Source organism: Thamnophis elegans, chromosome 11 (genome assembly GCF_009769535.1).
Source record: "Thamnophis elegans isolate rThaEle1 chromosome 11, rThaEle1.pri, whole genome shotgun sequence".
Lineage (NCBI taxonomy): Eukaryota > Metazoa > Chordata > Lepidosauria > Squamata > Colubridae > Thamnophis > Thamnophis elegans.
Window position 1 is genome coordinate 3,592,465 of NC_045551.1, and position 144,179 is coordinate 3,736,643.

Consider the following 144,179-nt stretch of genomic DNA (forward strand, 5'->3'; position numbering starts at 1 on the left):
AGTTGAAGTCCGGACATCTTCAACTTGCCAAGGTTGGGAAACACTGTGTACGGGGTTCTGGAAGTCGGGGGGGGTAGGTTGTGGGTGCTCGGGGGCTCGGGGGGGGGGGGGAAACTATTCCAGGTTGATTTTAAAGTAGTATGATTGCTCATGTATATTGTCCTTCGCTTACAACATGATATTGTCTATGTAACAATATACATGTGATTATATGTTATGGAAAATGAAAATAACATATTCTTCTTACACATTAAAAAAAAAACAACCCTTGATGTTTAAAATAGCTTCTAGTTTCATTGCAATTTATCTTATCAGGACTCTTTCACACCTGACTTTCCTTCCCAGAGACCAATGCAATTGTGGAAAGGCACAAGAGCCGAGGTGGCGCAGTGGTTAGGGTGCAGTACTGCGGGCCACTTCAGCTGAGTTATCTGCAGTTCAGCGGTTCTAATCTCACCGGTCAAGGTTGACTCAGCCTTCCATCCTTCCGAGGTGGGTGAAATGAGGACCCAGACTGTGGGGGGGCGATAGGCTGACTCTGTAAACTGCTTAGAGATGGCTGAAAGCCCTATGAAGCGGTATATAAGTCTAACTGCTATTGCTATTGCTATTGCAATTTATCTTATCAGGACTCTTTCACACCTGACTTTCCTTCCCAGAGACCAATGCAATTGTGGAAAGGCATGAAAAACATCTGCACTGTATTATACATCAAACTATAAATCCATTTTTGCACTCTACACGCATGGTAGGAAATTAGAAACTGGCAACATTTTTTCCCCAACAGAATAGCTGCATTATTCAATCGTGATAGCAAACACAATTTTCCTGCATAAGAAAATCATGTAGATCGAAAAAGTAATGTTCCTCGCAGAGAAGTAAGGACCTGGGAGACATTAGGAAACTCTAAAAAATTAATTTCCATGAACATCTGGAGAAGTGACAGTAATTAAATTGATGCACACTCAATGATATGGGGGGATAACAGGTGTATCTACAATTTTGCTTCTTCAATCCGATTTTGTTTTAGAAATCAAATCATCAGTACCCAAAAGCTTGAGCTTGAAAGTCATAAAGAGCCACGCTTACAATGTATTTCTCGTGCTTCAGAAGAAAGTCCTCAGAAAAAGCATATTGGTTTATTTACAGGTAACAGATTCCAGAAGAAGAACAACATTTTTTCTTTCTTCATTGTCCCACTGAACGACCCTTAGATGCCTTCTTGTATTTGACTCTAGTATCTGAATGCTACAATATAACTGGTTTAAGCATGATTTATTAAATTTCAATTAACTAAGCCATAAATCATGGTGTAAGGCATTCTAGATTAATCTACATTTAAGATTAATCTGCAAATCCTGTAGCCTCAATGGAGTCAAGTATTGACTAGATGGAGAACTTCATGGCTAGCTTGGCAGCTGGATTGCTGCCAAGGTTAGTCTGTGCTGGATTGCTGCCAAGGTCTTGTCTGCTCTTGCTGCCAAGGTCCTGTCTGTGTGTTAATAAATCCTTGCAGGGGTCAGAACACATATATTTATTCAGAAATGCACTCATGCTCCACCAGAATTTACCCTGTATTCTACCAAGCAATGCTCCCTGCCAAATACCATGAGATTCCCTTCACAGCTCTTGGCATGGAAAGAATCCCACCCAGCTACAGAATTATAAGGGTCCAGAAATGTGTAATCCCTGGCCTGGAAATTGTACATGAGCAAACTCTACAGGGATCTGCAGATCTTCATGTTCCAACTATATCTCAAGTAAAGATGTTATAAGACAGAAGACTGATAGAAAAAAAATGTAACACAGGAAAATAAATAAAACATAGGTTGTCTCTTAGTCATTGCACAACAAGGTAAGCTTAAAATGTCTTTGAATCTTGTATGCATACAGAATAGTTTTGTTTTCCTTTATTTTTTTAAAAAAATATATATTGGTAGATATAGAAATAAAAGATAAGAAAACAAGAACTTTCACACCGCAAAAATATCCACATGCTGCTTCCTATTTTCCAACATAACATTTTAAAAGTTGTATAATTTGTTTCTACAAGCTTGCCCTTATCTGAATTCTGTTAACCTTTAAGAAAATAAGCCACTTTTACAAGCAATGTTTATCCCACTATTTTTTCTATACTCATCTCTATATTTAGGCACTTTCACCGCTTCAAATGTTGTACAATATTTAACTTAACTGCTGTTAGTGAGATTGACATAAATTGTGAATATACATGCTGTAGTTTCTATCAACTAGAAGGTGAACACTTGCTGGTAATTGGAAAACCTGATGTTTCTTAATAGCATACATAATGTTCCGTTCAAAAATAATGTAATATCAGTTCATGATGAAACCGGGGAAACCTCTACTTTGGATGATTGACACTTCCATCAATAATACTGACCTTCACTATGAATTTATTTCATTTACCTGGCTAAATTGCCACTTGTAGAAGCACCCCATTAGGAACGCCAAAAAGCTTTTGAGAATGAGATTTAAAATAAGCCTCACTCACAAAGATCATCTTCAGGGAATTGGAGGACAAATTTTGGCATGTTATTCAATAGATTATTAAGGAAATACAAATGGGTCAAGCGACGCCTTAATAGCAGGTTTAGAATTGTAGAGTTTACTGTGAAAAATGAAACTTATTGGAAGCTTGATTATTTTTCTTGAGGATCAGCAGTAATCTTTTACTTTCATGGCATCGTCTATTTTCATGATTTAGAGCTGTTTCTAGGGGATAAACCTATTCAATATCTCCATCTCCTGCACATATACACATTCAAGGGGCCTAGAATTCAGACTCAAACTACTTTCTCTTGCCTCATAAAGTAAACAATCAGATAAGGCACTACTGCTTAGACTTGGCATAAAAATACAATAATGAATAAGTTAAATATTTTTTACTGCCATTTCATGGTGCTTCTAATCTGCTGAGGGAGGCAGCCACTTCATCTTAGGAAATGATGATGGATCTTAAACTATTTTCCATTTTCTTAATCAAGAACATTGGCTCTTGTAAAGTCATGTGCCAAAAATGAAGGATGCAGATTAACAGATAAACTTAATGGTAAAACAATAGAAATGTGTAACAGTGGAATATCTTCATCAGATTCCATTCTGAGCCCAGAAAGACTGTCTGTGGATACTCAGCAGATATGAAGCAATTTTTGTCACCGTACAACTTAAATGTTTACATTCCAGCTGCTTTACTAAGATCTCTCTATGAGGCCACCCTGTGATTTCTTACATAAATTATATACATTGTTTAAAGATCTGTCAAATCTATCACGCACATAATTTAATAAAATTAGTCAGCTATTTGCAATCTGCCTTTCCGTGATGCCAAACGTCTGGACCAATATTTCCTTAGGTACTTTGATTTTTGTCTAAAATATTTAGCATTTTATTGTAAGGATACAAATCATTCTACCCGTGGGTTCAGCTGTTAAACGCTGCATCAGTTTTGGGCCAAGGGAAATTGACTCAGACTTTGGGCCCCTCTGTTTATATATTTGCACTGATTTTTCTGCTAAGCAACCATAAGAGATAAAATAAAACAATTAAACTTGACATTTAAAACATTGAAATTAAAACATTGGAATTCACTTAGATGTACAAGTTGAAAATCCTCTGTAGAAAATCTAAACACTTTTTCAAGGAAATAAAAGGGATCCAAACATGGGTGTGCCATTGTGTTCCAAGCTAAAACCCTTTTTAAGCATGTATATAGCATTCTGGTACATGTAAATAAAAGGGATAGGGCTTAGGTCACAATTGCTCACCACTGCTTTTGTCAATCTGGTTCCTTCCCCTTTACCCCCTCTGCACAATTATAGTTTAGAAGAGCGTGCATGCCAGAATTTGAAGAATATTCTTTCCTGCATCCTCAAGAAAAACACTTCAGAAAAAGGTCTTGAAAGGATTTTTCTGAAGATATTGTTCTGTATTGTCTATAATACTCAGTAGAGGCTCTCCATGGACACAAATTGGCCTATTGTTACCAACTGTTATCTTTTATTCTGGTACCGCCAGTTCTCTATATTACTATAAATTTGTGCCATAAATGAAGATTGTATAAAAATGTATGTAATATGTGTATGATCTTCCCAATTCTAGTGCCCAAACTGGATGAATCTGTGGCGCAGTGCTTAGGGTGCAGTACTGTGCTTCAGCTGACTGTTATCTGCAGTTCATCGGTTCTAATCTCACCGGCTCAAGGTTGACTCAGCCTTCCATTCTTCCGAGGTGGGTGAAATGAGGATCCAGACTATGGGGGCGATATGCTGACTCTGTAAACCGCTTAGAGAGGGCTGAAAGCCACAGCCAGGCATGCTCAGTTCCGATTTAAAGCGACAGCATTTTTCCCCCTTGCAAAGTAAGTTTTCCCATTCTTTTTCTTCTCCCTCCCCCTCCTTCCTCCCTCTCTCCCTCCCTCCCCCCCTCTCTCAAACAGACACACGCACACAGAGAACTTGGATCCCTCTCTCACTCACTCACTCTCAGACAAACACAAACACAGAAGTTGGATTGGATATATTTTCCAATGGCTTGAAAGCAGCTCCTCTGCCATACTTCCCTCCTTCCCCTGCTGCCTTCCGATCGGAGCCTTTGATTGCAGGTGAATCACGTTGCCTTTTCAGTGAAGCTGGGCTTATATACTTTTATCCAGCTGTGTGTGTGTGTGTGTGTCTGTGTGTGTGTGTGTGTCTGTGTGTGTGTGTCTGTGTGTGTGTGTTTGAAAAGGCAACATGGGTTCTGCATGCAATCAAATTTTTTGAATTCCTCCCCCCTCCCCACACACGCACCTTTTCCAGCTGTTTCAGAGAGGATTTCAACTCTGCCCTCATGAAAGGCCAGAGCTCTGAGTCAGACTGAGCTAGTTGCTCCCAGAGAACTCTAAAAAGCCTGTAAAAATGCCCTCTACAGGAGGCAAGAGAACATGTGCCTCCTTTGCATAAGGAATTGTTCGCTTTTTAACCCTTGGTTAACTCTTAAAAGGCAAAAAATTCCTTATACAAAAGAGGCCCCTAGTTCTCTGGCCTCCTTCTATAGTTAACACTAAGCACTGTTCTAAGTCACTGTGACTTAGAATCTGGTAGCAACTACCTTGGCTTTAATTATTTTTAAAAAATTCTTTAAAATTCTTTCCTTTTCCTCATGACTGGTGAGACCAAGCACGTCTGCAAGTGATCTGATCCCATGACATTTCGGGTTTAAAAGATGTGTGCCTATTAAAGAACTGGAAGGTAATTCAGCTCACTCAATAGTGGTACAATATGAGCAAACTGTTCGTCATCCATAACTGACTGATGAGATTAATAGATACCTTCCTGGACAAGTACTTCTGCAAGTGATCTGATCCCATGACACTTAGGGTTTAAAAGATGTGTGCCTATTAAGAAACATGAAGGTAGTTCAGTTCACTCAATAGTGGTACAATATGAGCAAACCGTCATATTGTATGGTCATCTATGGTCACATTATAAAGTCGAGGTGGCACAGTGGTTAAATGCAGCACTGCAGGCTACTTCAGCTGACTGCAGTTCTGCAATTCGGCTGTTCAAATCTCACCGGCTCAAGGTTGACTCAGCCTTCCATCCTTCCGAGGTGGGTGAAATGAGGACCCGGATTGTTGGGGGCAATATGCTGACTCTGTAAACCGCTTAGAGAGGGCTGAAAGCCCTATGAAGCGGTATAAAGTCTAACTGCTATTGCTATTATGGTCATCCATAACTGCATGCAGCCACATTCTGGACCAGCTCTAATTTCCAGATAGTCTTCAAGGAGTGTGCCATGATTTCCTTCCACCCTTGCTCCTAGCAATTTAAGTCCTGCTTCCTTTCATTCTTTAATAGCAGTAGACTTATATACTGCTTCATAGGGCTTTCAGCCCTCTCTAAGCGGTTTACAGAGAGTCAGCATATTGCCCCCAACAATCTGGGTCCTCATTTCACCCACCTCGGAAGGATGGAAGGCTGAGCCAACCCTGAGCCGGTGAGATTTGAACCGCTGAACTGCTGATCTAGCAGTAGCCTGCAGTGCTGCATTTAACCACTGCGCCACCTTGGCTCTTTAAGATCAAGAGTCAGCTTTCAATAATGTTAAGCAAATCAAGGGCCATTCAAGGACACACAAAAAGCTGGGATTGTTCATTAGTTTCAGCTGAACGTTCAAGAATATCATTCTTTTTTTTTTAGCAATAACAAATGTGGTCATATACCAGATTCTGAGGGTTGCACACATGTCTGTTCCATCATCTTAGCGTGAGAAAAGTCTAACTTCTCTGCCAAAATAGACAAAAGTTCTTATGCAGTTAAAAAGAATAGATACCAGATGCAAATTCCAAGAGATTTAGGAAATGTCTACTTATTACTGTGCTGCGTAATCAAAGAGGAGAAACATGTTTACGTAACCTGGGCCAGCAGTTCTATAGTCTCTTTTTCCAGAACGAATTGACAATAGCCAACAACTATGGTAGCATCTGACATTTATACAAAAGATGATTATTTCTTGTACGCTGTTACAAGGTGGGATGACGGGATACTTTTGTTTTTTTTAAAAAAAGCAAAACTGTTTCCAAGGTTTCCCCCATTAAAAAAGAAATATTTACAATAGTCTATTACTAATCAGGATGAATTGTATTATATTAACCTTTATTGCAAAAAAAAGAATTCAACAAGTTAGCAGCAGATAAAACCAAATAAAGTAACATAGTTTACGGCAAGTTCATTGAGGCAATCCAAGGGTGTTTGGTTTTACAAGCGGTGTAGCAAAAGCTGACCAAATATATAAAAACTGAATCATATTGGTTGGATAAGAGATGGTTTGGTCAGTTCTTTTAATTTACCATAGTCAATCTAGATGGAGAATACTTAGCCTTTCTGATCCACACTACTAATTTCAGTCATGCTTTACAAAACCTAGAAAAGAGATTTCCTGGGTAGAACAGACTGATTTCTAACCCATGGTTTCCAGTGAACCAACATTATGTTTCCTATAATACAACTGTACAACAAATAATGGAAATGTGAGACAGTAAATTTGATAGTCTATTGAATTGAATTGAATTGAATTTATTATTTGTATGCCGCCCTTCTCCGGGAGGACTCAGGGCGGCGAACAATTCAAAAGGGGAAAAAGGGGAACATAAAAAACGAAATACAAATAATAAAAGTAGACAACAGTCGCACAACCATACATGTCGAGAGGGGAGGGAACTCATCACCCCAGGCCTGCCGGCAAAGCCAGGTTTTGACGGCTTTTCGGAAGGCCTGGAGAGAGGTGAGGGTCCGAATCCCTGCGGGGAGTTCATTCCAGAGGGCCGGAGCTGCCACAGAGAAGGCCCTTCCCCCGGGTAATAGCCAGATGGCATTGGCTGGTAGACGGCACCCGGAGGAGGCCAACCCTGTGAGATCTAATGGGTCTGTGGGAGGTAATTGGCAGCAGGCGGTCTCTAAATTTGATAGTCTATAATATAACCACACAGTAACATTTATTTAAAACATGAAATAATAATGCCATGGGACCAAACAGATGATATTCCCTGTTTAAAAAGGGATATGAAATGTTTTAATGCATACAAGGGACAATTCATTGTTTGTCTTGTGAACCAATTAAACATTCCAAATAAAAAAAATGAATTATTTAATGTGTTGCTGGTTTTACTTAAATATATACTTATTAAAAATAAGATTATATCACATCTTTTGTTTTCACAGAAAGTTTTTTTAAAAAAACCATAGAATCCTGTCATGATTTTAAACATCTAATTCACACTATCATAAAACCGTTTAAACAGTATGAGAGATCTTTTGGTAAAGTCTCAATAATACAGTAGATGATAGAATAGCTATTAAACGAAGTAAGCAACTTACTTTTTTATATAAAAGAAAATGAAATAATGATTTTACAAATCCAGCAACTATTGAATAAACAGTCTTTAAAAATTGGAAGGTATTATAGATTTTTTTAAAAATATACCATAGAGAATGTAATATAAAAATCAGATTACTGGCACTAAATCATTCTATTTGTGTGAGTTTTTCCAGCATACTTTAAGAGCAGGCTTAGAGCATTCTCTTATTCTTGTTTTAGATCTGCAATTAGCAATTAAGACATAGCTGCGTAATAAGAGATTTAAATCTTATGCAGATCAAATTCAACTAAAATGGCTTATCCCACAAGGAAAATAAATCAACAAAAATCACTCCATCTCAATAGCTATAACAATGCTGGAATAGAGGTACATTTCCACTAAAGAAGAAGATTGGACCATGTGATGGATTGTGGGTGGGGGACAAGATCATGAACTTTTAACTGAGTGGGATTCTGATGTAACTTCCAGAATTGGATAATGTCAGCGTTCCAAGTATCATGCAGAAATCAGAGTCAAAGGCAAAACGATCCTTAAAGTTCCAATTTAATAAGACAGGCGTGTTGGCATCGTGCTATGGAATCCCAATTCTGGAAATGACATCAGAATCCCACCCAGTTAAAAGTTCATGATCTTGTCCCCACACCCACAATCCATCACATGGTCCAATCTTCTTCCCACGCTAGCACCTATGCCCAGCTGCTTCCGGTCAGGTGCAAAGTTTTGGGAGACAAAAGATGACCTTGAGCTTCTAGAAAGGAATTTTTTATTTTGAAAACAACACATTCTACCCCTTGCTATTCCCCCCCCCCCTTAATGAGAGTGTGGCAGGCCAAAGATTCTTAAAGGAACCACTGTAGGCCTGACATGGATTTTGTCAGCAGAATAGAAAGTAATGTTCAATGTAGATGGAAGTTAGTTAAATCTGCAGGAAGTTTTATAGGAAGCACTGTAGTAGTTCTTGCTTAACAACCTTGCTTAATAACCTCAAAATTATGACGGATTCCCCCCAAAACTACTTTTGGCCCAGTTCCAGAGATCTGATGGCTGCACATAACCCCATGGTCACATGGCTCTAGATGGGGCTGCCCTTGAAGAGTGTTTGAAGACTTCAGTTGGTCCAGAATGCAGCCGCACGAACGATAGTGGGGGTACCTAGGTACACCCACGTTACACCTATCCTCTGCGAGCTTCACTGGCTCCCCATTGGTCTCCGGACACGTTTCAAGGTGCTAGTTGTTACTTTTAAAGCCCTGCATGGTTTAGGACCTGGCTACGTGAGAGACCGCCTCCTGCCAATTACCTCCCAGAGACCAATAAGATCACACAGATTAGGCCTCCTCCGGATTCAATCTGCCAGCCAATGTCGGCTGGCGACTCCCTGGGGGAGGGCCTTCTATGTAGCTGCTCCGGCCCTATGGAACGATCTTCCCATGGAGATCCGGACCCTTACTACTCTTCCGGCCTTCTGCAAAGCGATTAAGACCTGGCTGTTCCGGCAGGCCTGGGGCTGTTGATTTATCCAGCCCCATTCTAAGCTATATGAATGTTGTGCAATTTTAATGTCTGTTCTTTTTAATTTTTATATGTCCCCCCTCCCCGTTTTTATCTGTATGCCGCCCTGAGTCTCTCGAGAGTGGGCGGCATACAAATCCTAATAAACCGTAAACTGTAAACCGACTGCATTTTGATGCTTGGCTCACCTTTACAGCCTAATGCAGCATTCCATAATCACATGACCACCTACAGGGTTTGCTGGTTTCCCATCTTTTCAGACACTTTCTGGAACATAATGCCCATAGGATAGATGGATTTGCTTAACCTCAGCATTCATCTATTGTCATGTTCTAAATGATGCCACTCAGGAACTCATTAAAAATGAAGTGAACCATATCACAACCATCCTGGCTATCGAGACATTATGGAAGTTACTGATGGCCCCCACAATTCTCCTTAGGATGTCAGTTTAAAACATTTAAATCTTATTCTAGCAAGGACGTACTGGAAATTAAGATATATAGCTTATAAATTCTCCATTGCAGAGAGCAAAACAGTCATAAAATTATTTGCAGCACGTAACAAATCCATACTTGCTATTTATATAAGCCAAACAAGGAGAAGAACACTTAAAATATAATACAAACAACTAATGAAAGATTAGTATTCCTGAACACCCCGTTGCATAAAAACATTCAAAGGATGGAATTAGAATTCACTTGCACATCTGATATGATTTTAATTTTCTCTCGATGTTATTTTTTTTTGCGGGGGGAACCCACACCAATGATTATTTTTGCATATTTATTTGCATTCATCAGTTTTTTAAAAAAATTCTAAGATACATTGGCTGTAGAATGGCATTGGTTGGAATACTAATCAGTTGGCAGTAAAGAAATATAAATGTTAAATGCTATGGCTGAATTCAGATCATGTATTAAGAATGCCTGATGTTTATAATATAAACATTCAGTAACAGCTAAATCAAGAGAGGGCAAAAACAAAAAAATGTGAATATATCCCAGTTTTGCAGAATTAAATACTATTATTTAAATGCTTATACATGTTTGCAAAACAAAGAAGAAAACTAGAATATATTTCTAGCAAAAACATCCTGAAAACTTTCTTAAACTAGGGACTGGGGTGGGGGCAACAGTTAAAGAGCAAATTGGCTGTATATGGCTCACTATAAACTCTCTGAAGTGAAATCATGATCGACCACGGAAGTTACTGGATTACATCCATTAGGGAATACGATTTCATTCAATCTATCTTGAAAGCAAAGCTCTAAACATGACCCTTCAGTTGATCTTCTGTTCCAGTTTCCAGGGGCATTAATATTTTTGTTCTGAGATCAACACAAGCTTTGAAACAAAGCATTTTAACAGCCAAGGATCACTAATTTTGAAACGGCATTCAAGTAGGAAAGATCTGATCATACATATTTGCAATACTTGCCATTGCAAACTGCTACAACTTGGCAAAGAGGATCGTGTTACTTCAAGAATGGATATTTGCCCAAATATGAGATCACTTGACAACATTCCAGTCAAAAGCAATGCAGTTACCGTAACTTCTCATGTTCCCAGCACTTGAATAATATACGTTAGACAGTGAAAATGTCATAGCAGGTATGCATGTACTATGCTTCAGTGTAATGTCTGGCCATAATAAAGGTTTAAAATCTCTTTTGTGTTGGAAGGGAGGTGGGGAAAAACTACTAAGGGAAGTAAAGGCTCTTGTGGGCAGTCAAATGGTGCTTTTGGGTCAGAGGTGGGTTCCTACCAGTTCGCACCTATTCGGTAGAACCGGTTCGTCAAATCTACCGAACCGGTTAGAAGAGGTTCCACCAGTGGACCCGGAAAGCAGGCCACACCTACAGAAGAGGTTCCAAAAAATTTTGAAACCACCACTGCTACACACACACACCACACACACACAGAGAGAGAGAGAGAGAGAGAGATTGACGAGAGAGAGAGAGAGAGAGAGAGAGAGAGAGAGAGAGAGAGAGAGAGAGAGAGAGGAGGAGAGAGAGAGAGAGAGAAAGAAGAAATAATAAAGAAAAATAAAGAAAAAATGAGAGAGATGAAAGAAAAAAAGAAAAAGGGACAGAGAGACAAAAGGAAGGAGAGAGAGAGAGAGAGAGAGAGAGAGAGAGAGAGAGAGAGAGAGAGAAAACACATGGCCGACAAGCCACTCCCACCAGGTCACATGGCTGGCTAGCCACTCCCACAAAGGAGGCCACACCCACAGAGTAGGTTCCAAAAGTTTTTGAAACCCACCACTGTTTTGGGTGCTGGAGCAAAGAAGAAATAGGAACAAATTAACTCTGAACAGATTTTTAGTTCCTAGCAAGGAGTACATACAAAACGAATAACTAGATATAAGATTTATCTTTTATTATTTTATTCTAGAATTTTAATTTTATTAAGTGTTTTATTTGTTCTGGTCTAGAACTGTAATACAATTCTGATATCTGATATTGGGTCAAATTTCTGGTTCAGTGGATATAGCTTCGTCTCTAAACTATATGAGATGCTTAAGAGACCAGGCTATAAATTGGAATGTCATCCATTTTAATCCCATCTTCAACATGAAGTCAACATTTGAGTGATCTTATGCCAGTTGCTCTCAGCCCTAAGAAGGCGGCAGTGGCCAGCCACTTCCTGAAACACCTTCCAAGAAAACTGCAGAGAATTATCCAGGCAATCACCAGGAATCAAAAGTTGATTTGAAGACACAACCCCACATTAAGAAATCAGTTTATTTATGTATTCAAGTTTATACCTACTCAACATCATTCTTTTAGCATTCAATCTGTCCTTTTTTCCTGAGTGCTGGACTTAATTGTTCATCCAGATTTAATTCTTCAGGTAGCAAGCATTGGCACAGCCCATCTTGTCAAGATTTACGTCATAAGCCCGAACCAGCAAGGGAAATATAAAGGGATTTTCTGTTTTGTTTGATAGCAATAGCAATAGCAGTTAGACTTATATACCGCTTCATAGGGCTTTCAGCCCTCTCTAAGCGGTTTACAGAGTCAGCACATTGCCCCCAACAACAATCCGGGTCCTCATTTCACCCACCTCGGAAGGATGGAAGGCTGAGTCAACCCTGAGCCGGTGAGATTTGAACTGCTGAACTTCAGATAGCAGTCAGCTGAAGTGGCCTGCAGTACTGCACCCTAACCACTGCGCCACCTCGGCTCTTTGAGAAGGCAACTCCATAACTAAAACAGATGGTGCAGTCTATTCATGAAGAGCAACACTGTTCTACCAGAGAGCTTATCTGTATATTCCTGCTTGTTACTTAGATGGGAAAATAACTATATATACTAAGGAACCAAGAGAAGGGATGAGAGCATAACCTGGGAAGGACTGCCTATGATTTGGCTCTGAAATCTCTCACATGTTCCATAAATTATTTACAGAATGATGATTTCATAGGGTGGCTCGTATACAATACCAAATTGGGGGTATTTAGCAAGCCATAACAGCCTCAATTATTCATTTATTGTAAGGCATAAATTCATGGATCAAGTTATGCTAAAAAAAAGTATTCCCCATTGTGATTTAGAAGATCCTCAGAATCTGGCTATCCCGTCAGGCCTGGGGCTAAGACTGTAACCCGCCCGAATGGTATGAATGTTGTGTTTTTAATTATATATTGTCTTATATGTTAAAAGTTTGTCTCCCCCTCCCCCTTGGGTTGTGAGCCGCCCTGAGTCCCCCCAGGGAAAAGGGCGGCATATAAATAAACTTCTACAATCTACAACTTCTACAATTTAGAATTATGCAAATTGCAACAATGACAGATGGTTGAATGGGACAGGAGTGTGATGGAAGGGGAAAGAAAGAAATCTATAGTGTTTAAAAAAAGTTTAAAAAAAACAAGTGGTTTGCAAAAAAACGTTTATGCAGAATGGTTTCCTATATGTTTACGGCTCAATTGGCAATACAAATAATTGTGAATATGTCCCTAACTGTGAAAGGAAGCTACTCTTTGTTTAATAGTTTAAGTCCCTTTATAGAATGTACAACTTTACTTAAAAAGAAACAAACATTTTTTTTAAAAAAAAAGTCCCTGTCCTTTAAATAAGTTAAACTAAATCAAGAGCCTACTATGTTCAACTATATAAAAATTCAACAAAACAAAGCAATGTTATTATCTACCTCATTTGTGCTTGATGCTGTTAAAAGAATGGATGGTGGAGATGGATTTAGATTTTTAACACTCATTTCACAGTGATACAAACATTTTTTACATAATTCCCTGGGAAGAAACAGTTGACTTAGAATACAGCATTCATACCACCACGGATTATTCACATAAAAATGAGAGTACTGTATTATTAAAATAATGGTTGCTCAACTCGGTTCCACCACAAATGCGCGTATGAGAAAAGTGCGTGTGACTAAAGTGCGGTGACAAAACCGCGCCGTCAAAACCACAGAGACGAATGAGCGCAGAAGCACTGTAACATAACCCTAAAATAACCCTAAATCTAACCCTAACCCTAACCCTTAAATCGCGCTTCTGTTGGCGTGCTGTTGTCGGTGCGCTGTTGTCGGCACGCTTTTGACATCGCGGTTTTAGCGCCGCGGTTTTGTCGGCACGCTTTTGACGTTCGCGGTTATGTCGTGCCACGGCTCAACTCAGCCTCTAACTACCTAAGATTACTGTACAACTTCCAACATGTTAAATAAATCAATATATGGGAAAAAACCTTGCTGGGGAGAAGTGTTTTAAAGGAATGAGGAGAAATGTGCAAGAATAACTCTGGGTCAGAAGATTTATATGATCTGAAGAAAAACCAGCTGAACCATTTTTTAAATTTTACTTTATTTTAACATTATTATCTACTATGATGTTTATGAATTCTATTGTGTTAAGTATTTTACTTTGTTCTTTTTCTCCTTCTTCCTTTATGTCATATTTTGGAATTTATACTGTATGTTATTTGGTTTCTAACTGTAAATAAACCTGCTATCATTTTCATCATCATCATTATCAGGGATGCAATTGTATTCCTTTATTTTGTAATGATTCGCTCCCAGAGGATTCTTTTCTGCATATAGTCTATTTGATCAATGCACAATCCTTGGCTCTAAGTAGCAAAACTCAGACTGATCCTTATGTATGGTTATTGCTTTTCGCTTTGTTGAAGTATCTCCTTGCTTCAACATTGCTGAGGGACACAGAACAGCGTGATGGGTTCTGCCTTCTATACTCAATACTGTCTGTTATCACGTCTTTGATTACCTGCAAAAAAAGACACAAAAATAGCATCAAAACTGTACTAGTAGTGAAAGTAGAATACCCAGCATTGTTATTCATTTATACAAGCATCAGTCACAAACAAAGGATATAATGTTGTTCTTTTTTCCTTTTTTTTCACAAGATAAAGCCTTTAAAAAGTATCTAAATTTGCTGTCATATATGCTCTGCCTGCTTGCAGAGAAATATGTTCCATTAATCTCAATGGAACCGTCCTCTAAAGAAATATAGTGTTTCCCTGAAAATAAGACCGGGTCTTCATTTTTGCTCCAAAAGATGCATTAAAGCTTAATTTCCACTTACGTCTTATTTTTCAGGAAATACGGTACTAAATTGTCTGTCTGGCTGATGATCTTAACTGGGTCTTATTTTTGGGGTAGGGCTTATATTATGAGCATCCTGAAAAATCATGCTAGGGGCGTATTTTCTAGTTGGGTCTTATTTTTGGTGAAACACACAGTGTCTATCAGATTTGCACTGTATAATTTTTACACTAAATGAACAAAAAGATCAATTACATTAAAGAAATGATTTCTGATGGAAATAACGATCCGGTCTCTTTGTGTATATTGTTTATACACACATACATTTCCCATACATGTATTATATAGCACATGAATAATTCAAAGTCTCTTTTTGAGTGTTTGAATGTGAAACACTAGAGAGTCCCAAAGAGTTTATGCACACATCCCAAGCCTGCCTGCATATCTAACTATCTATCTATCTATCTATCTATCTATCTATATCTATCTATCTATCTATCATCTAATCTATCTATCTATCTATCTATCTATCTATCATCATCTATATCTATCTATCTATCTATCTCTCTCTATCTATATATCTATCTCATCTATCTATCATCTATCATCATATCTATCTATCTATCTATCTATCATCTATATCTATCTATCTATCTATCATCTATCTATCTATCTATCTATACTATCTATCTATCATCTATCTATCATCTCTATCTATCTATCTATCATCTATCATCTATCATCTATCTATCATCTATCTATCTATCTATCTATCTATCTATCTATCTATCTATCTATATATCATCTATCTATCTATCTATCTATCTATCTATCTATCTATCTATATCTATCTATCTATCTATCTATCTATCATCTATCTATCTATCTATCTATCTATCTATCTATCTATCTATCTATCATCTATCTATCTATCATCATCATATCTATCTATCTATCTATCTATCTATCTATCTATCTATCTATCTATCATCTATATCTATCTATCTATCTATCTATCTATCTATCTATCTATCTATCTATCTATCTATCTATCTATAAATAAATTGCTGCAATCTTCTTCTTTCTGAAATAAAAAGAGAAAGGCACTTTCTAATGTATACTATGGTACCATTCTCCAGAAAGATGACAGATTTTAGCCATGATCCAAAGTTAATAGCACAATTTCATAAGTGCATAAACGCAGCAGCAGCAAAAAATCTTTAGCATATCTTTCATGCAAGCAAGGGCTGGACTTATTCCCCCAAGGTATGGATAAGAAATATGTGCACTGATCTTGTATATCCTTTGGGGGGTATGTTTCCCTTCTTTTAGACATTATGTGCATAGTTTAACTTCTGGAACTCTATTTTCAGTTAGAATTACTTATGGCTGAGCTAAGGAGATTATATGAAAGGTGAATGCATGCAATAGCGAAGACTTTGATGAAAATATTATCATGAGCAATTGTGATGTATGATTTAATAATGTATGCTTTTTATTTCAATTTTTACGCAGTGTGGTGTTTTTTTAAATGGAGAATGAAATTTAACCGCTAGATGGCATCTTTTAATCATAATATAGCCAACAGTTCCTACTTTTGTAAGAAAAGTAATGTTAGTAATTACTAAACTGTCTAGACAAAAAAAAAACCCACTTCAACTCTATTTTACATATAAAGACTCTGGTTTTGTCCAGGAGCAGAACTATAAACTAAGTTTCCCAGCTTCTCCATTTAATCATTCCTCAATTTCTCAGTTTTGTGTGAAAGAGACCTTCAAATCAACTTCTATCATTCAGAGTCACCTGAAACCATGAGATGGGCAGTATATACATTTAATTAATTAACAAATAGATAAATTTCCATTGCATTGAACATGCATCAACATCTATATAGAATTTCTATGGGAAGGGCGGATGGGTTACAAAATGTTAAAGGTAACAAAAATGTCATTTTCTATGCAAATGAAAGTCGTGCCTTCCTTTTTCTCTTTAATGAAACATTAGCAAATTTTCTATTTTTCCATAAACAAAGTTATGTCTGCATTCTGTAGAAGTAGTTCACCATGCAATTTTGCCCAATATGCATTGATTAGAAGCTCTACTCATTAAAGCATAACAAGTAAATTCATGGCCAGAACTGACCTAAATATGAAAGTGGCCTATTACTTCTAAGGGTTTGGTTCATATCTTAAATCCTAAAATGGATTTCTGAAATTAAGCAATGATGAGAAAGTAAGGTTAGAGTTAGAGCAAGGAAAAACAAGGTGGTTTTATAACTCTACAAACGAAACCTCATCTTAATGGATTAAGTTAGGGAAAGAACCTGGGACGAATAGTTAAGAGATACAGGCAACACAGATATTTGGATATTTATGTTTGCCTATGTAAACAAAATACATTGAGGTCACAATCAAATGATATAAATTATGCAAATTGTATTTGCATGATGGCATCATTAAGCAAATAGCAGAAAGTTGATGTGCTGCCTGAGAAGTCTATTGCATCAGATCTAGTAAAAAAGAGGCTTCATTACATTTGGAATAGTGAACAACTTTAGAAAGCAATCTAAAAAATATTTTGATAACATGCTTGACCATAGTTTTTAGAGCAAATAAGAAAGGAGAAGCACACTGGGTATGATTTTGAAATTTTCTCAAATCCTTAAAGAACAACTCCAGCATGGATTGCATTATATGGGAGGGGCTGAGTGGACCATAGGCATTGCATTCCAAATTGTTGCCAACTACTAAGTCTAACTGCTAACTGCTATTGCTACTCCTCCCCTAGGCAACTGGGCTTTCTTGTTTTTCTTCGAAGACATTTTGCTTCTCGCCCAAGAAGATCGATACAACATCATCTATCTCTTCATAACACCTTCCTTTCAGCAGTTCCAAGGAGGCTCCACACCCATCTGCCTTAGTCAGGTGGCCCTGAGGACTCAGATAAACCTCCAGGTGGTCTCAACGATTATCTAAAAGAATGCAAATGACCAACTTTGTGTGCAAGGAGTATAAATCCTTCCCCGCCATCTAGTCAGAGCTGAAGAAGCTTCTTGGATGAGAAGCAAAGTGCCTTTAAAGAAAAACAAGAAAGTCCAGTTGCTTCTTGAAAAAACAATTTTGGGACAATTATGACTGGATGACTGACAAAAGATACTCCGCCCATAGGAATGCTTAGGGAAATTGCTTTCAGCCTCAAGAGAACTTCAGGCCCAGACCACATAGACAATGTATAGGCTGGTTGGAGACTGTTGGAATTAAGGTCAAACACATTAGAATGAACCAGGTTGAGATGACAATTAGATGTTTCCTCAATGCTAATATTGGGTAATATTGGCCCTAAGAATAGGTCTGCATCATTCTGAAATAGGATCATTCACAGTTTGGGGTGATAGTCATATTCAGAAGGAATCAATAAAAAGAAAATCCAAGGTTTTTTGCCTACTGCTTTTTAGAAGAAAGCAAAGATTTCTTTCAATTAAGAATTAAGATCAATCAATTAAGAATTAAGATCATTCCCATTTACATATATCTTGCTGAACCCCTTTCTGTGAATAAAAAAACAAAAACAAATAAATGCCTCATTTATCTACAGATAGATTTGCAACGAATATAGAAGGATTTTAATATTTAAATAATTCTTTCTTAAACCCTAATCTAGATTACTGAAGCAAATAAAGATATTTTTATATATATACACATACACACACACACACACCACATACATACACACACATTTCTTTGCAAATTATGGTGGAAAATAAGTATTTGTTCAATATCAAAAGTTCATCTCAATACTTTGTTATAATCCTTTGTTGGCAATGACAAAGGTCAAACGTGTCTGTAGTCTTCACAAGGTTGGCACACACTGTTGCTGGTATGTTGGTCCATTCCTCCATGCAGATCTCCTCTAGAGCAGTGATGTGTTGGGGCTGTCGCTGGGCAACATGGACTTTCAACTCCCTCCAAAGGTTTTCCATGGAGTTGAGATCTGGAGACTAGCTAGGCCACTCCAGGACCTTGAAATGCTTCTTACGAAGCCACTCCTTCATTGCCGGGGCGGTGTGTTTGGGATCATTGTCATGCTGAAAGACCCAGCCAAGTTTCATCTTCAATGCCTTTGCTGATGGAAGGAGGTTTGCACTCAAAATCTCATGATACATGGCCCCATTCATTCTTTCCTGTACACTGATCAGTCGTTCTGGTCCCTTTGCAGAGAAACAGCCCAAAACATGATGTTGCCACTCCTGTGCTTCACATAGGTATGGTATTCTTTGGATGCAACTCAGCATTCTCTGTCCTCCAAACACAACGAGTTGTGTTTCTACCAAACAGTTCTACTTTGATTTCATCTGACCATATGACATTCTCCCAGTCCTCTTCTGGATCATCCAAATGCTCTCTAGCAAACTTCAGACGGGGCCGGACATGTACTGGCTTAAGCAGGGGGACATGTCTGGCACTGCAGGATCTGAGTCCCTTGTGGCGTAGTGTGTTACTGATGGTAGCCTTTGTTATGTTGGTTCCAGTTCTCTGCGGGTCATTCACTAGGTCCCCCCGTGTGGTTCTGGGATTTTTGCTCACCGTTCTTGTGATCATTTTGACCCCACGGGGTGAGATCTTGCGTGGAGCCCCAGATCGAGGGAGATTATCAGTGGTCTTGTATGTCTTCCATTTTTCTAATTATTGCTCCCACAGTTGATTTCTTCACACCAAGTTTCTTGCCTATTGCAGATTCAGTCTTCCCAGCCTGGTGCAGGTCTACAATTTTGTTTCTGGTGTCCTTCGACAGCTCTTTGGCCTTCACCATAGTAAAGTTTGGAATGTGACTGTTTGAGGTTGTGTCTTTTCTACTGCTAACTAGTTTAAACAGGTGCCATTAATACAGGTAATGAGTGGAGGACAGAGGAGCCTCTTAAAGAAGAAGTTACAGGTCTGTGAGAGCCAGAAATCTTGCTTGTTTGTAGGTGATCAAATACTTATTTTCCACCATAATTTGCAAATAAATTCTTTCCAAATCAGACAATGTCATTGTCTGGATTTGTTTTCTCATTTCTCATAGTTGAGGTCTACCTATGATGTCAATTACGGTCCTCTCTCATCTTTTTAAGTGGGAGAACTTGCACAATTGGTGGCTGACCAAATACTTTTTTGCCCCACTGTACAACAATTATTCTGCACTCTGTGCTCACTGAATAAAAGAACTGCTTAATTAGATGTAGAAATCATTTCTGCCTACTCATCTACTTTTCCCAACTGCTGAAGAAATAATAGGTATAACTCTCATGCAGGATAAGAATCAATGGAATTCTAAAGCAGAAAGCACTTCAAAACAGCAACAGGAATCTTGGTTTTTTTCCCCAGGCTTCGTTTGCAGAACTCAAGGCAAGAAGTAGGGACAATATGAACATATTTTTTCCTTATCTCCCATAATTGAGGAAATTATTACTTTTGCCCAATAAACCTATGGTTCTGGCATTGCCCAACAGCTTCATTGACCATTTATTGTATTGTCCATTTGTCCATATTTAATAATTTTCTTTTTCCATCCCTTGCTCTTCAAAGAATAATATAGAAACTGAGTGTTTTTTTTATGAGTGGGTTTTCCCCCCCTGATATCAAAATTGGGACCATTATATACAAGTAAGCTATAGCAGCAGGATCACCACAAAGGGCATTGGCTGTGTTATTTAACACACACATTTTTATTTTATGTTATCTGTTATCCCGTTTTCTTTCTGGCTTTGAAAGTGAAAGGGAATTATCTAGAAATTAATAACAATTATCAAGATAAAGGACACTTAAATGGTAGATAATACGAGTCCACTGAATTCAACAGAGCATTTAAAAATTCCCTTGTATATTATACATACCTGTAAGTTGTTAAGGGTATTGAACTCCATCAGATCGTGCAACCTGTTGAAAGCCTCATGGGAATACTGGAAATTGAAGGTGGAGAATGGTGAGTCAGGATCATCAAAAATATCAAAGTCAGCAAATCTTTCTCTTCTTGAGTTTCTCTTGGAACACCTATAATTAGAGAGTGACGTAGGAGATACCTTAAGACCAATAATCAGCAGGTGGGTATAGAATGCATGCAATTGAATTGTTTAATAACTGTAAATTTCCCCTTGTAAGCTCCTCCTCCCCCTTTCAGTCTTTAAATCCCTATGCACGCTGAAAATGCTACTAGGAATAAGCAACCAAAGTCAGTGAAACATTAGTGAATCTTACTGAACCTTTGATACTGTCTGAAATGGAATTTTGGCTTATTGGTTTCAGAATCTTTTTAAGATGCCATACACATTTGCTCCAAAGATCGCAAAGAGATTGAATGAATAACAACTGAAAACCAAGAATACAAAAAAACATCTTTAAAGGTAAAGAAGATCCATTAAATATAATATATTAATCCAGAATCAGTTGCCTGTAGAATTAAGAGCCGAAGTGGCACAGTGGTTAGAGTGCTGTACTGCAGCCGCTTCAGCTGACTGCTATCTGCAGTTCGGCGGTTCAAATCTCACCGGCTCGGGGTTGACTCAGCCTTCCCTCCTTCCGAGGTGGGTGAAATGAGGACCCAGACTGTGGGGCAATATGCTGACTCTGTACACCGCTTAGAGAGGGCTGAAAGCCCTATGAAGCGGTATATAAGTCTAACTGCTATATAAGTCTAAACTGCTTAACTTCTGTGTACAAAGTTTGACAAAGTTGGCATAGACTATACAAGCTTTATGAAAAACTGACCAATATTTTTACGGCTGGATACGATATAGGTAGTCCTTGTCTTACAACCATTTATTCAATGACTGTTTGATTTTCACACTGAGAAATGTTGCCGCATCCCCGTGATCACGTGATCAAAATTCGGGGTGCTTGACAGTTGTACGTATTTATGACAGTTGCAATGTCCTGGACTCATGTCATCATCTTTTCTAACCTTTCCAGCTGGCTTCCGACAAGTAAAGTCAATGGGGGAAACCAGACTCACTGCATTTCCTTAACCATTGTAGTAATTTAACAAACTCTGGCAGAAAAGGTCGTAAACTTAACAACTCACTTGCTTAGCAAAGGAAAATTTGAGTTCAATTATGGTTTTAAGTAGAGGACTACCTGTACAAAATTGGAGTGTGTGTGAAAACCAAAAATAATTGGTTTCGTAGTCACATTGATTGATTGATTGATTACAATTTATATGCCGCCCTTTTCCCTGAAGGGGACTCAGGGCGGCTCACAATTCAATCAGGGAAGGGGGTACAGACGGGGATAAAAAGACGAAACATAACAATACAAAATTTAAAAACACACAACAACCATACCATTCGAGAAGGGGGGCAAAAACTCTTTAGCCCCAGGCCTGTCGGAACAGCCAGATTTTAAAGGCTTTGCGGAAGGCCTGGAGGGGTGAGGGTTTGAATCTCCACGGGAAGCTCGTTCCAGAGGGTCGGAGCAGCCACAGAGAATGCTCTCCTCCGGGTAGTCGCCAGACGGCATTGGCCGGCGGATGGAATTCGGAGGAGGCCTAATCTGTGGGATCTGATCGGTCTATTGGAGGTAATTGGCAGCAGGTGGTCTCTCAAGTACCCGGGCCAATACCATGATGCCATAAGTTATTGGACTTTTTTTTTGCAGAGTTTTTCCTATTGTTTTAAGATTCTTGAGAAGGCGGGATTGTTCTTAAGCTGTTCTTCAAACAGACAAGAAATCCAAATCTAGAGTACAATTGCATTGTTGGCAAAAATGTGACTTTATTTACATTACATTGCCCATCTGATCTAAACAAACTGATAAGCTAAGATATACTTCCTTATATTTGAAATTAATTGTGTCCATTCCTACCTCCCTTTCCCTGTAGTGTCCAAAAGAAAAGACAGAAAAAAGGAGTAAATTCAGTGTTAAAAAATAAAATAAAAGAACATAAATCCATACAGAGCAAGGCTTATCTTTACAAAGAACTGGTTGTCAGATTTATTTTTTGTGGTAACGATGTTTTTCTGGCACTGACCTGGTGCTTTGTAATTTCTGAAGCTGATATTGGCCAAAACAAAATGAATAATCGTGGGACAATCTATTTCAGATGCAGGATTTTTGGGTTTGAAGACGTAGCACTCTTTTAACCCTTCACGATCAAACACATTTGGGTCTATTTTCGGGAAAGGAAGGTTGTTCATTTTGGCCCATTTTTCAGCAAGTAAAATTTCCTGGAAAGAAAGTCACATTGTTTCAAGACACAGACGTCATATAAAGGAACACAAGAAAGGAACAAACTGATACAATCATGCATAATTGAGAGAAAAGAGAATAGTCTTCTATTCTTCTGACTGAACGCTGGAAGATGGAAGGATGCACATCATAACCATCAGAGGTGGGTTCCTACCAGTTCGCACCTATTCGGTAGAACCGGTTCATCAAATCTACTGAACCGGTTAGAAGAGGTTCCACCAGTGGACCCGGAAAGCAGGCCACACCTACAGAAGAGCTTCCAAACTTTTTTGAAACCCACCACTGGTCCGTGGATATGATCATTCTACACTATCATGCTCCTATTTATAAAACTCAGTGCCTCTGTGAAAGGTAAGGATGACTACTGCGTTTGTGGTGCAATCAGAACATTGCGTGTGTTGAAGTTGTTTTAACGCAAACCAAAGATGCCTTTTAAAAAACAAGTTGACATCCTATTCTTATGGATGCCAGTGCTGTGTGTTAGGTAATTTAAGGTGGTTCTGACAAGTGTCGTCGGCATCTTCATATCCGGTCACATGGGCGGCAAGCCCCTCCCATACGGTCACATGGGTGGCAAGCCACTCCCACAAAGGAGGCCACACCCACAGAGTAGGTTCGAAACAATTTTTGAAACCCACCACTGATAACCATCCTCCACCATTCATTTAGAACTGAAGCTTATTGAAGGAGAAGTGAATGTCCTTCAAGAAAAGCAAAGTCCAGTTTGCCTTTTGAAAAAGCCCCTTCAAGCCAACCATGACTCAGATGACTGAGAGTCCCCATAAACATAGTCTTCTAATATTTTATTATTATTTTAAATTATTAATTAAATTTATTTGCCACCCATCTGGTTTTGAAGTGACTCTGTGCGGCTTACAATGTAAAAACATTAAAATCATAAGAAGTAAATATTCCTAACCCAATAAAATGACAAAACAAAATAAAAACTTTATTGCAAAATAACGATTCAGATTTCACATTGCACTAAGTACAATGCGCTAAGTGATAATGTGTAATCCTTTCCATCACATGGATTTCTCAGCTGGGCAAATGTACAAGAACGCATACTGCAACCACATTATTCTATCCAGAGGACAAACAATTGCTTTAGTTCTGTTTTGGAAACTGGAAATCACATACTGGCACCCTTTCTCCTTCGAAACAGAGCTACCCTGTCCGTGCCATTGCAGATTACAAAACATATTCCCATATCTACAAAACCACAAAACCACACAGAAAAGATAGCATGAATACCCACAATCAAGGAATGGATAGATGAAGTTCATAAAAATGCCAAAGCTGATTCAAGTTGGCCAGGCAAAAAATGATAAAGACTCTTTTTAAAGACGTTCAGAGAAGGAAGTGTGGCAGTCAAAATTCTGCATTTTCTTTCTTTTTTCAGTTCTTTTCTTTTTTTATTTCCTATATTTTTTTTCTTTTTCTTATTCTACTGTTCCGTTTTTAGGTCTTTATTGCATTGTAAAATTCTAATCGAAACGTATTTTAGAGAAACAGAACGAACATGCATGGAAAGACATTTGTTAACAACAATTTCATATTCCATCTTGTAGACTTCCTGTTTTTAGGAGCTTATGGTAATTTCTCACTATAGAAAAGCTGGAAATCAAAAATAACATCAATTCTTGCAGCTTGGCAATAACATAAGTTCCTTCAATTAGTATGTCAAAGGAAAGTTGTAAAAGCCAAAATTAAGTAACTGTCATCTTTCACAAATATAGTTGTGAAGACTAGTGTTTAATTTTTTTTAGTGTTTAACACTAGATGAAAAGACAATCATTGTTTTTATTTCTAGTACTTTTTTGAGCTTCTAGTGATTCTTCCCCTTTCAAAGGAAAATTATCAGAAATATAGCTCATATGTGATACCTCTATGTTTGAACCAAATTTAGCCATTTCTGTTCAATACTCATTAAACATGTACATAGCACCAATCTTTGCTGTGAAGAGGCATGAGGAGTGTAAAATACCATAAAAATTGTAGCTTTCTCTTGATTTCAATGTACTTTTCCTCTGGTGAAGGAAATACCCTATTTCCTGCCATAATGATATCACTTATCTTTGCTTCAGTTAAGAGAACATTAAATAGGGAAAATGCAATAAAAATGTAATCTTATTTATTCATTTGACCCCCATTTAATATTTGTACTTTGAATAAGAGTTGGAGAAACAACATTGTAAGATGGCTCTGCTTCAGAACATGACAATTCATCCCATACTTCTTTTTTATTAGTAGAAAATCATGACTGCTTAAATGTTTTATTTGTTAATAAAATATGATCAATGACTAGCAGATATAATGATTTCTTTCTTTCCTCCTCTTTCTTATATTGCTGTGTTTCCCCCAAAAATAAGCCCTTGGCCTTATTTTGGGGAGGTCTTATTATTTTGAGGTGCAGGAGGCAGAAAGTGTGGTCACCTCCTGGCTGCTGCTGTGGTGCATATTTTGGGGCTTATTTAGCACATGCACTCAAAAGCCCAGTTAGGCTTATTATCCGGAGAGGTCTTGATTTTAGGGGGAAAGGCGTAGTAAAAAATAAAAATGCCAATATCTAGTCAGCAGCTGAACCTCTTAATACACTCTTTGGAAACTGAAGAATATCAGATTCTAAATAATGGTCATGTGGTGCAACATTGGATGGCCCTTCAACATCTGTTTGTGATTAGCTGTTGGATAATATAAATGTTAGGCTTTATTGCTTTTTAAGATCCTAATAAATCGGCAGAATTGAGGTGGTACTCTTCAAACGGCAAGAATAATAGAGAGAATCCTATTTCTTCTTCCCTCTGTGTGGAAAATGTGGTGTCCATAAAGTTAGCAAGATGTATAAAGCATAATCCAAGCTTTCGAACAACAAAGTTTGGGGATGTTACTATTCAAAATCCCACATTCCACTTTATCAGTATATTATTACTTTGCCAGTAGCTTTTTGTGAGAAACACTACCCCATGAGTTTGGTATGGTTGCAATTATAAATGTAACACTTAATTGACTATAAAAGAGTGGATCTCTATTAAACAAGAGGGTCATAACATTTCCTGCGTCATTAAGGCAGTTCCTTTAATGTTACAAATTACACTGACACTTACGGCTCAATTTCTATTTTTTCCATGTTTCCCAAAAGCTATGACATTATTCTCAAGTATGTATTGTATGATCAACGTGCCAAATATTCCCCCAAATGTATAATGTTATCACTTTCTGAAATTTTTCCTGGTAGTATTACAAAGTCATATTTACAGCACAATAAATGAATGAGAATTTACTTCTTTCAGTGGGCCAAATAAGTCACAAGCATAGTTTGTATATTCAACAAAATATCTGAACGGTACATTTCCCAAAGGGACCATGGCATGAAATGGCCAGGTTTAGGCAAAACCATTGTTTAAGATATTCTAGTTGGAGCAATTCAAGATGTTGAGTTTCAGTCCACCCACATTTTTCACAGAGGGGAATAATATGTAGGACAGATGAGGCCACGGCATAAAGCAGAGAAATCTGTTTTGTGTTTCACCTCTTTGGACTTATTCCACGGAGGGTGACTTGGCTAAGCTATCCTTGCAGTCATTCCACAGGAGAATAAAAGACTTTGTGCTAGTGGAAATAGCTTCTCTCTAATGCTAGAATAATAATTTCGTGCACACAAAAATAACCCTCCAAATATTATCAAAACTCTTTAGCCAAGGGGAAAATTGTGTCTAGTCCTTAGAACAGATCTAGTTTCCAATCCACACTGTAGCTAAATAACCATAGAAGAGTCCGTTGACAATGATTTAGGTTGATTAGAAAATGCCCAATCAAGGATGCTATCTCCTCCTCAATGTTTACTATTCTTTTTCTTAAATGTAATATCTACATCACAAATATATAATAAATTTATGTTCATTCTATTTATAACTGATCTACCTCTCCTTTTATCCCCTCCCCTCCCTTTTATCCCCTCCCTTCTATGCGGTAGGATTGAGCTGAAGAAGGCTGACTACTTCAGGTTTATGTAGCTCAATGGGAACTCTAATATTGATCTTTCTTGAATCTGCTCCAACCTCTAAGCCACCACTCAGAACTTGTTGGAAGACTTACAAACTTAAAATCTAGAGTGATATATGTTGCCAAGGTGTCAATTCAAGTCCATAACTGCCCTAGATTACTCACCTTAAAAGGAGGGCTAGAATCACTGGGGCGAGCCGAAAAATCAAACGAGATAATAAGATCCACTCCTCGCTGTGGTCTTAAGATAAGTGGATATGGCAAATTAAAAGTAAGTCCACTGTCCACAACATGAATTTTTTTACTCTTTACATCCAGAGGTTCCAATATCCTGTCAAATTCATTGGGATCTAGGAAAAGAGAGGTAACGAGAGCAAGGATTTATGCCGTTTTCCAAAACAAATTCTCATGTTTCAAATTTAAAAAAAACACTTGAAAGTTTTTCTTACGTGCAAGAAAGCTAAGAAATATTGGGATCAGATGTGTGTGTGTAAATTCCGAGAATTCTAAAATTGAATTCACAATTGAATGCACAGGATGCACAATTGAAACCAGAGAGTTTTGTTTTACATTTGATGGGCACACAAAATGATTTAAAAAAAAAACCCATGAGATTCTTTTTTTTATACATGGTAACAGCAGCAAGACTTCTTTATATACAACAATGAAAAGATCCCCAGGCCCTCGGGCGCCCTACCGAAAGAGGCAAAAACCCCCTGAGGGCCTGGCCTAGCGGCAAAGGCATCTCTTCTCTACAGGCAGGTCCCGCTGAGGGTCGAGGCGACCCCGGGGGGGTGGAGGAAAGTGACGGAAGAAGCGGGAGAAGCTAGCGGGCACCCGGGAGAAAGGATACTCGCATTTGTGGGTTTTGAGGTTTGCTAGAACCACGGACGAAACATGGATTCTACTCCAGTAGAATACCTTGGCCTCTTCGACAGAAAATAGACTCAGGCTTTTATTTCCAGAGTCTACTCAGTTATCCAAGAAGACTCACTGGGAAAGAGATTGAAATTATCAATCAACGGTGTAAAGAAGAAAGCTTCTGGTACAGAACTCTTCCTCTTTCTCTTGGAAGTATGCTGATTGCTCAAGGACTAATTACTAAAATTAGTAAAGGGATTTATCAAGACTGCTTCTTTGAATACAGTAGTGGTGGTTGGTGCTGTGGCTTTTTTTGCTGGGGAAATGTTATATATTGAAAAATGTACGCAGAGTTTTGGAAATCTTCTCCTGCCATTCGGAGACCAGAACAGAGCAGGAAACATTCTCCTACAGACGATGAAGATGAAGCAAATCCTCAAATGAAAAAAAACAAAAAACAGATACTCCTGTTTCTTAAAGCACCCATTATCAAAATTAATATTTTACTCACATTAATGTATCCCACGCCACGTGAAGACACTGTACAGAATTATGAATACTGAAATAAAATGATTATTTTTGCCAAAAAAAAAAAAAGATCTCCAAATATCAACAATGGAAAAATAGATGAAGTTTACTGGAATTGGTGAAGATGATGAACTGACTGTTTGGTTGAAAGAAAACACTTTATTTAGCTTTGTTTCTTCTTGGAAACCACAATTGGGTCTTTTTCCTCAAAGCTGAAAGAAATGAACTGTAACCTTGGGATCGGATGACTAGAAACTTGTTTATAACCACAGAACCTCCGTGCTACGGTTTTCTATCGTTCAAGAGGGGTCATTGTATTTCATGCTTGTTCCAAAGAAAATCAGAACTTTTTCTTTTCTATAGCATTTTCCCCTTCTTATAGACACCCTTCTCCCACTGCTGCTTTTTCCCTTTTTTCTCTTTGCAACTTTCTTTTTTGTGCTTTCTTTTTTTAAAAAAATTCAGCAACATTTTGTGGAAAAAAAAATTAAAATACTTGAAAGTCTTGCATATCTGGTTCAAATAAAAGCAAGCAATTATTTATAGTGTTAGGAAACTACTGTAACCATTTTCAGGATATTTAGAGTGATAATAAGTCCAAGTGAAGATGGGGAGAAGAGGGATAGTGGCATTGCAGAGGTGGGTTCCTACCAGTTCGCACCTATTCGGTAGAACGTGCCTTTTATATATATTCTTGTTATACTGTATATACCATAAAAGAAATGTTTACTTAAATAATATGACAATTGATGGATTCAAAATGCTTCCTTCAATAGAAGTAAGAATTTAACCTTCTAATCAAGAGACCCCCATAGGGTCTTGCTTAAAGAGGGACTGCTGAGCAATATCCTCCCTTGGGCAGCAAGTTGGACTAGCAGACCTCCAGCCCCGGTGGCACGACAAAACACGGTCGTCAAAATCGCGATGATAAAATTGCAGCGCTAAAGCCGTGACGTCATTACCACGTGTCATCACCGCCGCGACAACAGCGCTGCAACAGAAGGGCGCTTTAAAACGGCGCCCCGGCAGAAAGTCGACTTCAATTAAGGTAAACGTTAGGTTAGGGGTTTGTTTTAGGGCTAGGTTTAGGGTTAGGGTTAGTTTTAGGGTTAGGTTTAGCGTTAAGGTTTTAGCGTTAGGGTTAGCATTAGGGTTAGGTTTAGGGTTAGGGTTAGGTTTAGGGTTAGGTTTAGGGTACTGAGTGCTTGGGAATGCGCAATTTGCCCTCCGCGATTATGTCATCGCGTTAGGGTCGCGTTTTTCCTTAGCTCTTAGAACGGCGCGAATTAGTCTTCACGCTTATGTCTCCGCGGATAAAGGGCTTCGCGGATTTGTGGTGGAACCCTCCAGCCCTATATGATTCTATGATATACCTGGCAAAAGGTTTTGGAAAGGGCATTTCCTGTTGATGAGAACAAATATCTCCATCTGGCATCAACTGGTCTAAGATTACAACTATTCTTGGATGATCCTATATTCCATTCTGGCAATCTGGAGATAACCTCGACTTGAATGAACTAAATGATCCAGTTTGGCTGGATCCAAGGATGGCTTACACCATTACCTCTTTCAGAAATATCCCCTCTCACAGAGAGGACTACATCACTACATCAGTACACCTACATGTTGCCTCCCGGGGGTCTTCACATCTAGGAAGGGCATGGATCAGAGGTGGGTTTGCTTCCGTTTAGCCTGGGTTCGGCCGAACCAGTAGTGGTGGTGGCGGGAGGCTCCACCCACCTACCCCGACTGTTGAGGACTCAGAAAGTCCTCGACATAGACCTGGCAGCTAGCAACAGACCAGGCTGTGGCCTGATTGGCTGGGGCGCAGCATCGGCTGTTGCTAGCCGCTAGAGGCGCCCGGATTGGGTAGGGCGCAGCATCATCAGTTGCCAGATGCTGGGAGCACGCCCATGGTTACCCCTGCTTTGACAGCCGTTTAAATAGATGTCAAGCAGGGGATACATTTGAATCGCTTGTACATAGTTGTTTGAAATAAACCTGAGTTCCTTGAAGTCCTGGCTCTCGTCTCTTCTCTTCCTCAAGCCACTAAACAGATGCTTCTGCACATGTGCAGAAGCGTTGCACATGCGGACAACAAGTCAACCAGTAGCAAACCGGTTTAGCAACCCACCACTGGCATGGATCTAACATAAATGTAGCTGCACCTATAGCCCTAAGCAATAGCAATAGCAATAGCACTTAGACTTATATACCGCTTTCATAGGGCTTCAGCCCTCTCTAAGCGGTTTACAGAGTCAGCATATTGCCCCCAACAATCCGGGTCCTCATTTTACCCACCTCGGAAGGATGGAAGGCTGAGTCAACCCTGAGCTGGTGAGATTTGAACAGCCGAACTGCAGAACTGCAGTCAGCTGAAGTAGCCTGCAGTGCTGCATTTAACCACTGCGCCACCTTGGCTCCTGTGGACTTCTACCATCACATATTTAAAATATTTATCCATTTTTAATTAAAGCTCCTTTGGAAATTGTATTAAAGTATGGACTACATTTAGTAGTAGAATGATGTAAGAACATACAAATGAGAGTCAATTTCCAGAGGACATCCTGCTGTTCTCACTGCGTTTGATTTTGATATAATGCCATTAATTAGAAGGATACCTTATACGCACTCATGAGAATAGTCCTTCTCAACTCCCTGATTTTCCCTAATCATAACTTTCAAGGTTTGGAGACAGCCAAAGTATAACCTTCCAGTTTACTATTTGAATCCAGACTGTCGGGCTGTTTCTAATCACCAGACTCATGTAAGGCAAGATCAGGAAGTGTCAAAAATGATGTTAATGGCCATCGCTTCCCAGAATGAGAATGCTGATCCTGTTACTGCCAACTGCCCCCCCACCCTCCCACAAGACTAAAGCCAGATGTCTCTTAAGTGCCGAGAAAGGCAGGGAATAGAAGTGCTGGATTTAAACTGTGGCAGATACAAAAGGAGTCTGCACTATCCTATTGACAAAGGGCAGGGAATTGCTTAAAGTGGCTTCATTCCAGTATACGCTAGAGATTATTATCCAATGATGTCTCAAGTGTCTCCTCTGTTCCAACTAGTGTGCCTAAGAAGTGTTTTGACAAATTCAAGGGCAAAGATGGTGTGTGATGGGTGAGTGAATTAGTTATGTAAGGCCTAAGCTATGCACAACTCTTTAGGTCAGGAGTGTAAAACTTGATTTCATTGAGGGCTGCATCAGGAATCTAGTCCCCGGGACTGAATTTGATACTCCTGTTTTAGGTATACAAATAGTCCTCAACTTACAACCAAAATTGGGATCAGAATACATGTTGTTAAGCAAAGCAGTTAGTGTTGTGGCTCAGCAGGAGCCGTTGGAGCTGCCACCAGACTCCGACAGCGAGGGGCCCTATGAATTGGCCTCTGGAGGATGTGGAGGACCCTGGACAGGGGTCCAACTCCAAGCAGGGCGCAGAGAGGCTGGTGGGCCACCAGGGGGCGCCTGAGCCTTGGACATGGGAGGAGACAAGGGAGTGTGATCCGGACCTCAAGCATTGGAGCAGTGGGGAGGAGATAAGGGAATTGTTCTTGGATGCCTGGCAATGGAGAGCTAATAGGCGTCAGGAACAGTTGCGCAGTTACAGGAGATAATTGCACTCAGCTGGTGGTAATTAGGCTCCTCTCAAGACTATAAAAGGAATGATTGTGCACACGCCCTTTGCAGGAGTCAATGTATTCACTTGAGCTGCATAACTAGCTTGAATATTCAGAGTCGGTTTTCATCAGCCTGTGCCATATGATATATATCCAATAACACTTATTTCTTGAGGAAGTTGCCTGCATGAGAGTTTTGTTTGCTATGGGTATGTTACTTGGAACCCTGACATCTGTCTTAGTGATTAGCAATAGCAATAGCAGTTAGACTTATATACCGCTTCATAGGGCTTTCAGCCCTCTCTAAGTGGTTTACAGAGTCAGCATATTGCCCCCAACAATCCGGGTTCTCATTTTACCCACCTCGGAAGGATGGAAAGCTGAGTCACCCTGAGCCGGTGAATTTGAACAGCTGAACTGCCAAACTAGCAGTCAGCTGAAGTAGCCTGCAGTACTGCACTGTAACCAACTGTGCCACCTCGGCTCTCAGTTAGAGAAATTAGAGAAACCGAATGAGAAACATGGATTTTCACCTGTTACCGCAGTATCATTTCGTCGTCCTCCACAGATTCCTGAGTACTGACCCCGACAAAAGGGGAAAACGGATAGCAAGTATTGAGATTCAAGCCCAACATGAAATTATGGACTTTGCCAGCCCGGCCATCCCGGGTGTTGAAAAGGGTGCTGTCGCCTACCAGTGCCATAAACATCCTCTGAACCCAGCTTTCCTCGTGAGATTTTTTCAGCATGGGGGTTTTTCCGAGCCTGTTTGAGAAGGTTTAAAAAATAAAGGCATCAGCAATGAAATCCAGCACACTAATGAACTATTCTCCAGCAAGTAGTTAACAATGAAGTCAGTACTTAAACATTAAGCAGCACATCATTGTCCCCACATGAACTTACTCCCTATGCTCAGAGAAGTTAAATTGTGTCTCATCACTGGTCTGCAATGTGGCAATACTAACATTATTTGTTTGTTTGTTATTTGTTTACTGCCCATCTCATACTTCAGGCCTATAATGCAGATTGTTTTGAGTATTACAAGATGGCAAACATATGCTTTCAATATCTTTTTTTTAGCAGATTTTTTTTATTATTTTTTTCCCTTCTACAACACCTTACAGTCATTACATCAACTGCCAATTACCTCCCACAGACCCATTAGATCTCACAGGGTTGGCCTCCTCCGGGTGCCATCTACCAGCCAATGCCACCTGGCTATTACCCGGGGAGGGCCTTCTCTGTGGCAGCTCCGGCCCTTTGGAATGAGCTCCCCGCAGGGATTCGGACCCTCACCTCTCTCCAGGCCTTCCGAAAAGCCGTCAAAACCTGGCTTTGCTGGCAGGCCTGGGGTGATGAGTTCCCTCCCCTCTCGACATGTATGGTTGTGCGACTGTTGCCTACTTTTATTATTTGTATTTTGTCTTTTATGTTCCCCTTTTTTCCCCCCTTGAATTGTTCGCTGCACTGAGTCCTCCCGGAGAAGGGCAGCATACAAATAATAAAATTCTATTCTATCTATTCTATTGTTATGTCATCATACCTGTACATGTATATAATATTTCGCTTCTATATTTACACACCTTTATACACAGTTCTATATATATATATATTTATATATAGTTTTTTGGCTTAATTATTTTATTCTTGTTTTGCAGCCATTTGTACCCATTGTTCCAAATTTCATAATATTCCGACTCTTCTTTATCTTTTAATTTCAGTGTTAATTTGTCCAGCTCTGCACAATCCAAAGGTTTTTTTTTACCACTAATTCATCCAAGGGGGTATTATTTTGTTTCCAACATTGGGCTTTCAATATCTTAACGTAAAATATAAATTACAAGCTCGTTCTGGAATTTTTAACCTATACTTTTTTTTAATCTGGGCCATAACCTGTTCTTTTAAACATCTATCTTTAATTTTAAAAAGGAAAAGGGAAAAAAAAAATAAGCACAGACTTGTATGAAGCATCCAGAAATTTTAATAGGGGGAAAGTACCTCTGTCTAATTAACAAATAGTCTTGTTTGGCTCTTTGCTTATGCCTTTTTTTGGTAAGGCATTGTCCATAAAATATTTTGCAGGCATGATTGGTAATGTCTCTTACCTTTTGGGCCCTGTGATTCATCATCACTATCTGAATCATTGCTTACAATCTGTCGCATCCTGATATTTTCTGTGAAAACAAGGAAAGAAACAGTTTGAAACTTTAAATATTGAATAAAAAATAGAGAAATGGAAGAAATTAGAAAATATATTAGTACTGGGGAGGGGAAGGCAGTCAATCAGAGTATTTCTTTACTGCAGTTGCCTTTCATTCCGTAAACACAAGAGAATGTATGTTTTCTATGGACCATCACATAGAACATAGGCGTGGAACGATGGCTCCTTTATGACTTGTGGGTTTCAATCCCCAGAATTCCTACGAAAGTCATGCTGGCTCGGAAATTCTGGGAGTTGAAGTTCACAAGTCATAAAAGGTCCATCTTTCCCAGTGGTGGGTTTCAAAAAAATTTTGAACCTACTCTGTGGGTGTGGCCTCCTTTGTGGGAGTGGCTTGCTGGCCATGTGACCTGGTGGGAGTGGCTTGTCGGCCATGTGTTTTCTCTCTCTCTCTTTCTCTCTCTCTCTCTTTTCCTTCCTTTTTTCTCTCTGTCCCTTTTTCCTTTTTTCTTTCATCTCTCTCACTTTTTCTTTCTTTCTTTCTTTTTTATTTATTTCTTCCTTCCTTTCTTTCTCTTTCTCTCTCGGTGTGAGTCTCTGTGTGTGTGTGTGTGTGTGGTGTGTGTGTGTGTGTCAGTGGTGGGTTTCAAAAAATTTGGAACCTCTTCTGTAGGTGTGGCCTGCTTTCCCGGGTCCACTGGTGGAAACCTCTTCTAACCGGTTCGGTAGATTTGACGAACCGATTCTACCGAACTGGTGCTAACTGGTAGGAACCCACCTCTGATCTTTCCCCACTTGTGACATAGAGACAGGGACTATGGCAGAAATATGGGGGCAAAGGAAGTTGTTTGTACTTAACTTCCCTATAGAGGTGCTTTAAAGGAACAAGGTCAGTGTGATATTCTGCACTTTTTTAAAGTTAACTTGAATTTTGCAGGTTTTTTTTTATTCCAAAAGATTTTCCATCTCCATACATATCAAAGGACAGCTAAGTAAAAGTGGAGGCATTAGATTTTTTTCTTACAAAGAAAGCTGAAGTTCATGCCCCCTCTGATAAAAGAGATTAAGAAATAAATTCACAATTTATAAAGCTAATTTCTTGTTCTCTGACTTCCTTTTGCTGTTTGCTATCTGATGTAACTATTTATTGTTATTACACTATTACTAAAATAAAAGGAAACAACCTTTGGGTGGGTGGGGGGCAAGCCTTACACTGTTTTGTTTTACTGGAATCAAACACACTGAATGTGAGGCACATCAGTCTTGATGGAGTCAAAAGCAAGACCCAATTTAGGATGAGAAACAAATTAATGTAACAGTCAACTTCTTTAGTACAAGTGAGATTCAGTAGCTTACAATTTCCCCTGCTCTGCTTGCTGCTAATGTAACAATAGCAATTCATCTACTCCTATGTTATCTTTTCAGAGAAGATCATAGAAGATCTACATTACAGTATTAGATTTTAAAAAAGGACTTTGTAGGTTACTTAAAAGTAAAGCCTTTAAAAGTAAAGTAAGATTTATCACTTGCAATAAAAGAAAAAATGAAGAGGTAGCAATAGCAATAGCAATAGCAGTTAGACTTATATACCGCTTCATAGGGCTTTCAGCCCTCTCTAAGCCGTTTACAGAGTCAGCATATCGCCCCCACAGTCTGGGTTCTCATTTCACCCACCTCGGAAGGATGGAAGGCTGAGTCAACCTTGAGCCAGTGAGATTAGAACCGATAGCAGTCAGCTGAAGTGGCCTGCAGTACTGCACCCTAACCACTGCGCCACCTCGGCTCTTAAGCCTCTATATGTTCAATGCAATATGCAATTTGATCACCAGGGTGGCAGGGTTCTATTTATATACTTAGATCAGTGTTTCTCAACCTTGGCAACTTGAAGATGCCAAGGTGAGAAACACTGACTTAGATAAAGGCTAGCTGGAAAAAGGATATTCTCAATCCTTAAAGCTGAAAAGGACCAAGGACCATCAATCTAATCTCCTCTTGGAATTCCTTCTTTCTGAGACCCTCAAATCAACCTCCATTAGGACCCACTTCTATAATCATCGCCCTATTATAAATAATGCCACAAAATTAGTTCCTCCCTGCTGGTTTCTCATGCCATCACTGCAATGCATCATTACACCTTCAGAAGTGAGCAAGCTATTTCCCACTGGACTCACTAAGCCAGTGAGGGCTAACCTTTTTCGGTGCCAAGTGCCGAAAGTGCACACATGCACACCCATAACGCAATGTGCGTGCAACACTGTGTGCAGGTGTGCGCGACCCCCGCCAACCTGTTTACGCATACACACACTGTGCATCTCCTGCATGAGCCCCACCCACCACATGCACGGCAGAGAAACGAAAACCATCTGGCCGGCGGGAGGTGCGCATACATTCATGGTGGAGCTGGGGTGATGGCTCGCATGCCCGCAGGGAGGGCTCTGCGTTCCACCTGTGGCACATGTGCCATAGGTTCACTGTTGTGACTCAGCAGAAGTTTGCTGTGAGTTGAGTCGGGTTGCAGGAATAACAATGCAGCTGGGGCTCGTTAGTGTGATCTTCTGGAGATAAAAGGACTGATGGTGCCACGCCCCGGTTGCAGAAGTCAATGTTCACGTCGTTCGTTTGTGGTTCATGGTTCATCGGTCGTGGTTTGTTTGTGAGAGGCACTTGGATAAGTGATTTGTTTTCTTTTTGTACACCTGGTTTGGCCGTAAGAGATCTTTGTTTTTGCATTCTGTTATCTTCTTGCCTGAGACTTTATTTATGTTTATTTGGGCTCGAGGCTAGTGGAAGCCAGGACTGATAAAGTTATTTCCTTTTAAGTCTGTCTGCCTGTCGTCTTTGAACGAGCTGAGGAGGGGGGTCAGAACAGTTCACTATCACAGCCCTAAGCCCTTCATAAGATCCCTAATATAGGGGGGGGGGGGAGAACTCTACACCAAAAGAACCATGATCCAAGATTTAGACAAGCTTTGTTAACATAGGTTCGGTCTCAAAGCAGCAGCTGGCGGGGAGGGACACAACTCTAAAACACTGCTTCAATTCTCAACTCTTTCTACATTACACCTACTTGTAACAAACGGTACTGGGATATAATCCTGTTTTAGTGCTCCATCTAGTTATCCAATATTAAATCAGTTTGCCATTTTAAATGCATTCCGATAGCACTAAAAGTTGGAAACTAGGAAGTGATGAAAACTGGCTTTAGGACTCGATTCATGGTTATGCCAAGGTGGCGCAGTGGGTAGAGTGCAGTACTGCAGGGCCACTTCAGATGACTGCTATCTGCAGTTCGGCGGTTCTAATCTCACTGGCTCAAGGTTGACTCAGCCTTCCATCCTTCCGAGGTGGGTGAAATGAGGACCCAGACTGTTGGGGGCAATATGCTGACTCTGTAAACCACTTAGAGAGGGCTGAAAGCCCTATGAAGCGGTATATAAGTCTAACTGCTATTGCTATTGCTAATGTTTACCTTGCCTTATCGCCAATAGGATCCTTGTCAGGTTCAACAATGATTTGACTTGTGAGGTTAAGAGGTAATAATATTTCATCTGGAAATGTGTTCCACAATCGGATAAATATTTTGTGTTGTTTTTCAGCCATTTGCAGAAAGTGGAAATTCATAGTCTAGCTGCTATTGCTATATGAAATCCAACACAATCTGGCATGCTAAAACATTTCAAATACTTTCAAAAACACCTTAGTATGAGTGGCTCTCATTACTACATAATTGCAATGTTTTTCCTGCTAAAAATGGATTTCCAAGTATATTTGTGTATAGGGAAACAAGGGGGCGAGATATCTTATTCTTCTTATTTAAAAAAAAATGGGTATTATTCTCCTCCTAAATTCATTATGAAAGAATTAGATTAGCTTACTCTTCGGGAGTTCTTTTTTATTATTATTTCTCAAATAAATTTCAGTCGGGCGTGGTTTGCATTTTGGAAAGCAAGAACATCACTTCCTTAAAAGTATAGTTGAGAGTGTGATTTTGTAAGAGACATGCTCTCACGCAACGGCCAACGGAATGCATGTCTGTGTAGATCAGTATCAGGGTTATCCTGTGACCAATGCACTTAAAAAAAAAAAACTCTGCAATAAGACTGACTCTGGTTTAAGGATTTCTGACTAATGCATTGCAGTCCTGTGACGACAAACTATCAGGCATTTAAAACGTCACGAGAGAATGAGTACATCTTAACCAACCCACCACGCTTAACCCTGAATAATTTAAAAAGGAAACAGAGAAACAGATCTAGCTTTGAAATACCGGTAGACCTTGACTTATGACCACAATTGAGCACAACATGTCTGTTGTTAAGTGAGTTTCGGACCTATTTTACAACCTTTCTTGACTCCATTATTAAGTGAATCCTTGCGGTTGATAAATTAGTAATCTGATTGTTAGGGTGAATCTGACTTCCTCGTTAACTTTAGCAATAGCAATAGCATAGCAGTTAGACTTATATACCGCTTCATAGGGCTTTCTGGGGGAGAGCCTTCTCTGTTGCTGCTCTGGCCCTCTGGAACGAGCTCCCATGTGGAGATCCGGACCCTTACTACCCTCCCGGCCTTCTGTAAAGCTACTAAGTCCTGGCTGTTCCGGCAGGCTGGGGGCTGTTGAAGTATCCAACCCTGCTTCAATTGTGAATGTTGTGTATTTTTAAATTGTTTGTATTGTCTTATTTATTCCCTCCTCTGTTTATTGTGAGCCGCCCGGAGTCCTTCGGGAGTGGGCGGCATACCAAACCAATAAACCTAACCTAAACTAAACCTTTACAGAGTCAGCATATCGCCCCCACAGTCTGGGTCCTCATTTCACCCACTCGGAAGGATGGAAGGCTGAGTCAACCTTGAGCCGGTGAGATTTGAACAGCCGAACTGCAGAACTATAGTCAGCTGAAGTGGCCTGCAGTACTGCACCCTAACCACTGTGCCACCTCGGCTCTTTGCTTGTCAGAAGGTCTCAAAAGGTGATCACATGACCCCGGGACACAGCAGCATCAGTCCTAAGTATGAATCAGGTTGCCAAGCATCTGAAATTTGATCACATGATCATGGGGATGCTGCATTTCATTTATTGAATTGAATTGAATTTATTTATTGAATTTCTAGGCCGCCCAATCCCGAAGGACTCCGGGCGCTTACAGAATGAAAAATATTAAAAAGAATTAAAACAATAAGACACAACAAAATTAAGAAGAAGCACAACATGCACCCAATCAAAGGGGGGGGGGCTGGACCTCAGTCAAGAGGTCAATAGCCCCAGGCCTGCCGGAAAAGCCAGGTTTTAATAGCTTTTTGGAAGGCCATGAGAGTGGGTAGGGCCTGGATCTCTGGGGGTAGCTCGTTCCATAGGGCCGGAGCGGCAACAGAGAAGGCCCTACTCCGAGGCGTCGCCAGCCGGCATTGTCCCGCTGAAGGCACCTGGAGAGGGCCCATCCTGTGCGATCTTATTGGTCTTAGGGAGGTATGCGGCAGAAGACGGTCTCGCGGGTATCCTGGTCCTAGGCCATGTAGGGCTTTAAAGGTGATAACCAGCACCTTGAATTGTGCTCGGAGACCAATGGGAAGCCAGTGCAGCTCACGGAGGATAGGTGTAACATGAGTGAACCTTGGTACACCCAATATCGCTCGCGCGGTTGCATTCTGGACTAATTGTAGTTTCCGAACACTTTTCAGGGGCAGCCCCAAAAGTTGAACGGTCATAAGTCACTTTTTAAATTGCCTTTGTAACTTTGAATAGACTGTTATAAGTCAAGAACTACCTGTAATGCAAAAGTTAACCATATCAAAGTCAATGAAATCAGTAGGATTAAGCATGCTTTTAGTTTTCAGAATAATGTTTTATCTATTTCAGAGTAAGTCTCAATGCCTTTGAAAGACTCTGTATTTCTCCACTACAGCGGACAGGCATGTAATGCATAATTTGAATGGTTCTTTTGAATAAAGTACAAATTCACAGTGCTTGCATAGGCCAACTAGCAATTTGTTTTAGATGCTCCCAAATTTATTACTAAACTTTTAGGAAGAGATGACATTTCCGGTAGGATATGCGGAGCTACAAATTAGCCAAAAATGTACATATATATATTTTCCTCAGCCACTGTATTTCAAAAGCCCGACAACTGCCTGAGGGGCAGGAGGAGAAAATGACGGGTTTCTGTAAGGGACCACAGACTAAATTAAGGAAGGTCAACATGAGTAAATAAGGAGTGGCATGGGTGATTACTGCAATGAAGACATTTTCAGAGACAGCTCACCTCCTGCATTCTCTGTTGTCTATTTGGAAAGAAAGAAAAACCTTTTATAGGATTTTTAGGATTTTTAGGATTTTATTAAACATTTATATGCCGCCCTTTTCCCTGAGGGGACTCAGGGCGGCTTACAACAATGGAGGGAAGGGAGTGCAAGACAAGACTTAAAAAGAAAAAGAAACGTGAATAAAAGAAATTAACCATAAAACACACCATTCACTCAACATTCGGGTGGGGTGAGAGTAATCCTATCCCCAGGCCTGACGGGATAGCCAGTTCTTGAGGGCTGTGCGGAAGGCCTGGACGGTGGTGAGGGTACGGATCTCCACGGGGAGGTTGTTCCATAGTGTCGGAGCTGCAACTGAGAAGGCTCTCCTCCGCGTAGTCGCCAGTCGGCACTGACTGGCGGATGGAATTCGGAGGAGGCCTTATAGTATTCTACACTCCCTCAAAATAGATTTAGTGCTGCTTTAAAAAAATATGTATTGACCTCTGATGCTCTGCTCTTGTCCATCGTAGCAATTCTTCCATTTAAAATTCTGTGTCAATTATATAAAGTCTATCGTGTCATGCAGACAGCTAGAGTGGTGCAGTGGTTACGATACTGAACAAAGAATGGGAGACCCAAGTTCTAATTCTTCATCAGGAATAGAAACCAACTAGTTGACAGTTGGGCAAGTTATTCTGTCTCGGCCCTAGACTAGGAAGTTGGAAACATATCTACCAATCTATACTGGCACAGCAGAGGTGGGTTCCTACAGTTTGCACCTATTCGGTAGAAACCGGTTCGCCAAATCTACCGAACCGGTTAGAAGAGGTTCCACCAGTGGACCGGAAAGCAGGCCACACCTACAGAAGAGGTTCCAAATTTTTTTGAAACCCACCACTGGTCCTTGGATATGATTATTCTACACTATCATGCTCATATTTATAAAACTCAGTGCCTCTGTGAAAGGTAAGGATGACTACTGCGTTTGTGGTGCAATCAGAACATTGCGTGTGTTGAAGTTGTTTTAAACGCAAACCAAAGATGCCTTTTAAAAAACAAGTTGACATCCTATTCTTATGCATGCCAGTGCTGTGTGTGAGGTAATTTAAGGTGTTTCTGACAAGTGTCGTCGGCATCTTCATATCCGGTCATATGGGCGGCAAGCCACTCCCATCCGGTCACATGGGTGGCAAGCCACTTCCACAAAGGAGGCACACCCACAGAGTAGGTTTGAACAATTTTTGAAACCCACCACTGTGGTGCAGTATGACCGATTATGAGCCAAGGTGGCGCAGTGGTTAATGCAGCACTGCAGGCTGACTGCTAGATCAGCAGTTCAGCGGTTCAAATCTCACCGGCTCAGGGTTGACTCAGCCTTTCATCCTTCTGAGGTGGGTAAAATGAGGACCCGGATTGTTGTTGGGGGCAATATGCTGACTCTGTAAACCGCTTAGAGAGGGCTGAAAGCCCTATGAAGCGGTATATAAGTCTACTGTTATTGTTATTGCTATTATATTATTATTCATCATTTTTAAGGCTTCCATTCTCCCAAGTTTTTTGGGGGCTAATAATAATAAAATGGCATAAATTGCAGCGGTTCCAAAACTTGTGATCATGTGGACTTCAGAGGAATCAGAAGTGAATTACAAGAGTGGTTGCAATGACATCCCCCCCCCAAAAAAAAAGATTGCTCATGTTTTCTGGAACAATTATGAGAGATGGCTGTAAATACAAAAAACCATCTTGTTGCAGCAATTTTATCTTTCTATTTGATTATTTTTCACTTGTTCTTTAGTTAATGAGGGAAACAGATAACAGTCTCTAACATAAGCTGCATTGGGGGGGGGGGGAAGCGACATGAAGTTTTTATCCCTAACGGATGAATAGACATTCATTCAATGAATAAGCTGAACAATAAAACTCAGAAAAATTAGACTAGAGTTCCAGTATCAAGCATTGTTCTTCCTAAACATATAGCCAGGCTCAGACAAGCTCCTATACAGGACATAAAGGCAATATTCTTCCTATGATATTCCCACACTATTGGTAGAATTATGTGTCCAAGCTGCTTATAGCTATAACAGCCATAACTACTAAAGTCCATGAATTTGTCTAAGCTACGTTTAAAATCAGCCAGGGATCCCAAGTTTTTCTACACTGATAAGTACATAGGGTGAACTGTTCTGACCCCCCCCCCTCGTCCTACACCAAAGCACACCAAGACAAGATACTGCAAGGATTTATTGCCACACAGACAGGACCTTGGCAGCAAGCCAGCACAGTTCAGGCCTTGGCAACAATCCAGCACAGAAAAGACCTCGGCAAGCAATCCAGCACAGACTAACCTTGGCAGCAATCCAGCCTGCCAAGCTAGCCATGAGAGTTCTCGAGCTCTACTGAATACGTTGACTCCTGCAAAAGGCTGTGTCCACAATCATTCCTTTTATAGTCTTGAGAGGAGTCTAATTACCACCAGTTGAGTGCAATTACCTCCTGTAACTGCGCAACTGTTCTTTACACCTATTAGCGGTGCCGGGCATCCAGGAAGAACTCCCTTGGCTCCTCCCCACTGCTCCAATGCATGACGCCTGGATCACACTCCCATGTCTCCTCCCCACTGGTCCAAGGCTCAGGCGCCTCCTGGTGGCCAACCAGTCTCTCTGCGCCCTGCTCAGAGTCGGAACCCTGTCCAGGGTCCTCCACATCCTCCAGAGCCGACTCATAGGGCCCCTCGCTGTCGGAATCTGGTGGCAGCTCCAACGGCTCCTGCTGGGCCACAACAGTGAACATTCTTTCTACTAGCTGTAAAACCTCTGAGAACAACTTATCATTCACAATCTGGCTGTCATGGGACACATGGACAGTTGCAAAGTACTTCTTTAACAGTTAGACATCTCCATCACCTCTAGATTCCATCCCTGCGGGTCAAGGTGCACTACAGGTATTCTGTGCCATTTCTATTTACTTTTCTCTTTTTTAATTGACAAGTAGGACATTTCCAACCAAAGCATTTACATTGTAACTAAAAGGTGACCTGGGAAATAGATGCTCTTGGAGGCTGGGACTTTACTTTTCAGCCTGCCAATTTTACATTTGTGTAATTATTTTTAAACAGAAATATCAACACAGACACAGGCTCAAACTTTATTACAATACCTAGTTCTTCTTCCATTGTGGGTCCTTTAGTTTGGTTGTTAGAAACCCCAAGCACTCTGTTGAACAGTATAGCAAATGCACTTCCCCAGATACCTGAAAACAAGTAGAATATTTTATGAAATTGATAAGTGATATTTTATCCTTTTAACGTCTTTATTAATTTTCAAACCATACTTTCAAATACAAACAAGCTTATAGCGTTTATAAAAAATTTAAAAATAATTATTATCACACTACTGTAAAAGGGATCCCAGGAACAGAGTGAAGAAGAATACAAACTATGAAGCCTTACCTGGGTAGAAACCTTCCGTTCATCTAGCTGTAAGGATTCACTCATAGGACTAGAAAAGTCAAATGTGATTCATACATACTTTAACTGTGTGTTAAACTACTATATTTGGGCTGTAAATGTCTATATATTAGTTGGTAGCAGATATCTATCTATCTGTCTGTGTTTGTGTGTGTGTGTGTGTGGTGTGGTGTGTGTGTGTGTGTGTGTTGCAATTGTGCTGATAAATAAATAAAGGGAGACTAGTATAGATCTTTTTCAAGCTATTTAGCTCTCATCAGCTAGCCATACCCTTACTGGGATTTGAACCTGTGCTGTATTACATATTAGGCAGTTGTGTTAGCCACTAAGCCACAGGTTCTCCTCCTTTAGCAGCTCCTTTATCTATGTATCTATGTATCTATGTATCTATGTATGTATCTATCTATCTATCTATCTATCTATCTATCATCTATCTATCTACAGTATATATTTCTCCATCTCACATACATACATACATACATACATACATACATACATACATACATACATATTTAAAGTCACAACCCCTGGTATGCCCAAATATGGGAGGAAGTTCACTGCTTCCATTCTCTGTCCATCGGCTCGTCATAAGAGACCATCCAGACAGAAACCCAATATTTTTACTGTTGCCTCTGTTACATTTGTATTGTATTTGTGCTGATAAATAAATAAAGTAAATAAATCTCCCTTTATTTATTTATCAGCACAAATACAACATATACACACACACACACACACACATATACACACACATTTTCTAGATCTGATACAGTAATTGTACTTTAAGTTTAGATGAAGAAAAGTCAACCAGATTTTTTTCTGCTCAGACCAAACATTCCTAGGATATAATATACAAAATTATTTTTGCTATAATTCTGACATGCTTGAATCTTCTAAAATTCTCTAATATCACACAGGTAAAAAAAAAGTAGCTAGAAGCTTGGCTTGATTCTTATTGGTGAGGTTTCTTTTTAAACCTTTATGCATTTTCAACAATGTAATGAAAAACCTTTATCCAGCTGAATCTGTCTAGCAGGATTTGCCAAAAGAATTATATATATAATTCTTTATAACATAGAAGGAACCACCCTACAAAAATAGATCAAAGGTTTAATCTAGTACTTACCCATTAAGAAATGCAGAGGGTTCTCTTTGTATTTTTTTCACTACTGTGCCCATAAAAAACTTGCTGCCAAACAGATTGGGAGACATGAAGGTCCCATATTTAGCCATTCCAATCTCATAGGGACTGAACTCCACCCAGTCTGAAACCAGGAATAAACAATGATTAGAACAGACAGAGAAATGAGGGCTTAACCTACTACCAAGGCAGTGCTTGCAAAGAGATGTTTTCCACTGGTTCAGATTTCTGGTCTTCTCACACTTTTCTACTCCCAATATACATCTATGAACATGTAAACTAGTTTTGATTAACGTTGAACTCATCTGGTGTGATCACAGTTTGGGTAAAGAAAGATCTTGGTTCCAATTAGAGAATCATAGCAAAAGACAGAACGAAATGTTAAGCATCTGTTGAAATTCTCACTTCAGATACTAACACTGCATCTCCATTCCCTCCTCACTCCAGGGGAAGGTTCCTGCAAAATCCCCATTCCCTACCAATCAGCTGGGACTTGACGGGGAATAGATGGGGGCAGAGCTAGTCAGAGTTAGTATTTACCGGTTCTCTGAACTACCCAAAATTTCCACTACCGGTTCTCCAGAACTGGTCAGAACCTGCTGAATGCCACCTCTGACGCCTGCCCTCTGGAGTAACATCTCTCTAAAGAGACACGTACTTCTCTCAAAAAAATGAGGACCTAGAAGTCCTTAAAACTGAGATTCTTCTCCCAACCTCTGAAGTAGGGTGGTTGTTGAACTCCTCATGGGTGTGTTTGGGTAATTTGTCTTGTCTGGAAATTCATTTTTCCCTTTGTCTGTTATTGTTCCTTTTATAAGTCACCCAGAATCATTCTTGAATAGGATGCTCTTAAATTTAAAAAAAAAGGTTGTCTGAACCTGGATAGTGAGAACACTGACCTGCAAACATCAATTCTGACACATCAGGTTTAACATGAAGACAGGTAAAAAGTGGCAAAGCTGACTGCGCTTTGTTGATTTTTTCCTTCATGTGAGATAAAGTGTTATCCATTCTCTGCAAAAAGGAGACAGAATTACGGAGTTTAATATTTGGACTGAAGCAGATATATTTATTCATATTTCATACTTTTAATCACCTATCTCCCTCAGAGTTTTACTTTTTTTAAAAATACAAGAAAAGTTACTTCAGATTACTTCCTTATGGTCATAAACCAGCTGAACATACACCAAAAATGTGACAAGATTATCTACATGGAAATTATAAAGTAATAATCTTGTAATGAAGACTAAGAAAGCCTTCTTACTACTGATCAGTCGGGTTAAAAATCAGGACTTGTTGATAACTGGGTTTATTTATTGGGTTTATAAAGCACTCCTACTTTTTCAGACTCAGACCAGGTTATGTGCCAATTATGTATAACTTTCACAATAAATAATACTAATTATAATAAAAAATTAAAAACAGTGAATATCAGTGACGTGCAGTCAGGGGAGGCAGAGCCTCACCACTGTCATCATGAAAAGAAGAAAAAATGTAAAAGGAAAAAGGCAAGAGCTGAGGTCAGGCTGAGCTAGTTGCTGCCAGAGTCACAGTGGATGACTCTGCTTAGTGCTTAACTGTTTAAAAAAGCCTCTAAAAAGCGCCCTCTACAGGAGGAGGCAGGAGAACGACGTGCCTCATTTCATTTTATGATCACTCTAGCAGAGCTAAGCAAGGGTTAAAAGCCAAAAAATTTCTGACGTAATGAGGAACGTCGTTCTCCTGCCTCCTGTAGAGGGCGTTTTTTTAGAGGCTTTTTAGAGGCTCTGTCAGCAACTAGCTCAGCCTGACCTCAGAGCTCTTGCCTTTTCCCTTTTACATTTTTCTTTTCTTTTCATGATGGCAGGCAAGAGCAGAGTTGAAATCCTCTCTGAAACAGCTGGGAAAGGTGCGTGTGGGTCGGAGGGAGGGGGAGGACTTCAAAAAGTTTGATTGCATGCAGAGCCACGTTGCCTTTTCAAACACACACACACACACACACATACACACAGGCTCTGAACGGAAGGCAGCAGGGAATGGGTGGGGTGGGGAGTATGGCAGAGGAGCTGCTTTCAAGCCATTGGAAATATATCCAATCCCATTTCTGTGTTTGTGTTTTTTGAGAGTGAGTGAGTGAGAGAGGGATCCAACTTCTCTGTGTGTGTGTGTCTGTTTGAGAGAGCGGGGAGGGAGGGAGAGAGGGAGGAAGGAGGGGGAGGGAGAAGAAAAAGAATGAAGGAAAACCTTTTCGCAATGGAGAAAAACAAATGCTGTCGCTTTAAATCGGAGCTTAGCATGCCTGGCTGTGGAATTCTGGGAGTTGAAGTCCACAAGTCTAAAAAAAATTGAAACCCCTGTGTCAGTATCTCACCAGCCATAAACCTCACCACACGTCACTGGTGAATGTAGTATTTATATATTAGGAAACTCAAAGGATATTCTCAATGGCTCAAGGTTGACTCAGCCTTCCATCCTTCCGAGGTCGGTAAAATGAGGACCCAGATTTTTGGAGGCAATAACGCTGACATTGTAAACCACTTAGAGAGGGATGTAAAGCATTGTGAAGTGGTATATAAGTGCTACTGCTATTTTCAACTGATGTACAACGGGTTATATTGCTGATATAAATGGGTATTATTTAATTTTACGTGCTAAAATAACAGAGATCATACTAGCTAAAGTTGACATTTATGGACCTTTAGGATAATTTAGATTCTCCTATTACCGTATGTTTTTTGAAGGTTTTTGACATTTGAATATTTATGATGAAGTGGTACTAGAAGTATTGGGCAGCTACTGCAGCTTTCTGGAGAGGCAGAGCCCAACTCACATTGACATTAGATTATGTTGCAGTTACAATTAGAACTCAAACCATTGGTTTAATTGTGATTAGTGAAGTTTTCTCATCGTTGTCTGCAGTTTCTACTACAGAGCCAGCCGTTCTAATGCATCAAGCTGTATATAGACAAATATTATGCACTTAAGATTAGCTTCTATGTATCCGAATGTACAGCCTAAATGTTGGAGGTGTGGTTCTCTCGATGCTACATATTATCATATATGGTGGACCTGCCAAAAGGTTAAGGCATTTTGGATAAAAATATGGTGGGTCATGCAAAATATTTTTAAAAGAAGGATAAAGTTTATTCCTCAGTTATTTTTACTAGGTATATGTACTGACTTTACAGTGGTAGAGACTAACTTGATTTTGCATCTAATAACGGCAGCAAGACTGTTGGTGGCACAATACTGGAAGAAGGAAGACTTGCCTACAACTCAAGAATGGACATTGAAAGTCACAAACTTAGCCGAGATGGCTAAAATATCGGCATATCTTAAAGATCATTCAAATGAGAGATATAAACGAGACTGGGAAAAATGGATTGACTATATACAAAATAAATATGGGACCAAGAAATTCCAGTTAGCCTATGCTTAAGATCAGAAATGATTTAAACTCTTTAAAGTTGGTTCAGTAAGAAGAAGCTAAGGTCAATGTAGAATGTCATTAATTTCTTTATTTCTTTTTTCTCAATAGATTTTAGACTGTGTTAGTTAAAAATCCATACCGTGTACGGGTTCTGGGAAGTCGGGGGGGGGAAGAAGGAGGAGGGGGCTGGGGGGGGAGGGAGGGAGGGGCATACAAAAAAAATTGTACTTCAATGTTTTAATGATTGACGAATGATGAAATATTTGTGTTTTTTAAAAGAAATAAAACTCTTTTTCTTTAAAAAAAAAAAAGATTTAAACAGATTCCCTAAATCTTTCGACCGATGCTTACATTTTGAATCAGTGTTTCTCCTATCAGCATTCCAAAGATGTCCGTGAATGTCACAGGCTGCCCGGATCTCTTCTTCTTCCACAGGGCTTCAATGTATCGCTTCACTTTCTGTGGTGTAAGTAGCTTCAGTGGGGTGTGACTAATACTGTTCCTCAACTCAACGTTTATCTCCTTTGGGCCTTTCACTGGGAAATCTGGATGAGAATACAGGGTTGACATATACCTATGGAAGAGACCAAAACAATATTTTCAGTGCAGATAAAAGTGGAAGTAAAGATGGGTCACAAGACCTTCAACCAACAATGTTTCGGTGTTCTGACTCCCCTCGTCCCACTCCAAGCCAAAGATAAATTACAGAATTTATTAACAGACAGGTCCTTGGCAGCAAACCAGCACAGACAAGCCTTGGCAGCAATCCAGCCTGCCAAGCTCACAATAATGTTCTCCAACATTAGTTAATGCGTTGACTTCTGCAAAAGGGGCGTGTGCACAAGCAGTCCTTTTATAGTCTGGAGAGGAGCCTAATTACCACCAGCTGAGTGCAATTACCTCCTGTAACTGCGCAACTGTTCCTGACACCTATTAGCTCTTCGGTGCCGGGCATCTAGGAACAACTCCCTTGGCTCCTCCTCACTGCTGACGTCTGGATCACAGTCCCTTGTCTCCTCCCCACTGGTCCAAGGCTCAGGTGCCTCCTGGTGGCCAACCAGCCTCTCTGTGCCCTGCTCGGAATCAGAAACCTGTCCAGAGTCCTCCACATCCTCAAAAGCCGACTCATAGGGCCCCTCGCTGTCGGAGTCTGGTGGCAGCTCCAACGGCTCCTGCTGGGCCACAACAGTGATCAATGAAAGAAATACGTTCTCCAGGACTCACAACTCCTGATTAAAGAGCAGGTAGCGGTCGTGGCTAGGAGAACCTTTGGGTCATGCATCCATTATGCCATTTCCTGAACCAACAATTCCTACTCACAGTTCCCCCCACATAAGTCATCTCCTATCTTGACTATTGCAATGTGTTTTACGTGGAGCTGCCTTGAAAAGTATCCAGTAGGTTTAACTGATTCAAAATGTGGTGGCCCACATGCCTTTGGGTAAGTCTAGAATTGCATGTGTGACTTCTCTTGTGGATGAATCAGTTGCTACATTGCTTCTCGGTGCAACTCAAGGTGCTGGTTATCATCTTCAAAGAACCTACATAGCTTGAGATGAAGATATTTGAAGAATCATATTTTTCCAGTCATATCTACCCCACTCGCCATAATGGGGAAGCAGGAAATACTATGGGACCTTCTGAAGAAGGTCTATCTAGCAGGACAGCCAGTGGGCCTGGTGACCCCAGAATTATATGGAGCCCATTAAGTGATCTGATTATCGCTGTGTGTGTGTGTGTGTGTGTGTGTGTGTGTGCGTGTGTGTGTGTGCAGAGTTATTGGTTTGTTGTACTGGGGTTTTACCCTTCTAAGCTCTTGGGAAAAATCAAGCTATCATTTTATAAATTACAAAGTTTTGAATATTTTACGTTTATCTAAAATAACTAATATCCATAACAATAACATTGAATAAAACTCTAATTGTTCATAAATACACAGTCCTCTAATTAACTGGGAAACACAATATATATTTCTCTAATCTCCGTGTTTAAGACAGTATGCTACCAGAAACATAGTTTTTAAAAGAAGGGATGACTTCAATTTAAGAATTCTAATTTCATTATTTGGAAGCAAGATTTTAAATTGTATCTGTTGATCATCAACATAAATCTGACAGTAGTTGTGCTTCATCTTGACTAAGTTTATTCTGAAAAACTGACAAAATTTAATCTAGGGTTACAGCCTCTTTAATCTTTACAACAGAAAAATATTGTTTGTTTATTGAATGTATTCCATTGTCACAATTGAAGAGATAATCAATTATTAGCTATCAATATAAAATAATAGAATATTCCAAGAAAGAAAACAAAGTAATATTATAAATTAAAGTTGTCTTAGTCCTACCTATTTCTACTTCCCCTCCTAGTCCAGAACTCAGATCCTTATTGTGGGATCTTTTTTAAATGTTGAGAATATGACCTAAGCTAGCAGAAGACTCAATCTTTCTTCAAGCAGTAAGATAACTTTAGTTTAGAACTATCCCACCAAACAAAAATTCCTTGTGAAAGTTATCTTCAAGGGACTATGAATTTGCTTTTATGCTCTCAGAACTACTAGTTTTAGAAAACAATCAAATGCATTATTTTAAGGATGCAGTAATAATAAACACCATAATTGCTTTCATGTTATTAAGCGATATTTTAATTCCAGTATATTTAAATCTCCCTTCAGCTATACTGAAGATTTCTTGCAGACAATTTCAGCTGATTAGTGAACCATGCACTATAAATATAAGTTTAAGGCAAACTTGTTTTTATAGGTTTCAATTTCCTCAAAAAGTATAATCAAAACATTAAAAATCTAAGCTGCAAGCTTTTATTAGCTCAGAAAGATTTTTAAATCACCAAACCAAAGAATTAGAAATAGAGGTGATTGCAGTCAACCAGTAGCTAAAAGCTGATGTACGAGGTGGCGCAATGGTTAAATGCAGCACCGCGGGCTACTTCAGCTGACTGCAGTTCTGCAGTTCGGCTGTTCAAATCTCACCGGCTCAGGGTTGACTCAGCCTTCCATCCTTCCAAGGTGGGTAAAATGAGGACCCGGATTGTTGTTGGGGGCGATATGCTGACTCTGTAAACCGCTTAGAGAGGGCTGAAAGCCCTATGAAGCGGTATATAAGTCTAACTGATATTGCTATTGAATAAAAGATTTTGGCAATTTGGCTATAGAATCAACGGATTAAAAATAAGAGTAAGGTATTGTCTATTAAATTAAAAAAGGCTTTTTTAAAAGCAAACTTGCCATGTGGATCCAGATAATCCAGCAATATATGTTGCACAGTCTAAAATTCCAGATTCATACAGTGCTTTTATTACTCCAGAAAATCCCACAGTTGCCCGAAATCCTCCTCCAGATCCCAAGATTGCTATTACTGGCACCTGGGAAAACATACAACATAGATGCCTTCTAAAATATTTATCACACAACACAAGCAAAACATTATATAGTCATGGTAACATTACATAAAACATATAATGTAACAGAACCCTCCCCCCCAAAAAAAATCATTTGTTCACCCCTAAACACAACCCATGATATGTATCTCTCTCCATCCAGGGTTTGAACACAAGAGCTGATCTGTATTTAATATTCTTCAGACAGATCAGTTTTGAGGTTTTTGTAAGAAAAGAAAAACAATAGACTAGAAAATTCTAATCTATAAACAACTTTACTGTCCCACCGTTTTAAAAATTGGAGCACTGACCTATGTCTTAGCATATCATTCGTAGTTACTTCTCTCTCCCGTATGTATTAAAATTTAGAAATAATCTCTAATTTTACTTTAAGATATTCAATATAGAGAAAGCATAGTGATGAGCCAGGGCCTTGAGGCCGTTAAGAACTGGATGAGCGCTAACAAACTGGTACTCAACCCGGACAAGACCGAGTGGCTGTTGTGCTTCCCTCCCAATAATTTGGCTGACATTCCAACACTCAGGCTGGGGGGTCAAATTTTATACCCCTCAGACAGGGTCCGTAACTTAGGAGTCCTCCTAATGGTGGTTTACCATTTTATTTTGTTCACTATTGTTTGTCTCTTGGTACTGCACCCCCTCCCCTTGTGATTGTAAGCTGCCCTGAGTCCCCTCAGGGAGAAGGGCGGCCTATAAATCTCAATAAAATGCTAAAATGCTAAAAATAATGATTAATTATTCGCTTGGCTAATGTGTTTGCTGGGGCTGGCCAAAACCATTTTTGGATCGTTTAACAACACATAACTTCATATTTGGACATTATAAGCAATGATAAATATTTGGGATAATAAGAACACTGTGTGTATCTCCCTGTCCTTTCCAATTTCCATTTTCCCGCATATCAAAATTGCATGTCTCACAGATAAAAAAATAATAATGTTGCAATAAGTTTTCAAAATTTTAACTCAAACAAACCAATTAAAGTTATTAGAGACTAGAGGGTTTTTTTATTTAAAAAACCCAAAGCAGTTATAATTAGTTGTTACTAGAATAACTAATTCTAACCAAATTAGTTAGAACTAGAATTAGCTAGTTAGGAAAGAAACAAAGTCTTAGCAACTATGCATAACATTAGGCTCAGAACTTGATAAGAAAGTTTAAATTGTTTTGCTTAAGATTAAAAACCAAAGCTTTCAACTGAAACAAAATGATATGGGAACTTTAACAAGTATTCCAGGTTTGGAGAAGACCAAGTGGATTGCTGAAGAAAGTATATGGAAACAAAAATTTACAGAGCGTTGAAAGGTGAAATAGGACTTGAAGTTACAGTAAAAAAAAATATAAAATCTAATGCAATGTAGCTTTGGCTCATTCTGGGATCGAACTAAGGACTGTTGGCTATAAGCCCTCCAGACTTACATCACGAATGGAGGTCAAATCAGCTCCCAATAACTTGTTCAGATGATGCATTGCTCTAGTTTTCCGCTGCTGTCGGAAGTCCTTCTCCTCATCACACAGAGCCATGCTGAAACGGAGATCTGTTGAAGAGCTGCTGAGCAAAACACATGTTTAGTCCCCAAGCTCTCACTTAAAGAACAAACAATTCAATCTACTTCGGTTCTATGCCAATAAAGTCCTCCTTAAGCCTGGACTTTCTGTAATGCCACTTAAACGATAGTTTAATAATATTTAAAGTACTGCATTTTTAAATATGGTAGTAGTGCTTGCAAAGCCGAAAGGCTGAGTGGAAGGGAATTGTCTGCATCCATTGCTATCAGGCTTCAGGCCAATTAGTAACAAGACAGCATAAATCATGCTTGTGGAACAGTAGTGGGTTTCAAAAAATTTTCGAACCTACTCTGTGGGTGTGGCCTCCTTTGTGGGAGTGGCTTGCCGACCATGTGACCTGGTGGGAGTGGCTTGCCGGCCATGTGTTCTCTCTCTCTCTCTCTCTCTCTCTCTCTCTCTCTCTCTCTCTCTCTCTCTTTCCTTTTGTCTCTCTGTCCCTTTTTCCTTTTTTTCTTTCATATCTCTCACTTTTTCTTTTTTCTTTCTTTCTTTCTTTTTTCTTTCTTTCTTCCTTCCTTTCTCTTTCTCTTTCTCTCTCTGTGTGAGTCTGTGGTTTGTGAGTTTCTCTCTCTCTCTCTCTCTCTCTCTCTCTCTCTCTCTCTCTCTCTCTCTGTGTGTGTGTGTGTGTGTGTGTGTGTGTCAGTGGTGGGTTTCAAAAATGTTTGGAACCTCTTCTGTAGGTGTGACCTGCTTTCTGGTTCCACTGGTGGAACATCTTCTAACCGGTTCGGTAGATTTGACGAACCGGTTCTACCGAACTGGTGTGAACTGGTAGGAACCCACCTCTGTTGTGGATACATAGAAAAGGGGACCATTGGAATTCAGTGGAACATAACTACCGATAAGGCAAAATACAGGACTGCCAAATAAATATACATAGAACTAAACAGCAACATCCTATTTTGAGATCAGTAAGACAATACTGCAGTGCATCCATTGTCTATCTCAATGGATTCTCAACCCTACGTCATTGTAGTCCAATAGATCTTTATGATACAGTTTATACATCGTTAATTGCACACGAAAGGGAGCCATGTCCCAGTGCTATCATTTCTGCAAATAACACTTTGTGAATATCAAGATTACTTACCAAACTTCAAGAGATACCTCCAACGTGACTTCTGTAACCTAAACAAGCAATGTTATAATTTTATCAGAATTTTTGTCAAGAAACTTGTGATCTATTGTCTTATAAACAAAGGGGTCTCACCTAACATTAATCACCTATCAGTTTATATTAGAGCACTGGTTTTTTTCTAACTTTCCGAGCTTTAAAAGCCTTTTTTAAGCCACTACATTGGGAGATTGGGAGGGGAGGGGAGGACGGTTGGGGCAAGGGATGTGTTACATCTTATATTCTCTGGAAGACACGGAAAAAAATTAATAGATATTCCTAAGAAAAGGAATAATATACAACTTAGTAAAAAAATGTAATGGAATTACACTTCAGTTTCTCAGCATTTATCATCTTATAACTAATGTAATATGATTTTTTTAGCAATGCTGTTACATAGAGTGCAGATAATAAATAATACTGTCATATTTCTTAAGTAATCAGAGCAATTTTATCTGGGAAATGCATTACTGATAGGGAAAAAACTGAAAATGACACATTTCATCCATACTAAAAAAATAATAATTAAAATCTAGACTCATGCAGAATATCAAAGAGAATTGAAAAACTTGACAGGCGTCTTTTCAAATCAGATTCATTTTTTCAAAATATGGCCATTATCCAAAATTCAACAAATATCAGATTCAGCAATCCAGTTAGGAAAAAAAAACTAGAAGTTCTTCAATCGATATATGAATATGGCTCAGGTCTTGACACTACAAATGGACTAAACAAAATCTGGGATAGACATATAAAGTACATTTAAACATGACTTATGGCTTCCCATGGATGGCTCTTCACAACTGCAGCTATCAACATGTGTGTTGTGCATGAATCTGTGCAAACTGGATTATAAAATACATTTTATTTTAAGACACTGCCTACCGTGGCACGACAAAACCGCGCTAGTCAAAATCGCGGTGATAAAATCGCAGCGCTAAAGCCGCGACATCATCACTGCGCGTCATCACCGCCGCGACAACAGCGTGGCAACAGAAGGGCGCTTTAAAATGGCGCCGCGGCAGAAAGCCGACTTCAATTAAGGTAAGGGTTAGGATTAGTTTAAGGGTTTGTTTTAGGGTTAGGTTTAGGGTTAGGTTTAGGGTTAGGTTTAGGGTTAGGGTTAGGGTTAGGGTTAGGGTTAGGTTTAGGGTTAGGGTTAGGGTTAGGGTTAGGGTTAGGGTTAGGGTTAGGGTTAGGTTTAGCGTTAGGTTTAGCGTTAGGTTTAGCGTTAGGTTTAGCGTTAAGTTTAGCGTTAGGTTTAGGGTTAGGGTTAGGGTTAGGCTAAGGGTACTGAGTGCTTGGGAATGCACGATTTTGCCCTCCGCGATTATGTCATCGCGGTAGGGTCGCGTTTTTCCTTAGCGCTTAGAACGGCACGAATTAGTCTTCATGCTTATGTCTCCGCAGATAAGGGCTTCGCGGATTTGTGGTGGAACCACTGCCTACAGCAATGGCTTCAGCCAGGTAAATCTCGTATTAAAAAAATACTGAGAAAAGCTTCAAAGAATAAAATAAAAGATATGGTTTGGCTATATCCTCAATATCCCAGTCATCATTTTTGTAATCTTTGTAATTTCAACAGATTGAATCATTTTCAGTACCAGAAATGTTTAAGAGAACTAAAGAACATCATGTGTGCATAATGACTGGATTCTAGATTTTAGATCCTCGACTTATAACCTTGGAAAGTGACCATTTTGAGACCAACAAGTGAAACTGACATATTGATTTTGGAACTTACTTTATTAATGATGAATGGAACTTGTTTCTTCTCCCCAATTTTCAAAGATGAAATGGGGAAAGTTGCTGTACCAATAGTCTCATCCATCACATAATTTGCATCCATAAGAGTAATCTAAAAAAAAAGAGATACATTTAAACTGAACCTTCACATATCCTAAACAGATGTAAAAAAAAAGACTTTAAAAATGAAGCAAACATGAATTTTACATTAATTTTCAATTACATACATTGGATTGATTAAAGATCTAAAAACACATTTTGTTACCAACTTATTTCACTTCAAGTAAACAAAGCAATATTGGTTAAATATTTTTACTTTTTTTAATTGGAAGATCTGTAAACCTTTACCAGATATGGCAAAACAATTATACTGAGGGATTGCACACATGATAGCTTTGGGGGGGAAAGTATTTTTACAAATTATTAGTATTAAAATTATGTTAGGACAGCAACTAGTTCTTCAGGGTGAATGGACATAGTTGTATACCTATTAATCATAAATAAGGTTGGCCAAAGTGATATTTACTCGATGGTCATATCATGCTGTAATACATTTTGTAAAAATACAACTTCTGATTTTATACGCTAAAGGCAGAAGAAAACAACTGATTATTCTGTTCAGAAAGCAAACACAATGTCATATTCTGTGGCAAAATTATTTCTGATGAGCCCAAGATTTTGCCTCTCTTTTGAACATTCCTCTCCCTATTGTTCTTCCCTTTATCCTTTCTCAAAGGGGCTAATTTACTTAGAAAGAGAGAAATAAGTAAAATTACAAAGCTCATTTCAAGCTAGACTGACATTCAGAAGCTGTAGACCAGCTGTAATAAAGCGGGCATTTTTGAAATGAGGAATTCGAGAACCGAGGTGGCGCAGTGGTTAGAGTGCAGTACTGCAGCCACTTCAGCTGACTGCTAAACTGCAGTTCAGCGGTTCAAATCTCACCAGCTCAAAGATTGACTCAGCCTTCCATCCTTCCGAGGTGGGTGAAATGAGGACCCAGACTGTGGGGGCGATATGCTGACTCTGTAAACCGCTTAGAGAGGGCTGAAAGCCCTATGAAGCGGTATATAAGTCTAACTGCTATTGCTATTGCTAAATTCATATTAGAACTTTCTCATTCTGGTCTATATTAAGGTATATTATAGACGGCCTGTATATTTTAGATGTACACACATGTGAGTGTGTCTGTTTCTGTGTGTTAATCTTAGCTCTGTGATTCCTACTATTTCTCACATTTTACACTTGCAAGTGTACTTCATCAAAAGAGAGATGGGCTTATTCTACTAAATCCCCAAATCTCTGCTCACAAGATTCTCTCATCTTGTCATCTTAAACTCATCATTTTGGTCAGCGCTATTTCACAATGGTAGAAAAGCTGCTGAAAAAACACACCGTCCAAGTCAATCCTCTTAGATTCCCCAGTTTAATTTCTTTTTTTTCCATTCTCCAAATGCCTTTCTCTCTTTGCAAGAGAGGAAGGAGTCTACATCTCCTTGCAATTTGGAACTATATAACTTTAGATTGAAGGAGTCCTCTGCAAGGGAGATGGGTGGTGGGTGCTTTAGAAGTATGTGGTGTGTGTGTGTGTGAGAGAGAGAGAGAGAGAGGGAGAGAGAGGGAGGGAGGGAGGGAAAGAGGGAGAGAGAGATAGAACTAGATAGATAATAGATTATAGAGACAGACAGAGAGACAAAAACAGACTAATATGACCAAATACACATTCATGCCAGGTAGAAAAGCAAATATCATCCCTTAGATTGTTTCATTAACTAAGCTTTCATTTATAATAAAAAGTCATAAAGCATACCAACTCTGTAAGCAAGGGTACTTAACACACACAGAGTTGCTGAATTAGTCTGCCTCTTTTGACGTTGCATTTAATATTTTTAATATAGTATCTACACTGCACGAGTCCTTTTCCCTACAGATATTTGTACTAGTAAGTACCTCCAGAATATTTTCCTGGTTGGGGTCCAAAATTATCTCAAAAGTTTCATTCCACTCAGGGTTCACATTGTTGTTGATATAGTTTGTTCTCTTCCTGCTGTCTGGTGCCGTGGGAATAAAGATCTCCACATAGGGGTCAGGAGTGTCTACTGTAATAAAATAAGAAACATGCAGGTATCATCAGTAGCGTCTCAGAAAACCTGTAGGCAAGCCATAACATCATATTCTCTAAACCTATTTTTTCATGACCCGACAAATGCGCGCACGACAAAACTGCGCTGAGAAAATCGAAATCACGCCCACAACAGCGCACCGACAAAACCACACCCACAAAAGCGTGATTAGGGTTAAGGTAAGGGTTAGGGTTAGGGTTAGGTTCAGAGTTAGGTTAGGGCTTTCAGCCCTCTCTAAGCGGTATATAAGTCTAACTGCTATTGCTATATTGTTGACTAATTGAATGGAAAATACATGTTTTAATAGACTGTTTTGGAATCCAGTTTCCAGACTCACTACAAACAATACTTCTTTTACTAATGTTCTAATAGTCAAATTTGTTAGGTCAGAATTAAATGTGTATTTTTGAAAGTGATGAATGAAAGAAGTACGTTCTCCAGGACTCACAACTCCTATTTAAAGAGCAGGTGGCGGTGGTGGCTAGGAGAGCCTTTGGGCCATGCATCCATTATGCCATTTCCTGAACCAACAATTCCTACTCACAGTTCCCCACACATAAGTCACCTCCTATCTTGACTGTTTTAATAGACTGTTTTGGAATCCAGTTTCCAGACTCACTACAAACAATACTTCTTTTACTAACGTTCTAATAGTCAAATTTGTTAGGTCAGAATTAAATGCGTAATTTTTGAAAATGAAAAAAGGGATCAATGGAATCATCAAATTAAGCTTCTAAACAATTTTCTAATTTAATTACTAGCTGCAATAGGCAATTTGTTAATTTTAAAAAAAACGGAGGAATGCTCAGTTCTGTTATGAACAAGTAGTAGAGTTACTCTGCTAAGGGCTTAATGAAAGTGAGGTAATAAGAGGGGGGAAAAAACCCAAAGAAATATTCTGGGTGATGAAATGTGTTTTAGTTAAATGCATTTTTTTTTTTTTTTGCAAAATTTAGAAGAAAAGAAATCAGGAGAAATTATTTTTTTATTTATTAGACTTTTTATTCTACCTTTATTACTTAATAGGTAACTGAAAGCGGTGAGTTACCTATTTTAACCACAACAACAATCCTGTGAGATGGGTTGGGCTGAGAGAGAGAGTGATCCAAAGTCACCCAGCTAGATTTCATGCCTATGGCAGGGCTACAACTCACATTCTACTGTTTCTATGCCAGGATCTTAACCATTATATCAAACTGAAGGAAAAAGAAATAGCGGCTGTTTAGATAACTTGTTCTAAAATCAGAAACATCAATCAAATGATAAAGCAGGATCTGTCCAAAACATTTATCAATGTTCACAGGGAATAACCATAACTCAACTGAATATTTTCCTATAAACAACTGCAACATAGATGGCACTGCTATTGTATTGTATCTTATTTCAATGCAGGTCCTCACAATGAAGCCAGAGATACGAGAACAATGAAAAGCAATATGAAGTCCCTCAAATGGTACTTGACTGCCCTTGCTTATATGAAGAAGGTGTAGTTTTCTTGGCAACAATAAAGACATCTGTTGTGACCTCTAGATGCTGAACCTGGAGGTCAGATCATCTTCAACGGCATTTGGATTTTGTCCATCTTCAGTTATGTGAAAACTGTTTTTATATTCTAGCTTTCCCTGTTATGATTCTTATTTGGAATTCTGATTTTGTCCTTCTGAAGTTGCATTATTTGACACTGTTATTTATAAACAATCGTTAGGGATTTTTGATAGCATTTTTGCAAATGTATTTATATTCTTGTAATTGGGGGGTTTGCTGGGACTGGTTTTTACTGGAAGCTGTCACAAATTGGAATGCCATTTTCAGCTTAGAATTCCAAATCTCTCACTGACATAAAGAAATGGCTAAAACGTTTTTCATAATGTAATAGAATTGGAAACAATTAGAAGAAGCTAATTCATTCTTAATGGGAGGCTTACTATAGACTTCAGACAAAGTAGTGAAATTTGTTCTAAACATTTTTCATTTTAACCTATTTAAAAAACAACAACTGGTAACTGAAACATTCATATCATTGACTCTTTGAAATCTAGTCTGCCATATAGCAAATTTGGAAATTCTCGATTTTGCTCCAGCTATTCATGAAAAAAAAATGTAGCATCGCTGATATCTTACTACACCTTTAAATGATTGTGTCACAGCACAAGGATTTGTGGTCAGATGACCATCGTAAGAAGAGGGAAGATTCCAAATGTCCAGGTGCAAGTAAATCGAACTCATTGGTCAGCAACCAAGTAGGACCTTCCTTTTTCCTCACTTGAAACTATATGAAAAGGATTTACCTGCACTCAGGATGACATTAGAGTGGGATTCTAGCACCCCCTTTCTCCTTAATAATCAACTGAACATGCAACGAATTGCATGGTTGCAAGACCATTTTAAGAGGAAAGATGGTGGTGATTGTGATAATATTTGCACAACACTTATAAGCCCCTTTTTTACGAAGGCAAAATAGAGTCCAACAGAGTCACCCACCAACCGTGACTTTCCCTCTGCTTCAAAAGAAGTTCTAATCAGAATCTGAACATTGCCCATTCCCTATCACTGCATTATATAATGTATAAACACTTGAATTCAAAATGAAGTGGTCCTTCATAAAAACACTACTTGTAACATACCTGTTTCTAAGAAACAGAACCAGTAAAAAAAAATATATTTCTAAAGAATAAATGATCTCCGAAAACCCCATAGGAGAGATTCCAGATAAAACATTTCAAGGTAATTTAAGGTCAGGTTTGTCAGTGACAAAATTACCCTCTCTATAATTCCTTCAACCTCTACCTAGACTTTTCCTTATCTGGAAAGCCTGGAAAGGAAAAAGAAATGTTATCAGTTCTGCAAAGGCATTGTAAGTTTGTAGAATCTCCACCAATAAAGATCTAAAACGACTCCAATTGGTATCAGATCTGCATTGGCTTTATTTATTGAACATAACACACCCATGCTACATTTCAAATCTCTGAAGCAGCAAAAAATTAATTTGAAAAAATCAGTCATACCTGAAGAACATACCTCTCTCTGAACTCATGTGGCAAGAACTGAAAAGAGAACAATGCAATACAAATAACACCAAAGTGAATACTTACACATATCTCCAAAAGCCCCTTTGGTGACATTTTTCGCTTGCTTAACTGTCACAGTAAATTTGTGCGAATACTGATGTTCCACCTAAATGTCAAACAACAATGGATTAGGAAGCAAAAGATGTACACCCAATAGAAAAGTAACAGCTCGTTAGTGAGTTTTTAGCTAACCTCCACTTCTCCTTTCCTCCCCCCAAAGAAAATTAAGTAACACACCGGAACATATAGCATTGTGTATTGTAAAGTTATTTTCTCTTCAGCTTGACTGAAAATTCAGATCAATAGGCTACATTGAGCACAGCTGACTGCTACCACTCCCATTCATCTGTGGTTATTTTCTTCCTCTTTTGCGTTTGAGTTTCATCATACTAACTCTCCTCCCCTTCAAACACAGGTACTGTTCAAGTATATCATTAGTTAGCAAGAGCACTGCATAGAAGTAGACACTGATTTTACAAGAGTGGTGAGGAATTTGGAAAACCTGCGAGAAAGAATGCTGCCATATAAGATAGTAAGACATGATCCGCATCACGTCAGAGAAGGGTATTTTTGGGTAGACTTTGATTCTTCTCCAATAATTATTACAAAACTATTGGACCATTTAAAACGGCACATTGATATAATCAGATCTAGTGTTTTAAGACATCGTATAGAGCCGACTGAAGAATGTATAGGCATGATTCAGTGGTGGGTTTCAAAAATTTTTGGAACCTGTTCTGTGGGTGTGGCCTCCTTTGTGGGAGTGGCTTGCCGGCCATGTGACCTGGTGGGAGTGGCTTGCCAGCCATGTGTTTTCTCTCTCTCTCTCTCTCTCTCTCTCTCTCTCTCTTTCTCTCTCTCTCTCTTTCCTTCCTTTTGTCTCTCTGTCCCTTTTTTCTTTTTTTCTTTTATCTCTCACTCTTTTTCTTTCTTTTTTCAGTTTTTATTTATTTATTTCTTCCTTTCTTTCTTTCTCTTTCTCTCTTTCTCTCTCTGTCTGTCTCTCTGTGTGTGCGTGGGGGGCAGTGGGGGGGGGTTCAAAAAAGTTTGGAACCTCTTCTGTAGGTGTGGCCTGCTTTCCGGGTCCACTGGTGGAACCTTTTCTAACCGGTTCAGTAGATTTGACGAACCGGTTCTACCAAATAGGTGCGAACTGGTAGGAACCCACCTCTGGCATGATTCCAGTCAATTATGTAGAAGAACTACAGAAGAAGAAATAACCAAAAGCGACAGTAATATTATTATCATTAATTCAAACTTTATCATAAGCCTGTGTGAGATGTGGTATGATGTTTCAACCTAGTTTAATTTGACTACTATAAAGCCCATATCCTCTACTCTAATTTTTGTTATTTTTGAAAATCAGGAAGCTTTTTCTCCCTTCTTATTGCTTCTCTTATTTAAATCTGCTGTGCTCCCAAAAAGCTAATTCTGATATTTTTTTAGAACTTGTTTCCAAGTAAACACTTTTAAGAGCATTTGTATCATTTAGATATGGCATTCATAAAAACTGTAAAAGGTTAAATGAAATTGTTGAGAATTACAATAAAAGGTTTAAAAATCAGTTTTATAGACCAATCTACATAGTCTGGTTTCCTCCATTCAGCACAGCTAAAATCTAATGAGTTTGAGTTAATGGAACTTAAAAAAAACAACAACTATAGCTTTTTAAAATTCCAACAGTTTAAAATGTAATTTTTGTTTTCAAAACAAGGGAAGATACTATCTTGTTATTTTATTATATTCTTAAATGTAATCTCTATGGACATCTTATTTTCTTGCTACAATAAGTACATAACATTGATAGTTGAATCAGTTTCATCATTATACCAGCTTTAAATGCATTCTCTGTAAATGAATTGATTAAATAAAGTTGTGACCATTGCCTCATTTAAAAAAAATAGTCTTTTAGATACATTTGCAATTTGCACGCACATTCCTCCCATGGGGAAAATTATTTTTTTATTAAATTAAACCGATTAAATACAACTTTTTATGACGCCTAAAGATCATAGAATGCAACTCACAAATATACAAAAAAGATCTGTATTCAGGACTATATGGACTTATACCAGTGATTTTCTAACTTTGGGTAACTTTTTCAACAGTGTTACCTGTGCCAAACAAAAACTTGTCCATAAATCTGTCCAAACTTAGACATATCCTAATATCCTTTACTATCTGCCAAATTTCAAGTCTTTGCAAGCGATGTTTAGATTAAGAAGAAAGAAGCATCCATCTGTACCCCGATAGTCAGCTTGAGGAGAAGATGCAAAGGAAGAGTTTGCTTTGACTAAATCTTGTGTGAATCCAAAGTGAAACTTGTCATTTCCATACAAAGCAAGAAAGCAACTTTCTTCATCTTATATCCCATGAATGAATCAAACCATGACTCCTATTATTGCCTGCATAGCAAGTATATTACAATACATCTAGGGAGACCAAAATATAGAACAAAACATAGGAAGCATGTTCTGCTTCAAGAGACATACAGCAATCTCTCAATGTTTGCAAATTGAGAAATGACCATTTTCATTCATTTTTTTTCTTCATTTTATTGACATTTATAGGCCGCTCTTTTCCCTAAGGGGACTCAGGGTGGCTTACATTTCATAGGAGGGGAGTGTAAGACAGGACACAAAAGAAATGTGAATAAAGAAAAATAACCAATAAAACACAACATTCATTCGACATTCGGGCGGGGCGAGATTAGGATCTTATCCCCAGGCCTGACGGGATAGCCAGAACTTGAGGGCTGTGCGGAAGGTCTGGAGGGTGGTGAGGGTGCGAATCTCCACGGGGAGATCGTTCCAAAGCGTCGGAGCTACAACCGAGAAGGCTCTCCTCCGCGTAGTCACCAGTCGGCACTGACTGGCGGATGGACCAGCTAGGCAACCTATTATTAACTTAACTAATTTCAGTCATGGAGTTTACTATTCATTATAATTGCATTATATACTTGTATTAATGCTGATATAATTGCACTGATATATTCAAAATAGTTTTTTATGTTTATATCAATATATTCCAAATAGCTTTACATCCACAAAAAAATGCAATAATTTGAAAATTTGTAATTTGATAATTAAAGAAACCTTTACAGCTTTTGATGATATTGAAAAGTTTTATCAAATTGGCGCCAAGCAGCCTAGTCTGGAAAGAACATTCCTTGAATGAGGTCAGAAAGATTTATTTCTTTATAATCACTACTAGCTGGGCCTTCACTACTAGCTAGAGCCGAGGTGGCGCAGTGGATAGAGTGCAGCACTGCAGGCTACTTCAGCTGACTGCAGTTCTGCAGTTCGGCTGTTCAAATCTCACCGGCTCAGGGTTGATTCAGCTTTCCATCCTTCCGAGGTGGGTGAAATGAGGACCCGGATTGTTGTTGGGGGCGATATGCTGACTCTGTAAAGCGCTTAGAGAGGGCTGAAAGCCCTATGAAGCGGTATATAAGTCTAACTGCTATTGCTATTGCTATTCACAAACATTGTCATGCTAACATCCTGCTGCTGGTGGTGAGGGGCAAATTTCCTGATCCTTCTGCCCTCTTCAGACCAGAATACTGTTGATAGAATCAAAGAGAATTTGGCAATTTTCTTCCTAAGAACAGCCATGGGCAACATTAAAATGGACAAGAACAAAGGAACAAGTTATCTTTGTTGGTTGTTCGGAGTTTGTTGAGTGACAGGATCAAATCCAAGCCATAAAAAAAAAATCATGTACAATCTTGCTATCTTGGTTGATGATAACAATCAGAACAGATCACGCTTAAGGCTGGTAGGCTCAGAGAAATGCAAAGGCCAACATTACTGGATTGCTCGGGGGGAAAGAGTCACTATCTTTCAAACTATACTGCAGTAATTTGCTCAGCAGCCTGATTCCACCTATTAATGAATGATGGAGATCCATGAGCTCTATCTACTTGAATAATGAGACATAATATTAATATGCAAAAAAAAAAGAAATATCTGGTCCTCTTTGGAGAATTATAAGCTGTTCCAAATTATATCCACTTACTGTGTGTGTGTGTGTATATGTGTGTGTGTTTGATAAATAGGGAGGGAGAGAGGGAAAAGGGAAGGAAGGAAGGAAGGAAGGAAGGAAGGAAGGAAGGAACGACGGAAGGACGGACGGAAGGAAGGAGGGAGGAAAGGGAGGGAGGGAAGGAAGGAAGGTATAACCACCTCACAGCATGTGTGAAGGCAGAAAAAAGATTTGGGCAGGAAACTGTTCAACGGGTTTGATGGGGAAAAGTCCTGTCATGATTTTAAAACAAATCATAGAGTGGAAAATTATTTTTACATAAAGCTAATTCTCAAATGAAAATGATCAATTGTGCAGCAGCAAATTTGCATAAAGCTAGGAAAACCCATATTATTTTATTTCCAACTTGAACCCTTTATCCAGGAGATGGCACTCAAAGCTTATTTCGAAGCATCCTCGAACAATATAACTATTACTTTATTTAGCACAACTTGCAATATTCCTCTTCCTTTTGTCCCACTAAGTCAAACCAGGGGGAAAAAGTGGGGGGGGACCCTTATTGCATCAACATTGCTTTTTGAGAATTATTAGTTGTCTCAGGAGGATATGACTGCTATAAGAGTCAAACCCACGTCACAAATTTTTTAAAAAAATTCCGAGAAACTGAAGGATATGTTTAGAAGAACATTATGATGAAGGATTTGCTTGGTGAGCATGTTTTGCTAACTATCTCCAAAGAATATGAATACAATTCGAGTTTAACTTTTGGTTTGACTTGGATTTACAGGAATGTGAACTTTATGTAGAAAACCGGTGCATTTGAGAGCTCACGATAATTTTTGCATTAACTGTTGAGTTGTTTCCCTAATGCATGAAGTCAAGCGGTCAAAACACTTTGCTAATTCCCAGATATTGAAAACAAATAGTGTAGCATTAAAAATGATTCACACAGTTTACCTAGTAGGTGTTTCACTTGCTGCCACAGACTAAAGAACTAAAGAAACTAGTATCTTCAAGGTGAAGTTATTAAATGTGTACTTTTTTTTAACCAAAAAAAAGTTTGTTTTTTCAGAGATTAACTCTGAAAGATATGAACTACTGAAAGGATCTACTAATACAAGATAACTTGTGGTGATTAACTCCTGATTTTACAACTCCTTATCACTTTGATTTGGTGATCATCATTCCTACTAGAGCCAAGGTGGCGCAGTGGTTAGGGTGCAGCACTGCAGGCCACTTCAGCTGACTGCTATCTGCAGTTCGGCGGTTCAAATCTCACCGGCTCAAGGTCGACTCAGCCTTCCATCCTTCCGAGGTGGGTGAAATGAGGACCCAGACTGTGGGGGCGATATGCTGACTCTGTAAACCGCTTAGAGAGGGCTGAAAGCCCTATGAAGCGGTATATAAGTCTAACTGCTATTGCTATTGCTACTAAATAATATTATAACCAAGTTTATTATTAAAAGACAGCAAAAACAGACCATCGGTTTTTAGTGCATGTATTTCTACCTGATCTGTGTTTACAACTAGTCCTCACTTATCAACTGCTTTGTTTAATGATGTTCAAGATTAAAACAGTATAAAAAAAACCCCCAAATCCTTGCATTTACAACCATTATGTTGATTTTTTCGATCTTGACAAATGCCTGATTCAAATATCCATAGCAAACCATAGAAGGGAATAAAAAAGCTTGCTTTGAGGGAAGACAGAGAAAATATTGTCATTTATTTCTGATCTCCCAAGCACAGCTTGCAGACTGAGAAAATGTGATATCTGAATCGGATTACAGTTACTTATTTCAAATGAACACCAATAACTTAATCTACTTTGCTTCTTTCTGAAATAAATACAATAGTTTGCTAGCTTCCAAAACAAATATATTTTGTTAGGAGTTAGAGCATCTCTGCCAGTGATGGGATTCAAATAATTTAACAACCCGTTCTCTGTCCTAATGACCAGGTGGGTAGGCAGGGCTTAGTGGTCATGTGACCATGTGGGCGTGGTCAACTCAACATTATTCAGGTCGATGGGCGCTTCGCCTTAGCTGTTATAATGTAATAAGGGTTAACCGGAGAGGCAGTTTCTGTAAGCAGGGCAATAAAAATTAAGCTAGAAATAATACCAGAATGTTTCCTTCCTGCCTTCCTTACAGGATTAGCCCTGTAAAGTGGGGAAAAACCAAAAGAAGATTTCTTCCAACAGCCGGTTCTCTGAACCTCTTAGGAAGTTAAGAACCGGTTCTCCCTGATAGGTGCGAACCAGCTGAATCCCACCACTGATCTCTGCAGTGTAAAAGGCAAGAACTTGTTCCAGGATGCTGGAATATTTGCGTATTGTCAGCTCAAATATCTAAATATTGTAATTTCCTACAGGTTTTTGGAATCAACTTCATAGTGCAGTTAGGAGAGTTTCTTTTTATAGAACTTCTAGCAATCAATTTGAACTATTTATTCTAACTCAGTGCCTTTCCGTTTTATTTCCTTATTTTAAATTATTCCTATCTGTATATTTCACAACATGCAGGTCCTGATATTGTTACCATAATTAAAATAATTATCTTGAGTAATCAAAATAAAACAATTATCCACTTACCATAATCTGCTGATACGGATCTATACTGGACATTGTAGAATCAGTGGCTTAGTCTGTGATAGGATAAGAATTATGCTACCTCTTGTAGATGTAATAATGGTTGTTCCCAAGACAGCCTCCAATATGAATTTCCACTTTCTGCAAATGGCTGAAAAACAACACAAAATATTTATCCGATTGTGCAGCAGATATAAGACTGTTCTGTTATTGGAGAGATAGATGGAAGAGTATAATTCAAAATTAGCTAAACTTAGTTAAATCCACTGGTAATAGGCATAGTTAAATAAAAATTGATAATGATAGTAATGTATATAATGTTGAGTTGTTATGATAAGTAATAATTGGATATGAGAAGGGAAGGTTAGAAATATTTTTGGACTATATATAAAGATTATTAATAACAATAATAATTATCATAAAAAAAACAAAATTATATACAGTTAAATTTTAACTAATAGGGGGGAAATGCTATGATATAGGATATAGTTAAATAAAGAAAGGATAATGACAATAAATTATATACATGGAGGATTAGAAAACTTTGGTATTAAATATTATGGATGTTTAGCTAAAACAGGATATGAGGACTTAATGTTAATGGAGGATTTTATAAATAAGTAAATGAAATGCCAGCATGTGGTTATGGATTGAATCTTGGTACATTTAAGGATGAATGATGTTTAAATAACTGTAGTCAAATAAAAGTGAAGGTATGATGATGTTAATATAGTAAATATTTGAGTTAAGATATTTGAATTAATATGAATTATATTTGATGACGGTGGAAGAGATGCACAAAAGCTTTTTGTAACCAGCTGATATACTTTTTACAACATATGTTTGTTTTGGAAATAAATAAATAAATAAATTATTTAAAAATATATTTATCCAATTGTGGAACACATTTCTAGATGAAATGTTATTACCTCTTAACCTCACGAGTCAAATCCTTGTTGAACCTGACAAGGATCCTATTGGCGATAAGGCAAGGTAAACATTAGCAATAGGAATAGCAGTTAGACTTATATACCGCTTCATAAGGCTTTCAGCCCTCTCTAAGCGGTTTACAAAGTCAGCATATTGCCCCCAACAATCTGGGTCCTCATTTTACCCACCTCGGAAGGATGGAAGGCTGAGTCAACCCTGAGCCGGTGAGATTTGAACCGCTGAACTGCTGAACTAGCAGTCAGCTGAAGTGGCCTGCAGTACTGCACTCTACCCACTGCGCCACCTCGGCTCTAAACATTGGCAGAGAAGAAACAAGTCAGGGCAACCCATAAGAAAAAATCTTATTAAAGTGAGAACATCTAAAGTAAAAGGAATCCATGAACCTTGCAACAATTTTTCAAAATTGTTTACCTTACGGACCTGTTGAACTATAATTTAACCATCTCTAGGCAGCATTCCCCTATTTGCAGAAATTGTAGAGAAAGAATTCCAAAGAATTTTTGGAGACATCACATTGAAGTAAATTGATTTATGACTTGCTCTGACATATTTATTTTGTTTATTTATTTGCTGAACAAAAACTACAAATTCAAATGAACAAAATAAAAAAAAACTAAAATATGGCAAGGGATGATAGGCACGTTAGTGCACTTACGCCAGAGGTGGTATTCAGCTGGTTTTTACCGATTCGGGTGCTAGAGGCACCGCCCACCCGCCACGACATAATGCATGAGCTTCTGCGCATGCGAGCGCACTCACATTTGCAAATCAGCAGCAAAGATAAGGGACTCCCATCAGTGACTTACACACATCCCTTTAGGAACCTTTTAAACATGGGATGTGGACCACAGAAGTTAAGTTAGAATTAAAACTGTGAAAGAAAAATAAAGAGGTTTATTTGCAGACATTATTGAGTTTCGTCTTCTGGGAAGAGATGGGCAAACCACACATTACATTTAAGTTGGAATTTTGAATTCATGCCCCAATGCCTTTTTTTTTCCCCATGGAGAGATACATACAGAAACACACACACACATACACACACACACACGTCCAACATGCGCATAACCAAAGTGTAAAGTGAAATGTTTTAAACGTATCTCAGACAGCTAATTGCAAAATTTAGGCATTTTGGACAGGAAGAGCTAATTTATTAAGCGGATCTGAGAAAAATGTTTCTGGTGTGAAATTCAGGAGTATCCCAAGCTGAATGTTAACTTGGCAGACAGGACAGAATGAACATTGCTGGGCGTTTCTGAATCATTTGTTTTGAGATCAGTTTAATCCCGAAGACTTTAGAAGCTGGCTCTCTCCAGTTTTCAGATTTTCCAAATTTTAATTCTGGCTATTCCTTTTTATGATTAGAAATCAGAGAAGATTAGGTTATCAGTGAGGAAACGGTGCTTTCTTCTTGAGTTTTTTTTTTCTCCCTTGTTACATTCCATTTCTCATTAATTGGAGTTGCTTAAGATATAATAGTGAGAAGAAACTCGAACGAAGGAAATCTCCTCGGCGTGTTTTGGTTTCTGTTTCACCCTCCTAGTCTCTGTTAAAAATTTATAGTTTGTGTTTGAATGGGTCTGTCACTTCTCTGCTTTCTCGTTTTTGTCCAAATTGTTTAAAGCAAATGGCTCGCTTTTGGGACTAGTGATTCAACCGTCCATTTTCCCCCTTCTTTCTTTCTTTTTGTCAAAATCTTCCATCAGTTAACTTCCATCAGTTAGCTTCCTCCCATAATTGGGGCTTACCAGGGGTTGTAAAAATCTAATAGATACCTTTCACCCTGGCTTCGCTGATAACAGGATAAGAGCCTGTGGCCTAATGGCTAAGATCTCTGCCTAGTATGCCTAGTGTGCAATATAGCTCAGGTTCAAATCCCAGTAAGGGTATGGCTAGCTGATGAAAGCTAAATAGCTTGAAATAGATCTATACTAGTCTCCCTTTATTTATTTATCAGCACAAATAAAAAAACACAAATATAACAAAGGCAACAGTAAAAATATTGGGTTTCTGTCGTGATGGACTCTTGTGACGAGCCGAAGGACAGATGATGGAAGCAGTTAGCTTCCTCCCATAATTGGGGCTTACCAGGGGTTGTAAAAATCTAATAGATACCTTTCACCCTGGCTTCGCTGATAACAGGATAAGAGCCTGTGGCCTAATGGCTAAGATCTCTGCCTAGTATGCCTAGTGTGCAATATAGCTCAGGTTCAAATCCCAGTAAGGGTATGGCTAGCTGATGAAAGCTAAATAGCTTGAAATAGATCTATACTAGTCTCCCTTTATTTATTTATCAGCACAAATAAAAAAACACAAATATAACAAAGGCAACAGTAAAAATATTGGGTTTCTGTCGTGATGGACTCTTGTGACGAGCCGAAGGACAGATGATGGAAGCAGTTAGCTTCCTTCCATAATTGGGGCTTACCAGGGGTTGTAAAAATCTAATAGATACCTTTCACCCTGGCTTCGCTGATAACAGGATAAGAGCCTGTGGCCTAATGGCTAAGATCTCTGCCTGGTGTGCCTAGTATGCCATATAGCCCAGGTTCAAATCCCAGTAAGGGTATGGCTAGCTGATGAGAGCTAAATAGCTTGAAATAGATCTATACTAGTCTCCCTTTATTTATTTATCAGCACAAATAAAAAAATAAACACACACACACACACACACACACACACACACACACACACACATATATATATATATATATATATATATATTCAATATAGTTCTCATTTTTGTTGTCTGCCCTGAAAATTACCTCCAAAAGTAGGCAAGTGAAAGCAAGTTCCATACACCTGAAAGACAACTTATATACTTGATGCACTGTAATTGTTTGATTAGTAATAAAAATGTCTAGCCTAACTTCAGTTCCTGACAAACTTACCTGACCACATTCTTCTTTAAGAATGAGAGTTACGCAGTCTAACTGGTCATACAAGACACGGCTGCCAATTTGAAATGATAACCATTTAAACAAGGTCAAAAATAATTCAAGGTTTCTCATATCGCATTAGATAGGGCCTTACACAATTACATTCCTGTGGCAAAAATGTCAATGTACCTCTTTGGAAAATGTATGTCAAAATATATGATCTGATTAGATATTTCAGTAGATACCTCTGTTTCTTAAGTTATAGCTTCCTTCCTTTCAGACACAAGTAATGCAGCAAGTTGAAAACACGTGAGATGCATTTGAAGAACTGAAAGAAGAATATATGGTTTTTTTATAGATTTAGGTACTGAAATTATATACCGTATTTTTCGGACTATAAGACGCACCTTCTTCCCTCAAAAAAAGAGGGTGAAAATCTGGGTGTGTCTTATACACTGAATACAGCATTTTTGGCCTAACGAAACCCAGCCCGCTTTGCAAAAAAGGACGTGCAGAGGGTTTGGGAGGCTTGCAAAGAGCAAAAGCAAAAAAATGGGCTGCTTTTGTCCCCCCCCAGCCCCCAGGAGCACTCTACAAGCCTCCCAAAGCTCTTTATGCCCCTCTCCCTTTTTTTTCAAAAAACGAGGCTAGCAGGGGGTTTGGGAAGCCTGCAGAGTGCAAGAACTTTTTTTAAAAAAAAATACCTCTTCAAAATCATGGTGCGCCTTATACTCCAATGCGTCTTATAGTCCGAAAAATACGGTAGGTCTTTTAAGCTAAATTTCACTCTCTCTTTTTGTACTGAATGTGCAATGCCTTCATTTGCATTTGATTCCCCCAGGTTCCCATCTGGTAATTACAAATCAGGTAGAACACAATATTTTATTTTTATTTATTTCTTAAATTTATGTGCCACCTCTCTCATCGATAAAATAACTTGGGATGGTTATAAAATGGTAAAAAGCTAAATATAAAAACAGTTAAAATTAAAAGACTTAAATACAAACTAAAACCAAGGGGGCAGATGGCATCGGGGTAAACTTTTTTAACTATCAACCACTTCCAGTGAAGGGCGCCCCCATCAGGGCGCCAAGTCGGCTGGAGAAATCAGGTTTTGGAGGCAGATCTCAACTCTGGAAGAAGATTTTTCAACAAAATGTTCAATAGGGCGGGGACCACAGTGGAAAAGGCTCTTCTCCTTGACCCTGCCAGCCAAAATTCCTTGGCAGATGAGGTCGAGCAAATTGATCACATTGGGGAGATACCTTGAATCCATGTCATAATGGGCTTTAAAGCTAATAACCAACACCTGGATTTGGACTTGGAAACAAGCTGGTAACTACGTTGCTGCATTCTCTACCAGCTTCCAAATACTCTTCAAGGATAGCCACATCCACAGACAGCATAGATGTTAAGCAAAAGGCATTTAGAGAGCATCAGTTGAGGAGGAGAACAAATGCTAATTCAAGTTGACTTTAAGGGTAGTTTGGAAAATATTAATTTTCCTATATAAATCAGAGACATTGTAAAAAAGGGGGGGGACTACTGAACTGGCAAAAGTAAAAAAAGATGGTACACTTGTTTGGTTCCAAATAATCATGCACAACTGTTTTCGAAACTGAGAGCTTTCAAGGAGTTTAAAACCTGAGACTGGAAATTGCTACTGAAAAAAAAATTCATGCCCCGGAATGCTATTTAACAGCTGATTGGGTCCCACCTTATTCTTCTGGGAAATCAGAATCAAATCTCTTATGAAAACCTCTTCCCAAACTCCAAAACAAGAAAGAAACAGGAAACAGGAGCACTCAATGTGCATATTATTTAGAATGGCTTAAGTCATTAGTCTGTTTCCAAGGAAATACAGCAAAGAAGCTGTATAAGCAATTCTAAATTTGGGAAGGGAAAGGTTCCCACCCATTCCACAGATTCTGGTTTCAACCTCAAAGTTGAAACACTCTTATACTTTTTAGGAGGGAAATTGTTGGCATGCAATCTAGCCCTTAAATGATACGTAAAGGTAATCAATCTTGGATCAACCAACAGATATGAATGCTCGCAGAAATTCTGAATAAGCTAAATAAAGAGAATCACATTGTCACCTTTCATCACTGACTTCAGCACCAAGAATTGAGCAACCAGAGACCAAATTTTGGGTCTTTGGTTTGAATTTTAAGCCCAGCTTTATTACTACATAATAAACATACTATGTTTTGCAACTCGTTTTGGTAGACGCTATACTGAAAATATCTTTAACATCTACTTGCAACATGCTTAATATGTTGTGGCATCTTTCAAGGAGTACACACATTAAAATCTAAACAGTAACGCACACTTCCAGCAAATTAGTTATGCAATTGCAATACCACAACAAGCAGACTTGCAACATAAGCTATCTAGTAATTAGCAAGGACATCCTACTCTGCAGAAGAAAGTGATTACTGGAGGTAATAGTTAAGATTAATCAGAATTCATGAACGCAATTTCACTATCACACTGACAGGAAGGTTAGATAGAACAATCTCTTGATTTCCATGAGGACAGTTAATTCCTACCAACTTGAGGAAGGTTTAGGTTTATAGTAACTGTGCAAAAACGATCCAAACTTTTATGAATAAATAATACACAGAGCTGTATTGCTTAGGCCTATGCAAAAGAATCTAGTCAACTAATCAGTGGTGGGATTCAAATAATTTAACAACCGGTTCTCTGTCCTAATGACCAGGTGGGTAGGCAGGGCTTAGTGGTCATGTGACCATGTGGGCGTGGCCAACTCAACATTACTCAGGTCGATGGGCGCTTTGCCTTAGCTGTTACAATGTAATAAGGGTTAACGGGAGAGGCAGTTTCTGTAAGCAGGGCAATAAAGATTAGGCTAGAAGCAACACCAGAATGTTTCCTTCCTGCCTTCCTTACAGGATTAGCCCTGTAAAGTGGGGAAAAAACAAAAGGAGATTTCTTCCAACAATCGGTTCTCTGAACTTCTTAGAAAGTTACCAACCGGTTCTCCTGGGTAGGTGTGAACCAGCTGAATCCCAACATTGCAACTAATGGTAAGCCCTAAATTGATTCTAGATAAAAGGCAACAGAATTGGGGTGGTGGTGCACTTGGAACATTTGTGGAGATGTAACAATTCCAGGCTGAATCCTCTCTTCACTCAGCCCCCAGCCTCTTCTCCTACAGATTGGGAAATTAACAGAACTACGCAGGATCACATTCCTCCACTGATCATAACAAGGACACGCGTCCTTCTTCTCCCTGAAAATCTCACTCAAGCCAACAACTCATTCTTCTTTACTGCATTAAATCACTAAAGTTGTAGGATGCTGCACAGCACTTTTGGAACAGTCTTTAACCAAAAGACATTCGTGCAACACCCACCGAGATCCTTTATGGAACCTTGCTAAATAAATACATATTTTATAAAGTGATCAAAATAGCATGACCAACGGAATTTGAACATTTAACATTTTAATTAAATTTTAGCTCTTTTTTTTTTTTTTTTTGAGATCATGAGTTCTATCCGGCATCTGAAACAATCCCTACATTAAGCCATTTTACGGAAGATATGGTGGCTATTCCTGCTGAACACAAGCTAGACTGAGCATGCCCAGTTTAACAAAGAGGACTAGAGGTAACATGATATCAGTTTTCCAATATTTGTGGGACTGACACAGAGAATAGGGGTCAACCTGTTCTCCAAAGAACACGATAGTTGGACAAGAAGTAACAGATGGAAGCTTATCAAAGAGAGAAGCAACCTAGAACTACGCAGAAAATTCCTAATAGTTAGAACAATTAATGGCTTGTTTCCAAACGTTGTAATTGTCCCATCACTGGAAGTTTTTAGATTTTTTTAGATTTTTTAGATTTTATTTATTATTTATAGGCCGCCCTTTTCCCTGAGGGGACTCAGGGCGGCTTACAATTCACAGGAGGGGGAGTGCAAGACAAAACATAAGACAATACGTGAGTAAAAAAAAAATTAAAACAATAAAATGCAACTTTCATTCAACATTCGGGTGGGGCGGATTAGAATTTTTATCCCCAGGCCTGACAGGATAGCCAGATCTTAAGGGCTGTGCGGAAGGTCTGGACGGTGGTGAGGGTGCGAATCTCCACAGGGAGATCGTTCCAAAGGGTCGGAGCTGCTACTGAGAAGGCTCTCCTCCGTGTAGTCGCCAGTCGGCACTGACTGGCAGATGGAACTCAGAGGAGGCCTAATCTGTGCGATCTAATAGGTCGCAGGGAGGTAATTGGCAGGAGGCGGTCTCTCAAGTACTCAGATCCACTACCATGGAGGGCTTTATGGATGGTAAGTAGCACCTTGAAGCGCACCCGGAGATCAACAGGTAGCCAGCGCAGCTCGCGGAGGATAGGTGTTATGTGGGCGAACCGCGGTGCGCCCACTATCACTCGCGCGGCCGCATTCTGGACTAGCTGAAGTCGCCGGATGCTCTTCAAGGGCAGCCCCATGTAGAGCACATTGCAGTATTCCAGCCTAGAGGTCACAAGGGCTCGAGTGACTGTTGTGAGAGCCTCCCGGTTCAGGTAGGGTCGCAACTGGCGTACCAGGCGAACCTGGGCAAATGCCCCCCTGGTCACAGCCGACAGGTGATGGTCAAAAGTCAGCTGTGGGTCCAGGAGGACTCCCAAGTTGCGAACCCTATCTGAGGGGTATAAAATTTGACCCCGCAGCCTGAGCGATGGAACACTGGCCAAATTATTGGGAGGGAAACACAACAGCCACTCGGTCTTGTCTGGGTTGAGTACCAGTTTGTTACCTCTCATCCAGTTCTTAACGGCTTCAAGACCCCAGTTCTTAACGGCTTCAAGACCCCTCTTCATTTAAGAAGAGGTTGAACAGTCATTTGTCGAGAATGATTTAGTGTTTCCTGCTTGAACAGGGGATTGGACTAGAAGACCTTCAAGGTCCCCTACAACTCTGTTATTCTGTAATTTTGTAACAAGCATTTCCCCCTCTTTTCCCTTAAATGTACTGACTACATAATACTCAGCCAAGCTGTTTGGATAACATAAATTTTTAACCAGGTAAATATATCCCATTATCTTTTTAGAACCGTTGTGAGTTAAAATTGAGACTCCAATTCTAACTTCTTAAAACAGCCTGAATGATAAAAAGTTAGCACTGAAAGATAACAATTTGTGAGAAAACGGAGTGTGCAAATCAGGACTGTACTTCCATGTTCTTTCTTGTGTGAGTTTGCTAGTGTCATATTAAACCTTGAAAAACGAAACAGCAAATGTACTAAACCGGGAATAGATTGTTTATAAGATTATCTAGCTTGCCATTAGAAATAGCAATAATTACTTGAAGCAACTATTTGGTTTGAAACTGAACAACAGAGGGTTGGGTAACCAAAATTATACAATAATTTATTTTAATGGACAAGATGGTGACGAAGGTGATTTCCAGCTCTTATAGTTTATGATTCTGGGAAATGAGTAATTGAAGGTTTGTGCTACTCGTAACAACAACCATTTATAAGAATCCTCACAAACTATTAAAACCATTGGTCATAAATGTTCCCTGTGTGACAGTTACGGTAATTCCAAACTGTCAGAGGAAAACCGTAAAATATCAAAGTTATCCTTTACCAAACCAAGAAACATGAAGTGTTCTGCTCCTCCCAGGACACTATAAATATGTTTTCCTTTTGATACAACAGCAGTTATTGCGATCCCTTCATAATAGCTTTTCCACAATTAAACTACTTATCAATGTTTCCTGGGTATTCATAGGTCTGCTTAACTAGTTCCAAGCTTGACTGTTAATTACAATGAATCATTACTCTTGCTAAAATGCAATACTTAATTTCAACTTTATAAATCATACGCTTGCTCTAAACAAATGTCTTGTCAAGGCGTTGACCAATAAACAATACCAGCTTCTCAGAGGTGGGTTCCTACCAGTTCGCACCTATTCGGTAGAACCGGTTCATCAAATCTACCGAACCGGTTAGAAGAGGTTCCACCAGTGGACCCGGAAAGCAGGCCACACCTACAGAAGAGGTTCCAAAAATTTTTGAAACCCACCACTGGTGGGTGTGTAATGTCCCACAGTTATCTACACATTAATAATGATCTAGTAATATTTCCTTATACATTTTAGGGACCTTTCCTTACATAATTGGTGTTTTCTTTCATATTTTTGGATTTCTAATTTCTGTTTCCATTATTTGGCAATTGCTAAAACCAATCCCACGTGAAAAAGTATTCAAAGCCTTCTTGATTTTAATTGTCAATTTATTTATTCCTGCACATTGTAATATTTATTCATTTACATATCTCTGTTTTTCCACTGTTGTGCAAACACAATTCCAGCAGCTGCTAACGTGTGTAAAATTAAATATATATTATACTCCCTTTCAAATAGCCAACAAAATATTTCTGGTTTTAATTCCATATCTTGCTTTACGATTGCTTCTAACCACTAACTTCTGAATAGCTACTTGGACCGACCTAAGTACTAATTCATAATTTCATATCCGGTCACTTGGGCAGCAAGCCACTCCCATCCGGTCACATGGGCAGCAAGTCACTCCCATCCGGTCACATGGGCAGCAAGCCACTCCCATCCGGTCACATGGGCAGCAAGCCACTTCCATCCGGTCACATGGGCAGCAAGCCACTCCCATCCGGTCACATGGGTGGCAAGCCACTCCCACAAAGGAGGCCATACCCACAGAGTAGGTTCCAACAATTTTTGAAACCCACCACTGCAGCTTCTTCTACTGCAGAGGTCCCCAACTCCCGGCGTGTGGGCTACGGCATGCCAGCAACTGGTCCATGCAAGCAAGCGAAGACCCATCTGTGGATGCAGGCAGCAGAATAAAACCACATCCCTTCCAGTCTATGGAGACCCATCTGCGGGATGCAGGCAGCACACGAAACCACATCCCTTCCGGTCCATGGAAAAATGTCTCTCCATAGAACCAGTCCCTGGTGCCCAAACGGTTGAGGGCCGCTGTTCTACTCTAAGGAGCAAATAGTGCAGGATCAGAGCCAACTCTACCAGATCTAGAAAGGAGGGTGGTTTCCTGGCTAGACAGCAGGACGGAATTCCAAAAAGACTTTTATCCCTCAATACAAGTTTTGCATCTCCTTGAATTGGGCAGAACTTTTTCATAGAATATTCCAAGACAGGATTCATATTTGGAACTTTTGACCAGGGGAAACTGCCAGATGGGCAATTCCACTTCTGGAACATGACCTTATTCTAACAATTATGCTACTGTTATGGCAAGACTCCAACAAAAATAATTATTATTCTGCCTAAGAAAAGCAGGAATATATTTGTAGCCACGTTTGGGCAGTGTTTTGGTTTTTTTTTGCATGTAATGTAAATATTTATGACTGGAGAACAAAAGCCTTATCAAATCCATAGAGTTCAAAGGATCCTCATATCAATAACAGTGCTCACATGTCATACTTGAATATAATAACTGATAGCACATACCCAGTCTTTTATTAACATTGATTTCTCCCCCACCCTGCCAGTTCCTGTTTATCTATTAATGTGTTATTTATAGTGTAGTATACAATTTAAACCTAACATAAAAAGAATTTCTGGACACTGCTACAACTAACTACCAGAGCCGAGGTGGCGCAGTGGTTAGGGTGCAGTACTGCAGGCCACTTCAGCTGACTGTTATCTGCAGCTCAGCTGTTCTAATCTCACCGGCTCAGGGTTGACTCAGCCTTCCATCTTTCCGAGGTGGGTGAAATGAGGACCCTGACTGTGGGGGCGATATGCTGACTCTGTAAACCGCTTAGAGAGGGCTGAAAGCCCTATGCAGCGGTATATAAGTCTAACTGCTATTGCTATTGCTATTGTTATCTGCAGTTCGGCAGTTCAAATCTCACCGGCTCAAGGTTGACTCAGCCTTCCATCCTTCCGAGGTGGGTGAAATGAGGACCCAGACTGTGGGGGCGATATGCTGACTCTATAAACCACTTAGAGAGGGCTGAAAGCCCTATGAAGCGGTATATAAGTCTAACTGCTATTGCTATTGTTATCTGCAGTTCAGCGGTTCTAATCTCACCGGCTCAAGGTTGACTCAGCCTTCCATCCTTCCGAGGTGGGTGAAATGAGGACCCAGACTGTGGGGGCGATATGCTGACTCTATAAACCACTTAGAGAGGGCTGAAAGCCCTATGAAGCGGTATATAAGTCTAACTGCTATTGCTATTGTTATCTGCAGTTCGGCGGTTCAAATCTCACTGGCTCAAGGTTGACTCAGCCTTCCATCCTTCCGAGGTGTTCAGTTCCTATTTTATGCATATGCCCTAGACAAGAAAAGTATTTGTCAAACTTTCTAAACACATGGAGCATTAAATAAACTTTGGGGAAATTTGGGAGGTCTCCAAATTAATCAATGTCCTTTCCCTATATTTTCTTCTTCAAGAGCATGATAATGGTTATAGTTTATCAAATTTGTATGCCACCTGGCTCCCAGTTATTCTGGGGGCCACGTTTCTCAATAAATATGATAGCAGTCGTAGTTTCCCACTTTCTCAATATGAAAGTCTTTTTGAAATGTGTCCCGTAGTAACAAAATTAAATCAAAAATTAAAGAAGCCTACTTCACCTGGGATACTATATAGGCAGTCCTTGACTTATGATCTCATTTTTGGACCAGAATGCTATTATTAAGCAAGAACGTCTGCTGCTTATAAGGTAGTTGTTAAGTGAGTCATGCCCAAGTTCACATCCTTTTTTTTGCCACTTTTAAGTTGTTGCAGTTGTTAAGCGAAATCAGGCAGTCATTTTTCCCATTGACTTCGCTTGGAGCATTGCGAAGGGTGATCACATGACTCTGGCATGCCGCCGCCATTATAAATGCGCACTGGTTGCAAAGCCCCCAAATTTTCATCATGTGGGGAAGCTGCCATAGTTTTAAGCATGAGGACCAGTCTAAGCCACTTTTTTCATTGTGTCATTGCAACTTAGAAACAGTTGAGGATTACCTTTACGTAGCTCAACAGCTTCACCTATATTTATATAACCTCATTAGATGCACTGCATTGAAAGTGTTAGACTTTATTAGATGGATGATATCTATCTATCTATCTATCTATCTATCTATCTACTTTCTCTTTCATATCTATCCCTCTATCTCTTTCATATCTATCTATCTATCTATCTATCTATCTATCTATCTATCTATCTATCTATCTATCTATCATCTACTTTCATATCTCTCTCTCTATGTCTTTCATATCTATCTCTCTATCTATCTACTTTCTCTTTCATCTCTCTCTCTCTCTTTCATATCTATGTATTTATCTATCATCTATCTATCTATCTATCTATCTATCTATCTATCTATCTATCTATCTATCTATCTATCTATCATCTATCTATCTATCTATCTATCTACTTTCTCTTTCATATCTATCCCTCTATCTCTTTCATATCTATCTATCTATCTATCTATCTATCTATCTATCTATCTATCTATCATCTACTTTCATATCTCTCTCTCTATGTCTTTCATATCTATCTCTCTATCTATCTACTTTCTCTTTCATCTCTCTCTCTCTCTTTCATATCTATGTATTTATCTATCATCTATCTATCTATCTATCTATCTATCTATCTATCTATCTATCATCTATCTATCTATCTATCTATCTATCTATCTATCTACTTTCTCTTTCATATCTATCCCTCTATCTCTTTCATATCTATCTATCTATCTATCTATCTATCTATCTATCTATCTATCTATCTATCTATCTATCATCTACTTTCATATCTCTCTCTCTATGTCTTTCATATCTATCTCTCTATCTATCTACTTTCTCTTTCATCTCTCTCTCTCTCTTTCATATCTATGTATTTATCTATCATCTATCTATCTATCTATCTATCTATCTATCTATCTATCTATCTATCTATCTACTATCTCTTTCATATCTATCTATCTATCTCTATCTATCTATCATCTATTTTCTCTTTCATATCTATCTCTCTCTTTCATATCTATCTATCTATCTATCTATCTATCTATCTATCTATCTATCTATCTATCTATCTATCTATCTATCATCTACTTTCATATCTCTCTCTCTATGTCTTTCATATCTATCTCTCTATCTATCTACTTTCTCTTTCATCTCTCTCTCTCTCTTTCATATCTATGTATTTATCTATCATCTATCTATCTATCTATCTATCTATCTATCTATCTATCTATCTATCTATCTATCTATCATCTATCTATCTATCTATCTATCTATCTATCTATCTACTTTCTCTTTCATATCTATCCCTCTATCTCTTTCATATCTATCTATCTATCTATCTATCTATCTATCTATCTATCTATCTATCTATCATCTACTTTCATATCTCTCTCTCTATGTCTTTCATATCTATCTCTCTATCTATCTACTTTCTCTTTCATCTCTCTCTCTCTCTTTCATATCTATGTATTTATCTATCATCTATCTATCTATCTATCTATCTATCTATCTATCTATCTACTATCTCTTTCATATCTATCTATCTCTATCTATCTATCATCTATTTTCTCTTTCATATCTATCTCTCTCTTTCATATCTATCTATCTATCTATCTATCTATCTATCTATCTATCTATCTATCTATCTATCTATCTATCTATCTACTTTCTCTTTCCTATCATCTATCTATCTATCTATCTATCTATCTATCTATCTATCTATCTATCTATCTATCTATCTATCTATCTATCTATCTATCTATCTATTTTCTCTTTCCTATCTATCTATCATCTATCTATCTATCTATCTATCTATCTATCTATCTATCTATCTATCTATCTACTTTCTCTTTCCTATCTATCTATCTATCTATCTATCTATCTATCTATCTATCTATCTATCTACTTTCTCTTTCCTATCTATCTATCTATCTATCTATCTATCTATCTATCTATCTATCTATCTACTTTCTCTTCTCTATCTATCTATCTATCTATCTATCTATCTATCTATCTATCATCTATCATCTATCATCTATCTACTTTCTCTTTCCTATCTATCTATCTATCTATCTATCTATCTATCTATCTATCTATCTATCTACTTTCATATCTCTCTATGTCTTTCATATCTATCTCTCTATCTATCTACTTTCTCTTTCATTCTCTCTCTCTTTCATATCTATGTATTTATCTATCATCTATCTATCTATCTATCTATCTATCTATCTATCTATCTATCTATCTACTATCTCTTTCATATCTATCTATCTATCTCTATCTATCTATCATCTATTTTCTCTTTCATATCTATCTCTCTCTTTCATATCTATCTATCTATCTATCTATCTATCTATCTATCTATCTATCTATCTATCTATCTATCTATCTATCTATCATCTATCTATCCAATGCTACATCAGTGATGGCTAAATTTTTTGTTGTTGTATGCCAAAAGCATGCGCACGTCCCTGCACCCATAAGGCAATGTGTGCGCTGTCCCTCCCCCCCACCCCCGCATATGGGCACATGCTCCCCTCGTGCTAACCTCTCCTCACGTGTGACCCCTCCTAGTAGGCCTCCCTGCAGCCTCCTCGGAGCAAAAACGGGGCCTAAAAATCAGCTGGCCGATGGGAGGTGCATGCGCATGCATTGTAGAGCTGAGCTGGGGCAATGGCTCACATGCCAGCAGAGAGGGTCCTGCGTGCCACGTGTGGCATGCGTGCCATAGGTTCGGCATCACGGTGCTAGACAGACAGACATAGATGTACCATATACATAAATATATATCATATTGTTCAAATAATAAAGTCTAACACTTTCAATGCAGAGCATGTAATGATGAAATATATTTTAAACATTGGCGTCAGCTGCCCACACCATCCTACGGTTGAAATTACACCACAGCGACTTCAATGGGACTTTCTCCTAATTAACAGCCCTTATTACAAGAACCAAATTGCTTGCCGTGATGAGCTTGCCCTGTGGCACAACAACTCATTCGTTACAACAACATCTGTTATTCGGCTAGAGTAAATTACCATTGGGGTTTACAAAAAGTAAGGCTTTTAATATAGATCTAAATGTTGTGTTGTATGTGCATCATTGTAAACTTTCACATCAGGCTTTTTAATATCTCTATATAATTTGAAATACAAATTTAATTTGTTTGCACCTGTATGCTATTATACTTATTTATTAAATCAAAGATGAGCAATGGTATTTATCTGTTTATTAGATAATATTTGTAGGAGATGATCAGGCTGAGCCTGAGAGCAGGATTGAACATGTATAGGTAATGAAACACTGTGGACCACAAGAGCTAAGTCCAGCCCACCTGGAATTCCTCTCTTATCTCACACTCATTTTCCTTGACCGTTAGATAGTCCAATTCTTGTAGAGATCTTAAGCTTGCAATAAATCTTTACACACATCAGGAGATTGAATTGCTTCAATCTCCTGATTTCCCCTGCACTTACCATTGTTCAGATTTATGGCTAAAGTCCTAGAATAGATTCTCTAATTCCTAGGTGGTACCTCCTAGGGAATTTATAAATGGGGTGAAGTGGGAGAGCTTGCTCCTTTAATCTCTGCCACTGCAGAGAAAAATTAGAATCAGATTTGCACCATTTTAGTCTTGCCCGGGGTGTTTACAATTATCTATTACACAGCCCCATTTGAGCACATTTGACATTTACATTGATGCTTAAAAGGAAGAATAATGCGACGAAAATTGAGTAATCTGTTCTAACATCAAGAGTTCTTTGTGTTCTGGTCAGGTGCAGAGGTGTAGAGCAGTGGTGGGATTCAGCCAGTTCGCACCTATTCGGGAGAACCGGTTGGTAATTTTCTAAGTAGTTCAGAGAACCGATTGTTGGAAGAAATCTCCTTTTGTTTCTTTCCACTTTACAGGGCTAATCCTGTAAGGAAGGCAGGAAGGAAACATTCTGGTGTTGTTTCTAGCCTAATCTTTATTCCCCTGCTTTCAGAAACTGCCTCTCTGGTTAACCCTTATTATATTGTAACAGCTAAGGCGAAGCGCCCATCGATCTGAGTGACTTTGAGTTGACCACACCCACCCAGTCACATGGCCACCAAGCCCCACCTACCCAGATGGTCATTAGGGCAGAGAACCGGCTGTTAAATTATTTGAATCCCACCACTGGCGTAGAGACAAAGGATGACCTTGGATTCTAGAAGGGAATTTTATTTTGGCTACACAGCATTTAACTCCATACCATCCCCCCTTCCCATTTTCCCACAATAGAAACGGCATAGTAGAATAATAGAAAGTATGGCAGGTCGAAGATCCGAAAGGAATATGGCTTCAGGCCTGACACCAAAAAGACCTTCCCAACTTCCATCAAATTCTGAAAAGCAAGACAAAATAATGGTGGCTTCCACCTTTCTTGATCTTCCTCCCTACCTGTAGGAGGGACCACAATGCTACGCCCTGGAGAAAAATTAGAAGGCTGGGGTAGTGCAGAATAGATGATTGGTCAAACAAGGGGCCTGCATTTCCTTCTTGCTTAGCTGTAAACTCCTTTTGGATTTCACTGTCATAAGATTGGGTCTAACTAGCTCAGCTAGGTAACACTGTACTGCTAACTAGGGCATACAAAACCTTTGCCAGACCAATCCTCGAATACAGCTCGTCTGCCTGGAATCCACACTGTATATGAGACATTAAGACAATTGAGCGGGTCCAGAGGTATTGCACAAGAAGAGTACTCCACTCCTCTGCTCACAATAGAATACTTTATGCCACCAGGCTCGAAATATTGGGCTTGGACAACCTTGAACTTACGGTCTGACCTAAATATAGTACACAAAATTGTCTGCTACAATGTCCTATCTGTCAACGACTACTTCAGCTTCAACCACAATGATACACGGGCAAACAATAGGTACAAACTCAAGGTAAACCGTTCCAAACTGCCGAAAATATGACTTTAGCAACAGTGTGGTCAATGCCTGGAATGCTCTACCTGACTGTGTTGTTACTTCCTCAAACCTTCACAGTTTCAACCTTAAACTGTCTCCTGTGGGCCTCACACCATTCCTCAGAGGTCTGTAAGGGAGCGTGTGTAAGCACACCAGCATGCAGTGGTGGGTTTCAGAAAATTTTGGAACCTACTCTGTGGGTGTGGCCGCCTTTGTGGGAGTGGCTTGCCGGCCATGTGACCTGGTGGGAGGGGCTTGCCAGCCATGTGTTCTCTCTCTCTCTCTCTCTTTCTCTCTCTCTCTCTCTCTCTCTCTCTCTCTCTCTCTCTCTTTCCTTCTTTCCTTTTGTCTCTCTGTCCCCTTTTTCTTTTTTTCTTTCATCTCTCTCTCACTCTTTTTCTTTCTTTTTTCTTTTTTTATTTATTTATTTCTTCCTTTCTTTCTCTCTCTCTCTCTCTCTCTCTCTGTGTCAGTCTTGTCTGTCTCTGTGTGTGGGTGGGGCAGTGGCGGGTTTCAAAAATTTTTGGAACCTCTTCTGTAGGTGTGGCCTGCTTTCCGGGTCCACTGGTGGAACCTCTTCTAACCGGTTCGGTAGATTTGACGAACCGGTTCTACCGAATAGGTGCGAGCTGGTAGCAACCCACCTCTGCCAGCATGTCAACCCTCCCTGTCCTGCTGTCCCCATTTATTTGTGCTCATTTCCTGTGCTCATGTCCATGTTTATACTTATACCTGTTATCTCGTACATTTTTGACAAACTAAATAAATAAATAAACAAACCAGAAAATTTGGTGAGAAAATGATGGCTGAGAAGCAGCTCCATTTCACTCATTCCCTTTGAAACTAGTTCCTTGTGGTACATTTTCCAAAAATCCTGGAGCTTAAAAGGGAGGCAGGTGGTGAGTTACTAAAAACCATCCAATCCTTCCACTGAATAGTTTTGAGACAGCAGCTGTTCTTGCCCAAAACCATCATTGATTTCTCTTCCTCAACCTATAGCTCCTGCTTGCTTCTTGGGGTAAGTAAAGCATGCAAATAGGGAAAGGTTCTCACCTGATTCTCACCTGATATGGTAGGCTGAACTGCTAGGGCAAAGGGGTTAAGGAGAGTTGAGGACTTGAGCAACGCCTGGAGTGGTCAAGGGACGGAGAGCTACGTTGTTCCTTCTCTTCTGAATTCCATCTCCTGGCAACCCAAAATCTCGGATGTTTGCCTACTGCATTCAAGCTTTATCCCGAGAGGCAGGGCAGATAAAAGATAATTGCCTTCACATTTTGCAACCTCCTCCTTATTTCTCTTTGATAATGCAGCCCAAGGGGGTGACATGGTAAAAGAAGGCAATACCCTGCTCTCTGACCCTCTCCAATTAGGTTGTATGAAGGTTACGCTACGGATAAATGTATCTATAGTCCGCCTTTATTATTTTTATAAACAAACTCAAAATGTCAAGACTCCTTCCTCCTCCTATCTTCCCCACAAACAACCCTGGGAGGTAAGTTGCGTTGAGACTGTGTGTGGCTGGCCCAAGGTCACTCAGCTGGCTTTCATAGCCAAAACAGGATTAGAACTCACAATCTTTTGGTTATGTGTGATTGGGTGATGCATCATGCATCACCCCAGGGGTGGGTTCCTGCCAGTTCTAAGCTCTTCTATAGAAGAGGTTCCACAAATCTACAGTGCCGTTTAGAACCGGTTCCAGCTTCCTTCCCCCGCCCGTCCACACATCATCAAGATGAAGAGTGAGAGGAGGAATTCTGGGAGTTGAAGTCCACAGGTCTTAAAGCTGTCAAGTTTTAACACCCCTCGGGGTTTTTTCTAAAGGGTTAGGGGTTCAAGGGTCTTCTAACTTGACAGCTTTAAGACTTGCACACATTAATGCCAGAGTTGCTGAGCCAACATGACTGGAGGAGGAATTCTGGGAGTTGAAGTCCACAAGTCTTAAAGCTGTCAAGTTTGAACACCTCTGGGTTTTTTTTTCTAAAGGGTTAGGGGAGCAAGGGTCTTGTAACTTGACAGCTTTAAGACTTGCGTGCTTCAAATGCCGGAGTTTCTGAGCCAACATTTTGGTTGCTAAGCAAGAGCGTTGTTAAGTGAGTTTCACCACATTTTACAAGTTGGCCACACCCACCCAGTCACATGGCCAGCAAGCCACACCCACAAAGCAGGCCCCACCTACAGAAGAGGGTCTAAAAAAATTTGAAACCCACCACTGCATCACCCAATCACACAGAATAACAATGGTCAGAGAACTTGAAAAGCACAAAAAAGTTTAAAATAGCCACTACTTTCTCTTCCTTGCATACTAGCTATTGTGTTCCCCAGTATACTATGAGTTTTTAAGTGGTAAAATTCAGAAAATGATGAGTATTGATAGAAGGATGGAAGAAGGAAGCCTCTCCCTTGTTAGGGAGACAGCTCAGCCTATTCAGTTTAGAGTTTAATTTCTCCTCCACACTCACAAACTGTTTTTCCTTCGGAATAAAAAGCCTGAATCCTGTGAGCAGGGGTGTCAAATTCACATCGTTGTGGTGTCACGTGACATATTGCAACTTTTCTTCCCCTTCTCTAAACGGGGCATAGGTGTGGCCAACGCATGACCCCCACTGCGAGGTGGCACAGTGGTTAGAGTGCTGTACTGTAGCCATTCCAGCTGACTGTTATCTGCAGTTCGGCAGTTCAAATCTCACCAGCTGACTCAGCCTTCCATCCTTCCGAGATGGGTAAAATGAGGACCCAGACTATGGGGGCAATAAGCTGACTCTGTAAACAGCTTAGCAATAGCAATAGCAGTTAGACTTATATACCGCTTCATAGGGCTTTCAGCCCTCTCTAAGCGGTTTACAGAGTCAGCATATTGCCCCCAACAACAATCTGGGTCCTCATTTTACCCACCTCGGAAGGATGGAAGGCTGAGTCAACCCTGAGCCGGTGAGATTTGAACAGCCGAACTGCAGTCAGCTGAAGTAGCCTGCAGTGCTGCATTTAACCACTGTGCCACCTCGGCTCTAGAGAGGGCTGAAAGCCCTATGAAACGGTATATAAGTCTAACTGCTATTGCTATTGCTATTGCTAACTGCAGCCCATGAGACTGACATGTCCAGCTTAGGGAATACTGTACATCCACAGAGAGAGAAAGAATATACGGTATACATACACATTTTCAACTCTGACATTTTAAGCCAGGACAAGTCATGCGGTATCCATAAATATCTTCTTTGGTGTCTGTGTCACAGGATATAAAGATTGGAAGGGATGTTGAAGATCATCTAGATCAGGGGTGTCAAAGTGGATTTCTTTGAGGGTCCGATCAGCATTGTCGTTCTCCACAGGCCGGGGTGGGTGGGTGGGGAATGGAGGGAGGCAGAGAGACAGGATAGACGCCTTCTACAGCACTTTGCTGGCCAAAACAGCCACGCAGAAACCCTGCAAGGCCCCTGCGCAGCCCATTTTCTGCTGCTGGAGGCCAGGGAGGCCAACAATGCGTGTTGGGAGGGCTTTGGGAGGCCTCTGCATGGCCCATTTTGCCTGCTGGAGGCACCTTTGATATGTCCAAGCACCACATCCAGCCCGTGGGCCTCGAGTTTGACACCCCTGATGTAGATCAATTCCTTGTCCATCCATCCAGTGTTGGAACGTCTTCAGTGAAAGACTCACCCCTCACCCCAAGGCAGTCTGTCCACTGTTGAAAAACCCTTTGTTCAGGCCTGCAACGGTTCCTTTAAGAATCTTTGGCCTGCCACACTCTCATTAAAGGGGGAGGGGGGAATAGCAATGGGTTAGAATGTGTTGTTTTCAAAATAAAAAAATTCTTTTCTAGAAGCCCAAGGTCATCTTTTGTCTCCGCACCTTTGCACCTGACTGGAAGCAGCTGGGTGGAGACGCCAGCGTGGAAGAAGAAGATTGGACCATGTGATGGATTGTGGATGTGGGGACAAGATCATGAACTTTTAACTGGGTGGGATTCTGATGTCATTTCCAGAATTGGGATTTCATAGCATGATGCCAAGATGTGTGATTTATTAAATTGGAACTTTAAGGATCGTTTTGCCTTGGACTCTGATTTAATTCTACATGATACTTGGAACGCTGACACCCTTAATATTAAGACATTTTTCCTAGTGTCTTGTCACCATCTACTCTCTTGCTCATCTTAATCTACTCATGACCCTATCCTCTGGAAGAACCAAGCCAATGTTGCCCCATGTTCTGCACGATGGCCTCTTTCAGCTGTTTTAAGACAGTTATTATTCATTACTACAATCTTCTCATCTCCAGGCTAAACACAACCAATATAGAAGTATCAGCTGGGAAGTTTTGAAGAGTCACACAGTTTTCCCAGAAACTTTCCCACTGGAGGCAATTTCAAAGGCATATGATGCAAACTTTCTGCTTGCTGTGCCCTGTGGTTTTCTCCTAGGTGGTTTTCCATAACTACAAAATAGGTAAGTGGGCCGCTGTAGCCATTATTAGAAAAGAACGGAGCTTTACCTACACGTTTTTACAACAGCCCAGTAAAAAAAAGTAAAAATGAAAGCTGGGTTGATGGGAAGGTTCAGGTATTGCAGTAGAAACTGGGAGAGTGTGAGTTCTAGCACCATCTCAGAGTTGAAAACTGGTTAGGGGGTTTTAGAGGAATGGTGGGGTGTTTTTTCAGCCCAACCCAAGTTTACTGTCGTAATGAAAATAGGAAGCAGTATTATGATTACAGCATGTTGCCTTAAATTGTACACATTAAGGTGAGATATAAATCTAATGAGGAGTTTGGGGTAGTTGTTGCATGCCTAAAGCGCATGCATGCGCACCCACAATGCAATGTACGCATGACCCCTGCGCACCCCTCTTCCCCGCACATGTGTGTGCAACGCCCCACGCATGTCCCCTCCATGTGCGGCTTGCCCTGCACATACACACACATCTCCCGCATGTGCCCCGCCCCACGCTCATGCGCAGTTGAGACCCGAAAAACAGCTGGCCAGAGGGTGCCCGCGCGCACATGCGCAGTGGACCTGAGCTGGGGCGACGGCTCGCATGCCTGCAGAGAGGGTTCTGCGTGCCATAGGTGTCACCATCAAGGGGTTAGTGATTAAGGCATCAGGTTATATACCAGAAGACCATGAGTTGTGGTCCTGCCTTTGGCATAAAGCTACTTTCACTCAGCCCTAGGAAGGATGCCATGGCAAACCATTTCGGAAAACCTTCTCCAAAAGCCTGCAGAGGTTTTCAGAAATGGTTCCAATTTTCCCCAACCAGGTAGCTTTCAGATTTGGGTTTTCCCAGATGTGCCAACATGGTTCTCTTAATAAATTGGAACCAATCAACCTTTTGATTTTGGGGGGTTCTGGTTATATCCATCATGATGACCATTTTGTTGGAACACCGAAGACTTCCTTCCCCAATTCCAAAGGTTTCCGTATTGTAGTATCAAGCATACTACAATCTACCTGGTGTTTGACATAACTATGAGTAGCTCAAGATTTGAACCACTTGACTAAAATATAACTCAACCATTTCCTAGACTACCTTTGCCTAATAACAGCTTAAGAGCAGTCAAGAATTAGAAAAGACAAGTGAAATATCAGGGCCACAGATCAACTGGGGGAAACATGAATGAGTCTTCCACTAATTATGTTAGTCCTTGAATAAGCAGGGACAAATATCAGCCAATGTATTTACTCAAAAATCCCACGCGTACTTCTTAGTAATATATCCAACAGAGTTTATTCCCAGGTATGAGAATCTTTTAAAGAATTCTAACCCCAGTTTGCATTTGAACATGTTTACTATCTCCTCTAATAACATTCCCGTGTTTACGCCGGTTCTTCCTCTCCCAACCTCGACACTGCCACATGGTCTCCCAACCTCGACACTGCCACATGGTTTCTACTCAGCGCAACCCAGCCACCCCCATCTCTCTCCCAAGGCTACATCACTAGATGGAAGAACAGCTTGCAAACGGCACGCGTTTTTAGATCGCCTGAGGTTCTTAGAAACAGAAATCCTTCTTAGACCGTCAAACATCCAGGCGCCGAGGATTATTCTCGGTTCCGTAAAAGTCACAACTCAAAGCAACTTTTTTCCCCCCCCCTTCCACCCGGTCAAAATATGCTACGCAAATACATGTCGCAACTCCTCCTGGTACAGAAAGCCCTCTTTCTCCTCCCTTGCAATGTCACATCGCGGCTTTCAATTGTACTAACTTGCAACAAGTTAGCAAGACGCAGCTAACTTTTGATTTTTCCACCCGGGGGAAAAAAAGAGCAACAGTTTCTTTTCTAAGCAAACAACCAGCAAACGGCTTCTGTGCCTCAGTTAGATAAGACGGTAACTCTCTCCTACTCCTTTCTCCTACACCGAGAAGCTTTCCCACCCTCCCAAACGTCCTCCCTACAATGAAGCCTGCTAAGCGTAGGGCTTACAAGTGCGGTCGTTGCGCGTTAGGTGCCGCGAGGATGGCGCATCCCACGATCCAAACCAGGTCGGATTCTCCTTTGGCTTGCCCTCCGCTCGCTCGCTCACACGTTCCTCTTTTCGGCTCGGCTGGGGCTGACTTTCCCTTCGCCACCGGAGCCAACTGGGCGGAGTTGTCGAGTCAGATGGTCCAGGGACTTTGAAGGAGGCGCTCAAAGTTGAACTTGGCTTTGTTAACGTCACTCACGCGTGGAATGACGGCCGGGGGTGGGTTGAAGCGCGCGTGGGAAGGGGCCGGGAAAGCGGTCGGATGGTGACAGCTGCAGCCAGCCGCACGTATATTCGCTCTGGAGCTTCTGCTTCCCTTCCTCTGTAGTCGGTGGGCTAGCTTCTACGTGAGCATTTGAAAGTACAACCTGTTGTTGGTGCAATAGCAATAGCAATAGCAGTAGACTTATATACCGCTTCATAGGGCTTTCAGGCCTCTCTAAGCGGTTTACAGAGAGTCAGCATATTGCCCCCAACAATCTGGGTCCTCATTTTACCCACCTCGGAAGGATGGAAGGCTGAGTCAACCCTGAGCCGGTGAGATTTGAACCGCTGACCTGCTGATCTAGCAGTAGCCTGCAGTGCTGCATTTAACCACTGCGCCACCTTGGCTCAGTGGCAATAAAAACACGGAGTAGCGTTCCAGGAGGGGAAAAACTCCCAATCAATGGTTGGTCTCACTTACTGTTGATGGTTCCTTTCCGCTTCGTGAGAACCGACGGCTGTTCATAGGGTCAGCTAAAATCTGGTGGACCAGATCTTGAATTACATTTTCAAGCATCTTATTCCTTTCCCACGCTAGTTGGAGGTCCCAGGTCCCTCTCTGTATAGTATTCCACTATTTGGGGGAAAAGACAAAAAGAAAAAGAAAAACACCACAATATTAGACAAGATTCAACTATATCAGTGTTTCTCAACCTTGGCAACTTGAAGATGTTCCCTGGCAGGGGAATTCTGGGAGTTGAAGTCCGGACAGCTTCAAGTTGCCAAGGTTGAGAAACACTGAACTATATAGAGTGGGAAATGGGGTTTTAGACCAGAAAATGAAGCTACGGCTTAAAGAATAGACATTGTAAAAACTAAAATTATTCCTACAGTATTTTCTTTTTTTTTTTTTTTTAGTTTTTTGAAAGTTTTTTTATTAGGAATTATGTGGGTGAAATACAAAAAAAGAAATCCAGTATTTAACACTACATATAATTACGGTGGCAAGGATTGCCTTTGCCCAGAAATGGAAAAACAAATTAATCCCAAGTGAAGATGAAATAATAAGAAAGATTATGGACTGTGCCGAAATGGACAAACTAACTAAAGAAATCCAGGGAAAGGAAGAATCAGAATTCTACCAGATATTATTATTAATTATTATTTATTATTATTATTATTGTTGTTGTTGTTGTACAATTGTATCACAGCGGCCAGTTGTTTCGCCGGATTTGGCATTGGTTACTAGTCGGGCCCCACCCAAGGGCCTAGGACGTCGTAACGTATTTTCGTAATATGCGTGCAGATCCAAGCAGTGCGGCTTTTTGCATTTGACTGATGGTGATTTTGTCAATTTTTAACTGTTTTAAATGTAATTCCAGTGCTTTTGGAATAGCACCCAGTGTGCCAATTACCACTGGAATTACCACTGCTGGTTGGTGCCATAGTCGTTGAATTTCGATTTTTAAGTCCTGGTATCTTGCAATTTTTTCATGTTCCTTCTCGGCAACCCTGCTATCACCTGGTATTGCGATGTCTATGATTGTGACCTTGTTTTTCTCAACCAGTGTGATGTCTGGTGTATTATGCGCCAGTATTTTGTCGGTTTGTATACGGAAATCCCACAAGATCTTGACCATCTGATTTTCTGTGACTTTTTCAGGCTGATGTTCCCACCAGTTTGTTGCTGTTTTAATATTATAATTTTTGCACAAATTCCAATGGATCATTTGTGCTACTGAATTGTGCCGCAATTTTATTTGTTGTTGTTATTATTATTATTATTATTATTATTATTATTATTATTATTATTTAATGGATTTATAGGCCGCCCAATTCTGGAGGACTCCGGGCGGCTTACAGAATAAAAGAAAGTAATTAGTAAAAATACAAGAAAACAATTTAAAAAACATCCCAGATATGGGATCAATGGTATAGGTGGATGGAGGAAAGAAACAAAAATCAATGAAAGAATATAACAAAACTCAAAAAATAATAGTTATGAGTAAAATAAGAGGGTTAAGAATGGTGAAATCCAAATGAAATACAATAGAAGGGGAAGTAATACAAGGTGAGTGGTATCGATTGAGGATTGCTATTATATAAAACAGGAAGTTCCTGTTTGTACTGTATTGTATAAATGTGGTGTACGTCTAACTTTTGTCTGTGTGTATTTTACATGTTTGTCAATAAAAATCTTTATTTTAAAAAAAGAAAGTTTGTAGCTTCACTTTGCATTTTATTTTTATGTTTTGTTGCCACAAGGGCAAATGAGGAGAGAGAGAGAGCCTGAAGAGAGAAGAGTCTTCAGACACTGATTGGTAGGAATTATGTAATTATAAACATTTCTGCAGCTGGAATTGGCAGCAGCTGCCAGATGTTTGAGGAACTGCCTATTTCCCGAAGTTTCTGCCTGGCTGGTACATGCCAGCAGAATTGGCACATTCTGGGTCTCTTTGATTCAACCATGTCATTTATCAGGACCCAGGAAGTAAGCCTTCCCTGTTGTGGTGCCTGTGGAAATCACCCGGAAATCCATGTGCCCCTCCCTCCACCCTGCTGGCATTGGCATAAAGCCTTGAATACTTTTTTGTTGAGATCCAGTTCTTGGGAATCCTTTTTTTATTGTTTTCATCTCTATATGGTGACTGAATCTCATCTTGTTTTGAGTTGCATTGGATTACTTTTTGATAATATATTGTGAGCTGCCCTGAGTCAGTTGGAGACTAAATTGAATTAAATGAACACTATGAATGAAATCTTTATAAGAAAATGATGCTAGTTTTATGCAATAGCTGGATTGGCAAAAAACACCTGTTTTTATATTAGTTCTTTACTCTTAGAAGAACAAGGCCTCAAAGTATATGAATGATACCCAGTTACCTCCAGACTGGAATTTCAAAGATCAGAATTATATGTCATCTGCTAAAACATGAAAAGAACACTTGAAATTCTCCGTTAACTTGCATTTTTGTTAGAACTTCAGCAGCTACCATGTCATTATGCTAAACCATTGAAGGAAGAATTAACTGTTGATAGTTTGAACAAGGCAGAGGTCCATCTATCTATCTCCCTCCCTCCCTCTTTTTCCTCCCTCCCTCCCCTCTCTCTTTCTCCCTCTCTATCTCCCTCCCCTTCCCTCTCTCTTCTACTGCTGGGAAAAACAGGATGTGGCTTGAATTGTCTAGCAAAGGACAGAAGCAAGGACAAGTGATAAGGAAGCAGAATGAATTATATCAGCCTCTGGAACATTCAGCCTTTGAAAAACTTTCATTTTTTAGAACTCCCATGGATTGCAAGTTTGTTGCCTGATTCTGTGCATATAAAAAGAGTTTTCACCTTTTGTGGCATAGGTAGATCTGCTGCTTACTCCACCCTTCTGCCCTGATATTTGGTAAATATCTGATTCAAAAGATGGAATCCAGAGAACAATTCTTTCTCAATGCCATAATGTTTTTTATTTGTTTATTTATTAGATTGGTAACCCACTCTTCATTGAGGAAAGGGAGCCCAAGACAGTTCTCTGCCCTATTAGTTTCCCCCTGTAGGAAGTTATCACCTAGCCCTCTCTCAGAAAAATGAAATATCCTAGGAAATATTGAAAAGGCGGACTATTACTCTGGATGTGAGAAGAAAGAAACATGTTTTAAAAGACAGAATAGCTGCCTGTAGCTTCCTGACCACCCCCACTTTGTTATTGGGCCATTAAGAAGGCCAAGCTAGTCCACTTTACATAATAAAGACTTCTCCACTTCAGCTACAGGAAAGCATGATAATATTGGCCCCAACTGACTGCATGGCATCCGAGAACTCAACCAAACCTGGATTCAAAACGCAGCCTAGAGAGTAGCCCCTGCATGGCCCCATGGGAGTCTGACAACCAATGAGAATACAAGCTCAAGATCAAAGGCCAGAGAGGGTATAAAACCAGGGACTTTCAGCATCTCAGTCCTTCCTTCTCTTCTTCTCCACCAACATTGAAGCACGTGAGCCCCTTTTCTGTTCAGGGCTCAAGCCATGTGGCCCTGTCCACCATTAAAACCATCTTTCCAAGCAGCCTCCATGTCTCCAGTGTCTTTTTCCCCACTTGGAGCTGAACCCATAAGGGACATTTCTTTCATCACCCCAAAATACAATCATCATATGATATAGGTTGGCTAAGAGAGAATGACTGGCCTCAACTGTCCCATGAAGCTTCCAGAGTTGAAAGTGGACTAGAACTTGGTCTCCTTACTCTAGTTTGAACTTAATCCATGTTGTAAAACCTGAGCTGTTTTGTTTTTGCAGGCAACTACTGTCAAACAAACCATTGCACAGTATTTTGTCACCTAGACATACAAGTGTCTTTGTGCAATTCATGAAGCCAGTGTGATACACTCATTAACGTGAATCTGGGGAACTCCAGATTCAAGTCTACCTTCAGCCATGGAAGTTTCTTTGGCCCAGTCACTCTTTCAGCCCAACCTGTCTCAACCTGTCCTTTGTTATTGGAGCAGATGTGAGAAAGGAATGCCAAATGACCACCTTGAGTTCTCGAACAAAAAGTGGAGTCTTATCAACCATGATCTAGTCCCTTTTCATTCTTTGAGTTATAGCAATAGCAATAGCAGTTAGGCTTATATACCGCTTCCTAGGGCTTTCAGCCCTCTCTAAGCAGTTTACAGAGTCAGCATATCGCCCCCACAGTTTGGGTCCCCATTTTACCCACATCGGAAGGATGGAAGGCTGAGTCAACCTTGAGCCGGTGAGATTAGAACCGCTGAACTGCAGATAACAGTCAGCTGTATTGGCCTTCAGTACTGCTCCCTAACCACTGTGACACCTCGGCTCTTTTCTTATCTTAACTCATCAGCAAGGGGGGGAAGGAATTCTAGCAAGATGTCTAAATAGAACGTGAGCCAATTTTTATTTCTCTATTTCTCATGCTCTCTAATGCATATTTTATTAAATACCTTTTTTAAAAAAAAAAACTAATATAAAGTAAGAAAAAGAAATCAAAGAGAAAGCTAAAAGTACAAGAAAGGAAGAAGGAAGTTAAAAAATATATACAAAAGAAAGAAAAAAACGTACAAAGAAGTAGTTTCGGATCTTTACAGCACTTGTAAGTACAATTATAAATTTAAGTCTTACTATATTTTGTCTAATCAAAATCCTAAATCATAAGGTTTTTTTCCCTTCTATTTCACACCAAAATGTCTTCAGGTGACTCTTGTCAACAGTAAACATGGATATTGTCTTTTTTTTCTGATCAAGGAACTCGATTTAGCCATCAGCAATTTCTGTCATGTTTACCAATCATTCCCACATTTGTGCATACAAAAATCTCACTGCCGTTATCAAGTTTTTTAAAGTTATGAATTTTGGAGAAATTTTGGAGAAATTCAATTTAACTCAATTAACATAACTTCCTTCTTCTGTCAGACCTGCGCATTGAGCCCTATCAGGGGTGGGTTCCCACCAGTTCTAACCTCTTCTCTAGAAGAGGTTCCACAAATCTACAGTGCCATTTAGAACCGGTTCCCACTCCCTCCCCCCGCCTGTCCGCACATCATCAAGATGAAGAGCGAGAGGAGGAATTCTGGGAGCTGAAGTCCACAAGTCTTAAAGCTGTCAAGTTTGAACACCCCTGGGGGTTTTTTTCCTAAAGGATTAGGGGTGCGAGGGTCTTGTAACTTGACAGCTTTAAGACTTGCATGCTTCAAATGCCAGAGTTTCTGAGCCAACATTTTGGTTGCTAAGCAAGAGCGTTATTAAGTGAGTTTCACTTAATTTTACATTTTACAAGTTGGCCACTCCCACCCAGTTGCATGACTGCCAAACCACTCCCACCCAGTCACATAGCAATAGCAATAGCAGTTAGACTTATATACCGCTTCATAGGGCTTTCAGCCCTCTCTAAGCGGTTTACAGAGTCAGCATATTGCCCCCAACAACAATCCGGGTCCTCATTTTACCCACCTCGGAAGGATGGAAGGCTAAGTCAACCCTGAGCCGGTGAGATTTGAACAGCTGAACTGCAGAACTGCAGTCAGCTGAAGTAGCCCATTTAACCACTGCGCCACCTCAGCTGGAATGCTACTCCCAGGCAGTCACATGGCCGGCAAGCCACTCCCACAAAGCAGGCCACACCTACAGAAGAGGTTGACGGCTGAGTCAACCTTGAGCCGGTGAGATTTGAACAGCCGAACTGCAGAACTGCAGTCAGCTGAAGTAGCCTGCAGTGCTGCATTTAACCACTGCGCCACCTTGGCTGGAATGCTACTCCCACCCAGTCACATGGCTGGCAAGCCACTCCCACAAAGCAGGCCACACCTACAGAAGAGGTTCTAAAAAAAAAATTGAAACCCACCACTGGGCCCTATCCAACAAACTGCAGTGTTTCTCAGTGGTGAGAAAAATAAGATTTTACAAGGCAAGAAAAACCAAATCAGAGATACAAAATAGGTGATACCTAGTTTAATATTAGTACCTGTGAGAGGGATGTAGCTGCCCTAGTGGATCATCACTTAAGTATGCGTCAACAAAATGCTTCTGCCAAAAAACCAATGTAGTATTGGAATTCATTGAAAGGAGAGCATCAAGATCACGAGAAGCTATAATACTGCTTTGTACTGCACTAGTGAGGCCACATCTGGAATATGATGACTAATTCTGGTCATCATGATACTAAAAAAACCCCTAAAAAGTGCAGAGAAGAGCAGTGAAAATGCTAAAGGATTTAGAGTCAAAAAGATTTCTAAAGTTATGAATTTTGGAGAAATTTTGGAGAAATTCAATTTAACTTAATTAGGAGTTATGAGCACATATAATTGTGAATGTAGATCTAACCCAACTATGTAAAATACAAAAAGGAGTAAGAGAAGACTGCCCAACTTCTGCTTATTTTGGTTCTTGAATACCAAGTTTAGATATAAAAGAGGATGAGAGGATTGTACAAGTAAATATTTTTTAAGTGTGATAAGCGTTTTTGTGGATGACCTGATGTTAGTTTTGGAAGATCCTTTAAAACTCACAGGAAGTGAAAGAATAGATAAATTGAAAGAATTTGGTGCACTAGCAAGTTTTAAGGGTAAACAGAAGATGAGGCTGTTAGTAAAAATACAAAAATGCAAGCAGAAGAATTGGCAAGCAAAATACAGTTACTAAAAAGGTTTAAAGTAGATAAATTAATTTATGCTTTTAAACATGGCAAGGCTGGATTTGAAATGTGTAGAAAAGACGGACATACAGTTGCTAAAATTACACATTTTTATTGAAATATAAAAAAAGTGAAAGAACTTTTAATAAAACATGCTAAAAAATTTGGTTACTGTTCTGACTCCCCCTCGGGCCACACCAACACACACTCTGAGCCAAAGATACTTTACGGAATTTATTAACAGACAGACAGGTCCTTGGCAACAAAGCAGCACAGACAAGCGTTGGCAGCAATCCAGCCTGCCAAGCTAACACCACAATTCTCCAACATTAGTTGACTCCTGCAAAAGGGGCGTGTGCACAAGCATTCCTTTTATAGTCTGGAGAGGAGCCTAATTGCCACCAGCTGAGTGCAATTACCTCCTGTAACTGCGTAACTGTTCCTTACGCCTATTCGCTCTCCGGTGCCGGGCATCTAGGAACAACTCCCTTGGCTCCTCCCCAATGCTGACATCCAGATCACATGCCCTTGTCTCCTCCCCACTGCTCCAAGGCTCAGGCGCCACCTGGTAGCCAACCAGCCTCTCTGCGCCCTGCTCGGAGTCGGAACCCTGTCCAGGGTCCTCCACATCCTCCAGAGCCAACTCATAAGGCCCCTCGCTGTCGGAGTCTGGTGGCAGCTCCAACGGCTCCTGCTGGGCCTCAACAGGTTACCATATAGAAAGGCAATAATGGGAAATATATGGTGGGAAAGACTGAAATTTATGTCACAACTTTAAACAGAATAGTTTAATATAATAAGATAAATTGTACAGAATGTACAAAGCTACTTCCAGTTTACATTGGAACTGTAAACAATCTGAAGGAACTTTTTATTATGTTTGGTGGACACGTAAAAAAGCAGGACCTCGGTGTCCCCTCTTCTGTGGGAGCTGTAATGATTGCCGATTTGCTTCCAGGTGCAATGCAAGGTACTGATTGTCACCCTTAAAGCCCTTCATGTCTTGGGACCAGGTTATCTGAAGGATTGTCTCCTGCTGGTCGCATCCCCCCAATCCACTAGAGCGGGAAGGCAAGGGATATTTCAGTCCCGTCCCCTAAGGAGATATAGCAGTTAGACTTATATACCGCTTCATAGGGCTTTCAGCCCTCTCTAAGCAGTTTACAGAGTCAGCATATTGCCCCCAACAATCCGGGTCCTCATTTCACCCACCTTGCAAGGATGGAAGGCTGAGTCAACCTTGAGCCGGTGAGATTTGAACCGCTGAACTGCAGATATCAGTCAGCTGAAGTGGCCTGCAGTGCTGCACTCTAACCACTGCGCCACCTCGGCTCTTATTTGGCGGGACCCAAAAGAAGATCCTTCTCTGTAGTGGCTCTCTCTGGCCCCCACTGTGATACTCTTTCAGAAGGGCCCGTACAAGGGCCCCCACTGGGCCTGGACAACCCAGAGCAGGATGGAGCCCATTAAATGGCTTGAATGAATGTTTGTTGTCCCCAGGATGGGGAAGTGAGAGATTATCATTTTATTATTATTGTTATTGTTATTTCTTTTAGGTTGTGTTTTTATTTTCCTATAAGCCACCTTGAATCACAATGAGAGAGCATGCAGCAATATATTTTTCCCCAAAAATATTATTTTTTTAAAAAAAATCTATTTTTTTGCACTTTCTGATTCTTTCTTTATCCTTCTTTTTCATATCTTTTTACTTTGCATTAATTCTTGTTCATTTTCATGTGTTCCAAATTTTTAATAGAAAAAGTATATTGAAAAATTTAAATTAAAGCAAGCAAGAGGTGGATCAAGGGATCAGAAAAAAATGAATCATGAAAGCAAATAAACATTAATCAGCAAATCAGGAGGTTGAGAATCGCTTTCAAAGGAAATGTAAGACAGTCCTGCTTCCTGGGATAAGCCAGTTCATGAGAATATTTTTTATAACTTCCTGTAATAATAAATGGAATGATTGAAATGATTATGAAGAAATGAAAAGGGGACTTTCCTATGAAAATAATCAAAAAGAGAATATATTTATTGTCACACAGATGGAATGCTCTCAGCGTAGGACTAAAGTTATAAGCTTTTAAAAGGCAATTGCGGTAAATGGTTTCTTTAATATATTTTTCAGAGAAAAATATACGTATTATTTTTTTACATCTCAGATTGATTCAATCTCCTAACAACATCTAAAATATGCCACATGGTTGAATTTCAATAGGATAACTGAATGTTTTATATAAAGATGTAAACCTTTGATCAGTGGTGGGATTCAGCCAGTTCGCACCGAGCCAAGAGAACCGGTTGTTAACTTTCTAAGCAGTTCGGAGAACCGGTTGTTGGAAGAAATCTCCTTTTGTTTTTTTCCACTTTACAGGCCTAATCCTGTAAGGAAGGCAGGAAGGAAACATTCTGGTGTTGTTTCTAGCTTAATCTTTATTGCCCTGCTTACAGAAACTGCCTCTCCAGTTAACCCTTATTACCATTGTAACAACTAAGGCGAAGCGCCCATCGATCTGAGTGACGTTGAGTTGGCCACACCCACCCAGTCACAAGACCACCAAGCCACGCCTACCCAGCTGGTCATTAGGGCAGAGAACCGGTTGTTAAATTATTTGAATCCCACCACTGCCTTTGATACTCAGAGTACCAAAAAGAAAGAATTAAAACTTTCACTGCATGCTATAGGAATAGCCTTCTCTAGCACTCAAGCCCAGTAGGGATATATTGCCTTGTTCGTTTTATTGATTGTAGTTTTACTGGTCAATGACTGAAAAAAGTTTCTGTCAATACTCAGCGGGCTGGGCCCACTGCAGCCTTAAGCGACTTGATTTCTGTGCATAAACTGGCTTGAAATTAAGCTGAAAGTTTTTTTTAACTGTTTTTCAGCTTGGGCCACAAAAATGCCATGTATTCTGTCCAGATCAGGGGTGGATGCAACTGGCGGCCCGTGGGCTGGATGCATGATGTGCTGGCCACACCCACACCTGGTTTAGCAAAGGGGGAAACGGTCCCAATATATTATGTGACGCTGCCATGATGACATGAGTTTGCCACCCCTGGTCCAGACCATGCTTATAACTCTCATAATTATAGATTTCCAGCCTTTTTTAAACATTTTTATTTAGCCACATCTATGAGGTTTCTATTTTGGACAAACCCTCTTTGATTAAACTCCCCCTCTTACATGAAAGCTTCTTGCCTTGTGCATCCATTGATGAAGAGTACACACACCCATACAAATTCATGACACTATATATGGATTAGATGGACATGGATTAAAGAACAAACAAGGGTACTATCAAAAGAGTAAAAGAATTGAAATGAAAATTGGCTGGTCACATAGCAAGAAGAAGAGATGGCAGGTGGATCAAGGCAGTCATAGAATGGATCCCACTTGACAAAAAGGATCCACGAAAGAGATCTAAAACAAGATGGAGCGATGACAGCAAGTATTGTGGGCGGATTTGGCAAAAGAAAGCTGAAGACCAAATTGGTTGGAAATATGCAAAAGAGGCTTTTATCCTGCAGTGGATAGACATGGCTAAGATGTTGATGATGACAATGATGATGATACAGTGTGTATACACACAGGAAAAAACACATATGTATTACTATTATACAATTGTATCACAGTGGCCAGTTGTTTCGCCGGATTTGGCATTTGTTACTAGTCAGGCCCCACCCAGGGGCCTAGGACAATCGTAACGTATTTTCGCAATATGCGTGCAGATCCAAGCAGTGCGGCTTTTTGCATTTGACTGATGGTGATTTTGTCCATTTTTAACTGTTTTAAATGTAATTCCAGGGCTTTTGGAATAGCACCCAGTGTGCCAATTACCACTGGAATTACCACTGCTGGTTTGTGCCATAGTCATTGAGTTTTGATTTTTAAGTCCTGGTATTTTGCGATTTTTTCATGTTCCTTCTTGGCGACCCTGCTATCACCTGGTATTGCGATGTCTATGATTGCGACCTTATTTTTCTCAACCAGTGTGATGTCTGGTGTATTATGCGCCAGTATTTTGTCCGTTTGTATGCGAAAATCCCACAAGATCTTGACCATCTGATTTTCGGTGACTTTTTCAGGCTGATGTTCCCACCAGTTTGTTGCTGTTTTAATATTATAATTTTTGCACAAATTCCAATGGATCATTTGTGCTACTGAATTGTGCCGCAATTTATAATCAGTCTGCGTGATTTTTTTACAGCAGCTGAGTATGTGATCAACAGTTTCATCAGCTTCTTTGCAAAGTCTTCATTTGGCATCATCAGAGGATTTTTCGATTTTGGCCTTAATGGCATTTGTGCGGATAGCTTGTTCTTGCGCAGCCAGGATTAGTGACTCTGTTTCTTTCTTTAATGTACCTGTTGTTAACCATAACCAAGTTTGTTCACTGTCCACTTTATCTTTTATTTTTTCCAGAAATTGGCCATGCAGTGCTTTGTTCTGCCAACTCTCCATTCTTGATTTTATCACATCTTTTCTGTATTCTTGTTTCATCTGTTGGGCCTTCAGTAGATTTTTGTTCTTTACTTCGATTAATAGATGTTCTTGACTTTCTTTTAAATAATCAGCCAGTGCATGTTTTTCTTCTTCAACTGTTTGCTTCACTTGTAATAATCCTCTGCCACCTGATTTTTGGGGCAGGTACAGTCTATCAGTATCACCACGTGGATGTAAACTGTAGTGCATTGTCATTAGTTTCCTGGTTTTTCGGTCCAAAAGGTCCAAATCAGCTTGTGTCCAGTTAACTATACCAGCTGTGTATCTTATAACTGGTATTGCCCAGGTATTTATGGCCTTGATTGTATTTCCACCATTCAATTTAGATTTCAAAATTTTCCTAACTCTGTTGGTGTACTCTCGCCTGACAATAGTTTTTACTTCTCCATGCTTGATGTTATCCAACTGCAGAATGCCTAATGTTGTTGTTGTTGTTGTTGTTGTTGTTATTATTATTATTATTATTATTATTATTATTGGCCTGGAAGGGAAAACTGGTAGAATTCATTTCAGTTGGGGGCAGTGGAAGAGGAGGAATTACAATATCAATAGTTCTATCATTTTATTGTTTATCAGCAAAACTGTTCTACATTTCTTAACCAAAGAGTTCAGCCTTTCACCATTCCATTGGTGAACCTCTTTAAAAAAAGCCCAGCCTTTCGTTGGTCCATGGGTAAAGCTGTAAATCAAAAGTGGGGAAATAAGTTTCAACGGTCTAAAATGGAATGGCCACATAGGTCAGTGACCCAGAGGAGAAGGGGAGTTCCTGCTACCGGATACAAGAGCAACTGAAGCAGAAGCATTTGCCTACAAGAAAATAAGGCCCAGCATGCAAACCAGGTAATACAATACACGCCATCAGATCTCAAAACAAACAGCCCACACCCATCCCACTAAGGTTAATATGAAGAAAGGAAAGATAGCTGGAGATTGCGTTCACACTGAGACAACATAGTGTGTTCCTGGGCTTGAGACATAGTGGCAGGGCCGGATTTAGATGAAAAGAGGCCCTAGGCTATTCCGCTTATGAGGCCCTTTCACCTCCCATTTTTAAGTTTGTAAATTACATGAGAGACAATAAAATACATCATTGCTGTGATATATATCAATATCTATCAATATATATAGCTGGCCTCCCGACAGAGGTTGGCTCTGCACTGCGGCAAAGGCAGCGAGGCCAGCCACCTCCCCTGCTGCGCTCAGCTGCCCGGCTCGGCCCCCTCGCCCTCACCTGCCTGGCCGCTGGTGGGCTCCGTGTCGACGGGGCGGCTACTGGGAGCAGCCGCGCCTCTCGCCCGACCGTCGGTGTCGGGAATGGGGGTGGGCTCCCCAACTGCTGCGGTGCTGGAACGATCTTAACCAATACATTTTTATGTTTGTTTATTAGTCATATGCATAGAATTTCTCCTTATTTTCGGTTCAGTGTTTTAGTGTTCACTGTTTTTAGAATAGTGTAATTTTAATTTTGCTAACAATTTGAATGTAGGCCCCTCTTGATCTTGAGGCCCTAGGCTGAAGCCCAGTTAGCCTATAGGGAAATCCGGCCCTGCATAGTGGCCATCTTAGCTCAGGGCAAGGAATTATTGAGGATGAGCTTTAACTTCCAGATGTTTTTAAAATGCACATTTTGAAATGCAACTTAGTTTGTCAGAATCTTAATTCACAAACATCAAGTTGCACGCAGGTCATCCCAGATAAACATAATTATCCATTCACCCAAGAGGCTTGACGTTCTTGTCGAAAACAAGGACAGAAGTATGAGGTCTGTCTTGTTGTTGGGGTTTGAATGACGTTTATGAGCTTCAGTATTGCATTAGGATTTCATTTTTCTTTCTTTTAGTAACTAATTAAGATTCTATCAGTCCCGATGGTCAAATTTCTGGCTGAATCTGTTGCTTGCATAATTTCTACCTGTATAAGTTTTTTTTAAAACCTCGTCTTTCTCTCTCCTGCAAATTTTTCACAGTCATAAGCCATTAAGGCTCTAATATGCTTACACTGAATCTAGAATTTAATGATGACAATAGATGATGCAATGATTAAAATTATCAATAGATTGATTGTGACTGAAGTTAGAATTAACGAAATAACTACACAACATTCATAAATGTCACTTGTCATAGAATGAACTGCTTGAGAGTGGTAGCTGTAGAGATGGAATAAATAAATGTTGAGTTATTCATGATAAACGCAGTTCTCTAAATTGCTTAGCACACAGTACCATGTAATCAGAGGTGGGTTCCTACCAGTTCGCATCTATTCGGTAGAACCGGTTCGTCAAATCTACCGAACCGGTTAGAAGAGGTTCCACCAGTGGACCCGGAAAGCAGGCCACACCCACAGAAGAGGCTCCAAATTTTTTTGAAACCCACCACTACATGGAATAGAAAAAAAAATCTATCCAGCTGGCATTTTCTCTGCTTAGGACACATTTGCTTTCTAAGAATTGTTACATATTTCTTACAGGTTTTAATTATTAAGAACACTTGTCCGCTTTTATTTATTTTTATTTATTTGTTTATTCAGTTGGATTTTCAGTTGGATTTTTAAGGAGCAAGTATCTGAAATATAGTGGACATTGTCAAGGGACTTCTGAAGGCCATTTCTTTTTATTTGATCATATATTACAGGGAGCTCTCTTTGGTGTTTGCATGCCCTTCAGTGATTCAGTGACTCATACTTTCTATTCTAGTGAATCTTCACTAAGTTCCATCATGAAATCCACGGTCAAGGTCAATGGGATAACAAGGAGAGTCCAAGTGGAACTTACAGTCAAGCACAGAAAATCTAGCTAAATAATGAGCCATAGGTGGCGCAGTGGTTAGGGTGCAGCACTGCAGGCTACTTCAGCTGACTGCAGTTCTGCAGTTCGGCTGTTCAAATCTCACCGGCTCAAGGTTGACTCAGCCTTCCATCCTTCCGAGGTGGGTAAAATGAGGACCCAGACTGTGGGGGCAATATGCTGATTCTGTAAACTGCTTAGAGAGGGCTGAAAGCCCTACGAAGCGGTATATAAGTCTAACTGCTATTGCTATTGCTATTGTTATCTGCAGTTCAGCGGTTCTAATCTCACCGGCTCAGGGTTGACTCAGCCTTCCATCCTTCCGAGGTGGGTAAAATGAGGACGCGGATTGTTATTGGGGGCAATATGCTGACTCTGTAAACCGCTTAGAGAGGGCTGAAAGCCCTATGAAGCGGTATATAAGTCTAACTGCTATTGCTATTGCTATTACTATAAGAAAGGCAAGTCCAACAGGCAATCAGTCAGTACTATAAGTAGCAGTGTGCTACTTGAAATTATGAAACAGGAAGTCTTGCAATCCACTCCAGGGTTCACTGAAAGGCAGTCATGAGGAGGCTTTTTAATTTTTGTTAATGCAAACAAAGAAAGATATTTTAAAAGTAAAGAGAGAAAAAAGGGGGTGAGAAAGGAGAAACAAGTATAAAGAAAGAAGAAATATAAAGACATAACTTCCTTCTTCTGTCAGACTTCCACATTGTTATTGCCAAAAAATTTCTGTACAACTTCTTTAAATGCAATCCACCCTTCTTTTTGAGGATCCGTCAAGGTATTGACAAACTCTTAATCAACTATAAGCCTTCTAATGTCTGGTCCGACGAACACACGTTCCTTCAATTTTGCCTCCGACAGGCATGGACACTTGGTGACCAAGTATTTGAAGCATTCTCCATCTCTTGGAAGTGATTTTACGAATTGCTTCATCAATCCCAATTTTATGTGGAGAGGTGGTGGAAGAACTTTATGGGAAGGTACCAAAGTTTCTCGGAGGACATTTTTTTCACCGACTGTTAGCACCCTCACCTGCCAACTCTTCTTGGTCCAGTGATTTCGTCGGTCTCGACTGTCCCATAGACACAGAAAACAAGGGTATTTGTGGTATACCCAGCTTGTTGCCCAAGCAGCATTTACAAAACCTTCAAGTCCCCACAGACTTGCCAACCATGGTCTTCATATTTAAGTTTATGAAGAACCAATTCCAACTTATCGTAGATTTCCTTCAAGTGTACGGAATGAATTACAGGTATGGAAGCATAAAAACCGTTGTGGAGTAAAACTGCTTTGAGACTTCTTTTTGAAGAATCTATAAAAAGACGCCATTGCTCTGAATCATATTGAATTTTAAATTGACCCATCAGACTTTTGACATCGATGCAATAAACCAACTTGTCTTCCTGGGCGAAGTAAGGAATGAACTCCTTTTCACGATGTCTGAAACATGAAGATGACAACAATAAATTCCTGCTTTTCAGCCTTGATCAGGCTGCAGCAGCATCTTTGGGAAGATTCAAGTCTCTTACCAAATCATTCATCTCCTCCTGAGAAAACAATTTTGGTCTTGTGTCATCTTCAAAGTCAGAACTTGATTCGTCATCTGGTTCAGGTATGACTTCACCTTCATCGGAGCTAGGTATCTCTTCCAAGGTAGCAGGGGGCTTGGGTACTGGTATATCTGTGCCATGGGGGATGGGACGAATTGCTGAGTGAAGATTGGGGTATGAAATGGAATGCTTCCATTTGGAATTAAACCCTTTCACATCGCATGAACAAAAGTAACAGTCATCACTATAGTTCTTTTGCTCTCGCATATCATAGGAATCTCATAACGGAAATATTTTTTTCTTAACCTTGAACCAGTTTCGGAGGTCCTCCGCACACCATTTGCACACTTTATGAGGCACCCAAACTTTATCTTGATCTCCAATTTTTAGTCCAAAGTATGCAAAGTATACTTTTTTCACAAAGTCTATAATATTCTGCTGTTGCTTCAACACTGTATATTCACCACAGATAAAACAGAAACTGTCTGGCGAATTAATACATTTTCGTGGAGCCATAACATAACGGTTGAAGAATGACGAGCTAACATGAATTGCAATGAAAAAGTGTAAACAGCCTAGAACCAAGAACCTGATGATGATTCATGCACAAGTGTGGCATGCAGGAGAGAGCAGCTCTGTGTCTGTACACGAGATGTCACAGTGCTGCCCACACCCCCTGCACTGACCGGAGATGCTACTATCTGCCCTGTGTCTCCCTCCCACTGGATTCTTCAGGAAAAATTAACCCTTTCTACCATTAGAAGCACAGACTTAAAACTTGCCTAAAGAACCAAGGTGGCGCAGTGGTTAGGGTGCAGTACTGCAGGCCACTTCAGCTGACTGTTACCTGCAGTTCAGCGGTTCTAATCTCACCGGCTCAAGGTTAACTCAGCCTTCCATCCTTCCGAGGTGTGTGAAATGAGGACCCAGACTGTGGGGGCAATATGCTGACTCTGTAAACCGCTTAGAGAGGGCTGAAAGCCCTATGAAGCAGTATATAAGTCTAACTGCTATTGCTATTGCTAATCTCACCAGCTCAAGGTTGACTCAGCCTTCCATCCTTCCGAGGTGGGTAAAATGAGGACCCGGATTGTTGTTGGGGGCAATATGCCGACTCTGTAAACCGCTTAGAGAGGGCTGAAAGCCCTATGAAGCGGTATATAAGTCTAACTGCTATTGCTATTGCTATTGCTTAGCTTATGTATTGCTGACCATCAGATTTACAGTGCTATATTTTTTTTTACATAACTCGGACAAACCCTTTAAGATTTTTTTGGCATTTTATATCTTAAATGCACTTATGTGAATTAATTAATAGTAATTTGGACTTTAAATCCAGTTAAAAACCCATAATATTAAAAAAAAATACCAAAAATAAAAAAAAATTGATGAATTTGAAGACAATTTTGCATGTTGTGGCAAATTATGACATCTAGGAGCTTTTTCAATATTTTATTTGTTTTCAGCACACCAAAATACATGGGAATTAGATGAAAATAATCAAACAGCTTTTTAGTCGCAGGCCTGTGAAATTAGAGAAGAAAGATTGAAGTTCAAGGATGAAGAAACAAAAAGCAAGCTGTGTGATGTGGATTTGATATTTTTTTTGTTTGTTGCTCTATACATTGTATTGTATTGTATTGTATTGTATTGTATTGTATTTGGTTTATTTGTATGCCGCCCTTCTCCAGGAGGGACTCAGGGCGGCGAACAACTCAAAGGGGAAAGGGAACATAAACAACAGTACACATAATTAAAATACACGAAAATCACACAGCCATACCAGTCGAGAGGGGAGGGGAACTCATCAACCCCAGGCCTGCCAGTACATCAATGTTTACATCCAACCATGAAAACATTGAATGTCTTTTTGCTGCTGAGGTCATTATGACCTCATGTCTGTAATAGTGTAGCCAAAATAGTATGTCTGTGGTTAAGGGTTAATGCTGGTCTAAGTAACAAACTGGGGATTTTCCCCGTTATAGCGTGAGCACAACTGGCCCAAAGTGACCTCTCGGTGTCAAAACTAGACCAGGTTCCGTCATGCATAACAGGGCCTTAAGCAATTCTGATTGACAAAGTGACACAAAGAGATCTTTGCCATTCTCAGAAAGCGCATAAAATGGGTAGTACACACACTTCATCCCTGCAAAGGAAGAATGCTACCTTAGTTGCATTCGCATATGCCCATTGTAGTCATATTTGTATATTATGCAACCAGTTGTGGAAATAAAGTGGTGAGTAGGGAAAGGATTACGCAACCACAACCATCAGCTGATTCCTGCTCTGACTCACTTCTTTCAAAAGGATCAGATGGATTTAGCTATATAACAGGTATCCGAAAGGCAAAATATAAAGGCTCTTTCCTAAACGGCCTTCTATTGAATATGTGACCTTCATTTTGGATTAAATATCGCTTTATTCTATTAAAGTAACAAATTCACTGACCTGGAAAAACTAAAGTACGGATCATAAACTGCCTGTCGAATACATAAAAACCAGGAAGTCCAGGCAGTTTAAAATGAGTATAAAGGTTTATTGCAAGCCCTTTTTTTCAAGAATCTGAACTACTAATGCTCAAAGAAAATTGGCGGTAGATAAGAGCCAATAGAATTCAAGGTGGGCAGGATCTCTCGTGGGCATGAAGGGACTTGAGACTGATGATGTATTTGATTCCTCCCACCGGCTCAACCTGGTCATCGTCTACACTGTGAATGCAGGAAATCTATTTCACTGCATATTTCTAACAGCTATTGAACTTAAATTTAGACTTTAGATCATTTGAGTTGCCTTCTGGAAGGTTATTTTATCTTATTTTACTCTGTCTAATCTTTTGCTGGGAGATTTCCTAGTAGCCTCTGATTAGGTTAGGTTAGGTTTAATTTATTTGTATGCCGCCCTTTTCCCTAAAGGGACTCAGGGCGGCTCACAACTTAAAAGGGAGGGGAAATACAAACAGAGTTACAAAAACATAAAAACCATACATAGTTAAAAACACAACAATCATACCATTCGAAGTCGAAGTGGGGCAGCGAGTCTTTAGCCCCAGGCCTGTCGGAACAGTCAGGTTTTAAGGGCTGTGCGGAAGGCCTGGAGGGTGGTGAGGGTACGAATCTCCACGGAGAGTTTGTTCCAGAGGGTCGGAGCAGCCACAGAGAAGGCCCTCCTCCGGGTAGTCGCCAGTCGACACTGGCCGGCTGATGGAATTCGGAGGAGGCCTAGTCTGTGGGATCTAATTGGTCTAGTGGAGGTAATTGGCAGTAGGCGGTCTCTCAAGTACCCAGATCCAATACCATGAAGGGCTTTGTAGGTGACAACTAGCACCTTGAAGCGTACCCGGAGACCAACAGGCAGCCAGTGCAGCTCGCGGAGGATAGGTTAAAATAATAACCAAGTTTCAGATTTTTGTTTGCTTGAAATCAGGCAAAATCACCTAAGTACTGCCACTTTCTGCGACACACAAAATGGGATTGATTAGTATTTGTGCAATTTGCCTGTTATGGAATTGAGCCATTGTCTTCGGATATTGTTTCAATCCACTAAAATGGTTTGTTTGTTTGAATACAAAGAATTGTTCTGAATAAGCTATGAGAACCAAGCCAAATTGTTCCTTCACGGGTCACAGGTGCGAAGCAACTTGGGAGAAAATAAAGTGTGGAATTAAAAATGTGGAGAATAGCATTTGTGGTTGAATGGTTTCAGGATCACTACAAGTTTCCTTCAGGCATTTGAAAGGAATTATGGAAATTTGCAAGGATCCTAAATTTGCCCTCATATAGAACATGCATTTCAGAAAGGAAACATTGCTTCCATTCTAACTTAAGATCCTTATTGAAGACATGGTTGCATATTGATAGACTTTTTCTAGAGAAAGTGATGGGTGTTTTGCAATATGAAGTACAATGAAAGTTGCTTATACTGTCTATTTTATTCCCTCATGAGGTAGGTTGGGAATCCTTGGTTCCCAGTATGCTAAGATGGAAATTGGCTTGTTTGATTTAAGCTTAACACTTTGCATATACCCAATTATTGTATCATTATTACATTTTATAGTTTGCAAACTGCAGCATGTGTTGTAGTGAGTAATATGAAATCAGCCATTGTGATTTCATCAGTAACTACATAGCAATATTATTTTTTTAAATATGTGTTTGACCAAATATCTGGGTAGCCATTACTCCCTTATGAGAATTGCGAACATGCCAAATACAAAATGTTTTAGTTCTCTCTTCTTTTGAAATGAAATAACAACTTTCTCTTGGCTGTGTGTGTGTTTGTGTGTACAGTAGAACCTCTGTTCACAGACACTTCTGACCAACAAAACCAGGTTCCAACCAAAATATCAACTTTTTTCCCCACAGCTGATTTCCCCTTCCGCCAAATTTCCAAAATTATATATGTGTGTGTGTGTGTGTGTGTGTGTGTGTTGCATTTGTGCTGATAAATAAATAAAGGGAGACTAGTATAGATCTATTTCAAGCTATTTAGCTCTCATCAGCTAGCCATACCCTTACTGGGATTTGAACCTGTGCTGTATTACATATTAGGCAGTTGTGTTAACCACTAAGCCACAAGGTTCTCCTCCTTTATCAGCTGAGCCAGGGAAATAGGTATGTATTTAGTGTCACAACCCCTGGTATGCCCAAATATGGGAGGAAACATCCTGGCTTCCTTTCTCTGTCTATCGGTTCATCCCAAGAGACCATCCAGACAGAAAGCCATTATTTTTACTGTTGCCTTTGTTACATTTGTGTTGCATTTGTGCTGATAAATAAATAAAGGGAGACTAGTATAGATCTATGTCAAGCTATTTAGCTCTCATCAGCTAGCCATACCCTTACTGGGATTTGAACCTGGGCTGTGTTACATATTAGGCAGTTATGTTAGCCACTAGGCCCCAGGCTCTCCTCCTTTATATATATATATCCCCATTCTGCCTCAACATGATATTGGTGGGTATGTCTCCAAATATCTGGCATACCTGATAAACCTTTCCTATTTTCTGTTACGGAATTGATCTTATTAATAAGCCAGAGGATCAAATGTGTTAGTCCAGTGGTGGGAAGGGAACTCTATTCAGTTCCTTCTTTTTTGTAAATATTTTTAGGGAGGGAAAAAAACAATTATTCCGGCTGAAACTCTGTCAATGAACTTGTACAACTTGCCAAACTGAATCTAGCAATTGTTCGGAGGACAGATCTCCCAATTCCTGATATGTCCAAGCTAATTAGGTATACTTAACATGTAGGCTGGGACCCTATTTTCATTCATCAAGCCTTTTGATGGGGAGAAGAATAATAAAACTCAATGTTCTATAAAGAAAAAGTTGCTAAAAGATTTTTATCACCGGATATTTATTTCACAAATAATATAAGTAACCTTGTATGACTTTAAGTAGCCCCTTAGCACTTTATTAATTATAGCACAGGCCATTAATTTTCAGATGATCCTGTTTGGCTTTCCTGAGGCTTGTATTACAGTTAAAGAATAACAGCATACATATTTTGTTTCCTAAAAAAAAACCTTTTAGAAAATTAAATGGCCGGAAATCTTTTTTTTTTCCACTTCTCCCTTCGCATGCTCCATTAGTTAAATTAGAATTTTTTTTTTTGAATGATCAAGCTAAATGCACTCCACCTGCCATTTACAGCTTGTTAAGAACTTGGGAGAATCCAGCTGTTTTGGCTTCTTTCTACTTTATCAGACATACCACAAACTCTACAGGTGAATTGAGATTGGGCTTTAGGCTGCCAAATATCTTTCCAATGTTGAGTTTGGCTTCACAACTTGCAAGTCTTGGGAATCTATTCTCAATTTTCATGATGAAAAGGTTGTCAGTTAATTGATTTTTGGCCAAAGCCAATTAGGAGTCTCTTTGCTTTTTAACTTCAAGGGACATGTGTTGAATGAAAGTTGGAAAAACCATTTTTTCTTCCATTCTGCTTCCTTTCCCTATTAATCAACCATAAAAGCTGTCCTTAGAAAGATATGTCCCCTGAAAAATAAGGTCTTGGTATAGGCCAGGGCTGCCAAACTCCTGGCCCACGGGCCGGATGCATTGCGCATTGGCCACGCCCACATCTGGTTTAGCAAAGGGGGGAAAGTCCCGATATGTCACGTGATGCCAACGTAGCAATGTGAATTTGACACCCCTGATATAAGCCATTGGCATTCTTTGCTGGACCTCCAAGTAATGCAGAAAAAAATATCTTTTTTAAGGTGTATCTTTTCCCAAATTAAATATAGAATAATGTATGATTTAAAAAGGGGAGAATGAAATTGAGGAAGTGGAATAATGAGAGAGCGAGAGCAGGCCTTTTAAATGAAAGTACCTGTTGCAATTTTGCTCAGACTGTTATAAAAATTATCAGTGCCTGTTGTGTGTGTGTGTGTGTGTGTGTGTGTGTGTGTGTGTGAGAGAGAGAGAGAGAGAGAGAGAGAGAGAGAGAGAGAGAGAGAGAGAGATCTGATAATCCAAAACAAGCATCATATGAGGGATGGCAGACTTACAGTACTGAAAAAAAAATACTGAAGATTTCTCCTATTAAATATAGATGTTGACTGCAGACAATGCTGAATTATAAAGAATAATAAGCTATAATGCATAACGGCAAAGGAAAAGCGTTGTGATTTTCAGCTATGTTTTAACGCTGCTATTGCTGGTTACTTATTTATTTATAAAATTTATAGGCTGCCCATTTTACCCCAAGGTAACTCTGGGCAGTTATCACATTATAAAACGGGGGATTCCTGGGACATCTAGCCTCTGCTGGGAACTCCTGAGATTTCCTTGGATTCAGGTTGCACCCAGATTTATCTAAATGTCAGAGGATTGAAATCCCTGAGAAAGAAGGAGTAGTAAATACAGACTGACAGTCAACCTGCGCATATCTTAAGAGGATAGAAGAAAAGAATGTGTGTATCTATGCTCCTGTGTGTCACAGACTGGCTTATGAACCTTTAAGTATTATTTTGGATGCAGAGACTCAAAAAAGGGGTAATGACCTATGTTGGTCCTTGTTACGTGCTATCTGTGAGATCATGTTAAATAGAAATGGTGAGAAGGAAAAATAGCGGGGAGTGGCATTAGGCAGAATGAAATAGTCATCTCAGGCAAATTATTCTAAATAGCAACCTGCCAAAGAGAGGAAAACAGCGAACATAGAATGTTCTGTTCTCTGTATTATAATCTGATAAGTGGGAAGGCACCATGTGTATTTTGGTCAGCAAAATGCCTTGAACAAGTCTTGCTGTGCCAATTAATGACCAGAAAAAGCCATTTGAGATGTAACAACCAGGCAAAATTCGAGGCAGACTTCTCTGCCTGAGCCAAGTTAATTTTGTTTACTCCTAAATTCACCCGAGAGGTCCAAGGATTTGCTATGAGGAAAAGGAGGAGAGGTGTGGTGAGTGTCTGGATGGAGAAGAGTTACTAACTGCAGTAAGGAATAGAGTGGTGGGATTCAGCCAGTTTGCACCTATTCGGGAGAACCGGTTGGTAACTTTCTAAGTAGTTCAGAGAACCGGTTGTTGGAAGAAATCTCCTTTTGTTTTTTTCCATTTTACAGAGCTAATCCTGTAAGGAAGGCAGGAAAGAAACATTCTGGTGTTGTTTCTAGCCTAATCTTTATTGACCTCCTTACAGAAACTGCCTCTCCGGTTAACCCTTATTACATTGTAACAGCTAAGGCAAAGAGCCCATTGACGTGAGTGACCTTGAGTTGGCCAAGCCCAACTAGTCACATGACCACCGAGCCCCACTTACCCAGATGGTCATTAGGGCAGAGAACCAGTTGTTAAATTATTTGAATCCCACCACTGAAGGAATAGAACAGCTGATCACCAAAACTCTTCAGTATAGATGTTTGGAATTTGTGAATGAATAACTCGTTTTCTTAATTAAAATGGTACACATCCATAGCATTTGCAATATACTTAATTCCTTGAAAGTTTATTGCATATGCCAGTTGCTTTTCTCGATTGCATCATATAGAACACATCAAGTATGTGAAAGCTTGTCTATGGCAGAGAATCTACTTTGGTATCTCATTTCTGTGCAGTGGATAAATGTTTCAGAATTTCTTTTTTTTTAAATTAATTTCTTAACTGTTTGTTTACATAAATAATGCCATTATGAAATTAATGGCCAGGATTATTTTTCCTGGCTACATTCTTAACTTTTCTTTAATGTTTGTACAACTCATTTACAAATGTCACTTTTTTCATCCATTCGTTTCAGTCCAGTAGTGCCTTAAATTATATACCGTATATACTCGAGTATAGGCCGACCCGAATATAAGCCGAGGCACCTAATTTTACCACAAAAAACTGGAAAAGTTATTGACTCGAGTATAAGCCTAGGGTGGGAAATGCATCAGCTACCGGTAAATTTCAAAAGTAAAAATAGATACCAATAATGTTTTTGAATATTTATTTCAAAGAAAAACAGTAAACTAGCGGTGTATTCAATGAAATACTTCACTCACCTCATGATGCTGATGTCCCGCTGTGATGATGATGTCCCGTGCAGCCGCGGGAGCGATGTCCCGCCTCCTATGACACACGGCACAGTGATTCCTATCATTGGATCACTGTACCAGAGGAGGTGGGACATCGCTATGTGGCTGCTTGCCATAACAAGGAGGAGGTGGGACATCGTTGCAGAGCGGCAGGAGGGGGAGGAAGGGGAATCGTAAGACAGCCCTGCATTACATTAGAACGTGAGGAGGGGGGATGGTGCGGTGCGCGCTGCGCGGCAAACTGACACAGAGGGAGGGGAAACTCACAGGGGCACTGGGCCATTCACGAGTGTCACCCAGCGGCATGGCCCCGCCCCTTTTTCTCCTCCATTTCGGGCAGATTTTTCACTGACTCGAGTATAAGCCGAGGCGGCTTTTTTCAGCCCAAAAAGTGGGCTGAAAAACTAGGCTTATACTCGAGTATATACAGTAGTATAGATTGGCATCGGAAAACCTGTAAGAACAATCAATAATTGAAATCTGCTTTTTCCAATCTTCAGTGCTTAAATTATGAAGTCCAACAAATTTGAAGAGCCCAAAGCTATCATGGAGGAACAGTTTGATTTATATTACTTCTGCACCAACCAAAATATTTGTTTTAATGTCTGGTCAGCTTTTCTTGACAAATCAAAATTCAAGATCTCTTTCTCTGGAATATATTACATAACAATGGTATGCAGGAATAATAAATATGTTTTGCATAAGCAATGCTTGGAAACTGTAAAAAGAAAATCAAAACGGAGAATGCAGCTTTTGCAGCAAATATTTTCTGGAAGATAATTCTCATGTTCAGAAGGACTTACCGTATTTATCGGCGTATAACACGCACCGGCGTATAACACGCATCCCCCATTTTAACACAAAAATTTGAGTAAAAAATTTTTTCATTAAAAATAAATGACTTGGAAGCTCGGAACTTAATGTTGGATTAAAATTTATAACATTAGAACATGAATTATAACATTAACTCCTCAACATAAAGTGCCTTCCTTCCTTCCCTCCCTCCCATCCCTTTCTTTATGTTTTCTTCATGCTTTCTTTTCTTTTTCCTCTGCTCTTTTTAAATCCCCCCCCTTCTTCTCCTCCTCTACATTTAGGTTGGATTAGTTTGTACAATGGTCATCAAACTTCTGAAGTAAAATAAATAAATAAATCATATTTAAGAAGAAGAAGAAAAAGGAAGACGTTTTTAGTTAAGTCAAACGTTTTAATAAAAGTTTCATCTTTTAAGATTCGTCCAACACATCCAATTGTAACCTTAACAGTAAAGAATATCACCCCAGCTGCTAAAGGTTCAACCAGTCTGAGAACCATTGAAAAGACAACAGTGCAAAATCCAAAAGACACAACTTCCTCACCGCCATTGCTTTGGTACCAAATCTTGAGGAAGGGGCTCCAGAAAGAAGGAGGAGGAGGAGGAGGAGGAGGAGGAGGAGGAGGGAACTAAAGAGAGCTTTTACCGAGTCTGCGCCCCACAGCCAGGACTGTCCTGGCGCCCCTCAAGCCGCGTTTCTTCCCCGCAAAGCCCTTCGGGCAACCCGAGAGTTCCTTTTGGCGCCAGAAGGGCTTTGCAGGAAGAAACGCCGCGTTTCTTCCTGCAAAGCCCTTCTGGCGTCAAGCGGAACTCTCGGGTTGCCCGAAGGGCTTTGCGGGGAAGAAACGCGGCTTGAGGGGCGCAAGGACAGTCCTGGCTGTGGGGCGCAGACTCGGTAAAAGCTCTCTTTAGTTCCCTCCTCCTCCCCCTCCTTCCACAGTCTGTGTGACGCTGCCGCCAGGCTGAGAGCTGCCGCTGAAACAAGTTTGGGAAGGTCCTTTGCAGGCAGCCAGTTCTAGCTGCCTGCAAAGGACTTCCCCACGTTTGCTTTGAAAGAAACCTCTGCGCGGGAGTTAGAAACCTCTGCGCGGGGGTTTCTTGCGGCCGCGCACCTTAGAGGGAACAGTGGACCCGGCGTATAACGCGCAGTATCGGCGTATAACACGCAGGCAGGGTTTCAGCTTACAATTTTAGTTTTAAAACTGCGTGTTATACGCCGATAAATACGGTATATATATATCCATGAAGCTACTTATGCTTTTGCTTTATTTAGTATACTGCTTCCTCTCTCTCTCTCTCTCTCTCTCTCTCTCTCTCTCTCTCTCTCTCTCTATCTATCTATCTATCTATCTATCTATCTATATATATATATATATATATATATATACACACACACACATACATACATACATACATACATACATACATACACACACATGTTCATGGGTAAATATACAGCCAATATATAAATGTTGTATACATGCAACACAATAAATAAAAGGTTTGTTTCTTTATATACCCCAATTGCTAATCTACGTCAATTGGTAATTTATTCATAATTTGCTAATATCACTGTAGACTATTGGATAGTAAGGGGAAAAGTATAAAGCATATAAAGTAATTCATAGTATGGAAAATGTGCATAGAGGGAAGTTTTGATCCTTTTCCCATAGAGAGTCATCCATTGAACTTGAATACAAGAAGTCCTCAACTTACAACACTTCACCTAATGACTGAAGTTACATCAGCACTGAAAAAAGTGACTTACGGCTGTTCTTCACACTTATGATCATTGCAGCATCCCCATGGCCATAGGATCAAAATTTGGATGTTTTGCAACTGCCTCATATTTAGTTGCAGTGTTGTGTTCCTGCCAGTTCTAACCTATTCTATAGAAGAGGTTCCACAAATCTACAGTGCAATTCAGAACCGGTTCCAGCTCCCCCCCACCCCCCCGTCTGCACATCATCAAGATGAAGAGCGAGAGGAGGAATTCTGGGAGTTGAAGTCCACAAGTCTTAAAGCTGTCAAGTTTGAATATCCCTGGGGTTTTTTTTTCTAAAGGGTTAGGGGTGCAAGGGTCTTGTAACTTGACAGCTTTAAGACTTGCGTGCTTCAATGCCAGAGTTCCTGAGCCAACATGACTGGAGGAGGAATTCTGGGAGTTGAAGTCCACAAGTCTTAAAGCTGTTAAGTTTGAACACCCCTGGGTTTTTTTTCTAAAGGGTTAGGGGTGAAAGGGTCCTGTAACTTTACAGCTTTAAGACTTGCGTGCTTCAACTGCCAGAGTTTCTGAGCCAACATTTTTGCTAAGCAAGAGCGTTGTTAAGTGAGTTTCATCACATTTTACAAATTGGCCACGCCCACCCAGTCACATGGCCGGCAAGCCACTCCCACCCAGTCATATGGCCAGCAAGCCACTCCCACAAAGCAGGCCACACCTACAGAAGAGGTTCTAAGAAATTTTGAAACCCACCACCGTGTAGTCACTTTTTGCAACCTTCTGTCAAGCAAAGTCAGTGGGAAAGTCAGACTGACTTAACAACCAGGTTACTGATTTAACCGCAGTGATTCCCTTAACTGTAGCAAAAAAAGGTTGTAAAATGGGTCAAAACTCACTTAACAAATGTCTGTGAAAAAAATTTAGGTGCTCAGGCATGAAAATGTTCCGCTCAAACACTATACTTTTCTGCACTGAAAGAAAATTAGAGGGAACATTGTCTGGGTGTATTTTATCTTTCTCTGTTCAGTTCTGTAAGAAAGCTGTGTGCATCTGTGTGTACATACACACACAACAACACAAACATACTTTGGAAAACATGAGTATATTCCAAGTGAATGGTTTCCATTTTATAGTAAAGTCTCTCCTTTTTTAAAAAAAAAAATCTTGATCACTATTGGTAGCTATTATCATACCACAGATTGGAAGATGGAATCTTTAATTAAGTATCACAGCACAGTACTACACGGTACAGTGATAATAAATCATAAATGAAACAGGAGATTTTCTTAATGAACAGGTTTCTACTTTCCAAGGGAAGATAGCAAAAAAGTGAAAAGTCAGCATTTATAACCTAATGCAAATTGATTTGGGGGACGTAATTTCATTGCAGGAAACTCTTTAAGTTCAACATCTGGCTCCCTCAAGTGGTAGTTTTAATATTTGGTTCATTTTGATTGGGTTTTAAAAAAAATGTCCTTAACTATATTTTAAAGGGTGGTGATCATGTCTAAAAAAGGAAGACTCCCGTTAAACAAGTTCTAACTTACTAGCAGTTCTGTTCTGATGAACTAAGTGGTTGCCTTTTTTAAAAAATATTTTTGAAACATTGCCAGTTAAAAATATTTCAAAAATGTAGTGTCAAGTCTCATTGTCGGTATTTTACTTTTAAAGTTAATCATTGTACATTTCCTTATTGCTGCTACCTAGTGTAACTCTACCAAGTATGCTGCCTACCACAAACATGGCCATTGTATATTGTAAAGCATCTTTCCCCTAGAAAATATTGTGTGCCACAGAATCTGGCCAAAGTTTAAGGGCTTCCCTTGGCCCAGGATCAAACTGGTGTAGCAAAATATTATGTTGTGCGTACAATCTGACTTTAGGATATGTGCTGTGCTTATTTTTCAACCTATAGTCAAAAAAAGGTTTTCATGTAAAGGCATTTTGTGTAAGACACTTAGCATGAGGCTCCGGTTGATGTAATTGTATAAGTGTCTTTGACAGCCAAAGTTAAGCATTCTCAAAGGTGTTGATTAAATAAGGGATGATCTCAGAATCTCAGAAATTGGCTTTTACTTTACTTTTACTTTACTTTTACTTTACTTTTACTTTACTTTTACTTTGCTTTTACTTTGCTTTTACTTTGCTTTTACTTTGCTTTTACTTTGCTTTTACTTTGCTTTTACTTTGCTTTTACTTTGCTTTTACTTTGCTTTTACTTTGCTTTTACTTTGCTTTTACTTTGCTTTTACTTTGCTTTTACTTTACTTTTACTTCACTTTACTTCACTTTACTTCACTTTACTTTACTTTACTTTTACTTTTTTACTTTTACTTTTTTACTTTTACTTTTTTACTTTTACTTTTTTACTTTTACTTTTTACTTTTACTTTTTTACTTTTACTTTTTTACTTTTACTTTTTTACTTTTACAAGGTACAATTTCCCTCTCTACTTATTTACTACTACATCCAAAATGGGCCGAAAAATAGCCAAAAAATTGGGTGGAAGGAGGGCCAGCTAGTGGTGGGATTATCTGGTTTTCCAAACTGGGCAGAATTTTAACAACCAGTTCACCTGAACTGATCCGAACCGGCTAAATCCCACCTCTAGGGTGTTGTCCTTATTTCTGTAGGGGATGCTTTTTTCCAGCGGTTGGAGGCTGAAACAGAATTATGGGCTCTGCTCTGATTTCATTGTTTGATTAACAAAACTTGCCATGGCAACAGCAACAGCATGTTTCGTATGAAATGCAAATTAGCTCAGTGAAGATGAATGATCATCTACTGAATGAGCACATAATTATAGCGTATGATTGGCACGGCTATCAATAAAGATTTACAAAATATGTACTGAGAAGGCTAACAAATATGAGGCTTTTTTTAAACAAACGAAAGAGCGAAACTGTTACAACTCATCAAAAACGTCAGAACATGCTTTTTCTTAAGAATTTTAAGAAAAAAATAATAAAGATGTTATTAAGTTAAAAGGTTAACGAGAGCTAATTGAGATGAAGTCATTCAAGGCCTCTTACTAATATAAGGTACTTACTATCAGGGGAAAACTTGAATTAAATTCATCTATATGAAAAAACAATGTCATAGACTTTTTCCCCCTTGATGGCGAATGAGCAAAGATCTTAAAATTTATCAAATCAGTGAGTAGGACAGAAATACTGATTAATACATTATACTACATATTATCTGATTAACTATGAGTTACTAAAGAAGTCATAGTAAGCAAGGTTCACACCATAAGCAAGAACCAATAATTTATACAAATGTTTAGTCCATCTCTGGATCTCTGTTAACACTTCCTCACAAATATCTCTCAGAAGCGCTATAATTTTCATATCATAGGTCTATCTCCTATTTTTGTAGTGGCTTGATAGTTCCTGTTGCTATCACCTGTCCTCAGAAGGCTCTCACCAGGCAATCCCTAACCACAATGTGCAAAAGAGATAGAGATCCCCTATGCTGCTTTTTCTGGAAACCAGAATATTAACATGGAAGCATTGAAATAATTTCAATACTGCCACTGTATACAGCGGAGTCATGATGACGAAGGGATTTTGTCATTCCTTCCTTTTTTTGTCTCTTGGAAGGCAATCCAATCCCACAAGAATTTAAAATTTAAATTTTTTTTTTAAAAAAAAAGATAAAATGAAAGCGCCAATTTAATTAGCAATAGCAATAGCAGTTAGACTTATATACCGCTTCATAGGGCTTTCAGCCCTCTCTAAGCGGTTTACAGAGTCAGCATATCGCCCCCAACAACAATCCGGGTCCTCATTTTACCCACCTCGGAAGGATGGAAGGCTGAGTGAACCCTGAGCCGGTGAGATTTGAACAGCCGAACTGCAGAACTGCAGTCAGCTGAAGTAGCCTGCAGTGCTGCATTTAACCACTGCGCCACCTCGGCTCTGATTTAAATGTTAAATGCAGATAAGCAATGTGAAGGAGAAAATAACAAAGCACATTACCAGATCAAGGCTACTCAGAACTTTACAATTACAATTACAGTTAGACCAGGGGGGAAAAAAAATGCAACAGAAAACACAATACTCAAAATTGACCATATTGGGGCACCCAGCTGCTACAAAATTCACAATATTACAAGTCAAATTTAGTTTTAGGAATAGGAATTACAAATTGTAATAGGAATTGCAAATTTAGTTTAAATCTCTGGCTATGTATTCAACTTTGTATGCATGTACACACCAGTTTTGATTCCTGGGGATTGTCTGCACTGGTCCCTGTAGTTACCTTGGCAAGATTTTCAGAATGATATGCTATTGCTTCATGTTCCTTTGGAAAGAGATTGAGTGACTTGCTCAAGTCAAGCCAGCTAGTTGCATAACTATGGCATGACTAAAACACAGTTTCCTGGTTTCTACCCCTCCACTTTAACCACTAGTAAGTAAGTAAGTAAGTAAGTAAGTAAGTAAATAAAATCTTTATTACAGTCAAAGACCAGCAATACACATTAGTTTTTACACTATATTAAAAAATACTAACATTAAAATATAATTAAAAAGTATTGACATTAAAAGTGGATAATAACATTATGGTCCAAAGATTGTTAGAGGTATGTCCAGATAATTGGTACCAGATGACAACTATACTTCTGTAGCCAATTTTTTCCTTATGGACATTGCAGCAGCACAGAATTTTGCCACTGCAGACGTGGTAACCGGGTTAGTGTCCTGGAGGAGGAAGCCTAGATAAAAATTGTCTGCCCTCCCTGGCAATCGTATAAATCTTTCGCCTTTAGCCACTAGACAAAACTGGCTTTCAGGGTACAATGAAGACCAGCCTTGTGGTAATACCTCGAGCAACATTTGCCATGGCTACATATTCTGGCTGCTGAACCTCCCCAAGATCTCCCAGCAAGAACCAGCACCATAAGTGCTGGGGAAAATACCATTTTTTTATTAAATTAAGAATTAAAAGCTTAATAGAATCACCTTTGGCAATATGGGCAGCAAACAAATTTAATAAATTAATAAATTATGTGCCATTGGAAGATAGAAACCCATTTTCCCCCCCTGGATATTTCTCTTTTATTTTAAAAATATAAAATCTTTGTAGTATCTGATAGAGGGAGAGACAAAGGCCCTGTGTACATAAAAAAAAAAGGATCACATCTCCCTCATGTGGCTGAAGATTGTGAATCTGTATTCTGGCATGCAGGATACATTCACACCCTCTCTCTAAATCTCAGGCGATTTATATTTGCAGATATAGGAAACTAGGCAGATTGTCTTTCAGTCTGACATTTGAACAAAGTTAAAGACTCTTAAGTGACATTGTGGTCTAGATTTTATGCGCGAAATCCCTGGCTGAATTACGCTGATTCTACAAAGTCACAAGGAAAAGCATCATCAAAGTGATCCACGTTGAATTAAAGCTCTCAGAAAGCTTCGTGAACCGTAAGAAACTTTTTATAGTTAAGACATGGACAAAAGATGTTTTATTGTGCTTTTAGCATCCAGTCCAATCGCGCAGATTCACAACTTTCAAATCTCAAAGGAAGACAACTAGATTTAATTCCTCCTGTTGGGCTTGTTGAGATCAGGAAATAGGAAGCAGGGAGATTTAATAGAGGTGTTGTCTGGGGTGAGTTGAGGATTGGCCTCCTCCCATGGCACTTCACAGTGATAAAGTCATGGCTGTAAGCAACTCGGAGCATGGTGAAAAAGGCAGCGCGCATAAAATAAAGCATAAAACAAAAACATTGTTTTCTTCTAAACATCAGTGAGAAGAAATACACTTTGACAAAGGAAGTATATTTTTAGGAAACTGAATTGTTCATTACTCAAAAGTAATAATGGGTTGGAATGACACTCCTTGAACCATAGAAGAAATGCTGTGCTGCATTTAAGCAAAGGCATATACTGTTGTGAGCATATCTAAACATCTAAATCATTAATTCTTAACATTTCTGTTAGTATTTCAAACCGGGGCATTGAATAATCTCCCTCATATGAGCTCTGCTAGATCCCCAGCCTGTGCCCCAAAGTTGTACATAGTAATGTTTAAATTCTATTTTTTAAAATCTTCTATTTTTGACTGGAGTGGGCTATAAACACACACAACTCCCCGTAAGCTTTGCCACATCACTCTTGGAATTCTAAATTTTTACAGGCTTCCTGCGGAAAAGTTTATATGTCCAACATTTTGTTGTTCCATTAGATTAGTGAAGGACAATTAGCTTTTTATTAACATTTCAGCCTCCTTGGTATTTAGCACATAATGACTGTAAATAGCTAGAAGCCAAAGCGCTCGGGAACCATAAATTATAGTTGTATTGTAAGGACTGCCAAGAGTTGCTGAGGACAGAAAGCAGAGAAAAAGAAGCAAGCATAGAAAAAGAGCAATTCTCCAGCTCCATGTATTTTTCTTTGTACAATACAGAGGTGGGTTCCTGCCAGTTCACACCAGTTCGGTAGAACCGGTTGGTCAAATCTACCGAACCGGTTAAAAGAGGTTCCACCAGTGGACACGGAAAGCAGGCCACACCGACAGAAGAGGTTCCAAATTTTTTTGAAACCCCACCACTGACACACACACACACACACACACACACACACACACACACACACAGACTCACACAGAGAAAGAGAAAGAGAAAGAGAAAGAAAGAAAGAAAGAAAGAAAGAAAGAAAGAAAGAAGAAAGAAAAAGTGAGAGAGAGATGAAAGAAAAAAGGAAAAAGGGACAGAGAGACAAAAGGAAGGAAAGAGAGAGAGAGAGAAAGGAAGGAAGGAAGGAAGGAAGGAAGAAAGAAAGAAAGAAAGAAAGAGTGAGAGAGAGATGAAAGGAAAAAGGAAAAAGGGACAGAGACAAAAGGAAGGAAAGAGAGAGAGAGAGAAGGGAAGGAAGGAAGGAAGGAAGGAAGGAAGAAAGAAAGAAAGAAAGAAAGAAAGAAAGAAAGAAAGAAAGAAAGAAAGAAGAAAGAAAAAGTGAGAGAGAGATGAAAGAAAAAAGGAAAAAGGGACAGAGAGACAAAAGGAAGGAAAGAGAGAGAGAGAGAAGGGAAGGAAGGAAGGAAGAAAGAAAGAAAGAGAAAGAGGTGAAAGAAAAAAAGGAAAAAGGGACAGAGAAACAAAAGGAAGGAAAGAGAGAAAGAGAGAGAGACAGAGACACAGAGAGACAGAGAGAGACAGAGAGACAGAGAGAGACAGAGAAAGAAAGAAAGAAAGAAAGAAAGAAAGAAAGAAAGAAAGAAAGAAAGAAAGAAAGAAAGAAAGAAAACACATGGCCAGCAAGCCACTCCCACCAGGTCACATGGCCAGCAAGCCACTCCCACAAAGGAGGCCACACCCACAGAGTAGGTTCGAAAAAAAATTGAAACCCACCACTGGTACAATAGCAATAGTTATCACTGCTTGGACACTCTACTAAGTAATATTGTAGCTTATTGCTTAGTCTGCAGTGCAAATCCAGCCTGTATTTTATTATGTGAGCTCGCTCAACTGTATTATTTTCCAAGCCCAATGCCAGTACTACTACTACTAAATAAATTTCTATGTCTGCCATATAAAACATTCAAGGCAGCATACAGTGGTAAACATCATCATAAAATGAAAAAAAAAAGGAGTGAATTGGGGAACAAAAGCATTCCAGCCATACGTCATCCAATAATTAGATTCTATTTAATGGATGATACATCTATCAAATAGGATCGCCCTTCCCTCGGGCTTTTGGGAAAGGCAAGCTTTAAAAGATTTTGCGCAGAATAGCAAAATTGGAACGAAAAATACCCTCACAACGGAGAAGGGCATTCAGGGGGCAGGAATGACAGCAGAGACAGCACGCCTCTAGGGTTCCACACAATGACACTGTTCAGCTGGCAGGCCATGGAACACAATCATCAAGTCCCTAACAGGAGAGGCAGAGATAATTGTGGAAAAGTGGCATCATACAAGAGGTGGGTTGTTCCCCGTTAGGCCCAGATTTCCAGTAGTAGCGGCAGCAGGAGGCTCCACCTACCCGTTCAGATGCGCAGAAGCATCACGCGCATGGGAGCGCACCCAAACCAGTAGTAAAAAAATTGGCAACCCACCACTGTACCATACATAACTAATCTCCAAGCCATGAAGGTGCTCTGCAGATAATAGCAGTAGCAATAGCAGTTAGACTTATATACCGCTTCATAGGGCTTTCAGCCCTCTCTAAGCGGTTTACAGAGTCAGCATATCGCCCCCACAGTCTGGGTCCTCATTTCACCCACCTCGGAAGGATGGAAGGCTGAGTCAACCCTGAGCCGGTGAGATTTGAACCGCCGAACTGCAGATAGCAGTCAGCTGAAGTGGCCTGCAGTACTGCACCCTAACCACTGCGCCACCTCGGCTCTATAATATTGAATTGCATCCGGAAATTGATTGGTAACGATTGCAGCTTGCAAAGTAGAGTGTCCTGTGTGCATGCAGAAGTGGACTCATAACTATTTATGAAGCTATATTCTGAATGAGTTGTGGCTTATGCATCAATGGCTTATTTATTTCTTGACCAATCTTCGACTCAAGGAAACCATTCATTTTATTCATGAGGGCAGGGTACTGCAAAGTTTAAGAAACCTGGCTAGGTATATTTTATCCTCATTAAATCTACGCCAAATATAGCAAGATTTATTCCAGAGAAGTGATATAGGATTGTAGCCTAATATGATATGTTAAAATCATATCTCCAATTCTGGTGTCTTCCTAGTGGATTGAAACAGAATTTTGGGTTTTGCAGACTCCTGGGGAAGTTTGTCAGATAATTTCTCTATCAACATATTACTGTAATTATTGACTATTAGATGCATGCCTAGTGTTAATTCCTACTTATGTAGATATATTCATTTCATGTATTATTTATTACATCAGCCAAAGGTAGCCAAGTTACATTATCACCATTTCCTGCCAAGTGATGCCATTTTAATAGAAATGCAGAAGCTTCTGTTGCATCATTTTTCAACATTATAAAAATGTGTATTCTACTAAACATTAAGATACTCAGGTATCTCTGTGTCTTACATAGGGTGAAAGCCATTAGATTTTGTAATACAAAAAACAGGGTGTCAACAATTCTTTGCTTTTATTCTGTTTCTCAACAGAGTCTGTGAGAATTCTTGATCTAAGTCAGAGTTAGTTAGTTAGTTAGTTAGTTAGTTAGTTAGTTAGTTAGTTAGTAGTTAGACTTATATACCGCTTCATAGGGCTTTCAGCCCTCTCTAAACAGTTTACAGAGTCAGCATATTGCCCCCAACAATCCGGGTCCTCATTTTACCCACCTCGGAAGGATGGAAGGCTGAGTCAACCTTGAGCCGGTGAGATTAGAACTGCTGAACTGCAGTTAGAAGTCAGCTGAAGTGGCCTGCAGTACTGCACCCTAACCACTGCGCCACCTCGGCAATGAAACCAGAAGCTTGTAGTAACTAATAGTATCTTCAGAACCCCCAAATTATTTTTAAATGGAATTGGTTGAAACTGTCAAATCTTGATTGACTTTCTCCATTAAAAAAGTACTTATTTTTACCATACTTATTAAAAAAAACATCTGTAGTATGTTATCAGTCCACTGCTACTTTTCAGAAATGTCAAATTTACGTACTTCCTATTTTTCCTAATAGTATAAAGTTGAACTCTGAATTTTCTACTTCAGCTACCAAAATGTCCTGAGGCTTTTTGTGGAAATCTACTCCCTGGTTTCAAAGAGCCATTATGGACAGAGAAATAGATGAAGTGGCACAGCACAACATGTATGCAAACTCCAGAGGACATTTTTAAAGCATGACTGATTCTGCACACTGAATATGAAAAATGTGGGAAATTACAGAATGTATTGAATATTAAAAGCTACAAAAAAATATGGGTACAGATAAAAAGATCCATTCCGGAATGACAAGAGCTTCCACTTATCACAAATATACTGTTTTTTTAGTGGATCAGTTGAGGAATATGTCATAATCTCTTGAACCCAAACTTCCACATTGACTAATATGATAACGTGATACCCAACAAAAATGCAGAGCCCACAATTCTCAGCATCATCAATGGTTTGCAGGCTAGCAAAGACAAACCTAAAAGTGAGTAAAATACTGGGCAGTGAATCACAACGCATATTACACAAGAGATGCCAGTCTCCTAAAAACCCACAGGAAATGTGAAATAGCAATGGATACGTATACGCGAATTGAAAAACAAAACACAAACAGAACATCCACTTTTAAGCCACGAGGTTAAAAATATAGCACTCGCTCACTCTTATCTGATCTGAATCTCCGTTAGGACTTTTTACGGAAAAGGTTTTCCTGTCCTTCCTACAGGTACATTGCAACTTCAACGGAAGTTCAGATTTCTTTGTGTTATCAGCAATGATTGATGACATAATAACTCCAGCTAATTCTTTGTTTATCTGTCAAAAATGGGTGCTCTTAGGTCTTCTGATTAGCATATTTTATTCCAACTTTTCTTCAAAGAATTTATGGAGGCCTAAAAGGTTTTTTTTCTCTCTCTCCATTCTACCCTCAATGCAGTTATCTGGCTGTGATTACGCATGCCAAATTATCATTTTGGTAATCATTGGTTCACCAATGAAAATTACAGTTGAGCTGGGTTTACGTTATGTCAGAATGCATAGCTTGCAAACATAGCAATATCAGTTAGACTTATATACTGCTTCATAGGGCTTTCAGCCCTCTCTAAGCGGTTTACAGAGTCAGCATATCGCCCCCACAGTCTGGGTCCTCATTTCACCCACCTCGGAAGGATGGAAGGCTGAGTCAACCTTGAGCCGGTGAGATTAGAACCGCTGAACTGCAGATAACAGTCAGCTGAAGTGGCCTGCAGTACTGCACCCTAACCACTGCGCCACCTCGGCTCTTGCTAAGCAAAATTAAATTATATCAAAGCAAATCGTGCAATAGGTTAGCATGCTACACATTCTAAACTATTGAGAATAGGTTAGGTCAATAGAGATCAGACTCTAAGATCATCTAATACCCAGTGTCAAACTCGCCACGTCATATTGCTGTCACATGATGATTTGTGATTTTTTTCCCCTTTTGTGGGTGACACATCTGGCCCACGGGTTGCCAGCTTAACACCCCTGATCTAACAAGATTTCAAGTTGAACTGAGATTCAAAATTAGGTCTTTTCAAGTTTGGATAGTATTGTCCTCTAATGGTATACTGAAAGTTCCTCACCAAGTTACACACACATATCCTCCCCCCTCCCCCCCAGTTTGATAAGCTTTTTATCCCGAACTTACTTTAGTGGCAAAATGTTGATAATGTATGAGACATTGTCCTGTCTTAACAAGTATCTTCCCTGAAGTCTTCAGCCTTTCTTCCTTCCCATACTTAAGGGCTTTTTTCGGAGCAGGAAGTAGTAACCCAAAATTATTCAGAGACACCCTAAGAAGTAGTTAGGAAAAGAGAAACGCGTTTGACATTGGAGAAAACCACTGGCATGTTAGATTTTGGCAAAGCTATTTGTCTTCTTTGTGTATTATCCTATCTCTTTCTGTCAGAATGTTCATACAAAAAAAAACAACACAACCCATTAAAGAGAAGGATGCAGCTCCAGCTCTCTGGAACTGGTCTTCCTAATCCTAATTTAATCCCACAGTTTTATAGACTATTAGTTGTGGATTTGAAGGATTGTTTTTTCACTATTCCTTTGCAGTCACAGGATAAAGAAAATTTTGCATTCACTGTGCCTGTTTTAAATAATAGTCAGCCTACACAAAGATTTCATTGGTGTGTCTTACCACAAGGTATGCTCAATTCTCCTACAATTTGTCAATATTTTGTGGATCAAGCTTTACAACCTTTTCGTGATCAATTCCCTTCTTATCTTATTCTCCATTATATGGATGATATTTTAATTGCAGGTGAAAATCTTGATGAAGAACAAGTGCTACAAAAATTGACTACCATTGTAGCAAGCAGAGGGCTTTTCATAGCTCCTGAAAAAATACAACATTCTGAACCATATTCCTACTTAGGTTTTAAAGTTTTACAATCTTCTTTCATTCCTATCTTACCTGAACTTAAGATCCGGACCCTTACTACCCTCCCGGCCTTCCGTAAAGCTACTAAGTCCTGGCTGTTTCGTCAGGCCTGGGGCTGTTGAAGTATCCAGCCCCACTTTAATTGTGAATGTTGTGGTATTTTACATTTTGTATTGTCTTATTTATCCCCCTTCCCTTTTTTTATTGTAAGCCGCCCGGAGTCCTTCGGGAGTGGGCAGCATACAAAACCAATAAACCAATAAAGTAAACTAAGGATAGAAGCTATTGAAATGACGTTACTTAAAAACTGGTTTAAGTTATGGCAAGTGGCTGAATGAAACTCAGGAGACGTGCGTATATCATCAGAAGAAGGGCCTGGCGGAAATATTGCGGGCTGAGAATGTGTGGTAATAATTACACACAAAGCCATACTCCTGTGACATTCTAGCTAGTCACATTTCAGCTCAGTATGTTATGAAAGTCCAGGAAATTGAGCAAATTGTCTAAATTGGGTAAGCATGGTGTTTGAATACATGCAGCGTGAAACTGCTTCTCAAGGAAATCTACAGTGACCAATAACCTTAGATAAGCTTTACAAGTCGCGGTAGCCAATATGTTGCCTAGATTAGCGGTTAGTCAAACCATGATCTCCTAACATAATACATGAAGTTATACGACTCCTAATGAGTACAAACTATGCCTATTTATTATTTATTTTATTTATTAATTTTGCGCATGGCACAACATAGAGAACAAGCACATCAGGACTAGATTCAGCATTTAAAAGGAAGACAGTGAAATCCACCTTTTGGACAGAGAGGACCGCTGGTTTGAAAGAGGGGTCCAAGATGCCATCTAGGTCAAAATTGAATAGCCTTTTTTCAACAGAGAGGACGGGATACGGCATCATCTACCTCCAAACTACAACACAGTCCTTTCAACAGTTCCAAGAAGCATTTCACACCCATTTCCACTGCAGGTGGCCCTGAATGACACAGAGAATGAGATTAAAAAAACCTGAAATTCACATTGCGTTACAAATCAAACGAAAACTTTTTTTTTAAAATGACACCAGATAAATTGTCTAAGGTGTATAAAGGTACTTCTAATCACTATTGGGATTAAGAAAAATATGAGGGGACATTTCATCATTAGTGGTGTGAAAAAGTGAAAATTATTATTATTATTATTATTATTATTATTATTATTATTATTATTATTATTATTTATTTTACTTTATTTGTATGCCGCCCTTTTCCCTGGGGGGACTCAGGGCGGCTCACAATATAAGGGAAGGGGAAAAACAGACAAGTTACAAACACGAAAACAATACATCGTTAAAAAAGCACAACAGTCATACCATTCGAGTGGGGTTAAAGACTTTAGCCCCAGGCCTGTCGGAACAGCCAGGTTTTAAGGGCTATGCGGAAGGTCTGGAGGGTGGTGAGGGTACGAATCTCCATGGGGAGTTCATTCCAGAGGGTCGGAGCAGCCACCGAGAAGGCTCTCCTCCGGGTAGTTGCCAGCCGACATTGGCCGGCGGATGGAATTCGGAGGAGGCCTAATCTATGGGATCTTATTGGTCTAGTGGAGGTAATTGGCAGTAGGCGGTCTCTCAAGAAAAGATACTGGAGGTAAATACATATGGTAATACAGAGAGTTTTAAATCTTAACATTCAGATGAAACTGAAACTTTTCTTCGTTAGGATTTATAGACACCCAACTAGGAAAGGCTCATGGACAAATGGATTTATATGTATATGGTTACTTCAGTAAGGCTAATTTATTCCCAAAGATGGAAAACTACAGAAACTCCAAAGATGGAAGAATAGACTGTGAAGGTGGCTGAATTTTACAAAAGTGTCTAAATTTACTTCTTTGATTAAAGAGGGAACTAGACCTATTTTTATAAAAGACTAGAAATCCTTTATAGAGTTTTTTTTGCTGAAAATAGATAAAAATGGCTGATTTTCAGATTTATTGATTAAAAGTTTTGTTTCTTTATGGGAAGAAGGGAAATATGATATGCAACTTGAGGGCATGGGAACAGTAATTGCTAGGTTTATATTTGCTGCAAGGAAGATCAGAAGTAACTTTTTAGATTCATCTCCTTTTCCTGCTTTTTTGTTATCCTTCACTTTTTGTTTTATCTTTTAGAATCTTTTTTCTATTTCTTCTTCCAGGATTTTTAAAACCTTTGTAAAATTCATTTTAGTAAAAATTGTTCAATAAAAAAAAAGAAAATATACATGCCCTAGTTTTTCCCTGAGCAGTAAATAATACGTACCATTCTCTTTGATAATTAATAAAATTAGCACCACATATTCAGCATAGATAGAAATATGGATAATAATTAACAGTCTTACTCTTTGCATTAACTCTTTTCTTCTAAAAATGGATAAATAAGAAAAGAAATTGCTTCTGGTGGTGTTAGGAAAGCATGCTTTGACTTATTGTTAAGTTCTGATTTCCAAATCTGGAAGTAATTTATAGCTGAATGGAAGTACTTTTTTAAAAAAAAATAAAAGAACTATACATGGACTGTGGGAAGTTATCATCCAGCCCTCCCCCAGAAAAAATGAAATATCCTAGGAAATATTGAAAAGGCAGAATATTTCTCTGGATACGAAAAGAAAGAAACATGTTTTAAAAGACAGAATAGTTGCCTGTAGCTTCCTGCCCATCCCCACTGTTAATGGGCCATTAAGACGGCCGAGCTAGTCCACTTTACATAATAAAGACTTCACCAGCAGCTACAGGAAAGCATAATATTGGCCCCAACTGACCACATGGCATCTGAGAACTCATCCATACCTGGATTCAAAACCCAGCCTGGAGAGTTGCCCCTGCATGGCCCCATGGGAGTCTGGCAACCAATCAGAATACATTTCTTACACAGGAACAGGAAACAGAGAGGTGGGACTGAACAGGTTATAAAAAGCCTAGCAAGCCCCTCCCTCAGCCCTTCTCTTCTTCTCCACCAACATTGAAGCATGTGATCACCTTTTCTGTTCAGGAGTTCAAGCCATGTGGTCCTGTCCACCAATAAACCATCTTTCCAAGCAGCCTCCATGTCTCCAGTGTCTTTTCCCCCACTTGGAGCCGAACCCAGAAGGACATTTCTTCCATCAGGACAATGGAATGGAGAATGGAAAAATACAGACTGAAGAAATAAACCTGGCTGGCCCTTTCAAAATTGCCTGTGGCGTTGGAAGATGATAGCTATCATATAAACACTTAAAAGGATATGAGGAACAGCAAAACAAAACAAAAAAATATTGAGTCATGCAGCTTCTGAAAAACTTTTCAGTTATGGAACTTTTTCACAGAGTTCACATGTGTGAGACAGATGAGACAACCTGAAAACATTTGACTAAAAAAAAAAATAGAAAGCCCAAGCATCGTTCCTAGCATCTTAACACCCTCTTTGAGTCTCTTAAGTTATGGTCATTTCCCCCTCTAGTGATCTACAGCTTCTTTTTCTGACTAACAGATGTCATTAAAAGTCATGAGTTCATGAGTTTCGTCTAGCTTGTCCTGAAAACAGGAGATTATTATTTTTTTAACCCCACAGCTCTTCTCCTGAAGCATCTTCTAGAGTTATTTATGAGGGCTGGTTCTTATTGATTACAAAATAACTAGTAACTTCTTTATCAACCCGGCTCACCTTCTCAAAAAAAAAGAAGGACTGTCTCCTTGAATCAAAAAGTGTATATATACTGTGTTTTTTAAAACTGTTTTCGTTTTCTCTCCCCTATTTGTTGTTTTTATTTTATCTTGTATTTGTAAGCCGCCCTCCGAGATTGGGCGGCATATAAACTCATTAAATTACGAATTAATTAATTACAGTAGCTTTTTCATTTAAAGTACCCACTAAAATTCTTGTGTTGTTGCTGTAACATTTTTTTTCCTAATAAAGGTAACTAATCTTATTAATGTGTAGCCATAAAGCCTTTCACTTAATATAGAGGATAAGGAAGGTTTGACAGAGATATGCAAACTCCATTGCCAAAGCAACAAGAGATAAAGCATTTTTTTTTAAAGTCCAGGATGTCCAAATAGAATCTGGAAGCCTCTCAGACAGAAATGTTTATAATTCATGAAATCATAAGGTTCATTAAATCGTAAGAGATACAATACAATTGGACTTGCAAGATTTAATACAATACAATTGGACTTGCAAGATTCTGTTTTATAGCCTGTCTCAATAAAAATAATTTTAGCCTTCCTGTAAAGTTGATTTCTTGGACTTGTGAGACAGACACATAATATAATTTTTTACTTCAAAATGAAGCAAAAAAAAATGTCTAGTTATATGTAACAGAATGTATTAATTCTCTCCTAATCAATATGAGATCATTATATTTCATGCGACATAACATAATCTTATCTAAATATTCCTCCCTCCAGCGTTCTCCCTCTAATTCTCAAATTCTTTCCCAAAAAGAATGCTGCTAATTCTTTTTAAAGTATATTACTTTAAACGAAACCTAAAGTCACTCTTCTATTTTCTCTTCCAACTGTTTGTCCTGAATAATAACCAGTATTAATAAGCACAGTGTATGACACTTTAATTATAGTACCTATAAGCTTATAATGACCCCCAAAAAATCATTATTTCCATATGAAGGACTGATTTGAATGCAAGTCTATAGATTTGACTGATCTCCAATAATATGCAGCAATATAATGTACGCTAATTAAATTCATTAGACAACTCTGGACTTCTAGTCTATATGGAAAAAATAATAATTAACTGGATTTAGGTTTTATTAGTTGAAAGCTTGAATAAAGCCAGACATTCCTTTCAATAACAATTCTTACAGTTATTATATAAGCAAGGGATTAGCAAATCTTTTGGCAGCTTGTTCATCAGCATCACAAATATGCATCCCAAGTGCAGAAAATAATTCCAACATGAAGAAACAAGGACGAACTATGTACTATTCGGTCATGGAAAGAACACAGGTCAACCACGTCTTTGAATTTTTCTGTAGATGACAAGATGGGCAATATACGGAATATGTTAGGAAACAATATATTTGGATACAGCATCACGAAATAGTAACAGTAATATTCCAGCAATTACTTCTCCCTTTTTTTTAAAAACTACCTTCTGGCTACATTAGGGTCCTTCGAGGACAGGAGTGAGCAAACAGTTTCACCTCAGAGCAACCTACCAGCATCCTGTAACAGAAATTCAGGAAGAGCAGAGACAAAGGTTGATAGGGCAAATTTTTTCTCTCTCAAGGCATTTGAAGAATTTCAGAATTTTTACAAAGGGTGGGGAGGATGAAGGTTGGAAATGCAAAGAATTTGCCAACTAGAAGAGTCCTATTGCCATCCTTAGAATGAAGTAATAAGTAATAAGTAATAAGTAATAAGTAATAAATGAAAAATGATAGATGAATAATAAGTAATAAGTAATAAGTAATAAGTAATAAGTAATAAGTAATAAGTAATAAGTAATAAGTAATAAGTAATAAGTAATAAGTAATAAGTAATAAGTAATAAGTAATAAGTAATAAGTAATAAGTAATAAGTAATAAGTAATAAGTAATAAGTAATAAGTAATAAGTAATAAGTAATAAGTAATAAGTAATAAGTAATAAGTAATAAGTAATAAGTAATAAGTAATAAGTAAAGTAATAAATGAAAAATGATAGATGAAAAATGATAGATGAAAAATGATAGATGAAAAATGATAGATGAAAAATAATAATAAATAATAAGTAATAAGTAATAAGTAATAAGTAATAAGTAATAAGTAATAAGTAATAAGTAATAAGTAATAAGTAATAAGTAATAAGTAATAAGTAATAAGTAATAAGTAATAAGTAATAAGTAATAAGTAATAAGTAATAAGTAATAAGTAATAAGTAATAAACAATAAGTAATAAACAATAAATAGATAGATAATAAATAGATAATAGATAATAGATAATAGATAATAGATAATAGATAATAGATAATAGATAATAGATAATAGATAATAGATAATAGATAATAGATAATAGATAATAGATAATAGATAATAGATAATAGATAATAGATAATAGATAATAGATAATAGATAATAGATAATAGATAATAGATAATAGATAATAGATAATAGATAATAGATAATAGATAAATATTCCACCCATTCTGGACTGGTGATGCATTAATTTACTTCTTTTTTTTAATTGAATATTTTTGAAAACAAAACTTTTACAAATATTTACCTTTCTCCCCCTACCCTACCCTTCCCACCCAAACCCCACCCCGCCAACCTTCCTCTCCCCCCTGACTTCCCAGAACCAATACAGGGTATAAATCTTTAGCAAAGATATTCTAAGATAAACTTTTTTTAAAAAGTTAGTATCATCTTTCATTTGAGCTTTAACTCCTCTTTGCTAGGCTAACTCTAAACACAGATTATATCATTCCTTGTTTCTTCAGTCATAAACTATCTGGAATTTCTTAGTCCCATATTTATTTTGAGTACAGTCAATCCATCTTCTCCACTCCAATTTATATCTCTCATTGGAATGGTCCTTGAGATATGCTGATATTTTAGCCATCTCTGCTAGATTTGTTACTTTTAATGTCCATTCTTGAATAGTAGGCAAGTCTTCCTTCTTCCAGTATTGCACCACCAACAGTCTTGCTGCCATTATTAAATGCAAAATCAAGTTAGTCTCTACAACTGACATTCTGTAAGCTTATATCGTCAATCTATACTAGCTATTCTTAGTAAGTGTACCAATGGCTACTTAGATTACTCAAGGACTCTGTAAGAATTGCATTCCTTTCTTTCTTTATCTGTTAGATTTATTTGCTACCTCTCTCACCGCGGGGCTACTCTAGGCAGCTTACAATAATAAAAAAGGAAGAAAACGGAAGGAGTGTAAAACAGAAGTAAATAATAGAACCATAAAATAAACAATGAAAAAGAGACACAGTGAGAATATATCGATATGATATCCAAAAAGACGGACTAGTGGAGGAGAGAATGCAAGAAGGGGATATGGAATCTGCCATCAATCCAGCAGCCACCACCAGTGCAGAATGCCCACATCTGGTCCCTAGGCCAACTGGCTGTTCTTCAGGCTATGGTGGAAAGATAGGACGGTGCAGGCAGATCTTATCTTAGATGTTCCCAAGGGCAGGCAGGGAAGCCTTTTCTTCTGGATCCTGATAGTCAAGAATTTTTTGAGCAGCAGGATCCAAGGACCGGGATCTCTGCTGGCAGGAGAAGGATGGGCTTGTTCTTTTCTTACTTAAACTTTCACAACTTAGTCATAAGTTACGTCTATACATTTGTGTATGTTTTACCATGACAACAAAAAGGTGATTTGTTTCTGTAGAACGATTTGTTTTTGTATAAATTAGATTAAGACTGACACAAACTTGTGTGAAGATTCTGACTAACTGTGGGAAGTTATCATCCAGCCCTCTCCCAGAAAAATGAAATATCCTAGGAAATATTGAAAAGGCAGAATATTTCTCTGGATGTGAAAAGAAACATGTTTCAAAAGACAGAATAGTTGCCTATAGCTTTCTGCCCATCCCCAGCTAATGGGCCATTAAGACTGGCCAGGCTAGCCCACTTTACATAATAAAGACTTCTCCTTACTGCAGCTGTAGGGGGAAGGGATATTACTCAACTGACCACAAGGCAACTGAGAACTCATCACAGCCTAGAGAGTAGCCCCCTGCATGGCACCATGGGAGTCTGACAACCAATCAGAATGCATTTCTTACACAGGAACAGGAAACAGAGAGGTGGGACTGAACAGGTTATAAAAAGCCTAGCAAGCCCCTCCCTCAGCCCTTCTCTTCTTCTCCACCAACATTGAAGCATGTGATCCCCTTTTCTGTTCAGGAGTTCAAGCCATGTGGTCCTGTCCACCAATAAACCATCTTTCCAAGCAGCCTCCATGTCTCCAGGGTCTTTTCCCCCACTTGGAGCCGAACCCAGAAGGACATTTCTTTCAACAGAACAAAGCAGGAATAGTTTATCTCTTAGATAAGAATTGGGTGTAATGGAAATAATGGCTCCCTTCCCTCAAATATTACAGAAAGTGTCAAGTACTACACACCTTGATCCATCTTCAAATCACAATGGATAAGTTTGCCAACACAAAAAAATAAATCGTGATGAAAACAATGCAACAGGTAAAGGTGGAACTAAAAATAAAAATGATGTTTCTCTCCAAACAAGATTAAGGTGAAAGGAAAAAAAACTTTTAAAAATAATTTCTGTTCAGTTTTCTGGAAATAAGATTCCCATTGGTTGATCAAGTTATCCAGTGGTAATCTGAAGCTCTGAAGATTTGCTTCTGACAAAATGGTCCTCGTGCTGACAAGCTGCAATCCTACTTTAGAATATTTAAATACATTTAAATTCTAGAAATTTTATCTTAAACATTGCTAAAGGCTCAGAATGTCAGGCCTAGAGAGGCCAGGCGTTTAGTAGCAGACTGATAACTATTAACCACACAAAAAAAACACCTACCTTCATAGAGACAGTAATTCTTCTGGTCTGCAGTAAAGGCAATATTGGATATGAAGTAGAAGAAGAAAGAGGGGAAAACCGTTCCTCTGTCAGCTGACACTGGAGTGTTTATACCTCAGTTTAAAAAAGGAGAGAGAGAGAAAGGGAAAATGAGCAACAATCCAAACAAGTGAATCTACAGCTATCACAGGGAAGTCTAATAATTTGCATTCATTTGTTATAAAAGAGCAACAGTTCTTCTAGTGAAGGAAGCAATAATAGGCCAAAATATTTATACTGTCATGATTGAATGCTTTAAACTGTTGGCTTGTCCTGTCAATTTTCGGTAAGAATTTCTACAGGTGGTGTTTCTTTTAGTATTTAATTTTATGTTAATAAAAGGATTTAGGTTATTGGTGAAAAAAACCAAATATTATAAAACTGCATGAGCATCATAAAGTATACATTGCAAAAGTAATTAACCATAAGTTGAAAATGGTACTAGACAAAAAAAAAATGAAAACTGTGAACTACATTAAAAGTGTCTCCTTTAAATTAGCAATAGCAATAGCAGTTAGACTTATATACCGCTTCATAGAGCTTTCAGCCCTCTCTAAGCGGTTTACAGAGTCAGCATATTGCCCCCAACAGCAATCCGGGTCCTCATTTCACCCACCTCGGAAGGATGGAAGGCTGAGTCAACCCTGAGCCGGTGAGATTTGAACAGCCGAACTGCAGAACTGCAGTCAGCTGAAGTAGCCTGCAGTGCTGCACTCTAACCACTGTGCCACCTCGGCTCTTACATCTACTAGACATTATAAATAAATTAGAATAACTCATGTGATTCTTTTTTTACACAGACACTAGATTATTATTGAGAAGAAATGCTTTGCCATGAGTGTATGTGCTGAAGAATGCCTACTTTCTTTGCTCGTGAGCTACAAGAAGTATCTTGAGAGTTACTGGTATGTGATATTTGATAGAGAAGTATATTTGCAGCTCAGAGTTAAAATGAGAAATCCTTGGTGCCTTCTGAGCTTTGTTATTTTCTTGCAGACATTTCATTACACAGAGATGACATTATCTACCGTACTTTGGGTAATGAAACTTCTGCAGGAAAGCAATGAAGCTCAGAGGACACCAAGTACCCCCTCAGAGGATACTTGATCTGAAAAGTTACGTTATTTAAGAAATATCCTTGAAAATTTAAATTGAGAAAAGTCCTACAGTCAAGCAAAGCTGAAAAATATCTTCATCAGACAAACTAATATGCTGAGAGAATTTGCAAGTTTTGCAACACAAATGTTGCTGTAACAAACAATAATTGCCAACCATCCTGAAGTGCTGCAAAATAATATTAAATATTATTTTTGACTGCTACATTGAACACTATGAATGACTAAGAAGCCCCTTTACTGAATCAATATTAAATCAATCTTACTTTTAGTGAAAAGGAGAAATTAGTGAGCTATTGGTTAGATTAAAGCATTAATGCCCTCCATTGTACAAAAAAAAAAGGGTTTAGTTTAATGTTCATGCAACTTCCTGCATTTTTCTTGTGCACATTGAGATTTTGGGTAGCATTAAAACTGCAAAAAGAAATAATACATAAGGTTAGGAAAAATTGAGAATACTTGCTCATTTCTCCAGCTCACCCCAAAAGTATTTGTGAATCTCATCAAGCACAAATATCCCTTTAGGCGCCATAAGACAAGATAAACCCTATTTCTGCATGTTCAGTTGTTTCATAGTAAAATAACTTTGGAATACACTAAGCATAAAATAAAAACAAAGCATTATCATTGTAATATTTTGAAGGCTGATTATTTGTTTGCAAGACCATTTACTGAAACTGCAACATGTTTTCTGAAAATAAATACTGTATTTTCCTTAGGTTTAATCTGCGGTCCTAATAAATTCCATTTTGTAATTTCTATCTTTTATATATCTACTAGCAAGAAATGGACCAGGAATGCCACAAAACTTGATAATGGCTTTAAGGGGCCATCAGCTTAATCCTGAATTTCATTGTACCTGATTTCTGGGCTATGATGCAGTATGAAAAGTCAGTTTATACCTCCTGTATCTACTTTAAGCCCTGCTCTTTATGCTTGATGAAGTTTATATGTGCTAAAGAGCTCATATAACCAGATTGTTCAGGTTAACCCAGCAATCGACCTGCCTTTCTCTTGATTATATCACGTTTACAGCGATGATTGCAATCCGAAACAGATTTGCCTCTGCTTTGATGTTTTCTCCTAAAGCATAAAGAAGAAGATAGTCTGATATAATCTCTTTTACAACCCCGTGCTCCATAATAAGGGTAGCATATGCATTCATGCATTCAAAGATCCCTTCAGTGAGATATTTTTTCCCCTCAGAGGATCACATTGCAAATCTTTAGTAGAGACTTACACAAAGTGTATAAATACACAAGTGGGAGGATGATCCAACCCTGTTTTGGTATCTGGAAGAACAAGTGGGACTTGCAATGAAACCTTAAATTGTGGAGTGCTCCTGTTCAGAGTATATTATTATATTTCTCCTTTCGCTCATTCCATTCTCAATCCAAAGTGTGCCATTACTCCGCCACCACTAAGTGCTATTCACTAGATGGATTTTAGGGAGGGGGGGGGGTTGTTATTTATTAGCCCCAGAAATTTATATTACCTCAAAAACTTACATCTTATTTCTGCAGATATCCTCCTTGAACTTTTCTGCACAAAGGCCAAACTTCAGGGAACTAAAATCCGCATTCATGCAAAGCATAGGGGAGGAATGTGTGGCATTTCAAAAAACCGCAATGCTACGACTGTTGCTCTTCCTACCCGTTAGCCTTCCCGACTGGACTGACAGGAACTGTAACTCAGCAATACTTGGAGGCTCAAAGATTCCTTATCCAATCTGTAAGATAACAGAGATACTCAACTGGGTATCATTCTTAGCGGTATTTCAGAACATTGCCTGCAGGCTGTACAGTGTGAAGATGGGGGAATCGTAGAAAATTTAGCTTTAAGCCTTCATATACAACATTTGAAATGTGTTAAGTGTAAGCATTTACTTACCCGGCACTCATATAAACAATACTTCCACCAAAAAAGCACGTTTTGGATTCTGGCTTTTGGCAGGAAATAGCTTTATTATGGTGTGATATTGTGAACCTCTAACACTGCCATCAATTTACTTGTTATGTGCAATAGTAAGTAAAAAGCTTCCTTCGCGCAGAATTCATCAACTAGTGGCTTCATAGACATATCCATGTAGACTTCTTGACACAATTATGGAAATAATTCATACTATGGAAGCACATTTTCAGGATTGTTTTTTACTTCTCAAACTACCTATAGGTTTGTGTCCTGATCCCCTCCTCCATCCAGTAACGAACGCCGAGACAAGCTTAACTGGAATGTACTTTAATAGCAAGACACCAAAACCTCGGTGGCTGAAAGCCAAGTAGAACAAACAGGTAAGGACCTTGGCAGCAACTCAGACAAACTCAGGCAGCAATAAACACAGATAAGGCTTGGCAGCAATCCAGCTTGCCAAGCTCACAGTAATGTCCTCCGACATTCAATCCTGCGTTGACTTCTGCAAAGAGGGCCGTGTGCACAAGTAGCTTTTTATAGTCTGGAGAGGAGCCTAATGACCACCAGCTGAGTATAATCACCTCCTGTAATTGCGTAATTGTTCCTGACGCCTAGTAGCTCTTCGATGGTGTGCATCCAGGAACAACTCATTACTGGCCTCGGGCTCACTCTCTCTTGTCTCCTGCCCACTGGTCCAAGGCTCAGGTGCCTCCTGGTGGCCAACCAGCCTCTCTGCGCCCAACTCGGAGTCGGAACCCTGTCCAGGGTCCTCTACCTCCTCCAGAGCTGACTCAGAGGGCTCCAATGGCACCTGCTGGGCCACAACAGGTTTGGTATTTCCTGATGGTATACTCCCAAATATTAACATGTTAGCTTCAGGGGTAGGTTCCAACAGCCTACTGCTGGTTTGCTCAGGGGGGCACTGCACGGTGCATGTGTTTTGTGCGCGCCTGATGTGTGCTGCATGGACATGCACA

At 39.4% G+C, this 144,179-nt stretch overlaps 1 protein-coding gene across 1 annotated transcript; it reads right to left on the reverse strand.

Moving 5' to 3' along the window:
* Positions 1 to 14,195: 14,195 nt before the first annotated feature.
* Positions 14,196 to 92,521, reverse strand: PLA2G4A (phospholipase A2 group IVA). Its single transcript, XM_032226985.1, is given in 22 exon segments — positions 14,196 to 14,635; positions 20,786 to 20,913; positions 20,916 to 20,942; positions 22,915 to 23,110; positions 27,303 to 27,487; positions 32,681 to 32,698; positions 32,701 to 32,875; positions 33,113 to 33,127; positions 34,221 to 34,321; positions 43,708 to 43,800; positions 45,144 to 45,180; positions 45,182 to 45,282; positions 46,058 to 46,172; positions 48,919 to 49,141; positions 51,809 to 51,945; positions 53,401 to 53,530; positions 54,641 to 54,678; positions 56,409 to 56,522; positions 58,361 to 58,509; positions 61,626 to 61,707; positions 68,179 to 68,326; positions 92,355 to 92,521. Coding segments are annotated over 21 exon segments (2,226 nt in total). The 5' UTR covers positions 68,212 to 68,326; positions 92,355 to 92,521; the 3' UTR covers positions 14,196 to 14,506.
* Between the last annotated feature and the right edge of the window lie 51,658 nt (positions 92,522 to 144,179).